The following is a 144,179-nucleotide window of genomic DNA, read 5'->3' on the forward strand; positions in this document are numbered from 1 at the left end:
ATATTGAAGAAAAAAATATGGTAATAGATACAAGTGAAACTGCTGTATTCAAGAACACGCGCAGAGAAACCTGTGTGGATGTGCCGGAGGACTCGGCCACACAGCGACGCAGAGACTGTGTCAACATACCGAATATACGGAGTGGAGACGTTCAGGAAGGAGTGACCATGCAGAGTGATCATGCAGATGCCACCTCACTTGAACAGAGGCCAGAGTCAGGCCAGCGGTCCCGAGACCCAGGCCACCAGCCCCCCCGTAGGCAACAGACCCCGACCGGTCCACAGAGACGACCACTCGTCCGCCCAGGAAGACAGCAGCAGGAGACCCCAGCAGGAGCCCCCCCGCAGACACAGGGCACCGGCCCCGGCAGGCCGAGGCCAGCAGTCCCCGACCCCCCCCCGAGCACCGGCCGCCCGGGACAGACGGGGCAGAGGGCCCGGGCCCAGGAGCGCAGGGACACCCCCCACCCCCACAGGCCGAGGGCCAGCATGCCACCCGGGGGGACCCGGCCCGCCCAGACGGCCACCGCCAGAGGCCAGCCCAACACCCCAGTGCCCAGCCGCACACCCCGAGAACTGATCCTGCCCCCCCCAGACCAACACACACACAAACAAACACACACACACACACTCTCCTTCCACTCCTCCATTCATCCTCCCACGCATACACCATCCATCCCTCACATACTCTTTCCTCCCACACACACACACCATCCTTCCACCATCCATCCTTCTACCATACATTCTCCCACACATACCCCATCCTCCCACACATACATCATCCTTCCACCATCCATCCTCCCACACATACACCATCCTCCCTCTCATACACCATACATCCACCTTCACATACCCCATCCTCCCACACACACACACACACTATCCTTCCACTACCCATCCTCCCACACATACACCATTCTCCCACACATACACCATCCTCCCTCTTCTACACCATACATCCACCTTCACATACCCCATTCTCCCACACACACACACACTATCCTTCCACTACCCATCCTCCCACACATACACCATTCTCCTACCCATACACCATCCTCCCTCTCATACACCATCCATCCTCCCACACACACACCATCCTTCCACCATCCATCCTTCCACACATACATCATCCTTCCACCATTCATCCTCCCACACATACCCCATCCTCCCACACACACACACACTATCCTTCCACTACCCATCCTCACACCATTCTCCTACCCATACACCTTCCTCCCACACAAACACCATCCTTTCACCATCATCCTCCCGCCACCTTATGTCCCGGGGGGACAGCCTCAGCCAGGAGGTGAGGAGACATGAGCCAGGCCCCCACCCCCCCACACCGCCCCAGCCCCCCACTCCCCACTCCCAAAACAGCACCTTCCCCCCAGGGCCAGCAGCCAGAATCCCCTGGGACAGCCCGCCCACGCCCCGGGCCAATGCGACAGGCCACCCGGCCCGCCCCGCCCCCGGGCCATCCATGGAGACAGGGGCGCTTAAAGACCCCATCCCCCTTCCCTCCCCCACTAGTGAGGGAATATATTATGTGCTGTTTGCAATTAAAAGAGTTAAAATTGGGGGGCAGTAACTGCATTGAGGAGGGGGTGGGGCCACCTGAGCAGTCCCACCCACCTGACCTCGCATGTTCCGCCCCCCAAAACGTGTTTGTATGTTGCAAATGTTATTTGTGCTCAGTGACTAAGTGGAATTAAAAGCTGGGAGGCATGCTGCCGCCTGGCGAAGCAATGGGGCCACTATGATGACCCCCCTGCCCCACCCAGCGCAACAAGCACACCTCCCACAGCCCTACCTGTGTATGTAGTGAAGAGTGGGGGAGGGGAGGGGTCAGGAGATGTAGGTCCAGAGGGGAGTGATTCTCCCCCCTGGAAGACGACCCGCCAGCGGCTTAGGGCGCCCCCGTCCTCCGCCGGCCCCGAAGGGCGTCACAGGCCCGGAGCAGCCACCCAACCCAGGCACGCCACGAACCCCCCCAGGGGCCAGCCACCAGCCCAAGGGGCCACTTTCCTCTTTCTGAGTGGGAGGGGGGCGAGGTGAAGGAAGGGAACCCCAGGCCCACGCCCCCGACACCCGGCCAGGGCGCCCCCCAGAGGACACGTCCTAACCCCTGCAAACACAGGGTGGGTTTTTTTTTTTTCCCCCTCCAGCCACTCACACACCCTCTCACACACCTCTATACACAAACACCTCAAAACGTGCACATACCTCCACACACACACCTCAGGCACATACCTATAAACACACACACCGGTGCCTCCATACACACACATGGAAACTTTCATACACACACGCCCACATACACACACACTCTCATACCCCTCCATACACATACACCACTACACACACTCACATACATACCTGTATATACACACAAACACCTCCATACATACTCACGCCTCCCCCCACACCTTCACTCCTCCACACACACATCGACCTCCACATGCACACACTCACATATACACACCTTCACACACACACACATACATCCCACATAGACCTCCACACATACACCCGCACACCCCTCACACACACACACATAGGCGCACACACCCAGACCTTCATACACACCTACACACACGTACAGCACACACATCCCTCTACACCCACCCACACACAAGCATACCTACAGACACACACACACACACCCACCTATATATACACACACCCCCACCCAGGTTCTGGGGCTGCGACCAAGCACCAGGGCACGGACCAACCAGCCCCCGGCACGGCACATCCGGACGGGCCCAGCCCCCCCCAGCAGCGGCAGACCCCCCACCCCCAGGAGCGGGGGGAGACCCGACGCCCCAGAGCCCAGGGCCCCCACCCGGCCCACCCCGGGCCCGACCGGCCACCCGGCCAGGGGCCGACGGACACCGACCCAGGCACCCCCCACCGCCACGAGGCAGCCTCACCCCGGGGCCCACCCAATGCCGCCCGCCCAGATTGGAACCCCCAGCCGACCCAACAGTGGAGCAGCCGAGATCCCCACCCAGCAGACAACCGGAGACCCGAAGCCACCAGGGACCCCCCACCCACATCCACCGTCATCCCAGCGAAGCCGCAATCCTCCACCTACTTTAAGTGATGTAGCCAGTCACAGGGGACCAGAGGGAATGAAAGTCATCTGATTGGTTCCTGGAGGAGGCAGACATTGTCTCAATGCTGATGTGATCTAACAGGAGATTTCTAAACTGCTGGAAAGACAAATTATTCTTATCTTTCCAGTTCACAAGAATAGTTTTCTTTGCGATGCATAAGGCTGCGAGGACCAAGTTTATGGAGTGTATTCCTATGTTGGTGTCACCCAGGTCGCCCAGTAGGCAAAGTGTGGGGTTTGCAGAAAAACTGGTTTTAAACCATTTTGAGAGATCTTCACACACCTTAATCCAGAACCTTTGGACAGGTGTGCAGGACCACAGCGCATGGATGTAGCTATCAGAAGTGTTCTCAGAGCAGTGTGGGCAGATATCTGATGGTGAAAGGCCCATCCTGAACATCCTGTGTCCTGTATAATGAGTTCTATGGAGAATTTTGAATTGTATTAGTTGTATATTTGAATTCTGAGTCATTTTAAACGTGTTTAAACATATTTGTGACCATCTTTTCTGATCAAAGTTATTAGATAAATCATCTTCCCATTTTGAAGTTGGGAGAGATATCCTGTCTTCTAGCTTTGCAAGTAATCTATATATTTTTGATAATAATTTTGGAGTATTAAGATTCAAGAATTCTGCTATTCTGACAGGAAGCTGCAAGTGTAACTGTACAGGGGTATACTTCTTATATATAATTGATTTTAGTTGGTGGTACTCTAAGAATTTATTACTGATGATTCCATACTGTGAGATTATTGTGCTGAAAGATACCAAGTTTCCATTTTCTATTATCTGTCCTAACTGTTGTATTCCTTTAGTCTTCCATTGAGTGAAGTTTATCATCTTTTTGTTCTGCAGGATGTCAGGGTTGTTCCAGATGGGTGTAAGTCTACATGGAAAGAGGGAAGATCTGGTTATCTTACAGAATTCCCACCAAGCCATTAAGGAAAAACGGATGTGCTTTTAAAGCACTTATATGGTTTAATGGTTGAGCTGATGAACGGCAGGTCAGAGATGACTAAGTCCTCACACAAAGCCTGCTCCCCATCTAGCCACGGCTCATCCAGATAACTGGGTTTGAGCCACTTGGAGATGTACTGCAGCCTGTTAGCTATAAAGTAGTGATTAAAGTTTGGTAGGTCCAGTCCTCCTCTATCTTTAGTCTGCTGTAAAGTTTTAAGACTGATACGTGACGGCTTGTTTTTCCAAAGAAACTTGGATATGAAAGAGTCCAGAGATTTAAACCAACTGGTGGAGGGTTTAGTGGGTATCATTGAAAATAAGTAATTAACTTTAGGTAGGATCATCATCTTAATGGTGGCAGCTCTCCCCATTAGTGAGATGGGTAAGCGCCTCCACCGTAAGAGATCATCTTCTATTGTTTTTAGTAGCTGAACATAGTTTAATTTTGTTAAATCTGACAATCTGGGGGAAATATTTATACCTAAATATCTAATGTTTCCTGTCTGTATTTTGATATTAGGGATGTTTTGTAGGTCACAGTTGATGGACATGGCTGTAGTCTTAGCCCAGTTAATAGAATAATCAGATATTGATGAGAACTTATTAATAACCTTGATTGTCTGAGAAAGTGATGTTTGTGAGTTCTGAAGGAAGAGTAATACATCATCTGCATAAAGACTTATTTTACAGTAAATATTTCTAGCATCGGCTCGTTCTGGTGATACGATGCAGTAAAACGGGCAGATTTCAGTCATAATGGTGATTAATCATGATTAATTTGTAAGCTGTGATTAATCTGAATTAAGATTTTATTCATTTGACAGCCCCTAGTAATCATACATTTTTATTTAACGAAACCACCCTGTCGAAGGCTTCTCAGCATCAAGCGGTACCACAGCCTCAGGATCTGTGACGGAGGATGGTGCATGGATGATGCTCAGAAGCCTCCTAACACAGATCAAATCAAATAAAATCAAATCAAACTTTATTTATAAAGCACTTTTCATGCCACAGGCAACACAAAGTGCTTTACATGATTAAAAACACTTATGCATATTAAACATAAAACAAGCCTTTCCATACATCAAAGTAGAATAACATAATGAAAACACATGCCCAGTACATTAGAGAAGGAATGCCTCCCCCTTTTCAACAGTTTGATCCTTTGAAACGACTAAAGCTTCCAAGTCACGGGCTAATGGTTTTGTTAGTTTCATACCCGCAGAAACAGAAGAAATTGATGCACAGTTACGAGGATCCTCGTCCTTTTTATAAATAAATTAAAGCAAACCTTGCATTAAAGTAGCAGAGAACTGTGTGAATAATTAAACATTTCCAAAAGTTAAGGGTATATATTATATTATATCAGTTGAAAATTGGTAGAAAAACTCGACAGGGAACCCGTCTGGACCGGGGCATTTGCCTCCCTTATCTCTGATACTGATAACAGAGCTTCGCACAAATGATTATCATCTGGCTTTTAGTTGATGAGCAAGGAGGCGTCCAGCCTTTTCACCGCAAATACACCGTAATCCACGAGACTGAAGAAGTTGCTCAGCTTCTGTTGTTAAGGGGAAATCAAGTTCTGTTTTGAGCCCAAAGTCCAGAAAAGTAAGATTTTTATCCATTAATGCGAGGGAAAGACCCAATAAAGATAAATATGCCTTTAAAGGAATTATTTCAGTTTATGTTTTTCATTAAAAAAATAACAAAACATTTAGACTTTTCTATCTTTTTCTGCTAAAATTTCTAGAGAAATTTATTTCTTTAAAGAATTCGTTGGTAAAATAAAAAATAAGATGAATTTAAGCTTAACTGGACATCAGACAGGAAGATTTTGCATATATGATCAGGAAGTTGGGATTTTTTATTTACAGAAAACATTAAAGCAAAAGTTTATGAATGAATAATCCTGAACCTTCGAACCATTTCTATTAGGCCTGAATCACATCATACATGCTGAAAACAGCCTAATCTATGAGTGGAAATGAGTGAAAACTTCTTGCTGGTTCACATTCAACGAGGCTGTAATTTGACCCAAATCGCTGCTTCTTTTTGTGCTTAACCCTTTAACTTCCTGCTTCATTGTTTGAGGGAGGAAATGTTCCAGTGACTGTAATATTTCTAATTAAAAGGTGGAAACCACGCTGCCTAAGCCATCGCTACCAGTTGGTATGTAACACCCAAAATAAGAAACTTTTTTTTTTTTCTTTGTGTGTTTCAAGTTTTTAACATTTCGCTATCGTTACTGTGTTTTTGGCTGTTCTCTCAACTAAAAAAAATAATTTTTTCAAGTATTATTATTATTGTCCAAAGGAAAAGTAAAAAAGCAAAGAAATATTTTTCTTACTATTTTTTTTTAAGTGTAAACATTAAAGAGTTGAAAAATAACTAAAGAAAGGCAGAAATAGGAAAATTGTTTGAAGAGTAAGAGTAAATCTGAATTTATTCTCTAACAACAACTAAACGTATAACAAACAGCTAATGGATGTGATTTTAATAAAAAATAGAACATGTGAGTAATTTCTTGTATTTCTGCCAACAAAGAGTTAAAGAAGTTTCCATCTTCAGACGTTTCCCCGACACCTTGGCTTCGTACCACAGGCATTTAATGCTCATTCTGACTTTGCTGTTAACACGATGTAAAGAATAAGCCGATTCGAGCCTCTGCAGTTCCCCTGGACTTTAACCCTTCATGCTCATTAGCTACTTGATCAGAGTCTGAATAAGTGGAGAGGCCTGAGTTCTGGCGGGGGGGGTAAATTAATATCCACCAGTTCTTGGCAGGGCTCTCATCAACTGCTGTGTTGTGTGAAGCAAATAATGTGATTTCCGGACAAGAGCTCCCGTCACACCTCCCTGCACCAGTGGCCCAGTGCAGGACGAGGCTGCTGAAGACCGGACCAGTCAGGATGCAACAGGACGATTATCACGTCTCAGTACAGAAACAGGGCAGAAATACAAGAAGGGTCTTTGCTCCTGAAATCTTGTTGCACAGAGGAGGTGAAATGAAGAGAAACATGACTCCAAACTCCACAATCTCTTCCTTTATATCAAAATCATTTTAATGGTATTTCACACACAAATGTACAGAATGCCTTCCTATGACTTTGGCAAAATCACATCCCAATCGTGAATTAAACATGATGCATTATATCTGGTGGAAATAAGTTTCATGATCAGACACTGATCTGGAGGCCTCAGGTAACCTGCACCAGACAGCAGAATAGACACCACTTGTATATAAACAAGTATTCTGAAAACCTGGGCTGAAACAAGTACATTAAAGTCTGGAGGACCTTGGTCATCATTGCTGCAACGACTGCATGATGAAGGTCACGTGGAACAACACTGAAACTCATTCATTTGGAGATGAGGGACAAACATAAGTCTTCCTCGTTACTATCCACCCACCCAACCTCCTCTCTGGGATCACTCTGATCTTTAACGCCTGACTTCTTCCTTTATGCTCGTCAAATGTATGATGGCATTTAAATGAGTGAATTAAATTAAATAACATTAAAATCTGCTAAGAAAAACATGACTGTCTACTTGGTAGGGAAGCACTAAAAATACAATGAAGTCCATTTAGATTCAATTATTTGCTGCAAGACAGATATTTTCTATTTAAAAACCCATCTATCTTTTTTTAAATACTTAAACAATAAATGATCTCCTAATTACAAAACAAATTACAATTACAAAACTTAAATACAAAATAACCTCTTCCATGAAAATGAAATGCATTTATAGTCTGTGGAGAAACAAATCAAATCTCAGCTAAAACACCTTAAAAAACAAAATGGCCGCTCGTTTTTTAGGATTTATTGTATTGTGAGCATTATCATCATTAAATCAGATGCAAATGGTAAAATAAATGAGGTAGTGTCACGGTGGTTGCCTATAGTCGGAATCTCCCAGCTGTCCCTGAAGGCATCCTTCCTCCAGTGCGCTCCTGATTATTGATGCGCTCCACCTGCGCTGCGTGCTTTATATACCAGTGCACAACACCACTCCTTTGCCAGATCGTCTTGGTTAACTCCCTGCACGTTTCCAGCCCTGAATTCTGCCTGCCTGCCTGTTTTTGATCTCTGACCCGTTTCTGACCTGGATATTGGATTTTTGCCTGTCCCCTGTCTGGTAACTCTGATCTTCTGTTATTTGACCCAGCTGATAATCTGACCCCTGGACTGTCTATTTGGATTTGGATTTGGATTTGGATTTGGATTTGGATGTGGATTTGGATTTGGATTTGGATGTGGATTTGGATTTGGATTTGGATGTGGATTTGGAATTGGATTTGGATGTGGATTTGGATCTTGGATTCGCAACCTGTTCTCTCTCTCTCTTCCGCTGGAGGAACCATCCGGACCCCCTCCCCTTCTTTGAACACATACCCAACTCAAAGTCTCAGTATAACCATCATCTTCCCTTGCTAACCCATCCTGTTTCAGCAGCCCCGACAGACGCAGCGGATCTCCTCTCTGTTATGCAATACAGGAATTCTACCGGCTCGCTCCAACTTCTCCCGCCGGCTAGTGAGCAGCGAGACCAGACCTGGTTTTTCCTGGAAGCAATTCACAACTCTACAATAAATCTGTTTCCTATCCAATCCTCTGTCCTGACACTTATTGTGGTCCAGTTTGCTAAAACCATTACAGTACGATCTGGCCAGCATAATGGACCCATCAGGAACAGAGGATTGGCGTACCCGAGTCGAAGCTGCCATTGCTCAACAGGAAACTAATCTAGGTGATCTTATCTCGAACGTAAAGGAACTTTCCAAACATGTGGCTGCTGTAACCGACTCAGCTAGCGCAGGAACGAGCCGGGCTCCTCTTTTTTCTCCTCCCTCTGTACTCCCAGGGCATGAACCCCGGATGACGCCTCCAGAGCGGTATGCCGGAGAACCAGGTCAGTGTCGGGCCTTTCTGACTCAGTGTGCCCTGCAGTTCGAACTACAGCCTTCTTCGTTTCCCTCAGAGAGGGCTAAGGTGGCCTACGTGCTCTCGTTGCTCTCCGGAAAGGCCAGACTTTGGGGCACTGCAGAATGGGAGAGAGGATCTTCTGCACTGTCTACATTCCAGAGTTTCTCCAAGGAGCTTCGTCGGGTGTTCGATCCCTTGAGACCCGAACGAGAAGCTTCGAGGGGGCTGTTCTCCCTCTCTCAGGCTGGAAGGTCAGTGACGGATTACATTATTGATTTTCGAACCTTAGCTGCTGACAGCACATGGAACGAGGCCGCTCTCTTTGACGCTTTTTATCAAGGATTGTCTGAGCAGGTAAAGGACGAACTAGCCGCCAGGGACCCCCCTAAGGATCTCAATGCTCTGATGGATGTGTCGTCCCGAATCGACCAGCGTCTTCGAGAGAGACGGAGAGAGAGAGGCAGAACCGTCGGAGGGAGCAGATTCAAAGTTCCCGACAAGTTCCCGATGCAGACAGTCGTGGAGGAATCCCCTCCAGTTACCATCACCCCAGAACCCATGCAACTTGGCCGCTTTAAGCTGTCGTCGGTCGAAAGAGCTCGGAGAATTACAAACGGACTCTGTTTATATTGTGGTCAAGCAGGACATATCATACGTAATTGCCCAGCAAAAGGCAGGGCTCAGCAGGGGACGGGAGGACCCTGCTGAGCCGGACTTTGTTGGATTCTTCCATCTCCCGTCCCGTTTTCCGGGTTCAACTGACAGCCGCTGATGACGTACACACCGTGGCCGTGTTTATTGATTCTGGATCTGACGCTGAATTCATTGATCGACAGGTGGCCGAACAGCTGGGAATCGGCTTCTCCCCTCTCCCTAAACCCGTCTCTGTCCGAGCCCTGGATAATCACCAGCTACACAGAGTCACTGTGAAGACCCAACCCGTTCCTGTCACCTTTTCTCCCAGTCATGTCGAAACAATCAGTTTCTACGTCATTGACTCTCCACAGATCCCCCTCATTCTTGGCATTACCTGGCTCCAATCACACAATCCGCACATTGACTGGCGGGAGGGAAAGATAATTAATTGGGGGGTAAACTGCTTAACCACCTGCCTGCGCTCACTTCCCGCAACAGAAACTCAGAGATCAGACTGTACAGAATCCGACTACCCCAGTCTCTCACAAGTCCCCCTTCATTACCACGATCTGAAAGAAGTTTTTAACAAGATTCGTGCCACCTCTCTGCCCCCGCACCGTTCATACGATTGCGCAATCGAACTCCTCCCTGGCGCCATGCCACCCCGTGGCAGAATATACTCCTTGTCCGCCCCAGAAAAGGAGGCCATGGATAAATACATTTCTGACTCCCTCTCGTCGGGTCTCGTTCGTGCTTCCTCTTCGCCAGCCGGAGCAGGATTTTTTTTTGTTGAAAAAAAAGACGGCACGCTCCGCCCCTGTATCGACTACCGGGGTTTGAATGACATTACTATCAAGAATCGTTATCCCCTACCTCTCATGTCCTCAGCCTTGGATCTATTGCAAAAATCCACCATCTTCACCAAACTGGACTTACGGAATGCTTATCATCTGGTGCGCATCAGGGACGGCGACGAGTGGAAGACAGCCTTCAACACACCATCAGGGCACTACGAGTATCTGGTTATGCCATTTGGGTTGACAAATGCACCAGCAGTATTTCAGGCATTAGTAAACGAGGTACTGAGAGACATGCTCAATAAATTTGTTTTCGTCTACCTTGATGATATTCTCATTTTTTCTCAGAACCCTGATGAACACATTTTTCATGTCCGTACAGTTCTACAGCGTCTTCTCCAGAACCAGTTATATGTGAAGGCAGAAAAATGCGAATTTCACAGCTCCACCGTCTCATTCCTGGGCCATATTATTTCTGCCGGAGGAGTCCAGATGGACCCCTCCAAGGTTTCTGCTGTCCGAGACTGGTCTACACCCACTAATCGCAAGCGACTCCAACAATTCCTGGGATTCGCTAACTTTTACAGGAGGTTCATCAAGGGGTATAGCTCTATTTCTGCTCCTCTGCATCGGTTAACCTCTTCTAAGGTACCATTCTCCTGGACTAGCGAGGCTGAAGTTGCCTTCACTTCATTGAAACAACAGTTCACGTCGGCTCCTATTCTTCGCATGCCCGACCCCACCAGGCAGTTTATTGTGGAGGTCGATGCATCTGATTATGGAGTGGGCGCTGTGTTGTCTCAACGGTGTTCAGATGACTCGCGGATTCACCCTTGTGCTTTTTTTTCCAGAGGTCTGTCTCCTGCAGAACGTAACTACGATGTTGGGGATCGTGAACTCCTGGCAGTTAAACTGGCGTTGGAAGAGTGGCGTCACTGGCTGGAGGGGGCGTCTCATCCATTCATCGTCTGGACGGATCACAAAAACCTTGAGTACCTGAAGTCAGCCAAAAGGCTAAACCCGCGCCAAGCCCGTTGGGCTCTATTTTTTCACAGATTTAACTTTTCCCTGGCCTACCGACCCGGGAATAAGAACATTAAACCTGATGCTCTGTCCCGACAGGCAGCTCCCCAGGAGGCCGATACTGATGGCTCTGACAACTACATCCTTCCCTCTCATGTCCGGTTGGGAGTCAGCCGCATCCATCTGGAATCTGAGGTCAGACGAGCACACCAGTCCGCTGTGGTGCCCGCGGGATGCCCGGATGGACGCCTATACGTACCACCTCGTCTCCGGTCCAAGGTCCTCGTCTTGTGTCACTCCTCTCGGTTGGCCTGTCATCCTGGTGCGGCGAGGACTTTCCACCTGCTTTCTCAGAGGTTTTGGTGGCCTGCCTGCCGCCGAGACGTTCGGAGTTTTGTGGCGGCCTGTCCAGTTTGTGCTCGATCCAAAACTTCCCGTCAACGCCCAGCTGGGCTCCTTCATCCTTTATCCATCCCTCGCCGACCCTGGTCTCACGTCTCCATGGACTTTGTCACTGGTCTTCCCCCTTCGGATGGCAAGACGGTTATCATGACGGTTGTGGATCGCTTCTCTAAAATGGCCCACTTTGTGGCGCTCCCTAAACTGCCCACGGCGAAGGAGATGGCGGCTCTTTTATCGGATCACGTGTTTCGGCTGCACGGGCTTCCGCAGGACGTGGTTTCGGACCGCGGTCCCCAGTTCACTTCTCGGTTCTGGGCCGAGTTCTGTCGCCAGATGGGGATTAAGATCAGTCTCTCGTCAGGGTTTCATCCCCAGTCGGATGGGCAATCAGAGCGGGTGAACCAACATCTGGAGACCTGTCTGCGCTGTCTCTGTTCCGAGACCCCTTCCAGTTGGGCCAGGAACCTGACCTGGGTGGAGTACGCCCATAATTCGCTTCCTTCTTCTGCAACTGGCCTCACTCCTTTCCAGATCGTCCAGGGGTTTCAGCCTCCATTGTTCGAGCCCCAGGAGGGGGAAGTACGGGTTCCGTCCGCCCATGCAGCTGTGCGTCGGTGCCATCGCGTTTGGCGCCGGGCTCGAGCTGCGTTGCTGCGTTCTTCCCTGCGGTATCAGGCGGCTGCTAATCGTCACCGCTCTGCGGCCCCGTCCTACCGTGTGGGACAGCGCGTGTGGCTGGCTGCCAAGGATCTCCCTCTACATCTGGAGAATCGGAAGTTGGCTCCTCGTTTCGTGGGGCCCTTCCCCATTGCCAAAGTGATTAATCCGGTGGCTGTTCGCCTGCGCCTTCCCGGGACTCTCCGCATTCATCCCACTTTTCACGTGTCCAGAGTTAAGCCTGCTCTCTCCTGTCCGTTGGTGCCCGCCTCCGGGCCCCCTCCGCCCGCCCGGGTCGTGGGTGGGGGGCCTGTCTACACTGTGCGCCGCATCCTGCGCTCTCGTCGTTCTGGTCGCTCCCTTCAGTACCTGGTGGATTGGGAGGGCTACGGTCCTGAGGAGCGCTCCTGGGTTCCGGCCCGCTTTGTGGTGGATCGGACCCTTCTGTCCCGTTTCCATCGGGGTCACCCCGATCAGCCTGGTGGGGCGTCGTGTGCCGCCCCTTGAGGGGGGGGTGCTGTCACGGTGGTTGCCTATAGTCGGAATCTCCCAGCTGTCCCTGAAGGCATCCTTCCTCCAGTGCGCTCCTGATTATTGATGCGCTCCACCTGCGCTGCGTGCTTTATATACCAGTGCACAACACCACTCCTTTGCCAGATCGTCTTGGTTAACTCCCTGCACGTTTCCAGCCCTGAATTCTGCCTGCCTGCCTGTTTTTGATCTCTGACCCGTTTCTGACCTGGATATTGGATTTTTGCCTGTCCCCTGTCTGGTAACTCTGATCTTCTGTTATTTGACCCAGCTGATAATCTGACCCCTGGACTGTCTATTTGGATTTGGATTTGGATTTGGATTTGGATGTGGATTTGGATTTGGATTTGGATGTGGATTTGGATTTGGATTTGGATGTGGATTTGGAATTGGATTTGGATGTGGATTTGGATCTTGGATTCGCAACCTGTTCTCTCTCTCTCTTCCGCTGGAGGAACCATCCGGACCCCCTCCCCTTCTTTGAACACATACCCAACTCAAAGTCTCAGTATAACCATCATCTTCCCTTGCTAACCCATCCTGTTTCAGCAGCCCCGACAGACGCAGCGGATCTCCTCTCTGTTATGCAATACAGGAATTCTACCGGCTCGCTCCAACTTCTCCCGCCGGCTAGTGAGCAGCGAGACCAGACCTGGTTTTTCCTGGAAGCAATTCACAACTCTACAATAAATCTGTTTCCTATCCAATCCTCTGTCCTGACACTTATTGTGGTCCAGTTTGCTAAAACCATTACAGGTAGGCTCACATCACACATTTTAAAAGGTAGAACTTTGTGTAATAAGATATCATGGAGAGGTAAAGGTGCACTATTGCTGAGTCATGCTCTTGCAGTTCCATTCACCATTACTGTCCTTACTCAGCATTTTTCACCAAGAGCCCAACGTGGAGTTTTCTCCCTGGAAAACCACTTATCAAGTCCTGAAGTCCAGTTTTCTATTCTATCAGCTGTTCTATTATATAGTATCTCCAACGATGTAATGTCATGTGTAACAGCATCACAATCCTTATTTCTGGTGGCCTCCCACTATTAGTTTTATTTAAAGGTGCTTTCAGGGATTTCACCAACAATGTGAAGGGAAACTGATCTGACTACCAATCCTCCACGTAATCGTCTCCCTCATGTGGCAACACATGAAGTCTAATTTATCTCCATATCTGTAGACTCACAGGTGAAGCTTTGGATTAGTGGGGGAACATATATGATGCTGGTTGTTGCTAGTTAATCTTCTAGAAAATGTAAATATTTCTCTGGTTAGATTGAAAGCTGTCACCCAGTCTGCTGCACTAGAAATGTTCCTACTGGAAAGCAGGATAAGACCCAAACTACTGACCTGACCTACGTTACAGAGACAACTGAGAACCGTAAATTCATAAATGTTTCCAAAACAAAGAAACTTAGTGATACCAATGCATTGTAACTAAAATGTTTTTGTAATTGTAAGTTTTTCATTGAGTATTAGATCATTTTGTTAGTATTACAACTGTATTGAGGGCCCTGCTGGGCTTCTGTCAATCATGGGCAGCAGAATGCTTCCCCTTTACCCCCCTTTTTACGCCCCAGCTTTTCAGCATTGATGGAGCTTCACAGATGTGGAAGCTGTCCACGCCATAGGCACTAATGCAGCCCCATCCCATCAGAGATGCAGCTTTCCACCTGTCCACTGATAACAAGCTGGATGCTCCCTCTCCTCTTTAGTCTGCAGGACACGCCGTCCATGCTTTCCACAAACTACTTCACATCTTCATCCAGGTTTCCACTTTGCCTCAGACCATTTTAAATGAGCTTTGGTCCAGAGAAGACGGAAGAAGCTGGTTCTGGATCCTGTTCACATCTGGCTTCTTCTCTGCATGATGGAGCTTTAACCTGCATTTGTGGGTTTCAAGGTGAACTGTGTTCACAGACAGTGGTTTCTGGAAGTCTTCCTGAGTCCATGCAGTGGTTTCCAGTAGAGAATCATGTCTGCTTTTAATGCAGAAGATCACCAGCATCCAGCCTTGTCCCATGCACACAGAGATTCCTCCTGATTCTCTGAATCTTCTGATGATATTCTACACTGTAGATGGTGGATTTTCTGAAGTTTTAGATCCAGTTTGTCTCAGATTGGTGAAGCTCTGTCCATCTTTCCATCTGAGAGACTCTGCCTCTCTGAAATGCTCCTTTTATACCAGTCATGTTACTGACCTGTTACCAGGTAACCTGGTTAGTTGTCCAATGCTCCTCCAGGTGTTTCTGGTTTGTAGCAGGTACTTTTCCAGCCTTTTGTCGCTCCTGTTCCAACTTTTTCCAGACATGTTGCTGCATCAGATTCACTATCAGCTCATATTTTCATCACATGGTTCATCCTCTGGCGTGTTGGTAATCTGCTACTGGGAATAAAATATGACCTGATGGGATTCTGTTTTTATTTACATTTTATAAAGAGACCCAACGTTTTTAGAACTGAGGTTGTACATACAGTAAACGATGTATTTCTTTCCATTTCTGTTCTGGCATAGAGATTAAAAAGTTTCTAATGTGCCATTTTTCCAGACCTTTAAAGTTCACGGTGACAGATGTGAGCTAGTTTTAAACAACTGACAGAAGCTTTTAAATGTTGGTGTTAACTTACAGTGAAACAATAATAATTTAATGTTTCACAGTGGTAAACATCCAGTAAAATGTTGATGTGGCCCAGGATCAATAAACCCTCCTACCCCTGTGGTGATGGTGTCCAAGTCTGAGAGAAGACTGTCAAACAATGCTTACTGGGCTGACGCTGTCCAAGCCGGGCGTGTTATCACAGTACAGCCAGGACAGCGGCGCTTGAATCAGCAGAATACCAAAGTGGATGAATGAGCGAGTTTTCATGCTTCAGTTAGAAAAGAGCTTGGGTTGTAAAGACGTGATAGAGGACTGCAGGCAGCAGCAGGAAGCTGGTGCAGTAGATGCTGCAGCAATGAGACATCCCAGAGACACGGTCACAGTGGGACGAAATATTTCTCTTTACACCTAACAAGCAGTGATGACTCAACACATGCTCATCTTCTATAGTTATACTTTATTTTATACAGCTAGGTGAGTGTATACATAGTATACAAAAAAACAACTGATAAAAACATTATTTGTACATGGTGTCAAAGGAAAAATACATTACCACCCATTCGATGGTTTAAGTGGTCCCCTCCGAACCACGTTGTTGAAGCCTGGTGCAAAGTGTTTCTTTAGGGTGACAAAGTTTTCTATGGTTCCTTGATTCACCTACAAACACTTTTCAATACTTGTTTACATCCATAAATACCTACACAATACAAGTGACCATTTTCTGACCTTTGTTAACCTTTCTGACATCGGTAGCAGCCGGTGTCCAACCCCCTTGACAGGTGGTTAGATGGTTTAATTGGTTCCTCTGAGCCAGTAGGGCTGGCAGATGGAGCCAAATGTTCATTGTATCGATTCCAAGGCTAGTATCGGTAACGTTCGACACCCGCGTGGTGAGACTGATGGTTTTCTTGCAGAGGGCTTTTGGGACAAAAAGCCAGAGAATGTGAATGAGAGCCAACCAATGCTAGGTTCTGTTTGTTTAGCTAGTTTATTGATTTCATTTTTGTCAAACAATTCTGTAATAAAAGGAAATACCATGTTATTTTCTTTTATCTGTACAGATTATTTTATTATTTTGTTACCTTGTTGATGTTATTTTATATTGTTTACAAACAAAAAAGGTTTAAACTGAAACTTTTCAGTTCTGTCATTCAGTTTATAATAAATGTTGTTAAATTTGACAAAAATCTTTGTACTGTTTTATTATGATAATAATCATCATCAATGATTAAAGGCAAAATCATTAAAAGGTTGTGAAATCTCAAGTAAAAGGTATCTGTATTGTATGGTTGTCATATCGGTATTATATGGATATATAATATACCTACTATATATAAATAATTGCCCAGACTGAACTTATGCTGGAGCACATGTTGGGACGCCCGTCATCCGTCTGTCCCATGTTTCTATTCTGGGTCCAAACAGAAGTCACCGTGCAACCTGAAGGGGATGTTTTAAATGAATATTTTATAACGGTGGCTCCAGTTTTTCTTGAACTAAATGAGCTTTAACTAACATGAGGATGAAAAGTTAACTGTGAATCCCGTGTTTTAACGTAGATTTCCCTTTTATACCAGAACTGTTCCGTAGAGCTGTTTAACCCTTTCTGCTGTGTGCTTGCACCAAGCAGTAACCTTCAGCAGTAAAATGTGAAGCCTACGCGGAAGTGCAAAAAACTGCAGTTCACCCCTCATTCACTAGGGGCTCCAAAACAGAGCAAATCCCCATAGACTCCCATGTTAAAAAGACCAACTTCACAGTAGAAATAAACATGTTTAAAACCTGGTACAAAAATCCATTTTAGGATTAAAAGGTCAAGTTTACCTTCATGACAACTGGGAGGGGGGTGAAGTTTTTTCTAACTCACCCATTTAGATGTTATTTAATCTTGGAATTTGGCATAATTAGGGGCATGTCCTTTTGATTGACAGGTATCCACTATCCGCAGCAAGAAGGGAGAATGTAGCACAACCGCAGTTTTTAGCTGGCCAACACTGCATCTTAGCTTTAGCCCTCCTACCTCCGTTAGCTGGTTAGCTACCGTTAGCTCCGGGTTAGCTCGGTTAGCTCTTAGCTAAAGGAAGCTCGGAGTTTGATGGGTGTCAATCATCCACCCCCACCTTTACAGTCCGCTTCTCAGCTCCACCTCTTTGCCCATTTTTGGATTTTCTGGGAATGACGACACGCATGATGCTGCCAAGATGGCAACGGCGGGAGCCACCCAATGAGCTTCACTTTTGCTCTTCAGAAACTTATAAGTGATGTCACAGAGGCTCTGCCCATCTTTTATATACAGTCTATAATTTGCACACAGTTCAGCCAGATAAGGTTCAACACTTAAGACGGCCATTTAATGGGACTACAGTACTTGTTAGTAGTGAGCTCTTAGTTTATCCGGGTATGTAAACATATTACATACTGCAGGGAGAAGACCAGAGAACCATTAAACCACAAAGACATTTGACATAAACAACAAAGATCAAATCAAACTAAATAAAACAAGAAAAAAAAAACAGATATGTATGTCCAACGTCTTCTTATGGGCATGAGGTGATTAAGCTGCTAACTACTGAGCAGCTTCCACGATGTGCTGGAATAAAGTAAAAGCAATCACAGGAGGAGCATGAGGGAGGATACAAGCCAGCAGTCACCAGGCCCAGAGCCACTGGTTTCACTTCTCACACCACTTTCAGTTTCATTGCAATGATTAGGAGTGTCTTTAAAGATTAATTTGAAAGTGTTGTTAATGATTTCATTTCTTACAGAGTTGGATGGTTGGTCAGTTTTCTGAGTATTGTTTTAGGCTCCTTGACTGTAATATCCAGTTTCCGTAGTATCTCCTTGTAGTATTATAAACTACAGAAAGTCAGATAATGAGTTTGGTGGATCATTTCTTTATTGTAACAATGAATCTATTGCTGGACAAAGTCTGTTTTGTTTATTTTTAAATGCTGAGACATTTGTAAGAAAAAAGCATTTGTGGGATTAGCAGCAGAGTTTAGTTTGTTGGTTAAAACTTGCTAAATCTCCTCTGCCAAGGTCAAACAGTTGCTCTTAACGCTTGTTTGGTGTCATTAACTGGATTTGATGACGGAAGCCTGAAGCAGATCGGAACAGTTTTTCATGGATACAACCTTACTTGGCTCGCTGCTCATCCCACACGTGGATTTTTCTCACAGATGTCACACATGAAAGGAAATAAAGTCTTTCCAACAAGATTCACAACCAAAAAGCTTTGTATCTAAAAACAATTATTTCCTTACTTGGGTACCTCATGCTGCTTTTTGATGACGCAGTCTTGCTCAAGTCTTCCATCCTCCTGATGCTGTGTTATGAATATCTCTAGATTTAAATTCTCAGGCAGGGGTCTAAGAAGTTGGGTTAGGCCATGTTTTGACCACAAGAACCATCCTAGGAGGAAGGAGACCCAGGTCCACTTCTGGGTCAGCATCAACTGTTTTTTGGACGGATTCCTGATTGACTTCAGTTCTCTAAACAAAGAAACCCAAGCCTTTGGGCATCACCGTGTTTGCTGAACTCTGAGTTTCTCCATGCACAATACATTACTGGAACGAAATACGTCTTTTACTTTTTTATCTTTTGGTATTAAATTCAGGAATTCTTTGAAGTCAATATAATTGTACTGAGTCCACACATTTTCCACATTTTCATTTTGATGACTATAAAGCTCATATGACTGATTTCGCCACCGAGTGCAAGTTTTTTCTACATCGACCAACAGTTGCAGAGACAAGGTAAGTTAAAGAGAATAAAAATTCAGAGACTGTATGGACCAATTTGGCCTTGAATGTGATAGATACAGTACTGTGTTTCACATTTTCATCAGTTCCTCAGTAAAATGAGGAAAATCACAGATGACTTTTGAGGTTTAACCTCACAAACTTCTGTTTTCTTCCATATCTATCTGACCCTATGCAATTTCACTTACAAGTTATGCACATGTGGTTCTGTTACTCCTGTTTCAGACACGTACCTCGTTTCATTTACACTGCATTTAAATGCACAGAACCAGGCCACAAGGACAAGATAAAAGACAGAGTAATGAAACTGTGGAGGTCTCATTATAACCTCCTGGACAGTCTGGTCTTGTCTGCTTCATGTCTGAATAAAGACGCATGGAACTTATTCTGAATCATCTTTGACAAAGTAGTGATGTTACGTGTCCCATTTCTTAAAAAGGCTCTTGTATCTGCACAGGTATGTCCTAAGATCTGTAAGAGGTAGACTAACCACAAGTCAAGCTTCAAATAGTCTGATAAATCTTTCCTCTTGAGTAAACCAAGTCTTTAAGACCGTGGTGTAGTAGGGGTCCTTCAGACCCAGCCAATTTGAGCTAGGTTCCTCCTGAGTTTGTTCTGGTCTAACATGGTGCCAGGTTGCAAAGGTCCAATTCTTGAGGCTTCCTCCTTCCAGCGCAGTGATCTCTGGGCAAATGGAGACCATTGTCCGTCATGCAGTGCACTGGCCGCCTTTTAAAGCCCCGTCCACATGACTTGGAGCACTGAGACCAGGTTCCAACATTCCATACGGGACATGGATCCCCACAAGCTCTAACCGCCACAGGCCTGTTGGCGAGGTCACAGTCTGCTGCAGGACGGCCCTCTACGCTCTGGCACTGCACCAGCCTCCTCTGCAGACCATTCCCACAAGTCACTGGGCATGAGCTCCATACTCCTGTTACCCAGTGACTAATGGGCCTCTTACCCATCACCTCCGTCTTAGTTTCTATTTTGTTGCTATCAGACAGGACGCTGTTTAGTGTTTTATGGCTTTTTTCCTCTTTCCGAAGAGTCTTCTCTTGTTTGCTCTCCTTTGATGTGTAGAAGGAGTAGCGCACCCTTGGAGGAGTCATTTTCCCCACAGAGAGCACCTCCACAGTCAGGGGCTCCTGCAGGGGTCTGGTGGCCTGAAGTATCTCCACAGACGTGGAAGTGCCGCTGTAGCGCAGCAGACTGCCTTTAACCAGCAGGTCACGCTCCACAGCTGACACCACGTAGTTGCCGTTCAGCAGGTACTTTCCGTGGCGATTCTTCACAGCAAGGTAGTTTTCATCACTGACCATTCCTCGGTAGCCCCGTTGACGGATGTCAACGTTGGAGGCTCCAACTGGCAGTGTCACCACAAAGTTGTAGCCGTGGCTGAAGGCAAGCAACAGATTGGTTAAATATCAAAATCATGCAAATTTACAGAAGAGAGTCACACAGATTTTCTCTTTTCCTTCAGATCCATACCAAAAATTGTCCTGTCAAATTGTGAGCTAATAATTTATAAAGCAGCTGATCATGTGACCACATCTTTATGTTTTTTCTTTCTGCGTGCAAAAGTAACAAAATGTGCAAAAACCTTTTTGATCAGCTGCTTCCACCTGTCCTGCTTCCAGTCTGAGTTTAGCTTGATTAGACTTAGACTGACAAACAATCCACCTTACAGGATCTCAAGTCTTTAGCCAGGAACTATGGCTGATGTAACTGCAACCACATGAAGACTTGTTTACTTGGACTACTTACGCTGGCTTTGTGAACATTCCTGAGACTTTCTTGCAGCCCTGGTTGTCTCCACCACACATACCACACTTGTCAAACTTCTTCTTAGAAGCCAGCTTCCCATCGCAGCCGGCCTTGATGCATATTCCCTGAACACACACCGCGGAGGTGTCGGGGGAACAAGGCGTCCCATCCACAACCTGCAGATTCAGGCCACACAGATGAATGTTGCATCACCATCACATGCATATCTAGCCCACAAGTTTTTACTGATTTCATTCTTCTACCTTAAATAAACAAATCCCTGTAGAGTCTTTTACTGTAAACCAGACGCTTGCTTCCTTTGTGATTCCATAAATCGCTGCTGACAAGCTGCAGCTGTAAGGTGATATTATCCTGCAAGTTTCTCCACCTAAGCTGCATATACTCCCCCAACGCAACAGCCTTACAGATGATGATGATAGATGTTTTGTTTGTGAAAAGGGAGCTGATCCATTCTTTCACCTATACAGATTTAGACTCATGAGCCATCTAATGCAGGAAGTTCACACTGCCTTAGTTGACCCGCTTGGATCAGAATACATGGTCCTCACTGTAACGTGCTTCACCTTCCACGACCACGCAGTTTTGAGGATTTTTTAGTACAATTTTCCATGCTTTTTTTTTTTTTTAGACTTATTTTTATATGAAGGTCTGAACTTTGAGAGGTTTAAACAAGAGAGAAAAGTGTGAAAATGTGCAGGGCTGTCCGAGAAAAGTGTATAAAGTGTGTAGTGAGGGGTTTTACAGCCTTTAAACATTATAATTGTTAAAAATAAAGCTGACTACTTCATGGATTTCGACTATTGTGGGTTATTTTTAGAACGTAACTTCCGTGATTAACGAGGAACCACTGTATTACTAGAAAGCCACACACACACTTCTCAGCTTTCTAGATTGAACCACGATTTGTTTTTTATCCACAGCAGCATAATGAAAGCTGAAGGCACTGCTTGATGCACCATAACGTCATTTGCACTACAGCTAACAAATGATCAGTGAAAGCAGCCTCCAGATGGCAGGCTAATTATGTTTTGGTGGAAAAGTAAATGAAGTCACGTTGTCACTTATAGCTTATTAAAAGGACTGTCTAATGGATATAATTCATTATCTTAAACTGAATATTTTCTGTGGTGAAAGATAGTTAATTACAGCAGATCCGCTATCTGCGTGGTTGCTGACGGTCAAGTGAATATAGTAAATTGGATTCATACTTTTGGAGCAAGAACATAGAAGTATCCAGTCCCATTGGCCCGGCAGATGAGCTTGCATTTATCCTTGGGGGAGATGCCTGAATATTTGGGAACCCACACCACCGTGGAGCCCAGCCTGTTGGTGTTCAGGTTCAAACCATTGAAGGCTTCACACTGCTCTTCACGGAAACTCTTACCTGGAGAGGTAAAAACAAGTTGAAATGCAGTTTACAACTAGAGTGAGGCAGAAATCAGGTCAAGGAGATCAGACAGAGGAAGACAAACAGCTTGAAGAGATGAAGTCGTTATTTACAGATCAGACCACTTGTCAGCTGTAAACTTTCCAAACAGGTACTTTACACTGTGCACTTTGTTATAATGTCATTCTTTTCTCAATGTAAACTGTAATTCTACATCTAACTTCTGACCCTGAGTCAGACTTTTCAGGCAATTTCTTCACTACTTTACTACAGCAGTGAATTGCTGTCGCTAACGTGTGTCGCTAGGGATTCTAGCTTTCTCAGTAGGTTAGCACTGCTGTTCTGTTCTGCTTCATAATTGTTGGTTTTCAGACCAGTAAAACACAGACTCTTCTTCTCTGGGTTTGGCAGTCCAGGCACAAACGTATAACTGACATCTACCATTTAATGGTGAAACACATGGATTAGAGGTAGGTGTCACATCCTGTTCTGTCCACAAAACAGACATCCCAACAGACATAACCTCACATGACTCCAGATAAGTTCAGGTTTGAAAAGCAGTTCTTTCCAAGATGCAGTCCACTAAATAAATAAATAAATAAATACAAGATAAAAAAAAATACCGAAAAAGTCCTTCAAATGTTTACGGTACATTGGCCACGTTATTATGGACTTTTCTTAGTGTGTGTACAACGCGTGTTACTGAAGGATTCCACTAGGGGTCACACATATACGAGAACCCAGACCAGATAGAGTTGCTTTATCTGTAGGGTGTAATAATAATAATAATAATAATAATAATAATAACAATAATAATAATAATAATAACAATAATAATGATAACAATAATAATAATAATAATAATAATAACAATAATAATAATAATAATAATAACAATAATAATAATAATAATAATAATAATAACAATAATAATAATAATAATAATAATAACAATAATAATAATAATAACAATAACAATAATAATAATAATAATAATAATAACAATAATAATAATAATAATAATAATAACAATTATAATAATAATAATAATAATAATTATAACAATAATAATAATAATAATAATAATAATAACAATAATAATAATAATAATAACAATAATAATAATAACAATAATAATAATAATAATAATAATAATAATAATAATAATAACAATAATAATAATAACAATAATAATAATAATAATAATAATAATAATAATAATAATAATAATAATAACAATAATAACAATAATAATAATAATAATAATAATAACAATAATAATAATAATAATAATAATAACAATAATAATAACAATAATAATAATAATAATAATAATAATAACAATAATAATAATAATAATAATAATAATAATAATAATAATAATAATAACAATAATAATAATAATAATAATAATAATAATAATAATAATAACAATAATAATAATAATAATAACAACAACAACAATAATAATAATAATAATAATAATAATAATAATAATAATAACAATAATAATAATAATAATAACAACAATAATAATAATAATAATAATAATAATAATAATAACAATAATAATAATAATACATGTTTATTTAAAGGAAACCTAAGATAACTTCAGAAAAAATCAACAAATCAAAGTAAAAGAAAGCAGTATAAGTGCAATAAAACAAAGAAGTGGAATTAAACAGCACAAAAATACAGCAAACAAACAAATGAGTTGAAAAAGGGTTAAAGGTTGTAGGCGAGTTTGAACAGGTGGGCTTTCAGAAGGAATTTAAATAGAGGAGGGAAGGAAGTCAGCATTACGGAGGTCGGGAGGAAGGGAGTTCCAGAGTTTGGGAGCAGAGCAGCAAAAATGCCCTGGTCCCCATGGTAACGAGGTGAAAGGATCCTGGAAGATGACCTTTGCTTGTCAGGGACTGGGTGTTTGACAGGCTGAAGTTGAGCGAGGTGGAATCGGAACTGGCGGGAGTGTTAGCCGACCTGGCGAGGCTGGCGAGGACAGTGTGGTTGACAGCCTGGTCAGTGTTGAGCGAAGGGCGATGGGAAGACAACCAGAAGGATTTTATGTTCTTAGAGCTGTCCCAGTTGAAGGTGCAGCAAGATCCGCTGTGGATGTATCTCCGTGAGGGTGGTCGAGTGATGTCTCGGTGGAGGCGAAGCCCTGTGGGTGGCGTGACCGGCAGGCAGAGACGCAGGAGCTCCTCAGCTGAATACTGGAGGAGACTGGATTCAGGCCACTGAAGGTAGGATGAAAAGAAAGTCCAGACAGCAACCAGCAGGATGGAAATCCTGTCAATCCTCATTTCAGGGAGTCTCAGGCAAGCAAACCAGGGAGAAACCAGAGATGAATACATGACAAAATGCGACCGCGAGTAGTGGCGTCATGTCGCCAGTGTTCACTACAGCCAGAAGTGCCCGAATGATTGTAATCTACTATAGAGAGCATCCTGTGTTTCAGGGAAGTGACAGTTCTTCCCCAGAGCTGTGGAAGCAGCAGCCCCCTGTAGTTCAACACTTACACCCCCTACAGTACTCACACACATACACCTACCCCTCCACACACACACACACACACACACACACTGAAGATTCACACATTCTCAGACGCACACACACACAGACCTCCATCCTTGCACCAGGATGAACTTTATCCAGCCTGTAAACATGACAGTTTGCTGGGAATTATCTCATTTTCTGCAAATATAGACGTGTTCTTGTATCTTTTATATATTTTATTTCTTTATTTTTTTACTTATTTATGTGTGCCTGTTATTTTTGTTTTCTTATTTATTTGTGCTAGCCGAGAGACTCCTCAGAAAGATCTTCAATCTGAATCTTGAATAAACAAAATTATAAATGTGGTGACAACAGAGGAGGCAGCAGCACACCTGTTTCAGGACAAGGGCTGAGGTTACAAGAGCGGTATTTGATGCGAAGGCCATAGCAGTATTTCCCTCCATTTTCAGGGACGGGGTTGTTGCACTCTCTCATGGACAGCTGAACGCCCCCACCACAACTTCGGGAACAGTCTCCAAATGCACCCCACTTCCCCCACCGTCCGTCCACCTGTGGCAAAAGAAAAAAAAGCACAATGTTTCATGACTCTTTGGTAAGAATGACCAAGTGGTCTTTCTAAAACTCTCTCACCTTGATGTGCACCGTGGTGTTCTTCTCTACACAGGAACCTCTGTAGCAGACCTTTCCATTGGCACAGCTCGTGCCGTCTGCCCAGGGGAAGTGACGGGTTTGACAGACCAGCTGTCCACGGGCCTTCCCGGTGCACCACAGCTTTGAGCAGGGCTGCATGTACGGGCAGGGCTTGGAGCCAGGCCCGAAAGCGAGCTCACACTGACGGGGCAGGCTGTAGCTGGAGCCGGGTAGGCTGTCATGGAGAGACAGTTGCGTTTGAGGCTGGTCCAAGAGACAGTCTCCTGCAGAGACAAACCAATGGAGCTTCAAACAATCAGGCTTCTGCAGAGGAAGTTAACATGACTGAGGTTTTCTGTTGCATATTACTGCTGATCAACATCTAAACTGTTCAAAAAACAAAATTTAAAGTTACAGCAATTTAGATTTTTATAGCTCTGAAAATGCAATGGACAGGCCACCTGTCCAGGCACCTGTCCAGGCACCTGTACCTGCCTCATGCCTGCTACTTGCTGAGAAAGGCTCCGGCCCTCGTGACCCTGCAGTGAAATAAGCTGGTATAGAAAATGGATGGACGGATAGCTCTGAAAGTATTTACACTTGACAGTTGTCATTGCATTCAGAGGCCGAACTTGCCTGGACAACAGCCCCTGGATGTCTCCTCGCCATGCACAGACACCCCTTTAATGCTCAGAATGTTTATTTACAGCTATATTTTAACAACTGGATGGGCCGGGTCCTGCACTGCAGCCCTATGGCTGGGGTGGGGATCCGAGCCATAGACCCCGATCTGGGTGGTTCCTGTGGTGCCACCCGCTGTGGACATGGGATGGAGAACCAAAATATTGTTTCCCCACAGCATCAATATTTGTTTAAAATTGCTCTGTTATACTTGTTGTGGCTTGTTTTATTCTATTGTACATAACCACATGAAAAGCGCTTTATAAAAAAAGTTGATTTGAACTCGAGTTGTGTCCTCGGCTGGGATTAACGTCCCAGAGACCAGAGGACATGTCCCAGATGTCTGTGGACGTGTGCAGGAACGTCTCCAGCTGATGAGCGTGGGCTGGATATGAAGGACAGTTCATGTAGCAGAAGTAAAGATGGCTGCATTTCCAAGCTGTCAGCTGGATGAAGGGATGATGAGAGAAAAGATGAGGTGGTACGCCTGAGAATCCAGGTAGACAGGCTTCCTGCTGCAGGGTTTTACGTCTGGATGGATCATGTACAGATGAGAACTTTCCTCCACCAGGCTGGGAGGTTTGTTCTCTGGTTAGTCCCAGTCTGGTGCCGTTGGTACTCTGTTCCTGTTTACTCTGGTCAAATGTTTCAGAGAAGATCTTCTGACAAATTTGGTAAAGTTTTCTATATTTTATTGTTCTTGTAATAAATAAAATTACTTTCTCATATTTTCTTTACTGTTTTTTATATTTTTACATCTTCTTTTGCAAGATGTATTAAATGAATTAAGCCTGTAAATTTAGACATCTGCCGTTCTCTTTTATAACACCCAGAATAGATTCGCTCATCAGAGAAGAATTCACACAGATGAACATTTATGTGTGTACATTTATGCATCAAAATATCAGAACAATAAAGGTTTAATTAACATTACTGATGAGTATGATGATGAAGCCGGCAGTTCGTCGACTAGCGGTTTTAATCCATCTGGTTGTTAAATGTCTGCATGAACATTTAATGATCAGTAGTTTATAAGTGGATGAGCGGTGTAGGAGCTTCCACCAAACACCAGGTAAACACAGACGTCTGAGGCTGAAACAGGTGGAAAGGTCTAAACCTGAACTTCCTTCATTCTTCAGCAGATTGTCGGCTCTAACGTATGAATAAGTTGTCTTTCTGCAGCTTATGAGCTTATCACGGTTGGGACGTTTCTTTTTGCTGTGTTTTAAGCATGTTTTTACCACAGTTTACTGAGAAACCTGAAAGTGTTGATGGAAACAGTGGCCGTGACGGCACATGCACTTTCTCTATTAACCAATTTATTATTTAAAATATCAGAAAGCAAAGACGTCGAGTGCTGAATGACAGAAATGTTGCTATGCTACGCTAACTATCGGGTCTGAAACAAGCTGGGATTCGCAGGAAACAAGGAATGGAAAAGTCTGTCCGTGCACGCGGACGGAGGATTATACGAGTTTTTCTTCTTGTCTTAACATCGCTCCCCAGTTTGAACGGACGGTCATTTCGGCTCATGCTGTCATCTTCCACCGGTGGGTAAATGACTTTAAGTTTAAACCTATAGGCACGAGAGACGCTGCTGTGATTAAGCACCGACAGTCCTCATTGAGACTCTTACTTTATTCATTGGAAACATTGAACTTAACCCTGGTCCTGGCAAAATGCCTTTATGTCTACTTTCCTATTTTTTCTGGGATTTTATACTCATGTTTTTAACAATACTCTGGGCCTGGGTCATGCAGGTGTCCCACACATGGACCTATCTCAAATGCAGTTCATTAACCAGCCAGCAGGCCTACCTGCTATACCTCTGGCGCTAATTATGGGTGCCAATGCTGTAAGGCATTGGCAACATATTGCTATTGCCTTTTTTTTTCCGCTCAAAACTTTGGCGGCTATCTCCTCCTACAGATTTCACTCAATCTGTGCGTCTCGATCGGGACATGTGTGGTATGACTTTTCTCGTACAAAAGTCTGGCGGTTCTCGAGTAAATCGCAATAAACCGCGGTTTTTTGGAGACCTGTTTTCCCATAGGAATGAATGGAATTTGGCTCTGAGCAGCCCGAAAAACATAGGTCACTTTGGAAGCCTACAGCTCAGCCATATCCTCACCTAGAAACACCATTCAAAGTTTAAACGGGTCACGAAAGATAAACCTATCACTGGTCCGAAGGGCATTTTCATATCTTTTACAGTTTGTTCACAATCTCTGTTGAAGTTTTAACAAAAACTGCCAAAATCCTCTCCCTCTGCCTCACTCTAGCTTTTGCTTCAAAAAGACATGCTTAAACAAAGTTCTCTCACGGCCAGAGTTTTTGCTCTACAGACACAATTTTTACATCAAAACATAGGTTTTTTTGTTGGCTTCAATTTATCAGGAGCTCATTTTGGGCTAGGACGTACAGATTTGGAGCTACAGAGCTTGGAAAGACACAAACTTTTCTCTCCCCACTAAGAATCACCATTGACTCTGCTGAGATGCAACCATGTTTTAAAACTGCTGCCATTTAAGTTCTGTTTGCAGTACAGTTACAAGACTTATATCCTCGTGTTCCTCAAAGCCTCCTGCACATAACGGTGAAAGAATTATTTTCATATGTATTACGGTTTGCTTTCAGCAGCAAGACGTTCTGAGGCTTGCACACAGTGATTTCACAGTGCTCTGTGTGTGTATGTGTAACCTGAGCCTGCCTGTCTGCTAGGGTTGGGCATCTAAGGTATAATGCCGATCCAATACGCATCTAAGTATCCGATGCGATATATTAACGATACATGTGTGGCATTTTGCGATGCGGTATGATACGATTTACACCCATATCTCGATATGATGCAAAAATTCAATACTATTTAAATAGATCAATTTCATGTAGTAATGTGAAAGAGGATGCAGTGCCAATGAATTAGTTTGATTTTTTATTAACCAAGTAAAGCCAAGACATTTTTACAAACTGTTTTTTCTCTCAGAGCTTGAGTGTTGGTTTACAATAAGGCCATTTTAAAACACATGGCACATACTTAGGCCATTTTAAAACACATGGCACATACTACTTAGGCCATTTTAAAACACATGGCACATACTTAGGCCATTTTAAAACACATGGCACATACTACTTAGGCCATTTTAAAACACATGGCACATATTTAAGTATTTCCAAGAAAAACAATGTATGAGTGCAATACTTTTCTCACCGCTTCTGGAGCTCGTAGCTACAGGGGGATCCGAGCTGGAGGAAGGGGATGCAGGGACACTGGCAGACGCTTCTACAACAACACCGTGGCGCCGCTTCAAGTGAGATATCAGATTAGTCGTACTGCCCGTGTATTTTACAGATGCGCGGCACATTTTACAAATTGCAGCTGTCTTGTCAAGTCGTCCTTCTTTCTTGTAAAATCTATAGTGTTCCCAAACTTTGGACTTGAAACTAAGTGGAGGATAAATGATCTTGGCGTCCGACATGTTTGTTTTGCTAATTCGCGCTTCCTGACAACTACCTGTGGGCGCATCACTGGCTTCATCCGCACAGCCCCCATGAGTTGTAGTGTAAACATCCGCAAGTCCGTTGCTTAGGCCTACTTTATGTAGGTCGTTTAAATTATGCGCTAAAAAAACAGGTTGACAACACTTGTTAATAAATAAACACATTCTGTATTAAAAGAATAAGCCGTATCTCAGAAAAACCGATGCATCTCGCAAAAACCGATGCATCTAGATTTGCTTCAAAAGTTTCATTCATCCTCTGCTGCTCTACCGATGCACTCGCATCGTGCACGCGCACGACCGCGTATCGATTCATATCGGTTAATCTTCCCATCCCTACTGTCTGCTGCTTTGGGGGAAAGGGTGGGGGCATGGTTGCCATGGAAGTAGCTGATGTCATTGCAAAGAGCCACTGTTTAGCCCTTTTATACCTGTCAATCTGCAGATTTTGCAATCATGCAGAGATTAAACTTTTTTTTTTCTCTGTCACTTTTCATCCTGGACACATCTAGATGCCCCCCCCCCCCGGAAACATGAAGTGACTCTAACTCTGGACTGGGTTGACCAAAGAACTTGAAACTTTCCAGTTTTACTGAAAGTCCCTATCTGAACATGTTTGTACAAGTAAAGTGACTGCAGCGCCACCTAGTGGCCGCCTGATTTCTGCAGATTTTCCGATCACGCTGATGTTTGGCAGTTTTCATCTGACACCCGCTCCGAGCACGCTCGTGCACGCGAGGCGACTGCGGCGCCACCTAGTGGCCGTACAGGATATTTAATGGCATTACATTCGCAAGCGTGTTTGCCTCCTTCTCGCGCCGTCTCCCTCGCGCCGGCTGGCTCCCTCGCAGTGGCCGCACAGCCGGCACGCCAGGGGGCGGCGGGGCGACGGGCGCATTGGCACCCATCAAAATTTCTTTGAAATTTTCTAGTTAAATCTCCTCCTGTTATTCTAGGATCTATTTCTAATTCTAAACCTGTTAAAGCACAAAAAAGACCATCATGTTTAAGGAAAATTCCAGTTACGCAATGCCAGCTTGGTAGAATTAGAGGTTTTAAAATTTGTCACCTAAACATGAAAAGCCTTGTTCCCAAACTGGCTGAATTTAAAATCATGCTTGCCCAAACTTAAGGCTCATGTTATGGCAATATCTGAATCATGGCTTACCCTTGTTATACCAGATTCCTTTCTTGCAATTGAAAACTATTCATTATATTGTAGAGACCAGGCTGATAAAATTGGAGGGGGTGTTGCTCTCTATGTAAATCAAAAATATGCACATTCTATAGGTAAACTTTCGACTGATTCAGAGACACTTCAATTAGTTGTTCACATTACAAATCAATTTTCAGTTACTATTATGGTCACATACAAGCCTCCAAATGTCAGTCCAACTGCATATCTAATTCAGCTTTCTGACATAATTAAATCTGTTACATCTAAGGAGCTTGTTATTCTTGGTGACATTAACTTGAATTGGATTGATAATTCAACTAAAATTTTGAAAGCTACTGCCATAAAATTTGGTCTTCACCAATTAATCAAGGATCCCACCAGATTTGGTAAAACACGAAATTCTTTTTTTTATATCTGGAGTAATAAACACAGCAGTCTCAGATCATTCACTCATATATGTCATCAGGAAATGTCTTAAACAGCCAAGATGTCATAAAAATAACTACACAAAAAAAATACCAAACTCAAAATTGTCTCAGTTTAATGCTGAATTTGCTGATGCTGATTGGAGTAATGACATGTCTTTGCAAAATCCTGATCATGTCCTGTCAAATTTTTACAGAAGAGTGGACACATTACGTCAAAAATTTACTACTACCTGTAAAATGCACATTAAGCAAAATAAAGTACCTTGGGTAACTTCTGAAATTTTGAAGCTTTTAAAAAAGAAGGCCTCCTCTCTTAAAGCCTACAGATCACTATAAACACCTGAGGCTAAGGTTATTTTCATCAGCTCTATTTTGAAAATCAAATTAATCTAATAGTCTCCAACCCAAGAACCTTATGGCAAACAATTAAGTCTATAACTGGTGAAAACAAAATTAAAAATACCAACAGTTTACAAATAACCATTAATGGTACTCTTCTCACTGATCATGATAAAATTGCCAGTACTTTTAATGAGTATTTCATTGCATCCGTACAAGAATTGTCCTCCAAATTTACTGCTCCTCTTTTTCTCCTATCAGTATCAGCTGCATCTCAACAATTCTCTTTTTCTGAAATCTCACAAAATGATTTAAATAATATTTTGTGTTCTTTAAATGTTTCCCATGACTGTGATGTAAATAACTTAAACATGACTTTTCTGAAAACTCATGCCAGTACTCTTATACCACTTTTCATCATTTAGTTAACTTGTGTATTAGGCAATCAGTATTTCCTGCCATGTGGAAAACAGCCCAGATCACCCCCATTTTTAAGTCTGATGATCCCACAAATGTTTCCAACTACCGTCCAATTGCAATTCTCCCAACTGTGTCTAAGTTACTTGAAAAAACATTATATAATCAATTAATCAATTACCTTGAAAATAATAACCTGCTTAATGACTGCCAACATGGCTTTGCTTCTTTTTACAGAGCAGATACGTGCGTCTCTAAACAAAGGTCATGTTACCGGAGTTATATACATAGATTTTCGAGAAGCTTTCGATACAGTTAATCATCAAATTTTGTTAAAAAAACTTCTATCTTTTCATTTGTCCTCCTCTACAATAAACATGTTTACATCATATTTAAGTGGCAGATCTCAGACTGTAAAAATTGGCTCAGTAACATCACAGCCACTAGGGTGTTCTATGGGTGTTCCACAGGGCAGCATTTTAGGTCCTTTACTGTTCCTTTTGGACATTAATAATCTTCCTCATGTGCTTAGTTTTTCCAATTCTCTGTTATATGCTGATGATACTGTTATTTTTCTGTCTGGCCTAAACACTGATACAAGTAATCACAAACTTAACACAGATATGCAGCATTTGCATGACTGGCTGCAAGATAGTCATTTAACACTTAATGTTAAGAAAACAGAATGCATGTACTTTTACTCATCTAGGAGACAGTTATCCAGAGAGCTTTCTTTTATGTGCTCACTAAAGCCTGGAATGAGATCCCACAGCACATCAGGACTATAACATCACAAAGACTATTTAAAAGAATATTTGCTCGCTATCTAATGGACAGGTACAGCTGAGACCACTGAGGTGGCTCCATAGCCTCCCCTAAAGCTGCTTCTCTTGGTTTGTGTTTGTATGATTGTACTGTCTTGTCTTGGAATTTGTGATGTGTGTTTGGTTTGTATGTTCTGCAGAGCAGGAACCTGCTGAAAAACAGTTCTTAAACTGAGTCAGGCCCAATTGTTTTAATCTTTCCCTGCTTAATAAATAAAAATAAAGAAAGAAAGAAAGAAACAGCTGGAGGAACATGTTAACAGTTAACTGCCAACAAATCATTAATGTGATTGGGTACAAAAAAGGAGCACCTTCGAGAGACAGAGTCTCTCAGCTCTAAGATTTTCATTTTGTCTTCTTATCTTAATGATATGAGGGTTTTTTCTTCTATTCTGACAAAATGATAGGATGCTGTGACCCACCTGGACGTGTTTTGGCTGTCACTGCAGCCTTCTTTAGGAATGTCAGCTGAAGGGTTGCTGACATGCTATCAGCTGTTTGTTGGAACATGTCAAAGTATGTTACAACATCCTACTATGTTCTCTGAATAGAAGAGAGTCTCTCAGAAGTCAAACTGGACAGAGGTTTAACAGTCTGTAAAAATTAAGTGCATCTACAACCAGTAACAGTTTCTGAATAAAGAATTATTCCGTCATCAACAGTAAATAATATGATGTAAAGAATCCGGAGACATCTCTTCCAGAAACATCTGTGAACACAGTTCAATGTGCAACATAAATGCAGGTTAAAGCTCCATCATGCAGAGAAGAAGCCAGATGTGAACAGGATCCAGAACCAGCACTGTCTTCTCTGGACCAGAACTCATTTAACATATTCAGTTCAGAATATTGTTTTGGAATTCTTTGTCTGTTTTGTACGAGGAACACCCAGCTTATCAGATCTCAGTTCAAAACCTGCATCTATGATGGTAAGGTGTCTTTTTCAGGGAATACCTTGCATATTTCAGCAAAACTAAGCTATTCCATACACTGCATGTATTCCACCAGCATGGCTGGAGAGTCTGGGTGCCGCATCATGCATCATGAAACCAGAAGACTCTGGATTGTTGAGCAGCTCCAATCAGTCAGACTGGAACTGAACATTGCTCAGTTCTGCTTGTTTAAAAGAAGAGGTGAGGCTCCACAGCTGGAAACATGGACCTGGAACAACGTTTCTGAGACTGGACGCTGCCATCAAATCAAAGTTTAGCTCGTATGTTTTTCATGGAATGTAAAATGTCTCAATTTCAACATTGGGCATGTTTTCTATGTTCATATTAGTTTATGAGATGGAGATTTATGGCTGTAAATCTGTCTAAAATTGTATGAACAGTTATATTTGGAGTCCATAACAAAAGGGGAAAAAACATTCAGACACAACCAAATATAGACGTTAAAACGTGCAGACGTCTGAGTCAAGTGATCCTGGTTCATTCTGATATCTGACAGCCAAAATATCTGACCCAAAATTCAAAAACAAAGAAGTGAAAACAGAATTTCTCTTTCTGTCCTGGTAATAACATACATGCAACAAAAAGAGCAAGGGTCTTAGTTTTGAGGGTGAGTTCATTCATCTGAGTTCAGAAGCAAATACAGGAAGTGTTTACTAACCATGACCTCTGTCCAGGAACTCAGTAATGATGGCTGCGCTGCACACAGACCAAGGTCGGCTCCGGTCTATCTGGATCAGCGTGGGAGACATCATGTGGTTGTCCTTTAGTTTCCCAAACACCTCCTCACATGCCTTGACATTGTCATGGGGCATGTTGAAGACGTGGCCTGTGGGGGCAGGTGGGGAGAGATGCAGCAGGGTCATGTCTTTGGCCATTTAGCATAATTAGAAAGAGTGACGGGGGGGATACAATGATGCTGTGGGAACTTTTTACCTTGTTCCACAACACACACACACACACACACACACACACACACACACACACACACACACACACACACACACACACACACAGCAAGACAGACTCAACTCAGTAATGTCATAAAAGACAAGAACACAATAGCACAGAGATACAGCATGATGGGACCAGCATGCTGCTAAAGCTCACCTGACAGGAGAATAACTTAGATAATTATAAGGAATTAGGCGCAGCTGCCCTACGACCACCACCAACATTCATCCACATTCATTCATCTTAGCTTTTTACAGAGGATGTGGTCCTACTAGCTCCATCAGAGGTGACGTCCAGCAGGAAGCAGCTCGATGAGTATTAGTACCTCAGTGCCTTACACAGCCCCGGTGTCCACTCTGGAGGACAGAGCTGGACACGGTGGCTGGAGAAAGGGGGTCATCTGGGGATCTCTGCTCAGACTGCTGTCCCTGACAGAATGTCAGATAAGTGGCAGAAAATGGTTTAATACAAAATTGTTTAGACTTTTCGACACACTTACACCCCACCACCGGAATGTAGAATTTTATTTGAAATCTTGTTATTTGAAGATGCCTTTTACTACTTTTTATATGCTCTTTGCACCAACTGTAGCTCTTTTAATGCTACAGGTGAAGCATTTTTAATGGTCTTGCACAGGAAACGTGCTTTACACGTTGCCCGGTAAATCACAATCATAAATATAGAAAAAGACAGTTTAGCGTCATCGAAAAGGAACTGACCAGTAGCCACAAGAATTTACTTCATCTTGGGAACCCATAAAAGCATTTTAACACCACACAACACAAAACACACTGCGCGCACCCCATAACGCAACAACAGCACATAGAAGGCCTAGGCTCTGGATTGGAACCTCCCGAACCACGCTGAACACAGCACATCCACACATGGCATCAGAGGGCCCTGGCTTCGAAGTGCCACACCTCGTCCAGGCTGGTTTACAGTGTCTCTGCGTGAGCCGCTCCCCGTGCATCGGTCTTTGTCAGACACGTGACCTAACAAGCCAACACGCACATGGCTGTCTGTGGCTATCCCGAGTGTTACCTCACCTGACAAAGACCGATTGAGCTCACCGTCATCATCGGGCTACGCCCACTGATGACGGGAGGCAGGACAGAGAACATCTCCCCACCCCTGACCCGAACCCTGTCCAATCTGTAAACAGATAAGTTCTTTATTCAGACAGCATCTGCTTCCATTATTACACTAATAAATCCTGCAATTAGATAACAGAGCATATTTGCTAGCTTGACATGCTCTTGTAAGACGTGTCCAGCTGTTTGTCTTTACACATCTCATGATGAGTTGTGACGTGTAACACAGTTAAGTTTATGTAGTGGCTTGCATAACGCTGGCAGCCCAGGGATGGAAAGTTTGTGCTGGCTGTTTGGAGCATTTTTCCTCAATCAGAAGCAGGCATTCAGTCATATGAAAGTTTTTAGAGTCATCAAAGAGTCCTTTGACCTGTCAGTTTCCGCTGATAGGACTGCATGTTGGAGCTAGAATGGTGACAATGGTGAACAGATCTCATCTTTGCTCTGTGGGTTTGTTTTGATTCTGTCCTTCATCAGTAATCAGAGACTGACTCACAGTTAACACCAGATAAATGCTGTTCAACAGTCACACTAATCATGTTGGACAGCCATCAAGCCACATCCGTGTCCGTGCTGACTGTGCATGTCTTTCAAACCCATCTACATCACTCCTTTCTCACCCAGAGCTTTTGTTACACGCGTGTTCAGTCCGTGTCAGAAACAGCTACCTTACCAAGCTCGTGGGCAGTTGTGAAAGCCGAGGGTAATCCATCGTCCTCAATAACAGAACAGCTTCTCTTCGGGTCACACATGGTCCCAACGTCGGCCATCCCCAGAGTATCACAGGTTGTGGCCCCGCAAAGATCCTGGTGGCACAATGACAAACATGGTACTTGTGAAGATCCAAACTCTTTATTCTACATGCAAGCTTCAAAGATGGGATTGGACTTCAGCCATGATCCAAGCGTGCTTTTTCTGCCCGGGTAGTGAGCTACAAAATGAACAGACCATAAAAGGCGCTAACTGGAAGCACACGGGAGGGGGATTGGATTGCTCGCTCTCTAAGATACAACGAAGCAGAGAATGCTGACTGTGACAGATATCGCCTCAGTTTAAAGAACGTCTGTTTGAGTTCCACTAAGATGCAGACAAAATGCTAACACACAACACATTTAAACTGCACATCCGGCATTGGACCAAGACTTCTATCAAGATTGTCACTCAGACATAATTAAGCTAGTTTAATAATTCTTTAAGTTTTAAATGGAACTGTGAATGTGCACTCCACACAGCGGCATAGAGACTGCAATGCCAGCTGCCTTGCAGACAGTAAAATCCATCGGTATCACCTCTTCATGAGCTGATGCTGTCAGTTTCACAGCCTCCATATGAGACGTTACGCTGGATAAATGTGTGTTTCTGTAAAGGCGAGCACCGCCTCGGTGAAGATTACAGTGTGCACAAAGGTATTAGTGTTCCATCAGTCTGGGAGCCGGATTCGATGGAAACCTGCAACTATTTGACCCATGACTGAATGACAAACACTTTCTAATTACACTCAAAAGCCAGGCGTTAACAGACGTTAGTGGGTCTTCTGAACAGTGTGAAAAGGTTTTATGTTGAATTTGACTGAACTGAAATGAAGTGGATTGAACTGAATGAACTGGAACCAAGCGGATTTTACTTAAAATGAATTTAGCTGTATTTGAACCATTTGGCGGAATGGTGTGCTGTAATGATGTGTGGATCAACACTAAAAAGTACTTACTACTGATACCAGCTTTTTATGTTCTAAAATCTATTTTCACATCACAACATCAGTGTTTTATTGATTTGGGATAAAACTAAAGTCTATCACGAACTGGACTACAGTGGGAAGTAACTATAGTTGACAGGAACTACTTTTTCTTCCGCCTGGCAGAGTTGTAGGTGAAATGGCCCGGCGTAGCGGTGCAGCAGTGTGCCAATCACTCAGTCCGTAGCGTCATGAACAGCAACGATGTATGATGTGTGTGGGATGACAGGTGTTTCTTTAGCAACAGAAAACGTCCTTAGACATCTAAGAGCCAATCAGAACATAGAATATTATTAAATTGTGACGAGGAAGAGGAGGAGTGAAGAGGGACAGATACTATTAGGTAGAATCAGGTACTATAAGGTAATATCAGATACTATCAGATACTATCAGGTGCTATCAACTACTAACAGCTACTATCAGATACTATCAGGTACTATCAGATACTATCAGATATTATCAGATACTATCAGATACTAACAGATATTATCAGGTACTATCAGATACTATCAGGAACTATCAGATACTATCAGGTACGATCAGATAATATCACATACTATCAGGTACTATCAGATACTATCAGATACCATCAGTAACTATCAGATACTATCAGGTACTATCACGTACTATGAGATATTATCAGATACTATCAGGTACTATTAGATACCATCAGATACTATCAGGTACTATCAGACACTAACAGATACTATCAGGTATCAGTTACTATCAGATACTATCAGATACTATCAGATACTATTAGATACCATCAGACACTATCAGATACTATCAGGTACTATCAGATACAAACAGATACTTTTAGGTATCAGGTACTATAAGATACTATCAGATACTATCAGGTACTATTAGATACCATCAGATACTATCAGGTACTATCAGACACTATCAGATACTATAAGGTACTATTAGGTACAAACAGATACTTTTAGGTATCAGGTACTATAAGATACTGTCAGATACTATCAGGTACTATCAGACACTAACAGATAGTATCAGGTATAAGTTACTATCAGATACTATCAGGTACCAACAGATACTATCAGGTACTATCAATTACCATCAGATACTATCACATACTATCAGGTACTATTAGATACCATCAGATACTATCAGATATTATCAGGTACTATTAGATACCATCAGATACTAACAGATTCCATCAAATACTATCAGATACTATCAGAAACTATTAGATACCATCGGATACTATCAGATACTATCAGGTACTATCAGATACTATTTGGTATCAGGTACTATCAGAAACTATCAGGAACTATCATATGGAATCAGATACTATCAGATACCAACAGATACTATCAGGTATCAGGTACGATCAGATACCATCAGAAACTATCAGGTACTATCACGTATCAGGTACTATCAGATACTAACAGATACTATCAGGTATCAGATACTATCAGGTACTATCAGATACTATCAGGTACTATTAGATACCATCAGATAATAACAGAAACTATCAGGTGCTATCAGATACTAACAGATACTATCAGGTATCAGGTACTATCAGATACTTTCAGGTACTATCAGATACGATCAGGTATCAGGTATTATCAGATACTATCACGTATCAGGTACTATCAGGTACTATCAGATCCTATCAAATACTATCAGGTACTATCAGATAATATCAGGTACTTACAGATACTATCAGAAACTATCATGTATCAGATACTATCAGGTACTAAGAGATACTATCAGATACTATCAGGTACTATCAGATACTATCAGTTACTATCAGATACTATCAGGTACTACCAGATACTATCAGGTATCAGGTACTAAGAGATGCTATCAGATACTATCAGGTACTGTTAGATGCCATCAGATACTATCAGATACTATCAGGTACTATCAGATACTAATAGATACTATCAGGTAATATCAGATACGATCAGATACTAACAGATACTATCAAATACTATCAGATACTATCAGATACTTTCAGGTATCAGGTCCTATCAGATACTAACAGATACTATCAGATATCAGGTACTATCAAATACTTTCAGGTACTATCAGATACTATCAGGTATCAGGTATTATCAGATACTATCACGTATCAGGTACTATTAGGTACTATCAGATCCTATCAGATACTATCAGGTATCAGGTACTATCAGATACTAACAGGTACTATCAGATACTATCAGGTACTATCAGATACTATCAGATACTATCAGGTACTATCAGATACTATCAAACACTAACAGATACTATTAGGTACTATCACGTACTATCAGGTACTAGCAGATACTAGCAGGTACTATCAGATACTATCAGATACTATCAGGTACTATCAGACACTAACAGATACTATTAGGTACTATCTGATACTATAAGATACTATCAGATACTATCAGGTATCAGGTACTATCAGATACTATCAGATACTAGCAGGTATCAGGTACTATCAGGTACTATCAGATACTATCAGACACTAACAGATACTATTAGGTACTATCAGCTACTATCAGGTGCTATCAGATACTATCAGATACTATCAGGTATCAGGTACTATCAGATACTATCAGGTATCAGGTACTAGCAGATACTATCAGATACCATCAGATACTATCAGGTACCTGCAGATACTAGGTAGGTAGCAGGTATCAGGTAATGTTACTGTTATCTCGTTTTACTGGAGAGGTTTTAACATTTCCAGTGAGGAACTTTGTTTCATCCTTCCGCCCTTTCTCTGTTTTTCTACCATTCCAGCCACACTTGAGCCTGAGCGGATGTTGAACCTGTTAGACCGGCGAGGCCCAGCCATGGCCGGAGCTCACTCTGCCAGCCATGTGTAATCTGCTCCACTCGCTCTTCCGAACATGTTCGAGGAGTTTTCCAGCTGCACTCATTTCACCCTGCGAGGACGGGACAGCAGTCCTGCACGTTCCTGCGTATCAGCCAAATAAAAGATCCTTCTTTTCTCTGGGATGATTAGTTGGTGTTTTTGTATGTTGCTAAGAGGCTGTGTATCAGACGGTTAGCCAGACCTAAACTAAACCTAATAGAACATAATAATGAAAAATATGAAATAGAAACCCAAAGAGAAGTTAAGATTTACTGGCCAGAGTTTATATCTCTGGTGGCCACATGGGAGGATCTGACAGCTGAGACCAGCTGTGATCCCTCCACTGTGTGTGAGACAGCGACCTTACATCAGGTTGAGCGAGTGAGGAGTCATTTATATTCCAGGCGGAGACTTTTCAAACTGACTGATTGTTTCCAAGTGTAAGATCCAGAGGTAGTGACCCACTTTGTTTTCCTAACAAGCAGAAAGCATGTATGCTCTTTTAAGGAGAGAAGGTTCACTTGGTGTTTTAATGTAAGTGACAGAAGTAAGAAGACAAGCAGAGCGAGATGAATTACTGCATCCTGAGTACAAACATACCTGCAGGGGCCAAATGTATAGGAGGCCAATCAGAGCACAGAGATATTTAACAGAGTAGGAGATGAAAAGCAACAACAAAAACATGACAACAGAAAACAAATGAGTAACAGTCACACCACAAAACAACAAAGAGATGAAGATCTTCCTTAAAGGGAGGAAGAAACATAAACAGACACCAAACCCAGCTTCAGTTTGCTCTGTGCTGCATCCCTGCTCCTCACCTACCTGCTTGGTGAACAGAATAGCCGTGTCCCAGTATTCAGGGTGCTTGTCACTGTGTTTATTTAACTTCTTCTGCCAGGAGCAGAAGTTGCGCAGAGTCAAGGCAGCATTGCTGGAGACCTTTGGTCCCTTGTCAGCTTCATTTATCACCATGAAGCCCACCACCACTATGTTTATAGAGTTGATGATGCTGGGGTGCTTGTAAAGCCTGGCTGCGACAGACATCAGGGTCAGGAGGTAATGCTTCAGGTCCTCTCCGTGAAATGTGGCCATAGATTCATCTGCCACCACCAACACCTCCACAAACCTGGGGATGGAGGCGAACCTTTTGGACCTCCCCAGTGATTTCCAGACGGATTCGGTTAAGTCATCAATCTCCAGGTATTTGTATTTTTCCAGGGAAACAGTGAAGTTGGTGTCGGGTGTGACTCCGCACCTGCTGGTGAAGCTGCCTCCTGGATGCTTCGCGCTTGAGCGGCGGCGGATCATGTGTGTTTTGTCCAAAAAGTTCACACTTCCATGCGCAGTTGGATCGTCTCCAGTCCCGGTGCGACTGAGGAAGTAGTCCTTGCCGCTGTAGGAAAACCCTCCCTGCAGACCTTTGCACAGGCTAAGCGCCACGAATGAGTTCGGGTCTGCGTTGACATCCCCGGAGTAGAAGCATTTACTGAGGTCAGCAGAGCCGCTGGATGCCGTTGGTTCGCCCTCAGGCGACAAGCTGCCAGGTGCAAAGAAGCTGGAGTCCGGCGCGAGGTTGAGGTAAAATTCCTGTTTGAATGCACTTATTCTGAAAACGACGTGTTTTTCAATCATCTGTTCCACGCGCCGGAGCAGATGGTTTTCATGCTTTTGATGATCAACGCGGACAGGTGTGCAGAAATCTATCTCCATGCAGCACGTTAGCTTGAAATGAAGCAAAAGTTGTGTGAAAATGACCAAAGAACCAACAAGTGCTGCCATTTCTGCTCCTGTTCAGCAGAGTACAATGCGCACCGCGCGTCCTTAGAAATAACACGCGCCCGCGCTTTCTTCCTTTCCCATCTTGCACCGTTTCCACTTTCGACTTCAACTTCTTTGAGCTGCTGAGCTTTAAAGTCGCGCACAAACACCGACGACCGCTGTCCGATGAAACCTGGACACACGCGCAGGAGAGAGATCACCGCTCATGTTGCTGATCTAACTCTCCAAATATTCTCCCTGCCGCACAGCATGTGCGACATGCTGGAGCATCGGCCCCCCCCCCATCCCTCCCTCTCATTTCAACGACTCATAATTTAGAGATCTCCAGCAAAACATCCGGAACTTTATGAAGTAAAAAACAGCCAAAAACCCGTAAATTCCAGCCTCCCTTTATCGTTTTCTTTTTCCGTTAGAAAAAAATGGCAAAACATAATAACAATAAATGAAGTTTTATAATAAAGAAAACATTGCCAGGTCCTCAAAGTTGAGGGCACGTGCGCAAAGATTTTACAAACATTAAGTTAAAAGCGACCACAGGGCGACACCTGCTGCCGGCCAGCGTCCTCTGACGGGCCACTGCTGCGTCTAGTTTCTTGTCCTCTTCCACCATCTGCTGCTGGATGAGTTAAACGGCAGGAAAAAGAAAGTTCTCCGACATTTGGTGTTAATAATGTGATGCAGGCCACAAACAGCAGAAACCCTTTAGAGGAAATGATAATGAAAATAAAGTAATAACATTTTTCCGATCAATGTACTTGAAAATTAAAAGAAAAATGATAAACGCAGGTTCAAATTCTTTGATAATATTCCTCTGTTGGATTCATGATTAAATGCTTCTCCACCTTCATGACGCGCAGTTCAACACGCAGCCGTTCGCTCTCCAGCGGCGGTCTTTTGTGCACAGGATGGGTCTGTGAGGGCCTGCCACACACGCGCGCGCGCGCACGCAGAAACACACTAGGCTCCGAAATAACTAGTGGCGGACTTTCAGCTATGCGTAGTGTAGATGTCCGGCCGCTGCCATGCAGCACGCTGGGTTAATAATAGGCGCGCGGTTGTCAAGCGGTTTCAGAAGGGAGGAGTGTTGGTCTGTCCTCATTGGATCCGTTTTATCCTCGAGTTTCTCATGAAGTGCGAGTGGGAGGAGAATTTCCAGCAAGCGAGGATATCAAAAATAAACCGCCTCATGTCCAGGGAAGAGCAGAAAGTATAAATACCTCTGATGTGTCCAGACTGCGGCGGTGCTGGTGACTGGTACAGCAAGGCTCAGCTTGGTTAGGAAGAACGCAGACTGACATTAGCGGACATACTTTAACCAAGACTGGCTTTCGAGCACTGAAAGATTGGAGAGGATATTCCTTGGATTTCAGAGGGCGCACCCTTTTCCTAGACTTAACCTATCAGTTTTTATATAGGCTTTTTTTTTTTAACCACCCCTGAGTCCAGGATTCATTACAGAAGATGTGTTCAGCTGTGTGTTTTGTAGTTTTACTCCTTCGCTTAGTCAACGCGGCACGTGCCACTTCATATGAATCTGAGGACGTTGTACCTGTTCGGATAAATGGAAGAACCAGTGGTCGCTTTTGGAAAAGGAGCGAGGAGCAGCCGAGGTTTACCCTCAAAGCGTTTGGCAAGGACTTGACTTTAAGCCTCGTGCCAGACACCAGCTTTATCGCACCTTCTTTCACCATCCAGCGCATCAGCGCCAGAGATGTTGGCGCGTTGCGCAGCAGCTCAGGTGCTCACAGTCTCCTGCACGCAGATCCACAGACGTTAATGGACCAGACGGAGGAGAGTGAAGGACATTTGAGAAGTTGCTTCTACTCTGGGAACGTGGATCAAGACCAGAACTCAATCGTGGCTGTCAGTTTGTGCTCTGGCATCTTTGGTTCCTTCATCACGGATGGGAATGAATATTTAATTGAGCCAAAACTCCCCGGAGACCCGGGGCCGGTCTCTGCAGAGCAGCTGCATGTCATCAGGAGGAGGACATTCACGAAAAGCCGCGGCTTCCCCCTCCTGTTTGAGAGCCGAGGGGAAGAGCGCATTGGGGAACGTTTTACGCACCGCGACAGTGACGCACGGAGGGAACCTCGCCGGAGACGTTTTGTTTCCGCGCCACGCTTCATAGAAACCTTGGCCGTAGCAGACACAACCATGACCCACTTCTATGGAGATGAAATAAAGGTCAGCACCAGCTCACTCTCTCCTCAATCACATTTGATTAGAGGTTCATTTCACACAAAGAATACGCCATCCAGTATTTCGCCCCATATTTTCCAAAGCTTCCCATTAAATGTGAATTCATTGGCTGGAAATCCCAGATCTGTTTTTCTCTGCTGCTTCATAAAACATGTTTTGGCTGTGAGGGCGTCTGGGAGAAAATCTTTTTCCACAGGCTGAAAAAGAGGTCAGGCACTAAAATATGCAAGAAATGCTGAACCACATTCTTCAGAGCTTGGTCACAATTTGGCAGAACAGCCTGAACATCATCGTGGAAGATTCACGTGGATAACAAGATTTATTCAAGGCTATTTTACTCAGTCTTACAAATTCTCAAAATGGACCTTCATCCAAATCCATCCATAACTTTTTGAGTTATGTTGCTCTCAGACAAACACAGAGAAACCAGCCAAGACCCCCGAATGGCAAGACCTGATGGTCTTTCCCTCAGCCATCAGTCTGTTTGTATTTACACTCCTCAGCTGCCATTTGCTGCAGTATTTCCCAGTAAGACCTGCAACCATTCACCAGTGTCACATGGGCAAAAGTTAGACTAATAGACTGGATTTTTATTTAAAATAATAAATATTTCAAATTTCAGACACATCCCAAAATGCGGCTCCATGGGTGTGTGTGGAAAACTTTGTGTGGAAATATCCCACTCAAAACACATCATGGCAAATTTCCTTACAAAACCAGTCTGTGGAAATCCCGTCCCATTCCTACCTCCCAACAAAATCACAGCCAGTCCACAAATAAAAATAATACCACTGCTTTCATGAAACATGTTTAAAATAAAGTTGTCTAACTGTTGCCGCCATTGAAAGCTCGTATATCTTTTCAATGTTCCAACCGTAAAGTCTGTTATGATTAATCACATGTGCTCCCTTTATTCCCTTAAAGGAAACAGACAGTTTATTGAGACAAAGAGGAGACTCCAGGCTAGTCTACCACAGCAACAGAAACACGGCTCATAAATAAACAGAAAATAAACAAACTGATGCTTTAAGCATTTTAAGAGACTGAGCTTCAGCAGACTAAGAAACAAGGTTTTTTGGGACAATTTACTGCTCCTTCTGGCTGCAACTATATTATATTAGCTGTTTGCACAAAATGCATTTAAAATGTATTTTTATGGAAACATTGCATTTGAAAACACTTTGCATAAACAAACTGTAACTTGTAGCTGTAACTCAGCCACTGTATGCGCCTCCATTTGCGATTTGAATTAAAGAAAATATGGGGGTGTTTAATGCAGCCCAACGTATACATTTAGATCTTAATACCAAGAATACACTCTTCCTACAATGATTTTAAAATACAATCAAATATATTGTCCAACAGATGGGGCTCTGTAAAATGTCTCCTTGGTGTAATCAAAATTAATAACAGCTAAAATGGCTGTTTCTTCAACTATAAAGTGAATTATTCAGAATTCAGCTTTGTAAATGTCCTGTACTTTTCTCTGCAGCACTACATTCTCACCCTCGTGTCTATGGCAGCCCAGATGTACAAACATCCCAGCATAAAGAACTCAGTGAACATCGTGGTGGTGAAAATGTTGGTGGTGGAGGACGAGGAGGTCGGCCCAGAGGTTTCCAGCAACGGAGGCATGGCTCTGCGAAACTTCTGCTCTTGGCAGCAGCTCTTTAACCCGCCGAGCCACAGACATCCGGAGCACTACGACACCGCCATGCTGTTCACCAGAGAGGTGAGGCTCAGACACTGATCAGGGTGGAGTTTGTGGGCAGCTGCAGAACAGCTGTTATGGTCCCTCTAATAAAACAAACCATCCTCTGCAAAAGGTATTCAGTGTTAAAATTTTGCCCTAATTAAGGCAAGAAAGTTAAGTCTTCATCTTTGAAAAGCGAAGGTAGTGACGATATCTTCACCTAAAGTCCGATTTTCCTTTATTTCTTCTTGGCTAAGGCAGCTTGGTTGCTACACTGAAGAAATAACAAACATAGATCATTAATGTTTGCCATGGGTCACACTGCACTGATTGATACAAGCATGCATGTAGGTTGCTTCTCAGTTAAATAAAGAGAGAGAAACTTTCCAACTTCAAACCGAGTTCAGGAGGCAGCGGGGAGGTGACTACTCCTGTCCAAAGCAGCAGCTAGCTTCGGGGTTTTGAGCAAGACACACAGGAGGCAATCAACGACAGCAACAGGCGAAACTCATCGCCACCCGCGTGAGACCGAACAGCGGCGGCAGCGACGCGCATCACACTCTGACATGGATTTTCTCCAAGACATTTGATTGGTTATGATGTTGGAGGGAATTTTGACATTTTCAAACCAGTGTATGACCAACAGTGTGACGGTAGAAGAGTCAGAAGATTTCAGGGTTCATTCGAGTTTACAAAATAGGAAACAGAATTTTCCAGATAAATCCAGAACCTACGTCACCCTGGCTCCATGCAGCTGCATTTTATTTAAATCTCTACAACCTTTATGTGAAGTATCGTAAAGTCAGACACAGCTAGAATGATCTATTCTTCCAAGGTCAAAGTGTTTGCAGACTGCGCTGTCTAGCCTGCTCTCATTGGTCAGTAAATGAAGCCCCTCGCTGGTTGGCTGTAGACCCAAGCAACAGCGACAAAAATGGAACATTTTTCTATTTTCTTGTGTCGCTTCACAAGCCTCGTGTACACGTCTACATGAACGAGCACAACATTTCACATTCATGAATGTCGCCTGTCGCTTGGCTGGAGGAGGGCAGCCATTTTCACCTCACAGGAGAGGTGTTCCACCGGAAATGATGGTGAAGGAGCGACGTCGCCTCCCGTGTGTCGAGCCCATTAGCTCCCTTCACTTTACCCAGCAGTGGTGAAGCAGACACGGGACCCTGCTGGAACTAGCAGAGCTGTGTGGCGTTTATTGCTAAAGCTGGTAGCAAAACATTTACCGTTAAACAGGAAGTTTCTCACAGTGACTTCCTCTGTTCTGACATCCCCCCTCCCTCTTACCCCTCCACTGTGCGTCTCTCCTCCTCTCCAGCTCTTAAAGGAGCCGCGCTGTTCTTTTAACACAGCGCTGTAAACACCACTATGTCTCTGCACATTGACATACTTCTTGCAATCTTTTTTTTTTTTTTTAATCAATGTAATCTGGCAGGCCAGATATTATTGGCATTGGGCCAGTTTTCGCCTGCGGCTGCCATTTGCCATCCATTGATGTAGATGCATTTGTAGAGATACATGTCCATCTCCAACTGCTAAAATGCAGTTGGAGATGGACATGACCATGAGTTCACTGGACTCCAACGGCCGGTACTAGAAGGTGGTCCTGATGAAGAGGACGAGCCGGTACTAGAAGGTGGACCTGATGAAGAGGATGACCCGGTATTAGAAGGTGGACCTGATGAAGAGGACAACCCATTAATAGAAGGTGGTCCTGATGAAGAGGACGACCCGGTTCTAGAAGGAGGACCTGATGAAGAGGACGAGCCGGTACTAGAAGGCGGACCTGATGAAGAGGATGACCCGGTATTAGAAGGTGGACCTGATGAAGAGGACAACCCATTAATAGAAGGTGGTCCTGATGAAGAGGACGACCCGGTTCTAGAAGGAGGACCTGATGAAGAGGACGAGCCGGTACTAGAAGGCGGACCTGATGAAGAGGACGAGCCGGTACTAGAAGGCGGACCTAGCGGGGAACTTTCCTCTGTGACAACCTGTGTTAGTGTTCTGCTGCCACACGGGGGGCAGGTACTACTTGGTTTGGGACAGAACTACTCAGTTGGTCCAATGAGGATCGCCGCCCTGCAGGTTTTCAGTGTCCCTGCTCCAAGGCACCTGACTCAAACTAATGAGTCATTGTCCATAGGGTATTGGATCCATTTAATTTGAGTCAGGTGTGTTGCAGCAGGGACACATTGAAAACCTGCAGGACTGTGGCCCTCATAGAACCGAGCTGAGTAGCCCTCGTTTAGGATTTTGCTCTTAAATGTGAAAGAGTTTATTTGTTTTTGTAAAATTGTGCTTAGGACTACAGATCAAAGAATGTTGTTACAGGTGATGATTTAGTTCTCATGGGGTCAATATTTCTGGTGCTTTATCCTGTTTGTTGTTGGCTGGAATGGGGTCTTCCAGGATCAGGATTCAGTCCTTTGTGTAGTATCATCTCCACAGACAGCAGTGTTCGCGTTGCTGAATGTTTGTCAGTTTGCAGAGGCTGAGAACATAAAAGAAATGTTTTCCATTAGAAAAACACGTCCCGTGTTCAGGGCCATTAGCTGCCAGTCCAGTTTGCCTCTCCCTCATCCAGAAAACATGACCTCCGCCTTGGCTGAGGAAATATTCAGCTTAAACTATTTCAAAGTTTCAGGCTTCAGATGTGACAATATGACTAGAGTAGAAGCTCTGTAGAGTAAAATGATGCGATGCATGCAAGCGTTAGTGGCTTACAGTGTAACACTGACACTCGTTAGCTTTTGTTCAGCAGGCATTAACCAAGCAAGGACGAGTCATGAAATAAACCTTCAGTGGAATTCAGTCCTAGTCAAGCTGTGGTACACAATGTGGATTCACAGGAAGCACACTCAACCACAGCAGATATCTACAGGTGCTGTACAGTAAATGGGTTAGTCCACTGCTTCCCATGATGAAACAAGCTCAAACATAGACAGAGTCTTTCAGGCTCTTTGGGTTGATGAAGGATGCAGAAAACAGACTGTAGAAATGGAAAAGCTTGAATCTTTTCTAAGCAGAGGGAATGTCAACACAGAGCAAACAAACTGTGCTTTATGGATGCTTGGACAGGAAATAGGTTCATAAGTCCTCAGGGTTTGGGCTGTGATTGGCCCGCTCTGCTGTATTTGGCTGCTGTCTTCCTCCTGGTATGTGCATGCTGACAAGGTGTTAGCTGACTGTACATTAGGTGAGTGACTTCTCTATTATTACATTTTTATAGCTACGTGCTCTGGTGTGCTGCTTGATTTGATGACAGCTTTGGCATTTATCTGCCTACTGCATGGCTCTAGCGTGTCACTTTGACCCAGTGATGAAGAGGATGCACAGGTTTCATGCTGTGTTGGACAGGTGGAAGTAGCATTCCATCAGGAGATACCATCACTTACAGCATGTACACCAGGCTTGTTTTTCCATTTCTGCTGTGTTGTGCTTCAAAACGTAGAGAACAGGGGCTCCTTGTGGATGAGCTAACTATAGTCCTGCTGCAAATCAGCCCTGCCATGATGAAGACATTTAAAGGGTCAGGTACTGAATGAGCAGCTGGTTTAGGGTTAAAATGTGTGCCATGAATCTTTCATAAGAGAAGACTGTTGTTACAACCAACTGTTGTAAAAAACAAAATTACACCCCTTCGCATGTAACAGAAACATTTTTCTCCTGCATTTCCTTGGTCTCAGATTCTATTTTAGTCTGATTTGTTGTAAGTGGGCTGCTGTGAAAGCACACTCTTTGATCTACACTGGCATGCAAAAGGAAGATACACCTTCTTTCAATTCTCAGGTATTATATATAAGATAATAATGAAAAAAATGTTTAAATAATTTTAACTTTGTACTTTTCAAGCTGAAGTGCAATGAGGTGCTTTACAAATAACACAAAGCCAAGGAGGAAAGACATCAGCAATGGTCTTAGAGAAGCAGCTGTCCCTGCTCATCAATCTGGGAAGGGTTCAAACACAATTTCCAAATGATTCAGAGTCCATTATTATAGAGAGAGAAAGATATTTCACAAGTGGAAAACATTCAATACAGCTGTGAGTCTGCAGGAGTGGACGTCCTCAGTTAGCAGGTTAAATATTAAAGTTGATGTCAGCCCAGTTAGAAAAAGATTGAACCAGTATGGCTTGTTTGGAAAGGATGCAGGAGGTTGAGCACGGTGGTGGAGGGCTGATGATCTGGGCTTGTTCTGCAGCCACAGCACCTGGACTCCTCTGGACTGACATAAGCGGCAACGTTACTGCTGTGGAGAGTCCTAATAGCTTGTAGCTGCTACCGGCTGCCGAAATGAGCAGCAGCATGAATATAAGTAACACTTGATCTGCGGCTGCAGGTTGCTGCTAAACAAAGTTTCATTGTATTCTAGTGTTCAATGACAATATGGTTTTTATTCTATTCTATGGACAGCTGGACTGAAGACGTTGGTCCACTATTACTGACAAGGGGTCTGATAAGGCTGTAAATTGTCTCTTTAGTCAGACATGTGACATAGTTCGGTTATCTGTAGTCTTTCGGCTGGAGGACACCATGTACGTGATCTGTTTGTTACTGACTGAACAATTGTTATTTTCTGGTCACAACTTTGCCCCGATAAGAGCACATATCGTTACATTTCATAAGATCTCCCAGATTAGCCTTTAACTCCCAGCAATACTGCAGCTCCTGGCCTCTTAGTTCGTTAGCATTAACTAGCATAACAAACGTTACCCGTTGTGTCAATGGTGGCTTGACAACATGGATACGTAGAGGTTAGTGTCAGATTGACCACTATCCACCTAAATTTACTCTTTTGTTATTGGGAATAAAATCCAGTGTTATATTATTTCACATGAATATATTTGACATAAGGTAAAGTCATTTAAAGCAGGAACTGCAAAAGCCCTTTCAGCTTTCCTTGAGGTTGTGAAGATTCTCCTCTCTTCTGTTCTGACATGCATAGAAATGCCACTGCAGCAATGGAAGAAGGTCTACTTCTGGTGTTTGTCTGAATTCGACTGTGTCAAAGTATTCTAGAGTCAGATGTGAGTCTATCAGCTAAAGCTTGGCCGAAACTGTCGCATCACCAAAACAATGATCCCTTACTCTGCAGCAGATAGACAACAGAATCAAGGTGTTGACAAGTACGAGTCAACGGCTATGCTGTGTTAAATGAATGATGTTACAGAATATTTGTTGTTGTTCATTTGAGGTTCTTTAGCTCATCTTCATGCCTGTTTAGGACTAGACAGCGTTTTTATTATGTAACACGGTAGAATTGACAGAGGGTGTACTTTCTTTTTGACATGGCTGCATCTGTGCATGTGCTTACAAGGGTGTCGGTTGCTGTTCTGGAACAAGGTGTACAAACACATACTGCGTTCCCTCTAAACTGCAGCTCCAAGGCCAGATGTCTTTCCAGTCACGGCTTTGTGGTTTGAGGTTGCGACGAGGTCACGGATGCAGCCGTCTCCATCCTGCATGGCCAGACGTCTTTTAATCGCATCGTTACGTGCAAAATGTCTCTTTCCTTTAAAAAAAAGGCCTACAGCTATATAAAGAAAATGCAGTAAGTTTTGGTTTACAAACATGACATCAGGGGTCTCCAACCTGCAACTCTGGAGCTGCAAGTGTCTCTCTGGACCTTCCACAATGTCTCTAAATACGTGGCTAAAATATTTTTTTAAAATCTATCTTTCTTGTTTATTTGTTTATTTGTTTATTTGTTTATTTTGTTTGGATCCCCATTAGCTTCCACAACTGTGGTTGCTAATCTTCCTGGGGTCCAAAATCAGCATACAATTTTACAGTTTATTAATACATAAAATATAAAATTATTCAATAACTGTAAAAAACAGCAATATACAGTAACATTATCATAATGGAGAACCATGCAGAACAAAATACTCTTTACACAATAAATAAATATCAATAGTTCATCTCTAAGAATCTCTGCTTTATAATTTTCTTAAAAATTAATAGGTTTTGGATTTGCCTAACACTGGATGGGAGTGTATTCCATTCTATAGCTGCCCTATATAAGATGGTTTTCTTCATGTAATTAGATTTTGGGCTTGGAACTATGACCATGCTGTTACTGACTTGGCGTGTCACATACTCATGACAATGACCACTGAATAATATTTTGTCTTTAAAATAATTCTGTGTGTTATTTGCCAAGACTTTATACATGAACAACAGAAGACTACATTTTACTTTTGCTTTCACAGTTAGCCAGCACAGTTTATTATGCATCTTCTGGACATTAGTGCGAAAAGGACAATGCAAAACTACTCTTGCTGCTCTGTTCTGTGCGATTTGTAGTTTTTGTAGATAATTTTGGGCTGCACTGGACCAGACTACTGGGCAGTACTGTAAATGACATAAGACAAGACTTTGAACTGTCATTAGGTTAGAAACCAGGGACTTTTTTTTCCTTTCTTTTACATCATTTTCCACAAATATCTACATTCCTTAGCAGAAAGTCTGTCTATCTTCTTTATTTTAATAAAGGTTTTATGTTTTTATTTATTTTAAAACCTAAAAACAGAAATAAAAATGTGGTTCTTCAAAAATAACAAACATCCTACGGTGGCTCTTCATTAAAATATATATTAACTTGCCTTTTTGAAAAGTCTGGTAACATTTGCGTCTCTAAAGGAGTTTTATTTAGCTGGCTGAGGGAAAAATGGCTCTTTGGATTGGAAAGGCTGCAGACCCCTGCACTAAACACATAAACAGGTTTAGCAGCAGTTTTCTCTTTAAACAGCAACAGATAAAATATTTCTTCATATAAAATCAAATATTTATGAGAAAGAAGGATGAAATGTTCAGGATTTACTAACTAAAAGGTAAAAAGTCAGCAGGATGAATTTAAAGCTGTGAAGCTGCTTCCTTCTAAACACAGAAGGAACAATATGTGATGAATATCAGCATCAGGTGAACAGACAGAAAGCAGGATGAGAATCTCACAGCTTCTAGATGGTGAGGAGAGAAATATTCACAATATGCACAATAACTTCCATCCATGCACCTTCACTGCTTCATTATCCACATTTCTGGATATAAATTCTCTAAACTTTCATTCTTAGCTTGACTGTTTAGCTTCACCTCTGCACCTGCAGCCTCCACTACCGGGAGTTAAGGGTTAACATCTGGTTTCCGGGTGTAGCGTCAGGTCTGTAGATGTAACTATGAACATGTGTGGTATCCACAGAAAGTCCAGAATCTCAGCTACCAGCTCAGTAAAACCATTTCTATCACCAACACACACAGTTAAGACAACAAATTATTTAAAGAGCAGCTACACAAAGTCCGAAAAATATGTAAACACAAATGATGTCTCCCCGTGTCCACCCCACGGCATGAACACGAACAAACGGCTCCTCTACTGAAAGCTCACGTCTCACAGATTCCACAGCTGGAAGTTTCATCTCGCTACGGCCAAGATTCATCGAACCATCTGCATGTATTTTGACAAAGAGAAACGTCAGTTCTTTTTTTCTTCTTCCTGTTCCAGACAGAAAACATCTCTTTATTTTAATAAAGCCGCTCTCTCCTGATCACGTCAGACGCACCGCTGCAGCAGGGAAGAGAGACATGGACGCCATGTTTCTGTCATCAAAGCCAGCGGCCAGAAAAAAAAAAAAAAAATTAACGGCGTTAATTAAGCGTGGCATTAATTAAGCGTGGCGTTAATTAAGCGTGGCGTTAACGCGCGATTAACGCGTTAACGTGCACAGCACTAATATATATGTATATAATTTTATTACACTGCATACTGTTTTGACCATAGTTATTGGTAATTTTATTGTTAATATGTATGCTAATATCTTTCATCACAGTGTTTTTCTGGCACCAGTTCTGACTGAATATGACCTTTTTTGTCCAGTAGCCTGCAAGTGACAACTTACTCAGGTATTCTCCATCTGTTTCGGTTGTACCTGTGGAGAGTGCTGATCTCTTCTAGCATGTTAGCAGCTAAGGTGGTGCAACAAATTGCCCATGTTGCTGCCTGCAGCGACAGCTTTATCTGAACATGATTTTCAGAAACTAGTGGTTTGGTCCGCATCTTTTAAAAGAAAACCAGACAACAGTTACCTCATTATGTTCAACAACTGCTGCAGCTTCACTTTCTGAACCTTCTCTGTCCATTTCCACAGCTCAGCATATCCAGTAACAGCTGCTCTGCTGCAGGTTTGGTGGTGCAGCAGTGGAAAAAGATTGTCCGTTAGTTTTCCACTGCTCCCTGTTCCCATGCTGTTTGACTGTTTAAAATGGTTTTCTGTGGCATAAGACAACTCCATATAATAAAAACAACTGTTTTTGGAATGAACCAGTACAGTGTCGATGAATTAGTTTTGGTTAGTCAAAATAGGGCTGGGCGATTAATCGAATTTTAATCACAATTACGATCTGGGTTTTCAACGATCATAAAAATGAGATGGTCCGATTATTTGCTTCTTCTCAGTTTGCTCTTGTGCTGTTTTCAGTAGCAAATCGAGCGCCACCTGCAGCACTCTGCTGCAGACTCCTCCCTCTGCTGCAGACTCCTCCCACTGCTGCAGACTCCTCCCTCTGCTGCAGACTCCTCCCACTGCTGCAGACTCCTCCCTCTGCTGCAGACTCCTCCTGCAGTCCGCTTTGGTTTTATTCAACTCGAGTTGCAAACACTTCTCAAGTTCAGGGCTGGACACACGGGAGGCGACGTCGCTCCTTCATCCATCATTTTCTATGGAACTTGCGTGATGAGGTGAAAATTGCTGCCCTCCTCAAGCTCATAGGCTGAAAACAAAAGCTGATCACTGATTACTGGACAGCTGGTTTCAAGTCTGAAATTTTGTGTTTTGACTGTCGCCATATTGAAAAATGTACATGGCCATGTTATAGCCCTGCCTTTAAGCCTTAAGCAAATGTGTACTGGGCTAGATTGGAAACTAACACCTGAGACCATAAACCAAGGGCCTCAAAGTCAAAGTGCTCACGGGCCACTGATGATATCGTCATCTCATAGGAGGGCCACATTAATATTAAAGCACACACACAAAAAACACACACACACAAAAAAAAAACTGAAGTATTTCCAAACATTTGTTTTATTTGAATTATCAGCAGTTCCTACAAATTCAAGAAAATCCAATGCAAACAGCAGTCTGTGCTAATTATGTATAGTTGTACTGAACATTTATTGCAGGTGATTTTCCTGCTTTGACACTAAATAAAAATTGAAAGTTGGCAAACGCTTGCACTAAAAAAAATCTCCGAGCTCACACGTAGCATTGTACTTCTGTCCAGACACCTGACAGCGTTTCTCCTCACAAAGTTCCGCTGCATCTGGCCTGATGGAGGTCACAGGTGGAACGGAGTACAGTTTCAAGGGTTGTCACTCAGAATAGCTTCTCACAGATATATGTGCTTCCAAAAAGGAATCACATGACGAAACACTGTAGAGATTTCCGGTAAGGATGGAGACAACTCGCTCCGAAATTGTGCATTCATGTCTGCTTTACCCTGTGCCTCTCTGGACTTTGTTTTTAGCACCTGTTGCTCTGCAAGGCAATAAGTTCCATTTGCAACACACTTGGGACCTTGTCCACATCAGTTGAGAAGGTCGGTATGTGATACCATACAAAACCACCGCTGGATCTGTGTTTTCCTCCTCCAACGGCGCCCATGCATCAGACACACCCAGTAACTGCTCATTGACTCCCCGTATAAAACCGGCTGGCTGAGCGCTGTCTGTTTCGTCCCAGTGAAAGTTTCAGCTTTGTTAACTTTTCATAAATGTCACATGATGAGTCACTAATGCGCTCCGCCACTGTGTTTGCAGATAGAGATCATTGCTCCTCTCTTCTCCAGACACAAGAGATCAGTAACTTGCAATATTTTTCAGAAACTGCCCTCCAGGTAACGGCTTTCCTGCTCAGAGATCAACTCACCAACCAGGTCACTCGCTTCAGCGGCAGCATCAGATCCTTCTGGGCCTGAACGCCATCGTTCTTGAAATATTCTGTGTTCACTGACCTTTCTTTTCTGCTTGGGAAGAAACATCTTTGTTGTCTGCAACAAAGCAAACTGCTAAGCACAGATACCTGCTCACCTTTTGAAAACAAAGGAACAGCGTGGTATAAGTGTCGGGTGGGCCGGATGGAGTGGACCGGCGGGCTGGATGTGGTCCGGGGTGCTTTCTGAAAGGCCACCATGGGGCTGAGCCACTTTGTGTCAATGCAAGCTGCAGCAGGATAACAAAGACTTTCTTTGTTGTTTGCTATGTCTTAACAAATAGAACCACTCCTGCAAACAATAAAAAAATCTAATTAAAAGCTCTTCTGCTTTGCTTTATTTTCCAGCCCAGCTAATCTCCTGAAGGCACCACCCAGACTTTAGCTGTTAACGTGATGTGGAAATATTGAGAAATAGCAGAGTAAATTCAGTCACTACAGACCAAATAACTCAGCATTATGAAGCACTGATATCATAGGCTCCTCATGGAAATCCTAAAGCAGTCCTCCTGTTTATTTGTGGATCGACTTTTCTCACTTCTCAGTATTCAATGTTTAGTGTTTTTTCTTTTTCTTTTTTTTTGCACTGCAGGATATCTGCGGACAGAAGAGCTGCGACACTTTAGGTGTGGCTGATGTCGGAACGATGTGCGATCCAAAGAGAAGCTGCTCGGTTATCGAGGACAACGGTCTGCAAGCTGCCTTCACAGCTGCACACGAGCTCGGTTAGGTCACACTGCAGAAGCATGTCCGCAGGAATATTCTCTCATATTTAAGCCATTCATAAGCATGCTTTTGAGTTTCTGCTAACCTTAAAATGTTGTATTCTCATCATTGCACCGTTCCTTCCTACAGGCCATGTGCTGAGTATGCCTCATGATGACTCTAAGACATGCGAGAGGCTGTTTGGGGACCTGGGAGGACATTATCTCATGGCGCCTCTATATGTCAACCTCAACAAAACAGAGCCATGGTCTCCCTGCAGCGCTCTCTACATCACTGAGTTCTTTGACAACGGGCATGGTAAGGAACATTTCAGGTTTTATATTTCAGAGCATTAAAACTAAATGTAGAGATCTTTTACCAGGATAGACAGCAGCAGTTGTATTATTAGGGTTGTTTCGGAACATGTTCAGTTTTTCTCATCCTCCCTCTGAATGAAGCCTTTCCTGTTCAAACATGCTGCTCCCCTCAAATTATAGGTTGTAGTGTAGTTTGTCATGCAATGGATTTCCACATCCTCTTCTTTACACTCCCTTTTTTACCTTTGCTTGGCCTCCATAGCTCCCTCCCCCACCTCATGTTCTATATCGTGCATTGTTTGTATCCTTGCAAGACCCATCAGTGAACCTTCTTTTCCACTGAGTCATAGTATGGACTTCTTCCTGTTCTCCACCTCTGCAGCCAAGAGCAACAGCTGGAGATGAAAAAATGTGTTCTTTATCTGTTGGAAAATGTCTCTAATGAAAAGCCATGTGGCTGAGAGTGTTCATTCTGAAATGCTAATGTTGCTGCCAACTCCAGACAAAAGCCTGTTAAAGATAATAATGATCATTAGAGGAATGATTAATGAGTTTAGATGCAGATTATCTTCACAATGTCCACATTTTGAACATCAGGTTCCCTAAAAAAGTGCATCCGGAATATTAATCTAATGTTTACCACAGTGCAGCAAAGTCCACAACCTCCATCAGCCGAATGCTACATCCAGTGTTGATGTGATCTATAACTACAGGGGACTGCCTGCTCGATGTCCCAGAGAGTGCCATGCTCCTACCAGAAGAGCTGCCAGGCACCATGTACAGTCTGGACCAACAGTGCCAGCAGATCTTTGGAGAAGAGTTCATCCACTGCCCCAACACATCAGACAGCGATATCTGCAGCCAGCTGTGGTGTCGAGAGGACGGCACGCCGCAGTGCTCCACCAAGAACGGCAGCCTGACCTGGGCCGATGGCACCCCCTGCAGCGCTAATGGGACTTGTCTCAATGGAGTTTGCAGATCGACTTTGGAAGTGATACAACCCCTGGTAAGACAGCATCTTGAAGGGGGACTAGCTTCATTACATCGAAACGTGTTCTAATGTTAAACGGTTGGTTGGTACGTGTGTAGACATCCTGAACGCAGCTATAGTCCATGGTTAGTGAACGGTCAGCTGGCTTATCAGTGCTACCAGTTTGTTTGGTAGATAACTGAAAGAAGTCTGGAAACACTGGTAGGAAGGGACTTTATTTTGGGTCTTTGAATGGGAATCAGCAGGTCTTTGTGGTCCCTCCTATCAACAGTCAAATATTGTTTAATCCAATTCAATACTCAAGGTCCACAATAAAAATATTAAAAACGTTAAAAAATACAAGAAAAAAACCCAGAAATCTTAGAAAATATATCAGTCTAATACAAGACGAAAGCTATACCAATGCCTCAACAATTGAGACTGTACAAAATTTTAAATTGGTTGGTCCCATAATAATTTACTGTACAGTACTTTATAATAAGGTACCTAAACCTGGGGGTCCCACTGCACCATTTAGTTTTTTCAACAGTAACCACATGGCGTCATTATAAGCTGCTTTAGGTCTCCGTAGGCCAGCCTTTCTGTAAGATGTGTGCTGTACAGAATGGTGGACAATATGTCCTAAACAGACATCTTCACTCCATCTGTACCTGCACTGAACTCGTGTAGAAGAATGTTTGCTTGTGTGTACGTCATCCAGCCTTTACTATAAATGTCTCATCATCGGTCATTTGTTTACAAAGTCGTGTAATACTGAATAAAGATGTGGGGATGGTCATGGGGCAAGCGTCATGATATAATGAGATGCAGGCGCATCAAATGTGAGGACAGTGAGGAAAAGGTGGTCATGTTGTGCTGTGAACCATTGAAGCTGTCGCCTGCTCTGGCATGAGGTTGGATGCGATTTGAATTGTGTTGCTAGTCTGGTATCAGTATCGTTTGGCAAGCTTTATTTGCAACTAACCAAACAGATATTGATGGCGCTTGAACTTCATTTGTGGTTCGATTGGCCACTTTCTGATTCTGCCACGTTTCCAAGTTTGCCCTGAAATTAACGCTTAGCCCATCAAAATCATAAAGACAGATTTTTCTTCACACGCATGGAAGTGCAGCCTTTAGATGACTCAGCATATACAGCTGCACTTTCAACAAAGACAGGACCGTCTTTTATTCATTTGCTATTCCACTTAGTCTAATTCAGGGTCGCAGGGAAGCTGTAGCTCATCTCAGCAATTAGCAGGTGAGAAGCAAGTACACCTGGACAGGTAACCTGTCCATCTCATAGGACTCTGTGTAAAATGTAAATAAAAACAGAATGCAATGATTTACAAACCTTCTCCACCCATATTTTATTCCCAGTAGCAGATCACCAACATCTCAGAAGATGAAACTGAGATGTTCACCATGAGATGAAAATATGAGCTGATAGTGAATCTGATGGAAAAGTTGGAACAGGAGCAACAAAAGGCTGGAAAAGTACCTGGTACAAACCAGAAACACCTGGAGGAGCATTGGACAACTAACCAGGTTACCTGGCAACAGGTCAGTAACATGACTGGTATAAAAGGAGCATTTCAGAGAGGCAGAGTCTCTTACATGGAAAGATGACAGAGCTTCACCAATCTGAGACAAACTGGATCTAAAACTTAAGAAAAATGTTCCTCAGACTTTGAAAATCCTCCATAGAAAACAATCATAAAATTCATAAAATCAGGAGGAATCTCTGTGTGCGAGGGACAAAGCTGGATGCTGGTGATCTTCTGCATTAAAAGCAGACATGATTCTCTACTGGAAACCACTGCATGGACTCATGAAGACTTCCAGGAACCACTGTCTGTGAACACAGTTCACCCTGAAACCCACAAATGCAGGTTAAAGCTCCATCATGCAGAGAAGAAGCCAGATGTGAACAGGATCCAGAACCAGCTTCTTCCGTCTTCTCTGGACCAAAGCTCATTTAAAATGGTCTGAGACAAAGTGGAAACCTGGATGAAGACGTGAACTAGTTTGTGGAAAGCATGGACGGCGTGTCCTGCAGACTAAAGAGGAGAGGGAGCATCCAGCTTGTTATCAGTGGACAGGTGAAAAGCTGCATCTCTGATGGGATGGGGCTGCATTAGTGCCTATGGCGTGGGCAGCTTCCACATCTGTGAAGCTCCATCACTACATGATTTTATCAGATTAGTTTTATTGATACTTGGTTTTCTTGTTTTGTGTTTAGTTTTGTTTTTTTCCAGCAGCTCAATACAAATATCCCACAGTCTTCTGTATTAGTGTTAAAACTGTTTGATGCTGAAAAAGGAGCAGATCTTTGAGTGCACTGAATGTGGTGATTTCAAAAGCAGCTGCTTTGTGGTGCCTTGTTACGTTTTTATGTAAGCAGCAGTTCTACGTCTCAGCGTTTCATTTTGAACTTGGTTGCATCTGTTTATGAGTCCAGACATGCTGGCAGATGAGATGTTTGCTCCAAACTCATAAAACTCTTAGAAAGAATGCCCTTACTACCAGACACACATGCCTTTCAGTGGCATCGGGAGCTGCAGCATAGCAGGCTGGGCGTCAAGAGGAATGTGGGCAGAAGCAGACAGCGGACGCGTGCCGACCCGAGTGGCCTCAAACCCGCCAGCCCAGACTGTGGTTTCGGCTGCACAGCTCAAGTTGCTTTTGGCTCTGCGCTCTGACAAACTAGCCTGACGGCTTCTGGTTTTTCTGTTTTACAACACAAGGCTGTGGATGGTGGCTGGAGCTCGTGGGGGCCGTGGCAGCAGTGCTCCAGGACGTGTGGAGGTGGGGTGGAGTTCTCCTACAGGGAGTGCACTGATCCTGTTCCTCAGGGTGGAGGGAGGTACTGTGAAGGACAGAGGGTTCAGTACCAGTCCTGCAACATCCAGCCGTGTGATAACAGTGAAGGTGAGTCAGTGAGATGAAGGTTTCACCTTCAACTTGTGAATGCATGGGTGTGTTTGATCAAAATGAACACCGATGAATTTTAATTCATGAGTATATTTTTTAGGCTAGAAACAGAATTTCGTGTCCTTATGGGCTGTAAAACTGTGCACACTGTCCAGGCACAGTTCATACTACATTTGAGGGCAGCCACGCTAAAGAGATGGTGATTGTCCCCCAAACAATCCTCCATGTTCTTCTGCAACTCAGTCTGATTGTTTTCCTGAATGAAAACTGATCCAGGCTCATCCATAGCTGGCACAATCAGTCAGTGTGATGATAATTACCAGTGATGAAGTGGACATTAAGCAACTCCAAGTGGACACTTTTAATCACAGAACATTTTTATAATAGTGTTTGCAAACAGTGTTTCATAATATTTTGCTCCTCAGCTCAACACTTAAAAACCTGACTTAGGAAATAAAGCAGAAAAATATGTTTTTCTGTTGTTATTTGGCCTTTAAACAAAATCTTAAAGAAAATTAACAAAAATAATTTGAATATGTGTGTGATTTATGACTGTGTCATAGACTGTATAAGGGGGGCGGAGTCTCCGTGACTTCCCGTAGATTTCTGAAGAGCAAAAGTGAAGCTCGTTGGGCGTTCCCACCATCGCCATCTTGGCAGCATCACGAGTGTTGTCATTCCCGGAAAATCCAAAAATTGGCAAAGAGGTGGAGCCGAGAGGGGGACTGTGAAGGTGGGGGTGGATGATTGACAACCATCAAACTCCAAGCTTCCTTTAGCTAAGAGCTAACCAAGCTAACCCAGAGCCAACGGTAGCTAACCAGCTAACGGGGGTAGGAGGGCTAAAGCTAAGGCGCACTGTTAGCCGGCTATAAACCGCGATTGTGCTGCACTCTCCCTTCTTGCTGCAGATATTGGATACCTGTCAATCAAAAGGACACTCCCCTAATTATGCCGAATTTCAAGATTAAATAACATCCAAACGGATGAGTTAGAAAAAAATTCACCCCCCTCACAGTTGTCATGAAGGTAAACTTGACCTATTAATCCTAAAATGGATTTTTGTACCAGGCTTTAAACATGTTTATTTCTGCAGTGAAGTTGGTCTTTTTAACATGGGAGTCTATGGGGATTTGCTCTGTTTTGGAGCCCCTAGTGGATGAGGGGGGAACTGCAACTTTTTGCATTTCCACATAGGCATCACATTTTACCGCCGGAGGTTGCCGCTTGGACCCTGTGGATATGTCAACATTATTGCAGTCCAGTAGTTGTCCACCAGAGGGCAGAAGACAAGCGACAGATAGTGTTCAATAGGGTTCCAAGCTAGGTTTTTCCCTAAAGTGATGCAATAGGTCTCAGAAACTGTATGTATCAAATATGGTACACACTGTCTTAAAGGCAGCACTAACTAAATATAGCAGAAGAATTAGCAGCGCTGAATGTACACTGTGCCCACTGAGGGAAAAATTGTTGTGGAGAACCCTGCACTGTTCCACATGCACATGAGTGCATCTCAGCCATCTCCTGAAGGCAGGTGAAGTGCTTAGAAGTTACTCTAGTTGCCTTTGTTACCATGCAAAACATCACCATCTGGTTGTCATGATGTGGACTGAAAACACTCTTAAAAGCTGACTTTTTATTTACTGTTAAACGTCATGATTCACTTCACTTTGCCACTTATTCTCTTTAGTTAAAGAATTATCAAGTATATCAACTTGTTAAGTTTGTTTGGATTGAGCTCACTTCACCTTTTAATGTGTTTAAGGTCAATTTCTGCAGAAATATGGTATATTTTTAAGATTAACTGTTTAATATAGACCAGGGATCCTCCATCCTGGTCCTCAGACTCAGACTTGTGCAGAGCTTGACATCAAGCTCTGCACAAGTCTGAGTCTGAATCAGGTGTGTTGGAGCAGAAAACTTCTAAAACTTGTAGGACACAAGACCTCATGAACCAGGATCAAGGATTCCTGATACAGACTGTTTATTTTGTCAGAAAACAAAAATCTTATGATTTAATGTCTATTTAACACCAAGAAATAATTATTGAGGCTCTTTGCACTGCACAACAGCAGCCTGGTCAACTATATGCAGAAAAAATAAGGTCATTTTGTGCATTTTTCTAATAGAAATCTAAATGTTGACTTAATCAGATCTGATGATGGAATGTTTTAATGGTATCGTTATTTTCTGTCCTGTCTTTGACTTTTAGGTCAAAGTTTCAGAGAAGAACAGTGTGAAAAGTACAACAGCCCCAGCAACAGCAGCATCATGAAACAGTGGATTCCGAAGTATGCCGGCGTTTCTCCCAGAGACAGATGTAAGCTGTTCTGCAGGGCCCGAGGCAGCAGTGAATTTAAGGTGTTTGAATCCAAGGTACGGCATGTTCACTCAATATCACATCTCATACTCTGCAGTGATGCAGTTGATGCGCTCCAAACGGAAGTTTGAGCCATAAGCTTGTGTATTTTCTCAGTAGAGGACACAGGCATAAGCGGACAAGCAGACGTGGAATGACTTCATTTAGCTAAAAGAACTTCAGGGTTATTAATCTGCGATCTTCATGTTATTGCACCAGGACTTGAAAAGGATGAACATATTTTCAGCTTTAGTTTGCATTACACCTGAAACGACACCTGTGCTGATTGTTGCTACGTCTGCAGGTGATTGACGGGACGACCTGCGGACCTGACACCACATCAGTGTGTGTTCAGGGCCAGTGTGTGAAAGCAGGCTGCGACCAGGTGATTGGATCCAACATGAAGGTGGATAAGTGTGGTCTGTGTGGAGGAGATGGACTCAGCTGCAGGAAGATCACAGGCTCCTACAACAGAGCAACGTAAGAGAACTGAAAGACACGGTTACATGAAATTTAACATCATTTAAACTGCATACACAACATTACGAGGAAGCTTAGAAAGACAAATTCCTTTTTTTTCCTTTTATCTTGTCCTGTCCAGCATGGTGGTGGCAGAATGATGGTCTGGCTGCTGTGTTGTGCCAAACAAATTTGCTTTGTTAAGAGGAGCGTCATGGGTACAAGGCTCCTCTTGATAATCTGATTTTCTTTTATTTTAAATGATTTTTTATTTATTTTGAATTATGGAATTTATGTAATCTTGCTGGACCTGACCAGAGGGGACAGAAAAAAACAGGAGAGTATTGAAGAGATGTAAAGAGAAAAGTAGAAAACAGGAAGAGGACACAACGATCCAGTAGACAGAAGTAACGAGCTTCAGTCCATATGTACAGAGCTGATTCATCAGTCATCTCAAGGAACTTTTACAGACACGGTTCAATTCATTCTAGTCCTGTTATAATCCAGTTAAATCAAATCCATCATATGATCCACATCAGTCCAGTATAGAATAACTGTGTTCATATAAACCAGTTCATAAGTACCTAGCTAAGGAAAACCTCCATCAGGACCAGAACCAGGAATGAAAACCGCCATTAAGACCAGAACCAGGAAAGAAAACTACCATTGGGACCAGAACCAGAAAAAAAACCCTCCATTGGGACCAGAACTGAGAAAGAAAACCTCCATAAAGACCAGAACCCGGAAAGAAAACCTCCATAAAGACCAGAACCCGGAAAGAAAAACTTCATCAGGACCAGAACCAGGAAAGAAAACCTCCATTGGGACCAGAACCGAGAAAGAAAACCTCCATCAGGACCAGAACCAGGAAAGAAAACCTCCATTGGGACAAGAACCGAGAAAGAAAACCTCCATTAAGAGCAGAACCAGGAAAGAAAACCTCCATCAGGACCAGAACCAGGAAAGACAACCTCCATTGGGATTAGAACGAGGAAAGAAAATCTCCATTAAGACCAGAAGCAGTCAAGAAATCCTCCATTGGAACCAGTACCAGGAAAGAAAACCTCCATTGGGATTAGAACCAGGAAAGAAAATCTCCATTAAGACCAGAACCAGGAAAGAAAACCTCCATCAGAACCAGGAAAGAAAACTTCCATTAGAACCAGAACCAGGAAAGAAAACTTCCATTGGGATCAGAACCAGGAAAGAAAACCTTCATTGGGATTAGAACCAGGAAAGAATATCTCCATCAGTACTAGAAGCAGGAAAGAAAACCTCCATTGGCATTAGAACCAGGAAAGAAAATCTCCATTAAGACTGGAACCAGGAAAGAAAACCTCCATCAGAACCAGAACAAGGAAAGAAAACTTCCATTGGGATCAGAACCAGGAAAGAAAACCTTCATTGGGATTAGAACCAGGAAAGAAAATCTCCATCAGGACCAGAACCAGGAAAGAAAACCTCCATTGGGATTAGAACCAGGAAAAAAAATCTCCATTAAGACCAGAACCAGGAAAGAAAACCTCCATCAGAACCAGAACCAGGAAAGAAAACTTCCATTGGGACCAGAACCAGGAAAGAAAACCTACATTGGGACCAGAACTGAGTAAGAAAACCTCCATTAAGACCAGAACCAGGAATGAAAACCTCCATTGGGACCCGAACTGAGAAAGAAAACCGCCATTAAGATCAGAACCAGGAAATAAAGCCTCCATCAGGACCAGAACCAGGAAAGAAAACCTCCATCAGGACCAGAACCAGGAAAGAAAACCTCCATTGGGATTAGAACCAGGAAAGAAAATCTCCATTAAGAACAGAACCAGGAAATAAAGCCTCCATCAGGACCAGACCCAGGAAAGAAAACCTCCATTGGGATTAGAACCAGGAAAGAAAATCTCCATTAAGACAAGAACCAGGAAAGAAAACCTCCATCAGAACCAGAACCAGGAAAGAAAACTTCCACTGGGACCAGAACCAGGAAAGAAAACCTCCATTGGGACCAGAACTGAGTAAGAAAACCTCCATTAAGACCAGAACCAGGAAAGAAAACCTCCATTGGGACCAGAACCAGGAAAGAAAATCTCCATTTAGACCGGAAGCAGGAAAGCAAACCTCCATTGGGACCAGAACCGAGAGAGAAAACCTCCATTAAGACCAGAACCAGGAAGGAAAACCTCCATTGGGACCAGAACCGAGAAAGAAAACCTCCATTAAGACCAGAACCAGGAATGAAAACCTCCATTAAGACCAGAACCAGGAAGGAAAACCTCCATCAGGACCAGAACCAGGAAAAAAAACCTCCATTGGGATTAGAACCAGGAAAGAAAATCTCCATTAAGACCAGAAGCAGGAAAGAAAATTTCCATCAGGACCAGAACCAGGAAAGAAAACCTCCATTAAGACCAGAACCAGGAATGAAAACTTCCATTAAGACCAGAACCATGAAAGAAAACCTCCATTGGGATCAGAACCAGGAAAGAAAACCTTCATTGGGATTAGAACCAGGAAAGAAAATCTCCATCAGGACCAGAACCAGGAAAGAAAACCTCCATTGGGATTAGAACCAGGAAAGAAAACCTCCATTGGGATTAGAACCAGGAAAGAAAATCTCCATTAAGACCAGAAGCAGTCAAGAGATCCTCCATTGGAACCAGTACCAGGAAAGAAAACCTCCATTGGGATTAGAACCAGGAAAGAAAATCTCCATTAAGACCAGAACCAGGAAAGAAAACCTCCATCAGAACCAGGAAAGAAAACTTCCATTGGGACCAGAACCAGGAAAGAAAACCTCCATCAGGACCAGAGCCAGGAGAGGAAACCTCCATTGGGACCAGAACCAGTAAAGAAAACCTCCATTGGGACTAGAACTGAGTAAGAAAACCTCCATTGGGACCAGAACCAGGAAAGAAAACCTCCATCAGGACCAGAACCAGGAAAGAAAACTTCCATTGGGACCAGAACCAGGAAAGAAAACCTACATTGGGACCAGAACTGAGTAAGAAAACCTCCATTAAGACCAGAACCAGGAATGAAAACCTCCATCAGAACCAGAACCAGGAAAGAAAACTTCCATTGGGACCAGAACCAGGAAAGAAAACCTACATTGGGACCAGAACAGAGTAAGAAAACCTCCATTAAGACCAGAACCAGGAATGAAAACCTCCATTGGGACCCGAACTGAGAAAGAAAACCGCCATTAAGATCAGAACCAGGAAATAAAGCCTCCATCAGGACCAGAACCAGGAAAGAAAACCTCCATCAGGACCAGAACCAGGAAAGAAAACCTCCATTGGGATTAGAACCAGGAAAGAAAATCTCCATTAAGAACAGAACCAGGAAATAAAGCCTCCATCAGGACCAGACCCAGGAAAGAAAACCTCCATTGGGATTAGAACCAGGAAAGAAAATCTCCATTAAGACAAGAACCAGGAAAGAAAACCTCCATCAGAACCAGAACCAGGAAAGAAAACTTCCACTGGGACCAGAACCAGGAAAGAAAACCTCCATTGGGACCAGAACTGAGTAAGAAAACCTCCATTAAGACCAGAACCAGGAAAGAAAACCTCCATCAGAACCAGAACCAGGAAAGAAAACTTCCATTGGGACCAGAACCAGGAAAGAAAACCTACATTGGGACCAGAACTGAGTAAGAAAACCTCCATTAAGACCAGAACCAGGAATGAAAACCTCCATTGGGACCCGAACTGAGAAAGAAAACCGCCATTAAGATCAGAACCAGGAAATAAAGCCTCCATCAGGACCAGAACCAGGAAAGAAAACCTCCATCAGGACCAGAACCAGGAAAGAAAACCTCCATTGGGATTAGAACCAGGAAAGAAAATCTCCATTAAGAACAGAACCAGGAAATAAAGCCTCCATCAGGACCAGACCCAGGAAAGAAAACCTCCATTGGGATTAGAACCAGGAAAGAAAATCTCCATTAAGACAAGAACCAGGAAAGAAAACCTCCATCAGAACCAGAACCAGGAAAGAAAACTTCCACTGGGACCAGAACCAGGAAAGAAAACCTCCATTGGGACCAGAACTGAGTAAGAAAACCTCCATTAAGACCAGAACCAGGAAAGAAAACCTCCATTGGGACCAGAACCAGGAAAGAAAATCTCCATTTAGACCGGAAGCAGGAAAGCAAACCTCCATTGGGACCAGAACCGAGAGAGAAAACCTCCATTAAGACCAGAACCAGGAAGGAAAACCTCCATTGGGACCAGAACCGAGAAAGAAAACCTCCATTAAGACCAGAACCAGGAATGAAAACCTCCATTAAGACCAGAACCAGGAAGGAAAACCTCCATCAGGACCAGAACCAGGAAAAAAAACCTCCATTGGGATTAGAACCAGGAAAGAAAATCTCCATTAAGACCAGAAGCAGGAAAGAAAATTTCCATCAGGACCAGAACCAGGAAAGAAAACCTCCATTAAGACCAGAACCAGGAATGAAAACTTCCATTAAGACCAGAACCATGAAAGAAAACCTCCATTGGGATCAGAACCAGGAAAGAAAACCTTCATTGGGATTAGAACCAGGAAAGAAAATCTCCATCAGGACCAGAACCAGGAAAGAAAACCTCCATTGGGATTAGAACCAGGAAAGAAAACCTCCATTGGGATTAGAACCAGGAAAGAAAATCTCCATTAAGACCAGAAGCAGTCAAGAGATCCTCCATTGGAACCAGTACCAGGAAAGAAAACCTCCATTGGGATTAGAACCAGGAAAGAAAATCTCCATTAAGACCAGAACCAGGAAAGAAAACCTCCATCAGAACCAGGAAAGAAAACTTCCATTGGGACCAGAACCAGGAAAGAAAACCTCCATCAGGACCAGAGCCAGGAGAGGAAACCTCCATTGGGACCAGAACCAGTAAAGAAAACCTCCATTGGGACTAGAACTGAGTAAGAAAACCTCCATTGGGACCAGAACCAGGAAAGAAAACCTCCATCAGGACCAGAACCAGGAAAGAAAACTTCCATTGGGACCAGAACCAGGAAAGAAAACCTACATTGGGACCAGAACTGAGTAAGAAAACCTCCATTAAGACCAGAACCAGGAATGAAAACCTCCATCAGAACCAGAACCAGGAAAGAAAACTTCCATTGGGACCAGAACCAGGAAAGAAAACCTACATTGGGACCAGAACAGAGTAAGAAAACCTCCATTAAGACCAGAACCAGGAATGAAAACCTCCATTGGGACCCGAACTGAGAAAGAAAACCGCCATTAAGATCAGAACCAGGAAATAAAGCCTCCATCAGGACCAGAACCAGGAAAGAAAACCTCCATCAGGACCAGAACCAGGAAAGAAAACCTCCATTGGGATTAGAACCAGGAAAGAAAATCTCCATTAAGAACAGAACCAGGAAATAAAGCCTCCATCAGGACCAGACCCAGGAAAGAAAACCTCCATTGGGATTAGAACCAGGAAAGAAAATCTCCATTAAGACAAGAACCAGGAAAGAAAACCTCCATCAGAACCAGAACCAGGAAAGAAAACTTCCACTGGGACCAGAACCAGGAAAGAAAACCTCCATTGGGACCAGAACTGAGTAAGAAAACCTCCATTAAGACCAGAACCAGGAAAGAAAACCTCCATTGGGACCAGAACCAGGAAAGAAAATCTCCATTTAGACCGGAAGCAGGAAAGCAAACCTCCATTGGGACCAGAACCGAGAGAGAAAACCTCCATTAAGACCAGAACCAGGAAGGAAAACCTCCATTGGGACCAGAACCGAGAAAGAAAACCTCCATTAAGACCAGAACCAGGAATGAAAACCTCCATTAAGACCAGAACCAGGAAAGAAAACCTCCATCAGGACCAGAACCAGGAAAAAAAACCTCCATTGGGATTAGAACCAGGAAAGAAAATCTCCATTAAGACCAGAAGCAGGAAAGAAAATTTCCATCAGGACCAGAACCAGGAAAGAAAACCTCCATTAAGACCAGAACCAGGAATGAAAACTTCCATTAAGACCAGAACCATGAAAGAAAACCTCCATTGGGATCAGAACCAGGAAAGAAAACCTTCATTGGGATTAGAACCAGGAAAGAAAATCTCCATCAGGACCAGAACCAGGAAAGAAAACCTCCATTGGGATTAGAACCAGGAAAGAAAACCTCCATTGGGATTAGAACCAGGAAAGAAAATCTCCATTAAGACCAGAAGCAGTCAAGAGATCCTCCATTGGAACCAGTACCAGGAAAGAAAACCTCCATTGGGATTAGAACCAGGAAAGAAAATCTCCATTAAGACCAGAACCAGGAAAGAAAACCTCCATCAGAACCAGGAAAGAAAACTTCCATTGGGACCAGAACCAGGAAAGAAAACCTCCATCAGGACCAGAGCCAGGAGAGGAAACCTCCATTGGGACCAGAACCAGGAAAGAAAACCTCCATTGGGACTAGAACTGAGTAAGAAAACCTCCATTGGGACCAGAACCAGGAAAGAAAACCTCCATCAGGACCAGAACCAGGAATGAAAATCTCCATTAAGACCAGAACCAGGAAAGAAAACCTCCATCAGGACCAGAACCGAGAAAGAAAACCTCCATCAGGACCAGAACCAGGAAAGAAAACCTCCATTGGGACCAGAACCGAAAAAGAAAACCTCCATTAAGACCAGAACCAGGAAAGAAAACCTCCATCAGGACCAGAACCAGGAAAGAAAACCTCCATTGGGACCAGAACCGAGAAAGAAAACCTCCATCAGGACCAGAACCAGGAAAGAAAACCTCCATTGGGACCAGAACTGAGAAAGAAAACCTCCATTGGGACCAGAACCAGGAAAGAAAACCTCCATTGGGACAAGAACCGAGAAAGAAAACCTCCATTAAGACAAGAACCAGGAAAGAAAACTTCCATTGGGACCAGAACCGAGAAAGAAAACCTCCATCAGGACCAGAACTCAGAAAAAAAACCTCCATTGGGACCAGAACCGAGAAAGAAAACCTCCATCAGGACCAGAACCAGGAAAGAAAACCTCCATTGGGACAAGAACCGAGAAAGAAAACCTCCATTAAGAGCAGAACCAGGAAAGAAAACCTCCATCAGGACCAGAACCAGGAAAGACAACCTCCATTGGGATTAGAACGAGGAAAGAAAATCTCCATTAAGACCAGAAGCAGTCAAGAAATCCTCCATTGGAACCAGTACCAGGAAAGAAAACCTCCATTGGGATTAGAACCAGGAAAGAAAATCTCCATTAAGACCAGAACCAGGAAAGAAAACCTCCATCAGAACCAGAACCAGGAAAGAAAACTTCCATCAGAACCAGAACCAGGAAAGAAAACTTCCATTGGGATCAGAACCAGGAAAGAAAACCTTCATTGGGATTAGAACCAGGAAAGAAAATCTCCATCAGTACTAGAAGCAGGAAAGAAAACCTCCATTGGCATTAGAACCAGGAAAGAAAATCTCCATTAAGACTGGAACCAGGAAAGAAAACCTCCATCAGAACCAGAACAAGGAAAGAAAACTTCCATTGGGATCAGAACCAGGAAAGAAAACCTTCATTGGGATTAGAACCAGGAAAGAAAATCTCCATCAGGACCAGAACCAGGAAAGAAAACCTCCATTGGGATTAGAACCAGGAAAAAAAATCTCCATTAAGACCAGAACCAGGAAAGAAAACCTCTATCAGAACCAGAACCAGGAAAGAAAACCTACATTGGGACCAGAACTGAGTAAGAAAACCTCCATTAAGACCAGAACCAGGAATGAAAACCTCCATTGGGACCCGAACTGAGAAAGAAAACCGCCATTAAGATCAGAACCAGGAAATAAAGCCTCCATCAGGACCAGAACCAGGAAAGAAAACCTCCATCAGGACCAGAACCAGGAAAGAAAACCTCCATTGGGATTAGAACCAGGAAAGAAAATCTCCATTAAGACAAGAACCAGGAAAGAAAACCTCCATCAGAACCAGAACCAGGAAAGAAAACTTCCACTGGGACCAGAACCAGGAAAGAAAACCTCCATTGGGACCAGAACTGAGTAAGAAAACCTCCATTAAGACCAGAACCAGGAAAGAAAACCTCCATTGGGACCAGAACCAGGAAAGAAAATCTCCATTTAGTCCGGAAGCAGGAAAGCAAACCTCCATTGGGACCAGAACCGAGAAAGAAAACCTCCATTAAGACCAGAACCAGGAAGGAAAACCTCCATTGGGACCAGAACCGAGAAAGAAAACCTCCATTAAGACCAGAACCAGGAATGAAAACCTCCATTAAGACCAGAACCAGGAAAGAAAACCTCCATCAGGACCAGAACCAGGAAAAAAAACCTCCATTGGGATTAGAACCAGGAAAGAAAATCTCCATTAAGACCAGAAGCAGGAAAGAAAACCTCCATTAAGACCAGAACCAGGAATGAAAACTTCCATTAAGACCAGAACCATGAAAGAAAACCTCCATCAGGACCAGAACCAGGAAAGAAAATCTCCATTAAGACCAGAACCAGGAATAAAAACCTCCATTAAGACCAGAACCAGGAAAGAAAACCTCCATTGGGACCAGAAGCAGGAAATAAAACCTACATTGGGACCAGAACTGAGTAAGAAAACCTCCATTAAGACCAGAACCAGGAAAGAAAACCTCCATTGGGATTAGAACCAGGAAAGAAAATCTCCATTAAGACCAGAAGCAGGAAAGAAAACCTCCATCAGGACCAGAACCGAAAAAGAAAACCTCCATTAAGACCACAACCAGGAAAGAAAACCTCCATCAGGACCAGAACCAGGAAAGAAAACCTCCATTGGGACCAGAACCGAGAAAGAAAACATCCATTAAGACCAGAACCAGGAAAGAAAACCTCCATTGGGACCAGAACCAGGAAAGAAAATCTCCATTAAGACCAGAAGCAGGAAAGAAAACCTCCATTGGGACCAGAACCAGGAAAGAAAACCTCCAACAGGACCAGAACTCAGAAAGAAAACCTCCATTGGGACCAGAACCGAGAAAGAAAACCTACATTAAGACCAGAACCAGGAAATAAAGCCTCCATTGGGATTAGAACCAGGAAAGAAAATCTCCATTAAGACCAGAACCAGTAGAGAAAACCTCCATCAGGACCAGAACCAGGAAAGAAAAATTCCATTGGGACCAGAACCGAGAAAGAAAACCTCCATTAAGACCAGAACCTGGAAAGAAAACCTCCATCAGGACCAGAACCAGGAAAGAAAACCTCCATTGGGACCAGAACCGAGAAAGAAAACCTCCATTAAGACCAGAACCAGGAAAGAAAACCTGCATCAGGACCAGAACCCGGAAAGAAAACCTCCATTGGGACCAGAACCGAGAAAGAAAACCTCCATTAAGACCAGGACCAGGAAAGAAAACCTCCATCAGGACCAGAACCAGGAAAGACAACCTCCATCAGGACCAAAACCAGGATGAACCAGAGAGGAGCCCAGTGCATCATGGGACGTCCCCCAGCAGCCTCAGCCTCAAGCAGCAGGACTAGAGGATGGATCAGGGTCACCGAACCAGACCTGCTAGAAGATTAATCAGCAAGGAAAATCTGAAACCTGATCTGAAGGTAGAGAGGGTTCTGATCCCTGAAGCCAGACTGGGAGCTGGTTCCACAGAGAAGGTTCTGATAACTGGAGGTTCTGCCTCCCGTTCTACTTCTAGACCCACCAGGAACCAGCAGTAAAACTGCAGTCTGAGAGTGAAGCTCTGATGGGAAAACCTAGAACTCTGAGTTCTTTAAGATTCACTGGATCTTAAAGAACTTCATATGTGAGAAGAATTTTAAATTGTATTCTGGATCTAACAGGAAGCCGATGAAGAGAAGATAAAACCAGAGAAATATGATCTCTGATGATAGTTCTCATCAGAACCCTCGCTGCAGCATCTTGGATCAGAGACTTTTCAAAAAAATAATCTGGAATTACAGTCTTCCAATCTGGAAGTAACAATCCATGGACCAGTTTTCCTTCTAACTCGAACCCCTGGGAATACTACGTAGGTGGAAGAAGGAAGGACCTTCCTCACTACCTTCTCATAAACTTAAAATTTTTATTGTATTTTAAATGGATTTGTTTGACAACCACCACAGATTCTGCTCTCAGTTTGCAGGACAAACAGGATTTCTGATGACTTTGTTTTATTTGCAGCTGCAGTGTTTGTATTAAAACATCAAGGTGTAAAAATCTAAAATGTAGCTTTTGATTAAAAATCTATGAAAAGTTTGAGAAAATCTTTTTTACTCCAATAAAAACTTCATGAATAGTTTTCCCATCCCGCTGAAACAAAGACTGAAATGTCCTTAAAACTGAACGCGGCGCTGATCCTCAGAATCTGTTTTTGTCTTCTCTTTAGCTACGGGTACAGCGACATCGTCACAATTCCCGTCGGCGCCACCAACATCGACATCAAGCAGCGCAGCCACAGAGGAGTCAAACATGACGGGAACTACCTGGCAGTGAAGCGGGAAAGTGGCGCCTACATCCTCAACGGTAACTTCTCTGTGTCCACTGTGGAGCAGGACATCCCCGTTCTGGGTGCCGTGCTGAAGTACAGCGGCTCCTCCACCACCTTAGAGAGGATCCAGAGCTTCAGTCAGCTGAAGGAAGCCATCACAATCCAGATCCTGGCCACTGCGGGCGATGCAAACCCCCCCAAGATCAAATATACGTTTTTCATCCCCAAGGATGTGATATTCAACAAATCTAAAGAGAAGAAGGACCCATCCCCATCGCTGCATATGATAAGTCCGTTTGGTGTGCCTGACTGGGCACTAGGCGAGTGGTCCGAGTGCTCCAAGAGCTGCGGCTCCGGGTGGTCCAGGAGAAGCGTTGAATGCAGAAACATGGAAGGCTACCTCTCCAGCCAGTGTGACCAAGACCTGAAGCCCACAGACATCAGGCCTTGTGGGGATTTGCCGTGTCCCATATGGCAGATGGGGCCTTGGTCCACCTGCTCACGAACTTGTGGTGAGGGGGGGCGGCGCCGCAGCGTCTTCTGTATAGACTACACTGGGAAGATTGTTGAGCCAGAGAAGTGTGATCCAAACAAAACCCCAGAGCCAGTCTCTGGAGAATGTAAGAACCAGGACTGCTTATGAAGAACAGGGAACTATCCCTTTTTGGTCTGAGTGCACATACCAGCCATAGATGGATTACTGAGTGCACCAGGATGCACCAGGAATGGGCCCAGGGCACTAATGACTACAAAAATCCCAGAGAATAACTGCAAGGTCACCTCAAAATATCAGAAACTGTTGCTAATTGACAATGAAGAAATCCAGAATGGCCACATGTGTGGCATCCATGTCCACAGAGGAGGGGTACCAGATGGCTGCGTCATGTGACATTAAGGGTTTTCACCTGAATATTTTCTCATCTTTGTCCATTTGAAAACCACGTTTGAAATTAGAAACCATTTAAATCTACCTCAGGATGTAAATGTGATGCTATGTACAGATGCAGTGAGGGCTTTCTCCAGAAGAACTTTTCTAGTCTCACGTTAAAAAGAAGCTAACATTGTGGACGGCGTTTGTCTTCCAGAGCTAGCTGTTAGCTTACAGTGGGACAGAGCATTGGCATGAAACCTGCTGTCATAGACCAGCACAGTGTAAATATACCTCCACTTGTCCTCCACAAAACTCTGTGCCCTATAACGCTTCAATCGAGCCGTTTACCTGTTGCTGAGGCAGATAATGTGTGATTCTCTGGAAATGTGCTCGTTTGTGATTGCTTGTTTTTCTACTGGCACACAAATATGATGAGTTAAATGCTTCCTGTGTTTAAAACCATTTCCTGGCAACATATTTGACTTCATTTCTGGCTTTTAGTCATAGTAACCTTCACATAGACTGTAAAGGACAGGTGGAGTCAAAGTAACACCTGGGAAAGTGCTTTCAGGTGAATCTGTTCCATCTCTGGTTCCAGTTAGAATAAAAGGTGATGTGTCTTTAGCTGACTAACACCTTCGATGGGCTGCAGCTGCCCCGTCTCGTACAAATGTGGCCACTTCTGGGTCTGAACAACTCCTGAAACTACGTTCAGCTCTTTTACAGTCTACACTAAACCTTGAATTTATAAAGATTTAATTAGAGTTTACACATTAGCCAAGATAATGATCTGAAAAACCTTCTAACTGTAGTTTTCCCCTCGAAGTCTTCCTAGTAGTCTAAGAGGTAAACATATTATCAGTCTTGTATACGAAACGTAAAACTAATTTCATTTGCAGCCTTTTTTGTTTGTTTGTAAATCCATCATAGTTGTTTTTTCTGTCTCATGTATGTATATTTGAATTGTTTCATTCCTTTTCTTAATTTACAGTATAAAATAAGGTGAAAGAGGCGGCTCATGTGTCTGATATCCCTTCAGTGAAGGACCACGCTATTTTATTATTGCAGCTTTTTAAGCTATTTATTTTTGTAAGTTTTTACAAACATGGCAGATGCTGCTGTCTTTGAATTTTTGTTTTGGTTTGGTTTATTTTTTGTCTATGAAGTGGTCAAATAAACACATTTATGTCAACACACGGTCTCTTTTACATGTCTCCATGACAACCAGATGAAAACCCTGTACAATGTGTGCATGTAAAACGGCACAAAACCTCTTTAATTGGACCATTTCCTTTATTTTGTCATATATATTAGTCCAAACACTTAACAGAAATCTTTCCACAGTTTGTACGAAACGGCAACACCAACATGACACGTAACTTTCAGTCCACTTTTCTCCAGTCAAACTGTTCGCTTGAGGCTTTAATAATAATAATAATAATAATTCATTCATTCTCTATACCGCTTATTCCATTAAGGGTCGTGGGGAAGCTGGAGCCTATCCCAGTATTTAACAGGTGAGAGGCAGGTACACCTGGACAGGTCACCAGGGCCAACACATAGGGGACAAACAACCATTCACACACACACACACACACTCCTAGGGAGAATTTAGAGTCATCAATTAATCTAACATCATGTTATTGGACGGTGGGAGGAAGCCGGAGAACCCAGAGAGAACCCACGCATACACAGGGAGAACATGCAAACTCCACACAGAAATACCACCACCCTCAAGGTTCGAACCTCTCCCCAGCCGAGATTTGAACCAGCGACCTTCTTGCTGTGAGGCTGCGGTGCTAACCACCACACCACCGTGCAGCATCATCATCATAGTAATAATAATAACAATAATAATAATAATAATAATACATTTTATTATTATAGCACTTTACATTTTGGGAATCTCAATAATAATAACCCTAACCCTCAATAAAAAATATATATATATAAAAAAATTGTCCCCTCGCCCTCCGTGGGCGGTCTCTCACCCTGGCGAGAAGTGGAACAAGACGGAAATGGACGAGAGGCGAGAACAAGGCTCTGTTGGAATGCTACTACTCCAGTAACCCTCGTCAGAGGAGTTACATGCAGGGAATGTGGGAAATATGGAATCTTCTAAACCCACAATCAACACTCACTGCTAGTAGCTCAACGTTCCAACATCCACAGACGGCAGCTGCTATCACAGCTTGAGATTGTCGAAATACAACACAAATGCTACGGCAAGGGGGAGCCAGGACGCCAGGTCAGGGGGGAGTTAACAACTCCCCATCCAGATATCAGGTACAAAGCCCCAATAAGCACAATCACGCTGGCCATATATATATATGTATATATATATATATATATATATACATATATATATATATATATATATTAGTCACACACCTAGCGAAACACAACATTTGACGTGCACATTTCTTTTTTCTTTCTGTGGGAGTGTTACTGGTTCACCCCGAGGAAGCTCCTTGAAGCCCAGTTTTCTACAAACAAGCAGAGAATCATATCTGCTGTTAATACAGTGCTGCCCAAGGGTCCCAAGATCACCAGCATCTAAAACTGATCTTTGGTCTTCTCCCATGCACACAGGGACTCCATCTGATTTTCTGAATCTTTAGATGAAATCATACACCGTAGATCAGGGATGGACAACTTTGGTCCTCGAAGGCAACTGTCCCGCTGGCTTTAATTGTTTCCGTTTCAACAAACATGATTCAAATGAAAAGGATTTGACAGCTTGTTGTCAAGTTCTCCACAATGAGTGAAACATCTTAACCTGGAGGACTGAGGCTCTCACGGACCAGGTTTGCCCATCCCTGCTGTAGATGGTGGATCTTCAGTCTGAGGAACAGTTCTCTGAAGTTTTAGATCCAGTTTGTCTCAGATTGGTGAAGCTCTGTCCATCTTTCCATCTGAGAGACTCTGCCTCTCTGAAATGCTCCTTTTATACCAGTCATGTTACTGACCTGTTGCCAGGTAACTTGGTTAGTTGTCCAATGCTCCTCCAGGTGTTTCTGGTTTGTACCAGGTACTTTTCCAGCCTTTTGTTGCTCCTGTTCCAACTTTTTCGAGACTGCATCAGATTCACTATCAGCTCATATTTCCATCTCATGGTGAAACGTCTCAGTTTCATCATTTTTGGGGGGTGGGTGGAGGGAATGAAATATGTATTAATTTAGTGGCATCCCAACTTTTCTAGATTTCAATTATGCATTTTCACTATATATACATATAAAATATTATATATTAGATTAATAAACTACAAAGTGTAATGATGACTATAAAGCGTGTTTACAGCTGAGTGACGTGCATGTCGCCAAATGTAACTTCCTGTTTCTTACAGTACGTACAGTGAGGGCTGCGCGTTGCATTGTGGGGTAAAAATAAAGCACACAGGACAGCGAAGAGCACAAAGGAATAAAAACGGCTCCGCTGCAAACTTTTAACGGGAGTTAAATGTGATCTGAATTAATGTTAACGTTCATTTAAGTGCGACGAGAGGCGGCCGGAAGGCTGGCGGATGCCTGGGAAGATCAGGGAATGTGAGTGAGCCGAGCGGAGCGGCAGGGCGACCCGCTGTCTCTGGTTATTGTCGGTCGCGAGGCCCAGCTGTTACCACAGGCCCAGCAGCGGAAGGTAATTTAGATTTTATCTGTTTGTACAGTACTCCCGATAACAGCAGCTCTGTTGTATTTACTTTTACCTGTTTATTTTTTTGTCTTAGTTTGACAAGAGCAATCAGACCAACTAATAGCGCCTTGTATCTCCAGCTAGCTGTAGCTAGCAAGCTAACAGCTAGTTAGCTAATGTTCACTATGAGCGTCAAAACACGGAGGGTTACTCACGGTCAAGACGGAAATACATGACTTTAGAATAATTGGAACATAAATGAATACCTTGTTGTTTTTTTCTGAACCGGCTACGCCTCAGCTTTGTGTATTGCATAGGCAGCATTCATGTTGAATGATAAATTTACGACTGAAAGATAAAACCCAAACCCATTTCTGTTTACTTACCGGCTCATTTGGAGTAGTTAGATTCACTACTGCCACGTTATTAATCTGTAGTTACATAAAACGCTTTGAACTACATCATTTGGAGGGGTTAGTATGGTTGATTTTGACCGTTATAACCCGACATCTACTGGCTGGCTTGAGGTGCCAGCTGGAACCAGTTAGCCAGTGTTTGCTAAACTGGGATTGTTATTCTTGTGGACATGTTTGTTCAGCATGTTGTCCGCTGGAAGCGGAGCCATGCAGCTGCTGCTGGGTGTACTATCAGCTATCTGCACCGTGTTTCAAGCATTTTAAAAAAAATCAAGATCTGATCGTCTTAAAGTAAATTTACATAGTTTTCCCTTAAAAAAATAAATAAATCTACTGATTTCATATTGAATATTGACAAGTTTATTCCATGTTTATAACTCAGAAACCAGCATGAAAGTAAAACAAAGTTTTCAAATAAATGATTTTTTCTGAATAATTAGGTGTCTCTGGTTAAGTTAGCTTTTGGTTTGGATGCATCACCGTTTATTTTCCTGTTGGCCATGTAGGTAAATAATCCCTCTGACAGGAAACGTAGGCACGTAAAGGACCCGTTGACGAGTGTTAACCCTGGTTCCTGGTTCAGACCAGACACTTTCTCGTTGCTCCGCTTCTGTAATTCACTTTGTCTTTAGTGGGCCAACAAAGCCCAAGAGTATTTTCCTTTGGTGTGTGTGAGATGAGGAGTGCTCTTTCCCTGCGAGAGCCCCTTCACTCGAGCTTTTGTTTGATGGAAAATCTCATGCCTCAGAGAATCCACATGTCTCGCAGACAGCTGCTGAGCGTCCTGTAGCGCCTGGCCTCCACACGGGTCTGGTTTGCATCGCTGCACATCTGCTTTGATTGTTGTTACATAACTCGGCATTTTGTCCTCCGTGCTCCCTACCCCGCTTCCGAGCCCCCTTACGCTGACTTCCCCCTCAGAGAGCACCTTCATATTTGTTCCTGTCTGCGCCCACTGCTGTTTTCCTCCAGTCTGTATTCCTTTTGTTGTGATTTTATCTTTTACTTCACACCTAAATGTTTGATGGTAAAGCTGGATTTTGTTTAGTGAGGCCATCTTCCAGCTCGTTAATGTTGCCTTGTGCAAACATTGCTGATGTGATGTATTTTCCACACACACACAAAAAAAACAGCTCAACAAAAATATGTAACTTTTGCTAACTTAAATGTTGTGTTTTTGCCATCTCTGTCTGCAGACCACGTTTTCGTTACACAGAGAGAGCGACTCCAACATGGGGGTCAAAACCTTCACCCACAGCTCCACCTCCCACAGCCAGGAGATGCTCGAGAAGCTCAATGCGTTGCGCAATGAGGGTCACTTATGTGATGTTACCATCCGGGTCCAAGACAAGCTCTTCCTCGCGCACAAAGTGGTCTTGGCTTGCTGCAGTGAATTTTTCCGCTCCAAACTGGTGGGCCGACCGGAGGACGAGGATAAGTTTGTGTTGGACCTTCATCATGTGACAGTTAGTGGTTTTGCTCCTCTGCTGGAATACGCCTACACCTCTACTCTCTCCATCAGCACAGAGAATATCATCGACGTCCTGGCGGCTGCAAGTTACATGCAGATGTTTGCGGTGGCCAGTACATGTTCAGAGTTCATGAAGTCGAGTATTCTTTGGAGCCCAACTAACAACAACAACATAGCGGTGGATAAACCACACGAATCGGCTCCGGAGAGCGCCTCATCAAACTGTGCCCTGACGCCGCTGGACGGCAGCGTGTCACCCGTGTCGTCTGACTGTAGCGTGATGGAGAGAAACGTTCCCATATGCCGCGAATCACGGCGGAAACGAAAGAGCTTTGTAACCATGGCGTCGCCTGAGAGTCCACTCAAATGCACTACACAGATGGTCACCACCTCCCCCCAGATCCCCAACCCATCCCCGTCCTTCTCAGACGGCACAGCCCAGCCTGTGGAGTCCTCCCTGGCCTTTCCGTGGACTTTCCCATTCGGCATTGACCGAAGGTTCCACTCAGACAAATCCAAGCTCCCAGAGAGCCCTCGCTGCTTGGAGCAGGGCGCTCCAGGGACCTCGGAGGGAGTGGTGGCTCGTCGGCTTAGTGACTTCCTCACATGTGAGAGCTCCAAGGCCGTGTCATCACCGGCAGCAGCAGAGGAGGAGGATGTAAGAGTGAAGGTGGAACGTCTTAGCGACGAGGAGGTCCAAGAGGCATCATCACAGCCGGTCAGCGCCTCTCAGAGCTCACTGAGTGACCAGCAGACGGTGCCAGGGAGCGAACAGGTCCAAGAGGAGCTCCTCATTAGTCCGCAGTCGTCCTCTATAGGTGGGACTATTCTCCTTACGTCTTTACTTTACAGCAGATATTTATGTGTACTGAGATTGCTCATCTGAGGCCACGGTGGAAATGTTCGCCATGTTGGGGAATATCACTACTGTTTCCATCTACACTTTCAGATTTCTCACTAGTAAACCGTTTAAAGCATGTCTAAAAACATGGAAGAGAGAAACGACCTTACTGCATTAAGCTCACAAGAGAAACGAAGACTCATTATGATGCAACCACAGCACAAATGAGTAACTTAGATCTTTACAAGCTGCTGAACAATGAATGACGTTCAGATTTGGATGCGTTGCCATCCGTCTTAGCCTGGGACATTGGTGCTCACCTGGTGTTTGGTGTGGAGTTGTACAGCTGTAAAGAATTTGAATATAAATAATCATAAATCTCCTCATGACTAGAGTTTCTTGTACAGAAGGCAGCATAACATCCTACAGTCCAGAAGGCGTTAGCAGACACCAGGAAGCAGCAATGCTAACATGTAGCATAGCAATGACGGGAGAAACTCAGCTAAAAGACTCCACCAAGCATCGGCATCCAAACCAAACACAGTTCAGACCCCAGCAGGTCTATGGGAATGTAGAAACCATGAGAGCAGCTCTGTCCACGTTAGAGCTTCTGGTCATTTCTCCACACAAACCAGGAGTCACGTGACAGCAGAGACTCTGCTGGTTCCAGAGACGTCTGTCTCACCACGGTGGGACAGAAACTCTCGAGCTAGCAGCCAGAACCAAAAACCAGAGGTGTGTCCCAATTCAGGGTCTGCAGACTTCGAAGTGTGCAGACTACGTAGGCTACAGAGTGTCCAACGTAGTCTACACACTTCGAAGTCTGCTTAACGTTGGTGAAATGAGACAACCTACCTAGTCAACAAGAATTTCCCATAGCAACAACACAGGACGCTGAATCACTTAAACCTCTGAAATTACTCATAGGACACTTCAGAGAACGCTGAACACGGAGCGGCAACGCCACAGTTAAAAAAAAAAAACACGGTTTGAGGCTCTGTTGTTTTCCAGCCGGCACACACTTCATTAACCCTTAAATGTCCTGGAATATCAAATATTACCGAATTTTAATGTCACCATTTAACAAACATGCTCTAAATGTACTTGCTTTTGTAACGTATATACTAAAGTGTAGTTAAAAAAAACGTACTTTTTTTTTAAATAAAACTTTAGTTAAACTTAATACGACTCTTCTGAGGTTGCTGATTCGCCACCGTCTTGTGCGCAATGAATTCTGGGAGAAAAGAGGCCGCGAAGGATACATCACCAGCATCCTTTGTTTGAGGCCAAACGAAGTGCGGATTTTTTTTTTGTGATCAAATATTTATTATCTTTTGAAATATAGAACAACAGAATACAATACAACACAGGTCCAGGACATTAAAAGTAAATCTGCACATGAGAAAATGTTACAATATATAGTCGTACAGCAAAACAAAGAAAACAATAAACACACATACGCCTCATTCCAAAAGGGCCTTAAGATCAGACACAGTTCGATTCCAAAGATTTATAGTTTCTTCCTTCGCATTATGCATCCGCGCTGTGGACAGTTCCAAGTAGGACACATCGATAAATGTTAGTACCCATTGACGATGGGACAAAGAGTGTGGAGGTTTCCATCTTAAGGCTAGCATCTTCTTAGCAGCGGTCAAGCCAGCCAAAAAGATTCTCTTTTTCATTTTACAGCATTTCAGCAGAGAAGTATCATCGAGGATCAAAACCAAAGGTGAAAGGGGAACATCACAAGACAACAGAATAGACAGACTATTCCTTACCCCCTCCCAAAAATTCGCCACGCCTGGGCATTCCCACACCATGTGAAAATAGGTACCTATTGAGCCTGTGTGGCAGAGCGAACAGCTTGGGTCAGCCTTCAGTTTCATATTGTAAAGTTTACGGGGTGTCATATAGGTCCTATGGATAAAGTTTAGATGAATCTGTTGATGATCGGGGTTCCTAGATGAGTGTAATACAGAGTTCCATACTGCTTCCCAATCAAAATTATGAGGAAAATCAGGGATATCAGATTGCCAACAAGAGTTCAGGCGTAAAGGAACATAAGTCATCTCTAGAATAAAAACATAAAGCTTAGAAATTACACCTTTCAGTCCACTGGTACAATTAAAAAACCTAAGCAAAGGATGACTTTTTAGTGGAACATTCCATGGTACCCCATAGGCTTTCATGGCCGATCTTAACTGCAGAAAGAAAAAGAAAGTGGAGCACTGTAAGTTAAATTTGACACAAAGATCTTCAAATGAAAGCAGGCCGTTATCTCCGAATATATCGCCAAGGGAACGTACACCTTTATCGAACCAATGTCTACACTGAGCTTGTTTAATAGAGCATTTATCAATCAAAATACTTTCATTATTAAAGATGGGGGAATAAGGGTTCCAATTAGAAACAACACCACAAGCTTTCTCTACAGAATGCCAAACTGCAATAGCGTGAGACAAGATGGGACCATATAGTGCCCGACATCTCCTCAGAGGGGTGTTTGCAAATAATACTTCCTGTAATTTTAATGGATATGCCGAAGATTCATCCAATATCCTCCAAGACACATCCACTGAGCTGTTAAACCAGGCAACCAATGGACGCAGTGTAAAAGCCCAGTGATACAGCCTGAAGTTGGGCAGTGACAAGCCTCCAGCGGACCTAAAACGTTGGATTGTGGATAATTTCAAACGGGGACGTTTTCCATTCCATATGAATTTAGTAATAACTCTCTGCAATCTATCCCAATAGCGAGCCAATGGTGGCAGTGGGAGCATAGAGCTCAGAAAATTGATACGAGGTAAAACATTCATTTTGATGATTGAGACACGTGATCTAAGGGAATTTGGCAAATATGACCACCTCTCAAGGTCAGCTGTAATCTTGGACAAGACCCCGTCATAATTAGTTTGGACAATAGATTGCAATGAGGCAAAGATCTCTATACCTAGGTATTTAAATGTTTTAACTACCGGAATGTCTAGAGGGATAGGGCTATGTCTCATTGAATCATTCAGGGGCAGAAAGGCAGATTTATCCCAATTGATTTTGTAGCCAGATATACCACTAAAACTGCTAAAGATGGAGAGTAAATTGGGGATTGATTCAGTGCCCCCCACGAATAACAAGATATCATCCGCGTATAGAGAAATGTGATGGTTTGAGTCATTAAGTGTAATAGGGGTAATATTAACGGACCTACGTATTGTATGAGCCAGAGGCTCCAGAGACAAAGCAAACAACAAAGGACTTAATGGACAACCTTGTCTGGAGCCTCTGGCTACATCGAAGGGCAAGGAGCAGACCCTACCCGTAAGTACCATGGCTGTCGGGTTATTGTATAACACTTTGACCATGTTTATGAAATTGGATCCCAGACCAAACGACTCCAGCAGAGACCACATGTATTGCCATTCCAAGCGGTCAAACGCCTTCAGGGCATCCAGAGAAAAAACTGCTGCAGGTTGCTGCAACGACGTGGCACCATGTATGATATGAAGGAGTCTTCTCATATTATCAGAGGAAGACCTTGATTTAATGAAGCCCGTTTGGTCACAGTTGATCAATTTGGTCATTAAAGGATTCAGCCTACGCGCGAGCACTTTGGCAAATATTTTTAAGTCGGCATTTAAAAGGGAAAGGGGCCTATAACTGGAGCATTCCTGTGGGTCCTTATCTTTCTTAAGCAGGAGAGATATAATAGCAGAGTTTACATCTCTGGCAAAAGAGCCTTCCTTCAAAGCAAACTGCACCATGTCAAACACCAAAGGTCCCAAATGCTCCCAAAATGTTACATAAAATTCAGGGGGAATCCCGTCCAGACCAGGGGACTTACCTCTGCACATATCCAAGGAGGCCTCCCTAAGCTCCTGTAGAGTGACAGGGCAGTTTAGTCTGGGCAAGTCCTCCTCAGGCAACTTAGGTAAATGAGCATCTCCAAGAAAATCATGGCATAGCTTTTCATCGTATATCAGGTCAGAGCTGTACAATTTAGCATAAAAAGAGCGAAAAGCAGAGTTAACATCACTGGGCTCCACCAAGATCTGCCCATCAGCAGCTTTAACAGACGTGATGTCTGAGAACTGTTCATCGGCCCTCAATCTAAGTGCAAGTAGATGGCTGGGTCTTGCCGCATTAAAATAGTAAAACTGTCGTGTTTTATGTATCAAGAATTCGGCACGGTGTTTCAGGATATTATTAATTTCTTTTTTAACTAGATTATACTGTAAAACTACATCTTCATCATAGCATTGTTGTAACAGGTTGTCAAAAACGGCAAGTTTACTCTGCAAGATATGTAGTCTGGACATTCTGGATTTTCTAATGTGAGAGGCATAGCTAATGGCGTTATTGCGGATAAACCCTTTAACAGCGTTCCAAAGAATTCTAGGATCACTAACTGAATCCTTATTAATATTGACAAAGATCTTCAGCTCAGAAACAAATTGTGCCTTAAAAACATCACTCTGTAGGAGAGTGGTGTTGAAACGCCACCTAGGTGCACGGGCTGGCCGAGGAAATAATGAAGCACAGGCGATCACGGCTTTATGATCAGAAAGAGAGAAAGGCATATGAGTAACACTGGAGACATTTTGAAAGCAGCTTTTAGAAACAAAAATATAATCAATTCTTGAAAAAGATTTATGCCTGGCAGACCGATGCGTAAAGTCTTTGGTATCGGGATTCAATATACGCCAGAGGTCGACTACACCAGTTTCATTAGCCCATGAGCAAAGCGCTTTTGTGGCATGTCGTACGAAGTGCAGATTTGAAGGCTGGATTCGGAGGCTCCTTCACATTCTGTGAACTGGGACAGTACTTCACGCACCGCGATGACGTATGTGGCCGACGAATCCGCACTTTGAAGTGTGCAGACCCTGAATTGGGACACACCTATGGTCTTACTGTTGCTGTTTGTGGTGAAAAGTTTGATTCCAGCTCTAAAAACTCTGCTGTGTTCTCCCGTGACTGCGTTTGTTTAAAATGAACAATGAAAGTCCTGCTGGTTTGCACGGAGATGAAGGAGGATTTATAGTGAAGGATTCACTCTTCCTGTCATATAGACCATCCTCGGCTTCCATTACTGATCATGTAACTTGCACATCAGTGACGTTCTTGGGCAGAAAAAGATAAACAAAGCAGGTATACTGCTACCAGCTCGGCTACTACATCTAGTTTTTCACATAGAAAAATAACAATGGTACGTCCATGTTGTGCCTTTGGATGTTCCAGTTGACATCCCCAGCATGGGACTGTATTTTCCAGACTGCCTGCTGACCCTGAACGACGACTAAACATCTTGCTGCCGTCAAACCAGATAACTGGAAACTGTCAGAGACTCTCTGCTGTGTAGCAGCACTTTGTCGGTGGGAAGTTTATAGAAAGATTTGTTTCATATGCTTTCCAGGTCTATTTATGGTGGGTTGCTCTAAGTTTGAATATACTTATTTATGAAAAATGTGGGCAACATGTTACTGAAATGCTGCAAACTTAAGGGGTTTAATGTTATTGTGACCCAGGACCAGACACTCTACGTTAGCCTGTTGCTAACAGACATGTCACTGAGGCTAATTGTGTCTTCCCCTGGGTAAAAGACAAGCCGTCGTCCCCCAGTCTATGTCCCGTTCATCTTCCTGTTTGTCTGCACTCCTGAGAAAAAAAGGCTAAAGGAGGATCTGGAAAAGTTAGAAAGACGACAGCAAGCAGAAAAGAGAACAAATTACATTAAAGTTTATAATATGTTCTCGTTCATTCGTTTAACTCTTGAACAGATTCTGGTTCATCCAACCAGAACCACAGAAACGTTGTTCATGTGTAGCCGGGAGGACGGTCCGATAAGAAGTTTATACGTAAGTCATGTTTTATGTGAAGCAGCGAATGAACCAAACATTCTCCAGTTTCTCCCAGTGGAAACGCCACCGCGGTGAAACCACGGATCGCCATGGTGACGGGTGGATGTTCCACTGATCCAGCCTCCACCATGGATCACCACGGTGACGGGTGGATGTTCCACTAATCCAGCCTCCACCGCGGATCGCCACGGTGACGGGTGGATGTTCCACTAATCCAGCCTCTACCACGGATCACCACGGTGACGGGTGGATGTTCCACTAATCCAGCCTCCACCACGGATCGCCACGGTGACGGGTGGATGTTGCACTAATCCCGCCTCCACCACAGATCACCACGGTGACGGGTGGATGTTGCACTAATCCCGCCTCCACCACGGATCACCACGGTGACGGGTGGATGTTCCACTAATCCAGCCTCCACCACGGATCACCACGGTGACGGGTGGATGTTGCACTAATCCCTCCTCTACTGCGAATCACCACGGTGACGGGTGGATGTTGCACTAATCCAGCCTCCACCACTGATCACCACGGTGACGGGTGGACGTTCCACTAATCCAGCCTCCACCACTGATCACCACGGTGACGGGTGGATGTTGCACTAATCCAGCCTCCACCACTGATCACCACGGTGACGGGTGGATGTTGCACTAATCCAGCCTCCACCACTGATCACCACGGTGACGGGTGGACGTTCCACTAATCCAGCCTCCACCACGGATCACCACGGAGACGGGTGGATGTTGCACTAATCCCTCCTCTACTGCGGATCACCACGGTGACGGGTGGATGTTGCACTAATCCAACCTCCACCATGGATCGCTACGGTGACGGCAGGTTTCCGTGGTAATGAAAAGCTGGACATGGATTTTCCTTCGTGGGCTCAGTAAAGCAAACGGTCTTTAAACAGCGATGTTTCCTGCCAGTAATCGTTAGTAACCTTAACTCCTGAATATCTCACCGCACGTCCCTGATCTTTACATCGCAGTAACAGCATCTGCTTCTGCTGGTTTCTACTCTGCTTTGACATGAAGAGGAAAAACTTTCCACAGCTGAAGGACTGATTCCCATCCTTCATGAAATATTTATAAAGCTCAAATCTGACTTTATGCTTTTAATTCTGATCCTGTGAAGTTCGACTGTCCATCAACCAGGTAGCTGTAAATGTCAAGGTACGGTAACTCAGGTAGCGATGTCTCCGTCAGCTGGATGTTTGGGAGTTTTTTAACCAGGCGCCAACAAGAACACATTTTTCTAAATATCCTGTCTGACCACAAAAGTGCTGAACTGGTTTAAACTAAATGAGGAGCAGCTTATATAGTGGAGCAGGTCCCAGCTAGCTTTTTACCTCCCAACATGGTGGCGTAAACAATGACGTCACTGAGAATGGGCCATACTATGTTGAACTTCACTTCTTTGTGGATCCTCATGGTGTTTCTAAAGGTCCATTTATGCTGGATGCAGGTGGTCGGACAGTTTAGTCCATCTTCTGCATCAGCCTGTAATTTGGTCTGTTTTCAGGGAGCTTAGCTTGTTGTTGCCTGACGTAGAAGATGGAGCAACACCACTGGAAAACACAGGGGCAGTGCTGAGCAGAATAGCTGACATGTGAGTAGTGAAAGAAACGAACCAGAGAAGAGAATCAGGACAGGAACAAAGAGGCAGAAGAAGAATGAAGACGAGGACAACTGTAGAAATTTCGTGAGCTTTTGAAGAAAGATTGTGTGAGTGTTTGGGGCGTGTTGGGCGGTTGGAAACATGCAGCTAGCGACGCATTACCGCTGCTAAACGGTGTCTGAAACTGACGTACAACACTTCTGTTGTTACATAAGTACTTTCTACTATCACTCTACTAATATCACTTCATACCCTGATAGATACATGGGGAGGCAACGCAGGGGTCGGTGTCTTGTCCAAAGACACTTTGGCATACAGTCAGGGAATCCGGTCGGCAGACAACTGATCTTCCTGCTCACATGTGCCACATGTCTCAGCTTTCATTAGAAACTAAGATCATACATACAGCCCTTGTAGTTGTGTTATATTTCAATATTTAGGGTTTGTCATTTCAGACAGGAGGCAGGAAAAAAGCCTCCTGGTGAAGAGGTTAAATGTTGATACAGCCATTTTACAAGCAGATGGTGACGACCAGATCTCCGTTTTCAGTATAATGATGAAGCTGTTAGCTGCAGCTACATCTCCTGAAAACTGAGATCTTAATTAAACTTTTCATTCTGAAAGGAAACAGTGTCTGCTCACCCGTGTGAATTTGTTTCAGTTAAATTAATATATTTTGGGATTTGTGGACAGGATTCCTTCATTTAATACATCTGGTTTAAACAAAAGAAGTAAAACTGTGAAAGTAAGTGATAATATGTAGAAGAAGATTAATTACAAAAATGATTTAATTTACAAAAGAAAAAAAAACATGTCTGTGATTGGAGTTCCAACGTGAAACCAGTGAAACCAGTAAGCAGTCCTGTATGTCTGCCAGAAGCAGACTGGGACTCATGTAAACCAGAGAAAACAAACATCCCGGAGGGGGAAGTGGTCTCATCTGAACATGTTCCATGCAGATGTGAAACCCTGCAGCAGGAAGCCGGTCTACCTGGACTCTCAGGTGCACTCAGCTGTTGTCTCATCATCCCGTCATCTAGCTGACACCATCTTTACTTCGGCCAAACTGTGCTTTTATCCACACCTGCTGCTTCACTTCCTGTTTAGAGCTGCTGCTGCAGCCGAGGACGCCACTCAGAGAAAAGATGGAAAACTAGTCAGAAACTCTGAATTAGACGACATCACTGCTGTTAACAAGGTGTCATACCCCAACATGGCGGCTCAGTCCCACAGGTCTGGGTGTGGTGACAGATGTGCATGTTCTATATTAATCAGCTCTGTCTGAGATAACATGCTCTTGGATTTATTCTCCAAATTCTGCCATCAAGCCTTATACCTTTTCTTCCTCTTCCCAGGATCATTGGATGAGGGTGTGTCGGAGGGTTTGCCGTCAATGCAGAGCACGTCTAACGCCGGAGGACATGCGGATGATGACGAGAGGTATCACCACTTGTTAGAACAATGTCAGAACAAGTCAGAGGCGATGAAGAAGAGAAGACGCGGTCCTCCTGACAGAGTCTTAGACATCTGTTAGATCATAAATTCATGTGTCATGATGAGATGATGCTCTGTAACGGTGTGTTGGGTAAAAACTGCCTTCAACCTAAACGTCAGCTCAGACAGGTCGTCTGTGGACGTCGAATGTTAACTGATGCAGATCATCATCCTCACCTACCTCTTAGCGGCAGATGTCTTCAGACATTACAACGTGATTCATTCAGGGGGAATTGGGACAAGTCGTCTCTGGAAGAGTTGGTTGGAGATGGCGTTGTGTGGCCTTTTTGGCTTGTATTTAAGTAATTCTTTTACTTTCTTTGTGTTTCAGGCTCGAAGGTATTCAGTATCCATACCACCTTTATATAAGCCCGTCAGCCCGGCCTGGCACCAACGGCCCGGACCGGCCCTTTCAGTGTCCAACCTGCGGAGTCAGATTCACTCGCATTCAAAACCTCAAACAGCACATGCTCATACACTCTGGTAGGTATAACAGTAAACGAAACACTAAATGTTATGAAGCATCGGTGACTGCCACATCAGGTAAAGCAGGACTTCCTGCCCTTCAGCTAATCAGGATCATTAGTCTACTTTATTTATCAAATGAACTGAAATGAAGAGGTTTATTTGTCTGATACAGTGATGTTTAAAGGCCCATTTATGCTGGATGCAGAAGCTGAAAACCAGACAGACAGTTTCATCCGTCTTCTGCGTCAGTTGCGCACATAATTGACGAAGAAGACGGAGCAATACCACCAGAAATCGCAGAATAGCTGACATGTGAACTGACTTAACAACCATGGCAACACAAAACACATGGAAGCATGAGGACGGCGACGCATGACATTGTTTGAAATGCATGCCGCTGTTTACGTAGGTAAGGGAGCAGAAATGATCCTTTACCTTTTACTTAGTAAATCCTGAACATTTCACCCTTCTTTCTCATTAATATGTGATTTTATATTTATTAAGAAATATTTGAAATAGGTTGTAACGGAGCACTCAGCTGATTCAGCGTGGTGTTTCCACTGCGGTGGGCCACCGGGGAACAAAAGGATCAAAGCCAGTGCAGCAGAAGCAGAGATCCGATCTCTAATCCCAGACTAGATGTGGGATTCAGAGTGAATCTCCCATCACTGCCAGTTCTGTCTTAGATTGGAGGTGTTGTAATGGTGGTGGCGGATGCAGCTACAGAACTCACCACATTCCCACATGGTTCCAGTTTTAGCCCCAACAAACCCTGGCTCAAGCCACGACGCGAGGACGTTGTCAGACTTGACAGGCGTCCCTTTTCCACTCCTAAGTTGCTTTTAAATAGAAGTTCAGACACACATGGGATGTTGATTCTAGATTTTCTTAGCATAATTATTTTCTGAAAAGTAATCACGATATTATGATAGTCATGTGTCTATTTAACTGTTTAAGCACCAGTTGTTAAATAAATAAGATGAAATGTATACCAGATTTTATGACAGAAGTAAAATTACTCATCTAATTTTATATTGAAATATCACAGGTTGGCAACCCTATTAGTTTCCATACAGTATCTCACAAAAGTGAGTACACCCCTCACATTTCTGCAAATATTTTATTATATCTGTTCATGGAACAACACTCTGACCCAATGCTGTCTGTGTCCAGCTCGTTTAATGGAGCAAATCCACTTTCCCCTCAAAATAACTCAACACACAGCCATTAATGTCTAAACTGCTGGCAAGTCCCTAAGTGAAAATGTCCAAATTGGACCTTTTCACAATTATCCATTTACCTCCCCGGTGTCATGTGACCCGTTAATGTTTCAAGTTCTCAGGTGCTAATGGGGAGCAGGTGTGTTAAATTTGTTGGTATCTCTCAGACTTTCTCATACCTGCCACTGGAAGTTCAACATGACAACCCATGGCAAAGAACTCTCTGAAGATCTAAAAATAGTTGCTCTACATAAAGATGGACTGGGCTATAAGAAGATGGCCAGCACCCTGAAACTGAGCTGCAGCACGGTGCCAAGACCATTCAGAGGTTTAACAGGACAGGCTCCACTCAGAACCGGCCTCGCCATGGTAGACCGAAAACATTAAGTCCACGTGCTTAGTGTCATATCCAGAGGTTGTTTTTTGAAAATAGATGTGTGAGTGCTGCCAGCATTGCTGCAGAGGTTGAAGGGGTGGGGGCTCAGCCTGACGGTGCTCAGACCAGACACCACACATTTCATCAAACTGGTGTGCACGGCCGTTGTCCCAGAAGGAAGCCTCTTCTAAAGACGATTCACAAGAAAGCCCACAAACTGTTTCCTAAAGACAGACTAAGGACCAGGATTACTGGAACCATGTCCTATGGTCTGATGAGACCAAGATAAACTTATTTGGTTCAGATGGTGTCGTGTGTGTGTGGTGGCAACCATGTGAGCCGTACAAAGACCAGTGTGTCTTACCTACAGTCAAGCATGGTGGTGGGAATGTCATGGTCTGGGGCTGCATGAGTGCTACTGGCACTGGGGAGCTAAAGTTCATTGAAGAAACCGTGAATACCAGCATGTACTGTGACATATTGAAGCAGAGCATGATCCCTGCCTTCGGAAACTGGGCCGCAGAGCAGTATTCCAACAGGATAACGACCCCAAACACACCTCCAAGACAACCACTGCCTTGCTAAAGAAGCTGCGGGTAAAGGCGATGGACTGGCCAAGCAAGTCTCCAGACCTGAACCCTACTGAGCATCTGTGGGGCCTCCTCAAGCGGAAGGAAGAGGATTCCAGAGGCAGCCTGGGAAGCTCAGGTGAACTCCATACCAAGAGGGTTTAAACAGAGCTGGAAAATAACGGTGGCCACACAAAATATTGACACTTTGGGTCCAATTTGGACATTTTCACTTAGAGGTGTACTCACTTTTCTTGCCAGCAGTTTAGACATTAATGGCTGTGTGTTGAGTTATATTAAGGGGAAAGTGGATTTACTCCATTAAATGAGCTGGACACAGACTACATTGGGTCAAAGTGTTGTTTCTGCAATCTGGTCCCATGAACAGATATAATTAAATATTTGCAGAAATGTGAGGGGTGTACTCACTTTCATGAGATACTGTAAATCCAGTCATGTTCCAGACAATCGTTAATGAGCCGCGACTGATTGATGATGGCCACTTCACATGTCTGCCATCTAGTGGTGGAAAGTGGTAACAGGTATATGACCTGGTGCGTACAAACCAGTCTGTTGCAGCAAAAATGACCTTTGAGGGTTAAATGAAGTCTTTTTCATCTACATAACATCAACATAACAAAATAATCTAGAAGATAAAATCAGCATTAATCTGTTCTGCTGTATGGAGAATAAATAAATCCTACATATTAACTCAGAGAAAGAGATGGAAAGGCAACAGGACCTCTACCTGGACCTCTACCTGGACCTCTACCTGGACTCGGGAGGCTTGTTTCTGGAAGCTACATTAATAAAATGCTTCTGAACATTTCTTTAGAAAGCAGGAAAACATCCAGCTAGCTTTGACTTCCAGCTGCTGTTTGACACAGAAATAATCCTGAACAGTGGAAATAATGAACCTGGACCACACATCTGGAACTAAATACACGTTCTGCTACAGACCATCAAACATGGACCAGTAAAGACCTCACACCCAGTCGCTGATGCTGGAACAGAGAAACTATCCATCATGAAAGCTTAGGGGTTTTTCTACTTTTTTGCATCTTTATAATTGTAATAATAAATTACTGCGTCACAAGTCCAACTGGAGTCGTACACAATTACAAGATTGTCTTTGTGTTAGAAAGCTGTTGGTTCTCCTGCAGGAGGTGAAACATGGTGAATGGATTTCCTTTTCATGTCCTGCTTTACAGGCTAAGACATCCTCCACCGTCACACTTGCTTCATGTTTCCATCCCACCAAGAGGATCTCATCCGTTAGTTTCCTCTGTGAGCGTTCCCATGCAGGCATGCTGAAAGGGTTCTGATGTAATCTTTTATAGAAAGCGAAGATACTGAGGGATCTTAAAGCAACATTGTGCTGATGTTGGATCTGTTACAGCAGCACGAATTCATGAGGAAAACTGAGGGCTGAACCTTTCACCAATAGAAAAGCATCAGGAAACAGGACAAAGACAAGACTGTTGCACAGCTAGAATCCTCTGTAGACCAGAATAAAAGGTCCAGCCGCTGATCTCCTCACGTCCAGATGTCTGCAGAAACTGAATTCTTCTGTCCCAACTATTTCCAGATGTGCCCCTGCCATCATATTTATAATGGGCTGATTTAGATATGTTAGGACTGTCAAATGAATAAAATCTTAATTCAGATTAATCACAGCTTACAAATTAATCATGATTAATCACCATTATGACTGAAATCTGCCCGTTTTACTGCATCGTATCACCAGAACGAGCCGATGCTAGAAATATTTACTGTTAACGGAGCTTCTCTTGGGTAAACATCAGATGTCCAAGGGTCAGTAAATGCAGCATGTAATGTACTTCTATAAGTTGTTCTAAATCATCTCTACCATGTTTTAGAAAATGCAGAATTAATGCATCATCATGAAGTTAAACAGCCAACATTGATGAACAAACTCTGATAAAACTGGATAAAAACAGATTTCTCCTTTTATCATTGAAGTGTGTTTGTGCAGCCGTGCTAAAAGTCCTACAGCAGCATCATCCAAAGTAAACACCTGCTGGTAAAATACATCATTAGCTGTTTGTTTAGCTAGTTTTTCCTAAAAAAAAGTCTCATCTGTGGCCCCCTTTTCCTGGTCAGGGCTCCTGGACCCCCATCAGAACTTTTCTAGACCCGCCCCTGCATAGCTGAAGTATAAACCCTGCCTACCACCAGCAGCTATTGTGTTAGAGAAGGTCCTACCAACAACAAGACTTTGGGGTGAATATGTGACGGTGTGAACATGAACAGCTAGTTTCCTCCTTCTCAGCTGATCCATAAACACACGCAGCAAGAGAGAAAAGCCGATCAGCTGATCCATAAACACACGCAGCAAGAGAGAAAAGCCGATCAACTGATCCATAAACACACGCAGCAAGAGAGAAAAGCCGATCAGCTGATCCATAAACACACGCAGCAAGAGAGAAAAGCCGATCAGCTGATCCATAAACACACGCAGCAAGAGAGAAAAGCCGATCAGCTGATCCATAAACACACGCAGCAAGAGAGAAAAGCAGATCAGCTGATCCATAAACACGCAGCAAGAGAGAAAAGCCGATCAGCTGATCCATAAACACACGCAGCAAGAGAGAAAAGCAGATCAGCTGATCCATAAACACACGCAGCAAGAGAGAAAAGCCGATCAGCTGATCCATAAACACACGCAGCAAGAGAGAAAAGCCGATCAGCTGATCCATAAACACACGGAGCAAGAGAGAAAAGCCGATCAGCTGATCCATAAACACGCAGCAAGAGAGAAAAGCCGATCAGCTGATCCATAAACACACGCAGCAAGAGAGAAAAGCCGATCAGCTGATCCATAAACACACGCAGCAAGAGAGAAAAGCCGATCACCTGATCCATAAACACACGCAGCAAGAGAGAAAAGCCGATCAGCTGATCCATAAACACACGCAGCAAGAGAGAAAAGCCGATCAGCTGATCCATAAACACACGCAGCAAGAGAGAAAAGCAGATCAGCTGATCCATAAACACGCGCAGCAAGAGAGAAAAGCCGACCAGCTGATCCATAAACACGCGCAGCAAGAGAGAAAAGCCGATCAGCTGATCCATAAACACACGCAGCAAGAGAGAAAAGCCGATCAGCTGATCCATAAACACACGCAGCAAGAGAGAAAAGCCGATCAGCTGATCCATAAACACACGCAGCAAGAGAGAAAAGCCGATCAGCTGATCCATAAACACGCAGCAAGAGAGAAAAGCCGATCAGCTGATCCATAAACACACGCAGCAAGAGAGAAAAGCCGATCAACTGATCCATAAACACACGCAGCAAGAGAGAAAAGCCGATCAGCTGATCCATAAACACACGCAGCAAGAGAGAAAAGCCGATCAGCTGATCCATAAACACATGCAGCAAGAGAGAAAAGCCGATCAGCTGATCCATAAACACGCAGCAAGAGAGAAAAGCCGATCAGCTGATCCATAAACACACGCAGCAAGAGAGAAAAGCCGATCAGCTGATCCATAAACACGCAGCAAGAGAGAAAAGCCGATCAGCTGATCCATAAACACACGCAGCAAGAGAGAAAAGCCGATCAGCTGATCCATAAACACACGCAGCAAGAGAGAAAAGCCGATCAGCTGATCCATAAACACATGCAGCAAGAGAGAAAAGCCGATCAGCTGATCCATAAACACGCAGCAAGAGAGAAAAGCCGATCAGCTGATCCATAAACACACGCAGCAAGAGAGAAAAGCCGATCAACTGATCCATAAACACACGCAGCAAGAGAGAAAAGCCGATCAGCTGATCCATAAACACACGCAGCAAGAGAGAAAAGCCGACCAGCTGATCCATAAACACACGCAGCAAGAGAGAAAAGCCGATCAGCTGATCCATAAACACACGCAGCAAGAGAGAAAAGCCGATCAGCTGATCCATAAACACACGCAGCAAGAGAGAAAAGCCGATCAGCTGATCCATAAACACACGCAGCAAGAGAGAAAAGCCGATCAGCTGATCCATAAACACACGCAGCAAGAGAGAAAAGCCGATCAGCTGATCCATAAACACGCAGCAAGAGAGAAAAGCCGATCAGCTGATCCATAAACACACGCAGCAAGAGAGAAAAGCCGATCAGTTGATCCATAAACGCACGCAGCAAGAGAGAAAAGCCGATCAGCTGATCCATAAACACACGCAGCAAGAGAGAAAAGCCGATCAGCTGATCCATAAACACACGCAGCAAGAGAGAAAAGCCGATCAGCTGATCAGCGACAGCCGCCATGATTCACGGAGCAACATGAGAGGAGAGGGAGGAAGCAGCTGCTGCACAAACAGAGACGACAGAGATCCTCTAGAGCAGCCATGTTGCTGCAGGACGAGTTTAAATAAAAAATACAGGAAAAGTGCAGGTGTGGAACCGTCTCACTGGGAGAAGAGTGGACGTTAAAACACCCTCATTCTCCACGAGGACGACGGCCATGGGTTGCTCCGTTAATGCTAACTTTATTCTTAAATCCATCCATAGAGCCAGCCGGCTCATCTTTTCCATCTGGCCTCTCTACGTCCCGCCGTCATCACGCAGACATGACGGATGCTTTTCATGCTGCGCATGCCTTAATGGTGTTAAAATATCAACACAATTAATTTCATTAATTAGTTTCTGCTGTTACCGTGATATGTTTGACAGACTCGATATATTCACAAATCTTTGTGCTCTGTGGGGGTAAAGAAACAACTTTTTGAGTTTGGTCCGAAGTGGTGAAGTTTAAAATATCCCAGATTTTTCTGGATATGAGTGTAAATCCTGAAGAAGAGTTTGTGGATGTGCGGTTGTTGTAGCTTCGTTGTTGTAGTTTGTTTAGATGAGGTTACATTAACGCTCCTCTTCATCGTGTATGCAGGTTAGTGTGATATTTTCATCTTCTTCCTCCAGGCATTAAACCTTTCCAGTGTGACCGCTGTGGGAAAAAGTTCACACGGGCCTACTCCCTAAAGATGCATCGGCTGAAGCACGAAGGTAAACGCTGTTTCCGGTGCCAGATTTGTAGCGCCACATTCACGTCCTTCGGTGAATATAAGCACCACATGAGGGTCTCCCGACACATAATCCGCAAGCCGCGGATTTATGAGTGCAAAACATGCGGCGCCATGTTCACCAACTCTGGCAATTTAATTGTACACCTGAGGAGTCTGAACCATGAGGCATCCGAACTAGCAAACTACTTCCAGAGCAGGTGAGGAGTCTGGGGGTGCTGATCCCCATCATTTACTCAGATCTCACCTGGATCAGAAAATAACCTCAGTTGGATCCTTATCCTGACTGGTTTTAGGAATTGTTTTTCAGAAGATAATCTCTGATTTCAATGCTCAGATCATCTGTAGCTGACATATTTCATTGTATTTAGTAAAAAATTGCTAAAAATGATTGTTTGACATTTCAAGATGCAGACCTGTTTGGTTTCCTAATAAGCAGAAAAGAGAAAATCAGGTTGCTTGAGTCGGAGGTGGAAGACCGAACTGGGACATGATGTTCTCTATCACTTACAGTTTTCTTTTTAACCAGATCACCTTTAATCCATGATCTCTTATCTCAAGCAAAAGCTGGAGAAAGTAAAAGTTAAATGAAAATTCTAAGAGTTTGTGTCAGACCTGGAGAAGTCTCCTGATTAAATTACTGTACCTGTATTAGCTGGTCCTTAACCTTTAGAACTCCGAGCCATTTCTTTCTGTTTGTTCCACCTGCTTTTAAAAGTAACCCAGTCTATAACAGCTTTTAATCCCAATATATACCAGTCTATAACAGCTTTTAATCCCAATATATACCAGTCTATAACAGCTTTTAATCCCAATATATACCAGTCTGTAACAGCTTTTAATCCCAATATATACCAGTCTATAACAGCTTTTAATCCCAATATATACCAGTCTATAACAGCTTTTAATCCCAATATATACCAGTCTATAACAGCTTTTAATCCCAATATATACCAGTCTATAACAGCTTTTAATCCCAATATATACCAGTCTGTAGCAGCTTTTAATTCCAGTATAAACCAGTCTGTAGCAGCTTTTAACCCCAGTATAAACCAGTCTGTAGCAGCTTTTAATTCCAGTATGAACCAGTCTGTAGCAGCTTTTAATCCCAATATATACCAGTCTATAACAGCTTTTAATCCCAATATATACCAGTCTATAACAGCTTTTAATCCCAATATATACCAGTCTATAACAGCTTTTAATCCCAGTATAAACCAGTCTATAACAGCTTTTAATCCCAATATATACCAGTCTATAACAGCTTTTAATCCCAATATATACCAGTCTATAACAGCTTTTAATCCCAATATATACCAGTCTGTAGCAGCTTTTAATTCCAGTATAAACCAGTCTGTAGCAGCTTTTAATCCCAGTATAAACCAGTCTGTAGCAGCTTTTAATTCCAGTATGAACCAGTCTGTAGCAGCTTTTAATCCCAGTATAAACCAGTCTGTAACAGCTTTTAATCCCAGTATAAACCAGTCTGTAACAACTTTTAATCCCAGTATAAACCAGTCTGTAGCAGCTTTTAATCCCAGTATAAACCAGTCTGTAGCAGCTTTTAATCCCAGTATAAACCAGTCTGTAGCAGCTTTAAATCCCAGTATAAACCAGTCTGTAGCAGCTTTTAATCCAAGTATAAACCAGTCTGTAGCAGCTTTTAATCCCAGTATAAACCAGTCTGTAGCAGCTTTTAATCCCAGTATAAACCAGTCTGTAACAGCTTTTAATCCCAGTATAAACCAGTCTGTAACAGCTTTTAATCCCAGTATAAACCAGTCTGTAGCAGCTTTTAATCCCAGTATAAACCAGTCTGTAGCAGCTTTTAATCCCAGTATAAACCAGTCTGTAGCAGCTTTTAATCCCAGTATAAACCAGTCTGTAGCAGCTTTTAATCCCAATATATACCAGTCTAAAACAGCTTTTAATCCCAGTATAAACCAGTCTATAACAGCTTTTAATCCCAATATATACCAGTCTATAACAGCTTTTAATCCCAATATATACCAGTCTATAACAGCTTTTAATCCCAGTATAAACCAGTCTATAACAGCTTTTAATCCCAATATATACCAGTCTATAACAGCTTTTAATCCCAGTATAAACCAGTCTGTAGCAGCTTTTAATCCCAGTATAAACCAGTCTGTAGCAGCTTTTAATTCCAGTATAAACCAGTCTGTAGCAGCTTTTAATCCCAGTATAAACCAGTCTGTAGCAGCTTTTAATTCCAGTATGAACCTGTCACGAATGGCGGCGGAGGTGAGGACTCAAATGCAGGCAGGAGGCAGAACTGGTGCAGCTAAAAAGGTTTATTACCCAGGAAGTCACGACAGGGAACCACAGACGACGGGGATAAACTCCAGAGAACAAAAACCAAACATGACAAAATGAGGATCTGACAATGAATGACTGAAAACCGGGAGTACTTATACACAGAGGGAGTAACAAGACACAGGTGAAGTGGATGACTAATCAGACCAGGTGAACTAACGAGGCAGGAACAGAAAACCACAGGAACACAAGAGGGAAAACCAAGCATGACAAAACTGAAAACTAAAGCATGAACATAAGAACTACAAACCAAGAACATGACCAAACTAATCATGACAAAAACCAAAATCCTAAACAATCAAAACACCCACCAAAACCCAGAAACCGTGACAGAACCAGTCTGTAGCAGCTTTTAATCCCAGTATAAACCAGTCTGTAGCAGCTTTTAATCCCAGTATAAACCAGTCTGTAGCAGCTTTTAATCCCAGTATAAACCAGTCTGTAGCAGCTTTTAATCCCAGTATAAACCAGTGTGTAGCAGCTTTTAATCCCAGTATAAACCAGTCTGTAGCAGCTTTTAATCCCAGTATAAACCAGTCTGTAGCAGCTTTTAATCCCAGTATAAACCAGTCTGTAGCAGCTTTTAATCCCAGTATAAACCAGTCTGTAACAGCTTTTAATCCCAGTATAAACCAGTCTGTAACAGCTTTTAATCCCAGTATAAACCAGTCTGTAACAGCTTTTAATCCCAGTATAAACCAGTCTGTAGCAGCTTTTAATCCCAGTATAAACCAGTCTGTAGCAGCTTTTAATCCCAGTATAAACCAGTCTGTAGCAGCTTTTAATCCCAGTATAAACCAGTCTGTAACAGCTTTTAATCCCAGAATAAACCAGTCTGTAGCAGCTTTTAATCCCAGTATAAACCAGTCTGTAGCAGCTTTTAATCCCAGTATAAACCAGTCTGTAGCAGCTTTTAATCCCAGTATAAACCAGTCTGTAGCAGCTTTTAATCCCAGTATAAACCAGTGTGTAGCAGCTTTTAATCCCAGTATAAACCAGTCTGTAGCAGCTTTTAATCCCAGTATAAACCAGTCTGTAGCAGCTTTTAATCCCAGTATAAACCAGTCTGTAGCAGCTTTTAATCCCAGTATAAACCAGTCTGTAACAGCTTTTAATCCCAGTATAAACCAGTCTGTAACAGCTTTTAATCCCAGTATAAACCAGTCTGTAACAGCTTTTAATCCCAGTATAAACCAGTCTGTAGCAGCTTTTAATCCCAGTATAAACCAGTCTGTAGCAGCTTTTAATCCCAGTATAAACCAGTCTGTAGCAGCTTTTAATCCCAGTATAAACCAGTCTGTAACAGCTTTTAATCCCAGAATAAACCAGTCTGTAGCAGCTTTTAATCCCAGTATAAACCAGTCTGTAGCAGCTTTTAATCCCAGTATAAACCAGTCTGTAGCAGCTTTTAATCCCAGTATAAACCAGTCTGTAGAAGCTTTTAATCCCAGAATAAACCAGTCTGTAGCAGCTTTTAATCCCAGTATAAACCAGTCTGTAGCAGCTTTTAATCCCAGTATAAACCAGTCTGTAGCAGCTTTTAATCCCAGTATAAACCAGTCTGTAGCAGCTTTTAATCCCAGTATAAACCAGTCTGTAGCAGCTTTTAATCCCAGTATAAACCAGTCTGTAGCAGCTTTTAATCCCAGTATAAACCAGTCTGTAGCAGCTTTTAATCCCAGTATAAACCAGTCTGTAGCAGCTTTTAATCCCAGTATAAACCAGTCTGTAACAGCTTTTAATCCCAGTATAAACCAGTCTGTAACAGCTTTTAATCCCAGTATAAACCAGTCTGTAGCAGCTTTTAATCCCAGTATAAACCAGTCTGTAGCAGCTTTTAATCCCAGTATAAACCAGTCTGTAGCAGCTTTTAATCCCAGTATAAACCAGTCTGTAACAGCTTTTAATCCCAGAATAAACCAGTCTGTAGCAGCTTTTAATCCCAGTATAAACCAGTCTGTAGCAGCTTTTAATCCCAGTATAAACCAGTCTGTAGCAGCTTTTAATCCCAGTATAAACCAGTCTGTAGCAGCTTTTAATCCCAGTATAAACCAGTCTGTAGAAGCTTTTAATCCCAGAATAAACCAGTCTGTAGCAGCTTTTAATCCCAGTATAAACCAGTCTGTAGCAGCTTTTAATCCCAGTATAAACCAGTCTGTAGCAGCTTTTAATCCCAGTATAAACCAGTCTGTAGAAGCTTTTAATCCCAGAATAAACCAGTCTGTAGCAGCTTTTAATCCCAGTATAAACCAGTCTGTAGCAGCTTTTAATCCCAGTATAAACCAGTCTGTAGCAGCTTTTAATCCCAGTATAAACCAGTCTGTAGCAGCTTTTAATCCCAGTATAAACCAGTCTGTAGCAGCTTTTAATCCCAGTATAAACCAGTCTGTAGCAGCTTTTAATCCCAGTATAAACCAGTCTGTAGCAGCTTTTAATCCCAGTATAAACCAGTCTGTAGCAGCTTTTAATCCCAGTATAAACCAGTCTGTAACAGCTTTTAATCCCAGTATAAACCAGTCTGTAACAGCTTTTAATCCCAGTATAAACCAGTCTGTAGCAGCTTTTAATCCCAGTATAAACCAGTCTGTAGCAGCTTTTAATCCCAGTATAAACCAGTCTGTAGCAGCTTTTAATCCCAGTATAAACCAGTCTGTAACAGCTTTTAATCCCAGAATAAACCAGTCTGTAGCAGCTTTTAATCCCAGTATAAACCAGTCTGTAGCAGCTTTTAATCCCAGTATAAACCAGTCTGTAGCAGCTTTTAATCCCAGTATAAACCAGTCTGTAGAAGCTTTTAATCCCAGAATAAACCAGTCTGTAGCAGCTTTTAATCCCAGTATAAACCAGTCTGTAGCAGCTTTTAATCCCAGTATAAACCAGTCTGTAGCAGCTTTTAATCCCAGTATAAACCAGTCTGTAGCAGCTTTTAATCCCAGTATAAACCAGTCTGTAGCAGCTTTTAATCCCAGTATAAACCAGTCTGTAGAAGCTTTTAATCCCAGAATAAACCAGTCTGTAGCAGCTTTTAATCCCAGTATAAACCAGTCTGTAGCAGCTTTTAATCCCAGTATAAACCAGTCTAGCGTGTCTTTCAAACATTGTCTACAGTCATCAAACAGAACTATGTGATAAAAAGTGTGAATTTGGCTTCATACTTGGATAGAAATCACACATCAGCCATCGTAAACCGAGGCTCCAAGTGCTGAATCAGACGAGAAAAGCGTCGTTCCTCAGCGAGGAACCCGTTGGTCATGTCTGGCAAACGCCTCCCGGATGTCTGTCAGTCCCGGTGACTTCTTTGCGATTGGTTGTATAGTTTTTGGATCTTTAGCAGCCCGGGCGTCCTTATACGCTTTCAAATCTCTGTTGAAACGAAGATGATGTTTCAGGTGACTGATCAGGTTTTCTAGTACTGAAGCTTGTGGTACTTTTCCCTCTTCGTGGAACTTGTTTGGAACGGTTATTACAAATAACCAGCAAACTGAAGAATTCCCACGCTATCGACTCCATGCTCTCTGTTGTCAAACGTAAGGACGCGGTGCTGCATTGACGGGGTGATGAAATTCCCTCGTTGGCTAGTCGTGCTTCCAGCCTTTTTAAGTTCACGCTCCTATTGCAACATGTTGAAAAATACACTGGATGTCGGTTCAAGTCAGTAACTCAGTCTTCTGGTTAGGTAACAAATGAAAAAAACTTCCAAAACTATGACCGAGTTTAACAAGTTGTCTTCCAACATGAGGGGTTTTTCTTACATTTTCCCACTCAGAAAGATTTTCTCTTTTTATGCCAACGTCACATGAATGCAGCATTCACTGCAGACCAATCAGGTCTCGGAGTATAAGTGGAGCCCTGTGGTGCTGACAAATATGTTATCAGAGCAGGTCATTATGATATCACACTTATCGGAATGATGTAATAATTTGTTGTTAACTGGCCCGACAGCTATTGGGCAGATAGTTATATAAACATGGGACGGGATAGAAATGCCTGGAAAACTTCCGCTAAAGGGCAGCTATCCAGCACAGTTTACCCCACAGAGCTACACACCACCGCAGCTGGTGGTGGAGATGGACCTCGGGGAGACCTCCTGGAGGTTTAGGGGGTTAATCCGTTCCTGCTCATATTACTGCAGTTAAGGCCAGCTTTGTACGTTTCGGGATTTCTACTGGTTGCTTTGCTTCTCCACCCTGCAAATGACCAATAAGATCTGGCTGTTTAATTCAGACATGTTACAGGTGCTGCCGTGTGGCTCTCCTTCCCTTTGCAGAGCCAGAAGAGCAGCTGATCTCTTTAGTTCTTTTCTTCCAAAAAGCAGGCGACATGTTGATACTGCAGACATGAGAGTGGTTTTAAGTTTCAGCTGGAAAACAAATCCAACCCTGCAGACCAGTTTTAACTAGCTGCAGGCCAGATAAAACCTGCTACACTTCCTTTGTTTCCACTGGAAAATTGTGTCCTAAACCAGATTGAGTGGTTATTGTTTTTATCAGCAGCTAAACCCACAAAGCCTGATAAAAATCAGAACACCATGTCTTTATAAAGCCGGAGCGCTTTTATTTCCCAGACTTTTCCACTTCTTAATCAGCTCAAGCCTCCCAGGACAGCACGACTGAAACGGGCCATTGACTCCTCACGTTTCAAGTAGAAGGTCTACACCTGACATCATAACGGAGTGGAAAGTTCTCCGGCTGCTCAGTCAGACTCTTTTCCTCCCCTCTTCACATAAAGATACACAGATGGATCGGTGTCTGTTTTTATTCTGGAGCTAGAATTCCAGATGCAGGATAGTCGGCACGTGTAGAGCAGCAGGACAGCGTGGTCTGACGGAGCCATCAACCTGCTTCATTATGCTACGGTTGGTGTAAAAACAGCATAATTTTCACGTCAGCACTCCACAAGTTTGTAATAAGCACATTTAAATATTATCTTCAATTATATCAATTATACCTTGCCATAAACGTCTTGCCTACTTGTTCCTCTTTACAGTTGAAGTGACAAAGTGCCTTCATTTCCCCTTTCTGCCACGGTGTGGTGGGACATGAGGATCCAAATGCAGGACAGAAAGGCAGGAGGCAGACTGAATGCAGGAATCCATCCATCCATCTTCTCCGCTTATCCAGAGTCGGGTCGGGGGGGCAGCTGCCTAAACAGGGAAACCCAGACTTCCCTCTCCCAGCCACATCCACCAGCTCATCCGGAGGGATCCCGAGGCGTTCCCAGGCCAGCCGAGAGATGTAATCCGTCCAGCGTGTCCTGGCTCTTCCCCTTCCAGCGGGGTATGTCCAGAACACCTCACCAGAGAGGCGTCCAGGAGGCATCCTAACCAGATGCCCAAGCCACCTCATCTGGCTCCTCTCGATGTGGAGGAGCAGCAGCTCTACTCTGAGCCCCTCCCGGATCACCGAGCTTCTCATCCTATCTCTAAGGGAGAGCCCGGCCATCCTCATTTCGGCTGCTTGTACTCGCGATCTTGTTCTTTTGGTCACTACCCACAGCTCATGACCATAGGTGAGGGTGGGAACGTAGATCGACCGGTAAATCGAGAGCTTTGCCTTTTGGCTCAGCTCCTTCTTCACCATGACAGACCGATGCAGAGCCCGCATCACTGCAGACAAGGCACCGATCCGCCTGTCGATCTCCAGCTCCATCCTTCCCTCACTCCTGAACAAGACCCCGAGATACGTGAACTCCTCCACTTGGGGCAGGACCCTATTACAGATCCAGAGAGAGCACTCCACCTCTTTCCGGCTGAGGACCATGGTCTCGGACTTGGACGTGCTGATTCTCATCCCAGTCGCTTCACACTTGGTTGCTAATCATTCCAGTAAGAGCTGAAGATCACGGCCCGATGAAGCCAACAGAACCACATCATCCGCAAAGAGCAGAGACCCAATCCTGAGGCCACCAAACCGGATCCCCTCCACACCTCGGCTGCGCCTAGAAATTCTGTCCATAAAAATTGGACAGAATCGGTGACAAAGGGCAACCTTGGCTGAGTCCAACCTGCACTAGAAGCGATTCTGATTTACTGCCGGCGATGTGGAACAAGCTCTGACACCAGTCGTACAGGGACCGGACAGCTCGTACAAGCAGGTTCGGCATTCCTTACTCCCAGAGTACCCCCCACAGGAGTCCCCAGGGGACACTGTTGAATGCCTTCTCCAAATCCAGAAAGCACATGTAGGTTGGTTGGGCAACTCCCATGCCCCCTCAAAGACCCTGAAGAGGGTGTAGAGCTGGTCCACTGTTCCACGACCAGGACGAAAACCACACTGCTCCTCCTCAATCCGAGGTTCGACTATCCCTCCTCTCAAGCACCCCTGAATAGACCTTACCAAGGCTGAGGAGCAACATTTCGGCCACAGCCGTAAGGTTGCCTCAACAGTAGAGGCACAGAACACAGCCAGGATCAGGACATGGTTGAAGCTCTGCCGGAGATGGGAGTTGAAACTCTTTCTGACAGGGGACTCTGCCAGACGTTCCCAGCAGACCCTCACAACACGCTTGGGTCTACCAGACCTGACCGGCATCCTCCCCCACCATCTGAGCCAGCTCACCCCCAGGTGGTGATCAGTTGACAGCTCCGCCCCTCTCTTCACCTGAAGTCCGCAAGTCTGATGATACAACTACAAAGTCAATCATCAAACTGCGGCCTAGAGCAGAGGTCACTAACAAGCGGACCGCGGTCCAGATCCAGACCCAGAACTTGTCCCACATAGACCCGGAGTTAAAATTCTATTCTATTCTACTATTCTACAGTCATTTAGCAGACGCTTTTATCCAAAGCGACTTACATTTGAGAGTAAGAACAACACAAGCATGAATTCAAACAAGATGGGACGTCATAATTAAGTGATAGTCAGACTGCTGGTGTCCAGTTGGACCCAGGTGCTGTCATGTAGTGCTAGAGGCAATGAATTTTTTTTTTTTTTTTTTTAAGTCATTTTATTTAAATACAAGATCACGATTTCATCACACAACATCAGCTTGGTCATAAGTGCATGATTTCATCACATAATATCAACTTGGGCATAAGTGCACACAGCTTCTTCAGTACCTGGTTGAGCCACAGAGCTGGACAAATCTTTCTACCTCATTCTGAGTAGAAGAGTTAAGCTAAATGTGGAAATGCTCCTTAAACAACTGAATCTTTAGCTTGCTCTTAAAAGTGGATAAGGACTCTGTGGATCGGACGGAGTTTGGTAGATCGTTCCACCACCGGGGAACAACAGAGGAGAAGAGTCTAGCTACTGATGTGGCGCCACCTTGTGGTGGGAGCACTAGGCGTCTTTCACTGGCAGAACGTAACTGTGGAGAGGGAGTGTAGCTCTGGATTAAGGAGTGGAGGTAGACCGGAGCCGTTTGTTTTGTAAGCCAGAAGCAGAGCTTTGAATCTGATGCGCTGCAACTGGAAGCCAGTGGAGAGCGATTAGCAGCGGAGTGACATGAGCTCTTTTGGGCTGGTTGAAGACCAGACGTGCTGCTGCGTTCTGGATCATCTGCAGAGGTTTAACTGAGCATGCAGGCAGGCCAGCCAGTAAGGAGTTGCAGTAGTCAATGCTTGAAATGACCAGAGCCTGGACCAGGAGCTGGGTTGTGTGTTCAGTCAGGTAGGGTCTGATCCTCCTGATGTTGTAGAGAGCAAATCTGCAAGATCAAGCAACCGAGGCAACATGGTCCTTAAAGGTCAGCTGGTTGTCTACCATGACACCAAGATTCCTGGTAGAAGACGTAGGCACTAGTGTGATTGAGTCAAGCTGCACACTTATCTGTGGCGGTAAGGAAGGATTGGCTGGAAAGACAATAAGCTCGGTCTTGGACAGATTTAGCTGAAGGTGGCAATCCTTCATCCATGCGGAGATATCAGCAACATGCTGATATTCGCATTGAGACGGTTGTGTCATCAGGTGGGAAAGAAAGGAAAAGCTGAGTGTCATCTGCATAGTAGTGGTAGGAGAAACCATGAGAGCTAATGATGCACCGAGTGAGGAGGTGTATAGTGAAAAGAGAAGAGGGCCAAGCACCGAGCCCTGAGGCACCCCTGTTGTCAGCCCATGTGATCTGGACACGCCCCCTCGCCAAGATACTTTGAATGATCTCCCTGTGAGGTAGGACGTAAACCACGAGAGGACATATCCTGAGATGTATGTGATGGTTGACTGTGTCAAAGGCAGCAGACTGGTCCAGCAGTATAAGGACTGAGGATTGACCAGCGGATCTGGCAACCCGTAGGGAATCAGTAACTGACAGGAGAGCAGGTTCAGTAGAGCGGCCTTGCCTATAGCCAGACTGATATGGCTCTAACAGGTTGTTGTCTTGGAGGAACTGTGAGACCTGACTGAAGACAGCACCCTCTAGTAGTTTAGACATGAATGTAAGCAGTGAGACCGGCCAGTAGTTTCAACCTGGGCTGGGTTGAGTGTGGGTTTCTTCAGCAGTGGGGTAACCCGAGCTTGCTTGAAGGCAGAAGGAAAGACACCGGATTTAAGAGAGGAGGTGATAATATGGGTTACTGCAGGTTTGATTGTAGGTAAAATGCTCTACAGGATGTTAGAGGGAACAGGATCAAGAGGACAGGTTGTGGGTTTTGAGCTGACTAGAAGTTTAGAGACTTCGTCCTCATTTAGAGAGCGGAAGGAGCAGAGTGAGGCACCAGTAGCTGGTTTGGTAAGGCTGAGTTGGTCAGGCTGAGTGAATTGGTTACTGATGGTAGCGACCTTTTCAGTGAAGTAGGAAGCAAACATTTCTGCAGTCAGCACAGTGGGAGGCTGAGCAGGTGGTGGAGATAGAAGAGAGTTAAACACCATGAACATGTCGTGTGTTGGGAGCATTGCGGATCTTGTTCTGATAAAAGGTTTTCTTGGCCGCCTTTAGGCTGAATGTAAGTTTCAAGTTTTTGCTGGTACTCAGACAAGTCAGTGTGCTCTTTTGATTTACGCCACTTTCTTTCTGCAGCCCTGAGTCCGGCTCTGTGCTCCCTTAGAGCATCTGTGAGCCATGGACTGGGAGGGTTTTGTCTGGCTGGTTTTGACACCAGAGGACAGAGTTTGTCCAGAGAGGAGGCGAGAGAGGAGCAGAGTGTTTCTGTAGCCTCATTAACAGACAGTAAGGAGAAGTCTGAGTGGGTAGGGAGGGTAGAGTAAACCTCATCAGACAGCTGTGTAGGTCTGAGTGATCTCAAGTTTCTGCGGTAGGACGCCATTTTTGGACCCGCTTGATTGACATGAGGAAGGAAGACAGAGAATTTAACCAGGAAGTGGTCTGAGAGGTGCAGCAGGGTGACGGACAGGTCGGCTGTGGAGCAGTTTCTGGTCAGTACCAAGTCAAGACTATTACCAGCTTTGTGTGTTGGAGGAGTCTGAACCAGTTTGAGATTGAAAGAGTAGATGAGAGCCAGAGAGTCATTTGCCTGTGGTTTGCCAATGTGAATGTTCATGTCTCCCATGACAATTGGGAGACATGAATATAAATATTCATGACAAAAAATATTCATGACAAAATATAAAATCTAAGTGCTTTCATTTTAACAGGCGCAACTTTTACAGTGTTTACGGTAGTGGTCAGGAAACACGCGGAGCAATTGCATGTGAGGTAACCACCCCACTCAGTGCACTCAGCCAATCAGTGTGTGAGTCTCCCGCGCAGCTGTATCAAACAAAGCAGGGATGCACTGGAGAAAACCAGCACAGTAAAATCTGCCTGTTTCAGTGACTTTGAGCTGGTTTTTCTGTTAAGTCTCCTGCAAATATTGTCAGTTGTGGGTTTTTGGGCTTGTTTTTTCTGTAAGTGTAGTTTTTTCTGAGTGTAGTTGCTTATTTGGGCTGGTCCTGCTCCTGCTATGAAGCCCATCTGATTCTCTCACAGCTGTTCACAATATAGGGATATTCTGTTAGAAGAGTCCAGAGGAGTGATGTAGGTCACAATTTCTGATCGTCAACTTCACTTGACAGAGCAACAGTGACAATACCTGCGAATAAACAGATGTGTAAAATATTTATAATAAAGAGTAGAAAAGAGAGAAAGGGAGGGCCCATCATGCAGCCCCTCAAAAAACCTTCTGATTAGGGCTGCTCGATTATGGGAAAAATGATAATCATGGTTATTTTGATTGAAATTGAGATCTCGATTATTTAACACAATTATAGATAAGAGGTTGGGGGGGGGCATTTGAAGTGTTTACTGTGGTAATACCGACTACTTTCTTTCCACCAGGTCCTCATAGCTATTGTTTGTCTCAGACCAGCAGCTATGTTCTGCCTGGTGTGATCTGGTAAAAAACAGTCTGGAGACATTTCGTTTTCACGTTGAAATACGCGTCAATAAAACGTAGCGCGACATTTCTATACGGCTCTGGTGCGGCTTTACCACAGGTCCATAGCGGTGGCGAAACATCGGACTGTCGCCACGTCTTTCAGAACACCCTCACTACACTCATCACACAGGGAAGAAAGAGACAGTCCACTAACATGGTCCAGCGTGTTGATGAGTTTCTTAAATCCCGGATTGTTCACTGTGTTAACTGAGAAAAAAGTTCTGTTTGTTTATAACGTTTGTCTCTCTGTCACTCTGGGAGCTGGTGGATTATTTAGTTGCGACTCACAAAAATGGAACATTTTTCTATTTTTTTGTGTTGCGTCGCAAGGCCCCGTGTGCACGTCTGCGTGCACAAACGCAACATTTTACATGCACGACTGTCGACTGCCGCTTGGCTGGAGGAGGCAGCGATTTTCGCTTCCTCGCGCAAGTTTACTTAGAAAATGATGGAGAAAGAGCGACGCCGCCTCCCGTGTGTCCAGGTGTCTGCAACTCGTTCTGAATGAAACTAAAGCGGTCGGGGCTGTGGGAGGAGTCTGCAGCAGTGGGAGGAGTCTGCAGCAAAGCTCTGCAATGACAGCTGCGCTCAATTTGAAAACAGCACAAATCGAAGGACAAAAAATAATCGGACCATTTCATTTTTATGATCGTTGAAAACCCAGATCGTAATTGCGATTAAAATTCGATTAATTGCCCAGCCCTACGTCTTATCCATGAGTTTCACTGTCATCACAACATGAGGAGGAGAAGGTTTTTATTTGTTGTAGGTCTTACCCCAACGTACAGGCACCAAGTCACAGACTACAGACTGGTTTATACTGGGATTAAAAGCTGCTACAGACTGGTTTATACTGGGATTAAAAGCTGTTACAGACTGGTTTATACTGGGATTAAAAGCTGCTACAGACTGGTTTATACTGGGATTAAAAGCTGCTACAGACTGGTTTATACTGGGATTAAAAGCTGCTACAGACTGGTTTATACTGGGATTAAAAGCTGCTTACAGACTGGTTTATACTGGGATTAAAAGCTGCTACAGACTGGTTTATACTGGGATTAAAAGCTGCTACAGACTGGTTTATACTGGGATTAAAAGCTGCTACAGACTGGTTTATACTTGGATTAAAAGCTGCTACAGACTGGTTTATACTGGGATTAAAAGCTGCTACAGACTGGTTTATACTGGGATTAAAAGGTGCTACAGACTGGTTTATACTGGGATTAAAAGCTGTTACAGACTGGTTTATACTTGGATTAAAAGCTGTTACAGACTGGTTTATACTGGGATTAAAAGCTGCTACAGACTGGTTTATACTGGGATTAAAAGCTGCTACAGACTGGTTTATACTTGGATTAAAAGCTTCTACAGACTGGTTTATACTGGGATTAAAAGCTGCTACAGACTGGTTTATACTGGGATTAAAAGCTGCTACAGACTGGTTTATACTTGGATTAAAAGCTGTTACAGACTGGTTTATACTGGGATTAAAAGCTGCTACAGACTGGTTTATACTGGGATTAAAAGCTGTTACAGACTGGTTTATACTTGGATTAAAAGGTGCTACAGACTGGTTTATACTGGCATTAAAAGCTGCTACAGACGGGTTTATACTGGGATTAAAAGCTGCTACACACTGGTTTATACTGGGATTAAAAGCTGCTACACACTGGTTTATACTGGGATTAAAAGCTGCTACAGACTGGTTTATACTGGGATTAAAAGTTGTTACAGACTGGTTTATACTGGGATTAAAAGCTGCTACACACTGGTTTATACTGGGATTAAAAGCTGCTACACACTGGTTTATACTGGGATTAAAAGCTGCTACACACTGGTTTATACTGGGATTAAAAGCTGCTACAGACTGGTTTATACTGGATAAGTTGTTACAGACTGGTTTATACTGGGATTAAAAGCTGCTACACACTGGTTTATACTGGGATTAAAAGCTGCTACAGACGGGTTTATACTGGGATTAAAAGCTGTTATAGACTGGTTTATACTGGGATTAAAAGATGCTACAGACTGGTTTATACTGGGATTAAAAGCTGCTACAGACTGGTTTATACTGGGATTAAAAGCTGCTACAGACTGGTTTATACTGGGATTAAAAGCTGTTACAGACTGGTTTATACTGGGATTAAAAGCTGCTACACACTGGTTTATACTGGGATTAAAAGCTGCTACAGACTGGTTTATAATAGGATTAAAAGCTGCTACAGACTGGTTTATACTGGGATTAAAAGCTGCTACAGACTGGTTTATACTGGGATTAAAAGCTGCTACAGACTGGTTTATACTGGGATTAAAAGCTGCTACAGACTGGTTTATACTGGGATTAAAAGCTGCTACAGACTGGTTTATACTTGGATTAAAAGCTGTTACAGACTGGTTTATACTGGCATTAAAAGCTGCTACACACTGGTTTATACTGGGATTAAAAAGCTGTTACAGACTGGTTTATACTGGGATTAAAAGCTGCTACAGACTGGTTTATACTGGGATTAAAAGTTGTTACAGACTGGTTTATACTGGGATTAAAAGCTGCTACACACTGGTTTATACTGGGATTAAAAGCTGCTACAGACGGGTTTATACTGGGATTAAAAGTTGTTACAGACTGGTTTATACTGGGATTAAAAGCTGCTACAGACTGGTTTATACTGGGATTAAAAGCTGCTACAGACGGGTTTATACTGGGATTAAACCTTGTTACAGACTGGTTTATACTGGGATTAAAAGCTGCTACAGACTGGTTTATACTGGGATTAAAAGCTGCTACAGACTGGTTTATACTGGGATTAAAAGCTGCTACAGACGGGTTTATACTGGGATTAAAAGTTGTTACAGACGGGTTTATACTGGGATTAAAAGCTGCTACAGACTGGTTTATACTGGGATTAAAAGCTGTTACAGACTGGTTTATACTGGGATTAAAAGCTGTTACAGACTGGTTTATACTGGGATTAAAAGCTGTTACAGACTGGTTTATACTTGGATTAAAAGCTTCTACAGACGGGTTTATACTGGGATTAAAAGCTGTTATAGACTGGTTTATACTGGGATTAAAAGCTGCTACAGACTGGTTTATACTGGGATTAAAAGCTGCTACAGACTGGTTTATACTGGGATTAAAAGCTGCTTCAGACTGGTTTATACTGGGATTAAAAGTTGTTACAGACTGGTTTATACTGGGATTAAAAGCTGCTACACACTGGTTTATACTGGGATTAAAAGCTGCTTCAGACTGGTTTATACTGGGATTAAAAGCTGCTTCAGACTGGTTTATACTGGGATTAAAAGTTGTTACAGACTGGTTTATACTGGGATTAAAAGCTGTTACAGACTGGTTTATACTTGGATTAAAAGCTTCTACAGACGGGTTTATACTGGGATTAAAAGCTGCTACACACTGGTCTATACTGGGATTAAAAGCTGCTACAGACTGGTTTATACTGGGATTAAAAGCTGCTACAGACTGGTTTATACTGGGATTAAAAGCTGCTACAGACTGGTTTATACTGGGATTAAAAGCTGTTACAGACTGGTTTATACTGGGATTAAAAACTGTTACAGACTGGTTTATACTGGGATTAAAAGCTGCTAAAGACTGGTTTATACTGGGATTAAAAGCTGCTACACACTGGTTTATACTGGGATTAAAAGCTGCTACAGACTGGTTTATACTGGGATTAAAAGTTGTTACAGACTGGTTTATACTGGGATTAAAAGCTGCTACAGACGGGTTTATACTGGGATTAAAAGCTGTTACAGACTGGTTTATACTGGGATTAAAAGCTGTTACAGACTGGTTTATACTGGGATTAAAAGCTGCTACAGACTGGTTTATACTGGGATTAAAAGCTGTTACAGACTGGTTTATACTGGGATTAAAAGCTGTTACAGACTGGTTTATACTGGGATTAAAAGCTGTTACAGACTGGTTTATACTTGGATTAAAAGCTTCTACAGACGGGTTTATACTGGGATTAAAAGCTGTTATAGACTGGTTTATACTGGGATTAAAAGCTGCTACAGACTGGTTTATACTGGGATTAAAAGCTGCTACAGACTGGTTTATACTGGCATTAAAAGCTGCTACAGACGGGTTTATACTGGGATTAAAAGCTGCTACACACTGGTTTATACTGGGATTAAAAGCTGTTACAGACTGGTTTATACTGGGATTAAAAACTGTTACAGACTGGTTTATACTGGGATTAAAAGCTGCTAAAGACTGGTTTATACTGGGATTAAAAGCTACAGCTGGTTTAGTTAAAGACAGAAATGGAAAAAGAAAAACAGGTGTAACAAAAATAGGGAAAAGAAATGTCTTGTTGGGGTGATACCAGCGTAACATGTGACCCAGTCAGCAGGATTTGGAGGAAACTGTATTTCCTTTATTTCATTGTGGGGGAACAAACAGCCAAATGGTCCCAATGAATGCACCTCAACTTCCTTTACAGGGATGAAGAACAGCAGCTTTATTCCAGCCTCAAAGCAAATTAACACCTTTTTGTCCTCTACAGTTGTCCGTAGGTCGGGTATGTCTGCTTCTGGACTAAAGTGAATGTTGCAGCAGCATGAGCTGATGGAAACAAGACCACAGTCACGGCCTAAATAAAACATGATCAAAAGTTCAGGACAGGTTTGAAAACTGTTGGCATTCTGTGTGGAACTGAAATCCGAGTCGGTCCACAGAGACATGAGCTCCAGGTCCTCCAGACCAGAGCTCGTCACTTTCCTGTTTCTTTGCTTCTCTGCCGTTTAATTTCATTGAGATATTAAGTGATGAGTTCATGTCCTGATGATGCTCGTCAGAGTGCAGAAACGTTTCTCTTTTTGTGGGTTAGGTTGATGCTAACGTGCAGAGATGACCCAGCTAACATGCAGGGTTCCTGTTTACACCAGTTATGTGTGTTTTATAACCGTGTCTGCATGGAAGTGAAAGGATGCTGAGCTCAGCGTGTCCTCTTCATCCTTTCAGTGATTTCCTCGTGCCCGACTACCTGAGCCAGGTGCAGGAGGAGGAGGAGGCGCTGGGAGTCCAGTATGAGCTGGAGGAGTCACAACATCACCCGGTCTACCCTGGCACCACCTCCACCACCACTGCCGCCTCATCCTCCTCCTCAGTCCAGATGCCCGTCATCTCCCAGGTCTCCTCCTCCACCCAGAACTGTGAGAGCTCCTCTGGCTTCCTTTCGCCTGAACCCCTGGATCACCTGGAAGCCCCAGCCTCCCCCAAGATGGATGCCGACGAGACAGCAGTCATGACGGAGGAGACGAAGATGGACAACAGCATCGGAGGCAGTTCCCCGGAGGCGTTTGGAGAGCAGCAGCATGCTAACGCCGAGGAGGCGGCTTCCATCACCATCGAGTGATTCCTGCTTGTCCATCACGTCTCACGCTGCAGTCATGTCACATGGGATCACGACGCACGTGTGCAGCGGTTGACGTTTTCTGAAGCTTCATGACGTCTTTTTCTACACACAAAACAGAAGCACTTACTCGAGTCCATGTTGTCCTCCAGATGTCATCGGGTCGGCCACTCGCAGCCTTGTTACCTGGAAACAGTGTTCTAAAATAGGAAGGTGGTTTTTCCCATGTGACGTGAATGCAGCGCTAGCTAAAGTCGTCTATATCTTAGCCAACATGGGGTCTGTTAATTCCAAGCCTTGCTCTACTTTTGGAAAGTGCCTGAGTTCACACTTAAAGTTCATATAGAGGAAGAAAAGGACTTTGTCCAGAACGAGTGGAGTCTTAAACAAACTAGTATTTTTCTGTGGAGGAGACGCTGCTTCGTGGCAGAGACTGTTTCCTTCGGTGTCGTTGCTACTAGCAAACTGTTAAATGTGGATATTATCTGGACTGCAGCAGCTTGTACTGTAGTCTGTCTGAACGCTGTGTGTGTGTGTGTGTGAGATTCTTTAATCAGTATGAACACATTTCACTTTTAAATGTTAAAGACTTGAAATATATTGACACAATATTCCTGGAAGGTATTTGAGGCGTCCTGTTTTCCTCACGGTGAACGCTGAATCAAACCTTGTTGCTCTAAAACAGTTTTTCACTTAAAGAAAAAATAAGCGAAATGTCAGGAAAGAAAACCGCGAGCGTCTGGTTTGTCCCAGAACTGCTGATTCTGTAGCCGTTAAACTGAAGTTCAGCCTGCTTGACAACCTTTGAGGCCAGATGCTGGTTTTCCTGCAGGATTTGATCCGGATCTGCGCGGTACTTTTCTGACGTTTGAAGCATTTAGCGTGACGCTTTACTTTGGTACATAATGTTTGTTTAGTTGTTTTAAAGCTTGTGAGACTTTTATTTAGATAAAATGTGAGGAGGGAAAAGCTTCCCAAACAAGCATCGACACTCACCGAGTGCTTCTCTAGTCACCGGCAGCGACAGGACGGGTCAGGACTGGTGTGTCTGACCTCGTCCTGACTTTCTTCTGAAGCGCTCCGTGTTGAACACCTGCTGCAAAGCTGCAGCCTGACTGGCCGGACGCGATCAGAAGGTCACGAGGGCGGAGTTTGAGGTGATTTCAGAAGCAGCGGGAGCGTGCTGATGAAGCTGATACTGAGTTGCATCAACTTACATGATGTGTGTGAAGCAGGCTGTCCTGTGACGAGTTCACTTCGTTGTGCTTGTTTCATTGAAACCTCCGACTCCTGTTACCTGTGTTGTGCCAACATGGTTGCAGTTGTGAACATAGACATTGTTGTGCCTGTACTTTGAGAAGGAGATGACACCCATGGCGACGCTCCATGAGTCCAATGCTACTGACGGTGACTCTGTTACTTCCATTTTATTTCCAGCCCCGATTGTAACCCAAACAGCCGGCATCTCCGGGTGTGGCAGCAGGATGGAGGCGCTCACGCAGGGTTGATTGTAAAATAAATGTTGCTGTGATGTGGACGCCAGTCCCCCCGACCCTGGTCCTGATCAATGAAATGCATTAAGAGCCGTCTTAATAAGAGCTCGCGCCCCCCTGTGCCATCCTTTCTGTCACTTTTTAAAATCTTGTGCCATTTGCCCTTTTTATCTGGGTACAAATCAAGCTTTTTCCTTCAGGACCAAATGCTCTCTGTTGTATTGGGGATTTGCCATGGCAATCAGCAGTTGCACATGATTAAAGGAAGAGATAATCATTCTAAGTCCACTCTATTTAACAAAGGGGTCCTGCTGAGCTGCCCCTCTAAACACTGTATGATGTGCATTTCAGAGCCTAGCCTTAGCAAGTGGACCTATTAACTCTAGTTGCACAAAGTTGATATATTTAAAAAAAAAAGCTTTTCTATTCTATCCATTTGTACTTCATGCTTCTCATCTGTTGTGCTCGTGTCTGTATTCTGACAACTTTTTATAATGAAATGCTGCTGTTTGTTGGAAGCAAAGTGCCCAAAATATTTTTGTGAACCAATGGTGTGCAATAAATGGACCAGTGTTGTTTTGATTTCCTCTTTCAGGTGGTGAATTAGTTACACAAACATGCATATTTTAAAGAAAAAAAGAAAGAATGTATAATTTAGTGTGAAGTAAAAATGTGAGCGGTGGTGCACCCAGGACCCCGACGGAGGCTCGGACGTCACATGACCGCTTCTCTTCAGCTCCGTTGTGTTTGTTTTAAAGTTGCATGTTCATATTGTTCTGTGAAGTTAAAAAGAGCATGTATGGAGTTGGTGGTGACGTCTTGGCCTTATTCACCCAGCGTAGCTCTGATCTGTTGTTCAGCATGCCCTCTTCTGTTCTGTACATGACCCCCTTTTTTTTAGGTGCAATGTTTTACAATACTCTGATTACATAGAGGACATGCCTTTTCAGTGTACACTTGATGTTGTATACATTTTCCAGTCCATATGGTTTATTTAAAACTATAAAAAGTCTGAGAAAAAATGGTAGCTCTACATAATGACATATATTTTTGGTGATTTTTTTTGTATTGTAGTTGCTGTTTCATGGCATATTTGGATATTCTTGTTCAATGTGAATAGAGGGGGGTTCGGGGAGGGTCTTGGTAGTCTTTATTTTGTGACTGTCTGCAGTTTGTGTGTATATATAAATAAATGTACAGTATATACACTAACAACATGTTGCATATTCTTTATACTGTAGGCTACTTGATTACAAGCTGCTCTCAGGCAGATGTTGTATTTTGTGTCTTTATACTGTACTCAAAGCGTAGCTTGGAGAAATGTCCCGATCATTCTCGATGGTGTTGAGTGTTTAACCTGGATCATATTCCACCGGTGGCAGTAAAAACAACATGGCCGCTCTGTATTTAAGAGTCGATGGTTGCTGAATCTTTGCTATTGTTCTGGCTTTGCATTCCTGTTGCTCTTTAAAAACATGTTTTTGTATGAGTATAAAATGTAAATAAAATAACTGAAGTCAGAATAAATCAATATATTTGTCTGAAGAATTATTTTCTCCAAGTCAATATTTCGTGTTTTGTATTTCATAGCATTACAAAGACGAGCTAGCTTAAAGGTGGATTTTGTAGATTTAATCACCACAAGGGGGCGGAGTTTCAGTAGCTTTATGTTTCCATACTTAAGATTTATCAATTTGATCATAAAACCCCAAAAATGTTACGTTGCTGTGTAAAATGAATAAACAGATCTCATCCATCTTTTATTCCCAGTAGAAAATCAGATGATGAAACTGCGACATTTTATCATTTGATGAAAAATATTTATCCCTTTTAATTTGGAGCACTTAGAGGGATCTCCAACTCCGGTCCTCGTGAGCTACTGTCCTGCAGGTTTTGGGTTCTACCCTGATGCAGCACACCTGACTCAAATCACTGGGTCATTAACAGGCTTGTGCAGCGGTGTGTTGTAGTAGGAGACATCTAAAACCTGCAGGACAGTAGCTCACGAGGACCGGAGTTGGAGACCCTTATAACCGACATGCAACATAACGGACAGTCCAGTTTCACTCAGAATAAATGCTTAACGCTGGAAAAGGAGAACTTATTTAATTCCACCTCATATCTCATCTACAGCTTTACTTGATAAGTTCCATACTCACACCTGTTTCCCAAACCTCCCACCAGGAAATGAGCGAACGGCTGCACCAGGTTACAATAACCTATTCAGCAGTTTTTACCAAATATGAGAAAAAACAAATATAACGTACATTAGCCAAAATATGTGAAAAATAGGAGCAAGGTGCATTGACAGTGGCGTAACCAAAGGTAAGAATGGGCCGTTATTTACACGAAATGATCTGGAGAAATGTGGGCGCTGCTTGTGCTGGATCTGTTCCAACGTTTCCACATACAAACTCAAACACGAGTAGTTCGAAATTCAGGTAATGTGGACTCTCCATGTCCTTTAAGATTTATAAGAACTCACCCGAACTGTGAAAATATTTTGTATTTTACTGGGTAGTAAATTGTTAAATGCTAGTTATTCATGTATAATACTTTACAAGACCGTTGGTTTAACAGTTTAGATAGAATAAACATTATGAGTGGGTTCTTATGAATAATCCCGACTGCTCGTTTCTGTGGTGGAACTAATGGATCAATTGTGCGTTGGTAACCATTTCCCCACACTTCAACACAATATGTGAGGTATGGGAGTACCACAGAGTGCTATAAAGTACGGAGGGCATTTGCATTAAGGTATAGTGTCACTTTATGATTGAGTGGCTTTTGGAGATTTTGGTTTTTACATGTCTGATGTGGGTTTTCCATGGTAATTTACTGTCTATTATAACCCCTAAAAATTTATTTTCATGTACATTCTCAATTTGGACACCTTCAATCATTATCTGTACTTCTGTAGAGTACAAACATGATTGCCTTAGTCTTGCTTGAATTTAATGATCATTTATTACTGGTCATTCACTTTTTCAGTTTGTTTAGTTCCTTGTGGCAAGCGAATGGGGGAGGTGACAACACCACCTGGGGACTTTCACCCCAGGAAGCATAAAAAAGTTCTTACAACTACCAGGACAACAGATGGATGGTCTAAAAACTCTAATTTTGGTTAAACAAGCTTAAAATCAGGACACAAAATAAAAGAGCTACTATTAATCTCCCCTCCAGTCATCGTGGGCTGAGGCCCTGACTGACCACAAAAAACAACCTGTTAAAAAAACAAACAAAACAAAAAACGTCCTAACAAAATAATGTTATAAAGTCCAAAACAATTCAAAATGCAAACAAAATCAAACCGTGCAAGTCCATTAAACAGGCTGTCGTGTAGATGAGTTGGCAGGAGCCCAGCTGTGTACTTGGTCCAGACGGGGAGAGCCTAGTGAGGAGGATAAGCAGGAGCTTCAGAAAAATGGACCCGGACAAGACAGCGGAGTATCCAGGAACACCAGAGCAAAATCCGGCTCACAGCACCCAGCCAACCTATGTCTACAAACAAAATTAAATGAGTTTCATATTAAAAATATATCATTCTGAGCTAGATGTCCTACCAGTGAATGATGCCAGACACCAAACTCCCAGACGATGGAGAAGGCAGCCTGGCCCAAAGCCACCGCAGCTGCCGAGATAGAAGGAAAGAGACAGGCCACCTGACAAAGGCAGAACCATTACAGGCTGTCCCAACCACGGCCAACAAACTGCCACACTGCAGACAAAAGCAAACGACTGTCACAGGAAACCTTTACCACCCACAAGCAACACTGATGACACTTGAGGTGAATCGGCAATCAGGGCAAGATCAGCCGCGCCCATTGCCAAGCAGCCCCAGAAGGGAAGAAGCCACAGACTGGGAAGCAGACACCCAGCAAGCTATAAAGCTGCCTGCTCTGCAATTACCCAGATGGGTTGCACCTGTTGGGTGCAAATTGGAGGGAAAGGGTGGAAGTGTTTCTCACCACACCATGGTTACAGGTTGATTATAATTATTACTACTAGCGAATATGATGGTGTCATCTGCAAAGAGTACAAGTTTTGAGGTACATCAAATATGTCAATGTAAACATTGAACAGTTTAGGTCGCAAAAGGGACCTCTGGGGGACACCACAAGAAATACCAAGAATTTTTTGATGTATACACTCCGATCTCATCAAAGTGCATCCTTCCTGTTACTTAACTTCTCAACTGCTCCCCAGCAACGCCCCTGATACCAGATAGTTTAAGTTTGTTGAGTAGGTATGAGTGATTGACTGTATCAAAGGTGTAAAAAGTAATTCCAGGGTGATGTGCAGCATGGTGTAAAAAGTAGTTCCAGGGTGATGTTTGGCACGGTGTAAAAAGTAGTTCCAGGGTGATGTTCGGCACGGTGTAAAAAGTAGTTCCAGGGTGATGTTCGGCACGGTGTAAAAAATAGTTCCAGGGTGATGTCCGGCACGGTGTAAAAAGTAGTTCCAGGGTGATGTTCAGCACGGTGTAAAAAGTAGTTCCAGGGTGGTGTTCAGAATGGTGTAGCATCTCTTCTTCTAACATGTCTGGAAACATCTGGGAAGTGAGGAGACCAGTTGCTGGAGTTTTAGGAGAGGAATGTTGTCCCATTCTGGTCTGATGCAGGATTCTAGCTGCTCTACAGTCCTGGACCTTGGTTGCTGGATTTCTGCTTCTATGATGCTCCAGATGTTGTGTACTGGTGAAAGGTCTGGACTGCAGGCAGGCCAGTTCAGCAGCCGGACTCTTCTCCTGTGAAGCCATGCTGCTGTGATGGATGCAGGATTTGGTTCAGCATCGTCTTGCTGAAATCTGCAAGGCCTTCCCTGAAAGAGACGTTGTCTGGATGGGAGCAGATGTTGCTCTAAAACCTCCATGTACTTTTCAGCATTGATGGAGCTTCACAGATGTGGAAGCTGCCCACGCCATAGGCACTAAATGGTAAATGGACTTGTACTTATATAGCAGTTTGACCACTCAAAGCACTTTACACTACTTATCACATTCACCCATTCACACACACATTCACACCCCGATAGGCACATCGGGAGGCAACGTGGGGTCAAGTGTCTTGCCCAAGGACACTTCGGCATGTAGTCAGTGGAAGCCTGGAATCGATCCGCCTACCTTCCGGTCGAAAGACGACTGCTCTTCCTCCTGAGCTACAGCCGCCCACTAATGCAGCCCCATCCCATCTGAGATGCAGCTTTCCACCTGTCCACTGATAACAAGCTGGATGCTCCCTCTCCTCTTTAGTCTGCAGGACACGCCATCCATACTTTCCACAAACTAGTTCACATCTTCATCCAGGTTTCCACTTTAACCTGCATTTGTGGGTTTCAGGGTGAACTGTGTTCACAGACAGTGGTTTCTGGAAGTCTTCCTGAGTCCATGCAGTGGTTTCCAGTAGAGAATCATGTCTGCTTTTAATGCAGAAGATCACCAGCATCCAGCCTTGTCCCATGCACACAGAGATTCCTCCGGATTCTCTGAATCTTCTGATGATATTCTACACTATAGATGGAGGATCTTCAAAGTCTGAGGTACATTTTTGTGAAATTGTTCCACAGTTTTAGATCCAGTTTGTCTCAGATTGGTGAAGCTCTGTCCATCTGTCCTGAGAGACTCTGCCTCTCTAAAATGCTCCTTTTATACCCAGTCATGTTACTGACCTATTGCCAGGTAACCTGATTAGTTGTCCAATGCTCCTCCAGGTGTTTCTGGTTTGTACCAGGTACTTTTCCAGCCTTTTGTTGCTCCTGTTCCAACTTTTTCCAGATGTGTTGCTGCATCAGATTCACTATCAGCTCATATTTTCCTGGTGAAATGTCTCAGTTTCATCCTCTGATATGTTGTTTATCTTGTACTGGGAAGAAAATATGACCTGATGAGATTCTGTTTTATTCATGTTCTAAACAGCGTCCCATCTTTTTAGGAAGTGGGATTGTATTTATTTCTGTATTTTTTTCCTCCTTTTTTCGGTTTACTAGATAAAAACATCTTTATGGGTTCTGTTTTCTATTCATTACAACTGAAAACAAAAATATCCAGTTTTATTCCATCTGTTACCAGAACATCCATCCAAAATTTTTAGAACTGCTGAATACAATCAGAATTTCTGAAAGTCAGTTACTCAGAAAAGTATCTAGTTACAGTTACGAGTTACTTCATTCAAAAAGCTACTCAGTTACCTTGTTAGTTACTTACACTTTGTTAGTTACAAAAAAGTAACACACACACACACACACACACACACACACATATATATATACATATATATATGTATATATATATATATATATATGCTAGTAGATAGAACAGTCACTCAGGACTGCAGAACCAGGAATACCAATCTGTGCACTGCCTGGATTGATTACAAGAAAGCCTATGACTCAATGCCACACACATGGATCATGGAATGCTTGGAGATGTATAACATCAACAGGACTCTAAGAGCCTTCATTGCAAACTCAATGCAGCAGTGGAAGACCACCCTTGAGGCCAACTGCAAGCCAATTGCACGAGTGTCCATCAAATGTGGCAAATACCAAGGAGAGGCCCTGTCCCCTGTGCTGTTCTGCATAGGTCTAAACCCCCTCAGCCAAATAATCACCAAGACTGGCTATGGATACGACTCAGGAATGAGTCCACCATCAGTCGCCTCCTCTACATGGATGACATCAAGTTGTACGCCAAGAGCGAGCGAGACACTGACTCACTGATCCACACAACCAGGATCTACAGCAATGACATCGGAATGTCATTTGGACTTGAGAAGTGTGGGCGGATGGTGACAAAGAGAGGGAAGGTATCCATACAGAAGGGCCCTCACTCCCAGACGGCAGAATAGCAGACATTGAGGACAACTACAAGTATCTTGGAATCCCACAAACAAATGGCAACCTCGAACCGGCCACAAGAAAAGCAGCCACAGCCAAATACCTCCAACGAGTAAGGCAAGTACTAAGGAGTCAGCTCAATGGCAAGAACAAGGTCCGGGCAGTTAACAGCTATGCCCTGCCGGTCATCAGATACCCTGCAGGAATAGTAAGCTGGCCAAAGGAGGAGATTCAGACCACAGATGTGAAAACATGAAAGCTCCTGACCATGCATGGAGGGTTCCAACCCAAATCCAGCACCCTGAGACTGTACACTAAGCGCAAGGAAGGAGGCAGAGGACTAGTGAGGGTCAGAACCACTATCCAGGATGAGACATCCAACATCCTTGAATACATCAGGAAGATGGCCTCAACGGACGAAGTGCTCGGTGAATGTCTCAGGCAGTGGAAAACAGATCATGTGGTGATGGAGGAACCATCATGGGAGGAAAAGCCCCTCCATGGGATGTACTACCGACAGATAACTTAAGTGGCTGATATGGAGAAATCCTACCAATGGCTGGAAAGGGCTGGACTGAAAGACAGCACAGAGGCACTGATCATAGCTGCACAGGAGCAGGCCTTGAGCACCAGAGCAATAGAGGCCCAGATCTACCAAACAAGACAAGACCCCAGGTGCAGACTGTGCAAAGAGGCCCCTGAGACAATCCAGCACATAACTGCAGGGTGTAAGATGCTGGCAGGGAAAGCTTACAAGGAGAGTCTTAATCAAGTGGCTGGTTTAGTGTACAGGAACATCTGTGCGGAGTACAGACTGGAAGCCCCGAGGTCAAGGTGGGAAACACCTCCGAAGGTGGTAGAGAATAACCGAGCTAAGATCCTGTGGGACTTCCAGATCCAGACCGACAAAATGGTGATGGCAAACCAGCCGGACATTGTGGTGATGGACAAACAGCAGAGGAAAGTCTTTGTGGTTGACATCACAATACCAAGCGATTGCAACATCAGGAAAAAGGAACATGAGAAACTGGAGAAATACCAAGGCCTGAAAGAAGAACATGAGAAAGCCTGGAAAGTGAAGGCAACAGTGGTGCCCGTGGTCTCAGGGCAGTAACCCCCAAACTGGAAGAGTGGCTACAGCAGATCCCAGGACAAACCTCAGACATCTCCTAGTGCAGTCCTAGGATCAGCCAAGATACTGCGCAGAACCCTCAAGCTCCCAGGCCTCTGGTAGAGGACCAGAGCTTGGATGGATGAGACCAAGGGGACAATTTGTTTATATACACACCAGGACTGTTCATCACTTACTGACCAACAGACAGAAAGTCCTGATTCTGAAAGATCCCAAGAAGGGAACAGTCCCATCCAACTATCGGCCAATAACCTGTCTCTCCACAACATGGAAGCTCCTTCCATCCTCTACGTCGGGCATCGTAGCGGCTAAGATAAGTGAGTACATGGATCAATACATGACAGAGACACAGAAAAGCATTGGTAAATGTACCAGAGGAGTCAAACACCAGCTGCTGGTTGATAGAACTGCCACCTGAGACTGCAAAACCAGACAGACCAACCTGTTAATGCCTGGATTGATTACCAGAAAGCCTCTGGTAAAGCCGTTCCTTTCAAAGAGCTATTCAAAAGACTGGCTCGTTCTTACAATATCTTAAAAAACTTCACAATATGTAAGAATGACAAACAATCAAAATAAGTACCTATATAAAAGCTACTATACAAGATTTAAAAAATAAATAGGAAATATATAGATAAAAAAGGATAAACCTGAGCAGTCAACGCAAATTCTAGTAAATATTTTGGATAGAACTCACAGTATTTGTTTTCTGAACAATACTCTCTGCCCATAGATGCTTCACATGAATAGAGCGTGTTGGACATCAGACTTCTATGATGTCATAAATGCGATGAAGGCAGTATGGAAAATTTCTATATAAAAAGAATGGCTCATAGCTGTGACTCGATTCCAATCATTCATGTAAACGAGCCGTTTAAAAGAATCAATTTGTTCCTGAATGTCACATCTCTAGAAGCCTGGTAAATTTTCTCAATCTCGCCCGTATTTCCACAAATCTCCGGTGATCCTGTTGCCTTTTCCTCCCTTGTGCCCTGACCCTTCTTTTCTCTCTATCTGATAATTCATTGATGGGTTTCAGCTTTCCTTCTTTTCGTTTCTGGTTTCTTTCTCTTTCCTCTTTTTGAATATTCTTGGTATTTCATTGGGTCACGCACCATAGAGTAACAATAACTTAGTTACTTTATTTAAAGAGCAATGCAGTATTAGTTACTGACAAAAGTAACAGCATCACGCGTTACTAGTACTAGTTACTACCCAGCACTGTTACCAAACATCATACCTGGAAATTGCAATTTTTCAAGTTAAAACGTGTATTGGTGTTGGATCGAAGTGTTAACTTACCTGAATGAACTCTCACGAGACAAAGTTGGGGTATGAGCAAAGGGTCAGAACAAGCTCTATTTGATTTGTTTTGTTTAAAGACACTTAGAGGACAGTGAATACAGGAAAAGACCAGGTGATGACACCTATAAAGGGTCAACATGCTAACTGAGGCCTGCACAGTCAGAGTTGGAGCTTTTTCTCGGAGCATTACCCAGTTTGACTTTGGACTAAACCTGCTGGGACTTGTGAATAATCTTTCTATCCTCTTTTTGTGTGTGGTTGTATTCATCTAAGATTCAGTCCTCCTAATCTGAGGACCTGATGGAAAATGATGAACTTTCAGTCTCCTGATATGTATTAAAATAGAGTGATTTTTCTCTTTTTGCATGACTGTACGCAGCGTTATAAACTCTGGTGTTTGTAGATTTATTTGTGGAATGTTTTGGAGAAGCAGCTTTAAAGTAGAAATTTGTTTCCACTCTAGAGAACGTCTCTCCTCACAAGTCAAAGATAATTACATTTCATTATTTTTGACTGGCTACAGAGAAGAAAACAACTGAATCACTTTCCTCTGATTTTGCAGAAAGTATTAAAGTTACTCAAGAGATTTATTTATTTGTTCTGTAATAAACTGATTTATTTAGAAAACCAGGATGAGAGTTAAAGTTGTCCCAGAGCAGATCAGAGTCAGTCCTCCACAGCAGGATGCCAGCAGCAGCTGAAGGATGCCTTAATTCTGTTGGAGAATCTTTTAATCCTCTTGGGCAGCTTTTCAGAGCGAACAGTGTTTGCTGAGACGCCATCAGGAGATGAAGCAGAAGGATCTTCATCACAGAGTTCTTCATCATCACAGCAGACTGTAGATGTGGATCCATGCTGCTGGCTGGAGGCTTTCCACTGGTACCACAGTGTTGCTGCTCAGCACTAAACACAGACTCAGAGTCTGCAGAGGTCATGTCAGCCCTGTCCTCCTCTGGACAGACCATCAGACTTTGGAAGGTGATCACACCAGAAAAAAAAAAAAAGAGAATCAGTTAATGGATTGGTCCATTCATCTGCAACCTGCTTCCAGTGTGAGCATGAACTTGGTGATTACTGGTCTCTGTTGCTAGGCTGCTCGGGCAGGTGGGATGCTGAGATGAACCGGTGCAGCAGAGCTTCACGGGGAGAGATTCTCTGATACCCGTCCAGATGCAGCAGCTGTTTCAAATCTCCAAAAAACCTTCCTCCCCTTGTACTCAGCAGCATCCTCTTTTGGAAAGATCTAAGATGGGAAACAGAGATTTAAGAGACACCCTTATGTCAAAAATGATTGACGAGTGACAGGTGTTGTTTTGATTACGTAATCGGTGGGCATGTCTGTTATGATCATGTGATGTAAACACAGCTGTTGTTTTGGTCCTGTGTGTGTGTGACGTGTGTTTCCCACGCATTGTTGTCAATCAAAACGGGGATCTGCCCAGCAACGGACCATAGTAGTAGACCATTGTAGTTTGGTAGGTAGGAGTTCCTGGTGGTTATTTAAGTGAAGCGCTGAGAGACTGTTGATTCAGAGTGAAGCCAAAAAAAAAAAAAAAGCAAGCGGGATGATGATGTGGTCTTTTGTAGAACAGCTGTATCCATGAGAGGATGGTAAAGCGAAATGGAATGTGAAGCTACTGCTTTGGAGACGCCAAAAATGAGAGGCAAACCCTGGGCGATGCTGAACAAATTTCCTGTAACTGTTTTCCACGAGGGCTTTGGTTGTCATTAAATCACCTGCTACCAGGACCCTCCGGGTTTTCTCTTTTTAAGAAATTTGAGTTGGACGATGGAGGATGCTGGGGGTATGAGTTTAACTACAACGCCTGTGAGATAAGTTTTTATCAGCTGGAGAAAGACGAAAGTCACCATCCGGGGAGTGTAAAACCTGCTCTGACGTCAGGCGACTGGTCATCTCTGACTCTACTCGGCCATGTGCATCTTGACATAGATGCGGTGCATCATGAAGATGGAACACCGTTCATGCATTGAAGCGGTCAAATTGTAGCCAGCCTCGTGTGGGAGCGTTAAAAAAACCCTTGGGTGGACACTGCTTCTACAAAGCTACTCGCAGAAATACAGAGGTCAAGGATGCGGATGAGTTTGTTCTTTCATTTCATCAGTGTATTTCAGAGGATTCTGCGTTTACCCATGAAAACATGCTTTCAAATGGTGAAGGAAAATGAAGAGGGTATTTTAAAGCTCTTTGAAAAATGCTGTCGCTCCACAGATATAATATTGATCAAGAAAAAACTGGAATTCTAGAGCCCTCTTCCTCCTCCTCCTCCTCCTCCTCCTCCTGCTCCTCAACTCTCCAGCAGCAGCAGGCTGGGAGTGGTGGTGTGTGAGGGAGCCCTGGAGGTCCTCCGGAGGGTGGGTGCCTGCTGGATGTCTGCTGGAGGTCATGCGGGCCTCCAGCAGCAGCAGGCAGGCTCATCATCATCATCATCAGACCCTCCTACTTTTGTACCTTTTTCTCCCTGCCTGCAACATCTGAGCTTGAGTCTGGATATACCTCTTCTTTGTTCACGGGATCTGATTTGACAACACCTACTCAATCAGAAATAGACGAGATGCTGAGCCAAATCAGACAGCAGTCACTGGTAGAGGGACCCGAGGCTGGTTCACCTTCAGCACCACCACCACCCTCTTCTTCTTCTTCTTCTTCTTCTTCCTCTGTAGTCAGTCATCTCTTGAGGGCCGTTCTTAGCAAGTATTGTACAAAAAGCTGTTACGGCTGCCAGGTCCAGCATCCCAGTCAGAAACAGCACGAGTGTTTGAACTGCCTGATTATTTCTACCAGGATCATTACCAAGAGTTGAATAAGAGACTCTGGAACGCATGTTTCATCCCAGCCGTCCAGAGAGCTTTGGAAAATCGCTCTCTTTATGTGTCTGAACACATGCATTGGACTGTGTGAAGGTTTCTTCACGAGATTTAATTTTGCAAATGGATCATGCTAAAATCAACACGCTTTTCTTTAGGTTAACTGAAGGAAAGTTCGCTCGAATAAGGACTTCGTGCGAGGCCTTGGACTTTTGGAACGGTGATGAGTGAAGCTGGAGGAAGATTTTAAGGAGCAGGCGGAAAAAGTGAATGATTCTTTATATCCGTATTTAAACAGAAAACAAAGAAGAAAAAAACAAAAATGGGCAACTACTGCTCAAAGTTTGTAACTTATGTAAAAGATCACCTTGTCATATGTCAGTTAATGAATGTTTTGGATCGAGTGATTAAAAACCATCGACGCTGAAACGGCTCACGATGTCACGCTGTGCTCCATTCTTGGGAAGTGATTTTAAACCATGTTTTGCTGCTGACACACAATCTTTTTTACATTTAGTAAAATTGTTCAAGAGATGAATTCTTTTCACGAGAGTCATCTGTTTACGCTGTACGCTTTGTTTGTAGATGTTGCATGTTACCATGTACAAAACAATTTACCCGTAGACACTGTGTCTGAACTGAGAAAGCTGCAGTCGTTCGCAGGACCACGGAGGTTCTGTTAAAATCGGCCATGTCAGCTGTAACAAGCCAGTAGTTTGTGTGGTTTTTATAAATTGTTTTTCAATAAAAAGTCAAGATTGAGAAAATAAAGATTCTTTTTTAAAATCCATTTTTAAAGATTCTTGGGTCCCTGAAAAATTACAAACGGAAGCAGGTAAAGAATTTTTTTAACAGGAGTTTTCAATCTTGTTGTACATTTTGCCACAGGCAGCCATCCAAATGCTTCGGTGATGGAAAGATTCAGTCATACTTTGAAAACCAGACTGTAACAGTGGCGGTGGAAGTGAGGACCCCAGTGCAGGCAGCTCAGCAGGAGGCAGGTCGGTGCAGGTAAAATGGTTTATTTGTCACAAACTCAGGAGCAGGGAAACACACAAGACTGGGGATCAAGACACAACAGGGGTAAACACAAGGACCTGACAAAGACAACTGAAAACCAAGGGGCATATATACACAGAGGGAGTGATGAGGAGCAGGTGAAGTGAATGAGAAATCAGACCAGGTGATCTAACGAGCCAGGAACAGAAAACACAGCACATGACGGAAAACTACAAACTGAACTAAACATGACAAAAGCAAAAACCCAAACCATGATCTAAACAGAAACTAATGACAAGACTACAAACCAAGATCATGAAACATGACACAGACTGCGGAGATACTTCACGGCCAACAACACAGACAGATATTTAGAGGTATTACAAGATCTGGTGAAAAGTTATAATAACAGTTACCACTCCAGTATAAAAATGACCTAGAATAGAAGTCTAGAATATGTAAGTAGGAAAATGTCTTTCATGCCTAAATTTATCGTTCTTTCACAGGAAGAAGAGCTTTAAACCTTCAGTTTTTCACACAATGACGTTGAATTTTGCCGTTATGTCAGGACAGAAGACAAATTCCCGGTAAAGCCTTTCAACCTCAATTTAATAACGGCATCTCCGTCAGAGAGTTTTAGAACATGTTCATTGCCATCGGAAGACATCTTAAGGATGTACCTCTGAGCACCGAGAGGCAGGAATTCAAACAGGGATGTTTGTTTTTAATCTTAATGCAGCAGGTGGCGATGAGGATGCGTTATCAACCGTTTCCAACCGTAGTTTAAGACCGGAAATGAGATTCAGGGTACTGCTGCTGCACCGTCACTCCGATCGTTGATGCCTGCTACGAGTCCATTTTGGAAATCCAGGCTAAACGTAAAGTATTGGTGGATTATTACTGAGGACAAAAAATCCACATGAACAAACATCTTTTTGGAAAATCTTTTAAGACACCTGCTGGGAGACGCGTTCTGCGGAGTTTGGGCTTTGGATCAACTACCTTTTTTAACCCGGCCTACATGAGCGTAAACACACACCCCGGAAACGAGCCCGGACAACATTGGCTGGCCCTCGCTCTGGAGGAAGGCAGGAAGACCGCTAACTTTTTTTATTCATCCGGCTTTCCACCGGATTTTCAACATTATCCAAAAACTATTTTATAAATTTTAGAAAGCCACAACACAACACGTCTTGTCTACAACCCGCAGTCAACACTGCGTTTATTATTTGTTTCGAGAGCTCGCGGATTATCTTTTGAAAATGTTTTAGCTTTGTACAATAAGAGATGTGCTCAAGAACGATGAAACTCTGAGTCGTTTTGTGCAGAAATACCAGCGTTGGATAAGGTTTCATAAGGCCGTCTTTTTACCACTCCGTGTGTTCTTTACAGATGTTTCTTGATAAATGTTGAAACTTGTAAAAAAGAAATAAAGACCTCTTTTAGAGACAAAGAACCGTTTCATGCGTTTTTTTTTACAGATGAATTTTGACTACCTCAGGATGATCAGAGGCCTGAAAAATGACGTCGTCCAAAATAACGAGATGTTTTTTAACTGCAGGAAACACATTTTTGTCATCAAAATTGTCTGGTAGACCTTCAAAAAATTGAATATTTTTAATCACTCTTCTCAATTAGGGGTTGATAGGAGGTATAAATCCACACCACATTATCAGGCACTTTATTTAAAACATGTTCACAATTTTCCAACAAGAATTTAACAAATGTGTTTTCCCTGATTTGCTGGCCCAATGATCAAAGATGAAAAAAGCACAACTTCGGGTCAAAACTGATTTCATCCACAAGTGGGACTTTTTTTTTTAAAAAAAACACACAAAACCTCTTTACAAATGGAAAAAAATAAACAATGTTAAAAATAAAATATGAAAAAAAGAACACTGAATTACAAAACTTTTTTTTTTTCTTTTTTAAAAAAAACAAAACACACCACCTCTTTACAATCACTATCCAAAAGGTAGGGTTTTACCATCCGGTAGTAACCTGCGTTTATTGCACACAACTCTAAACTTTTTCTGAAATGAAGAGTTTTTTTTTAAACAAAGCTTCTTTTATCCCTCGCTGAGGGATTTCAATGAACCCCTCCTCCTCCCGCTCCTCCTCCCCAGAATGATGCTGATAACCCTCCACCAAGTCTTGGACGTTTCTGGTCTGATAAGCACAAATTCCTGTATTCTGTCACCTTGCAATTCATCTGTTAAATCCCCTAGGCAAACCCCTAGTTGGAGGCTGTCCTGACCCTCTATGGTGGAGTAGATCGGACTGTCTGTATTGTAGTAAAGAACACGGTCTTGCATCTGCTCCAAATACTTGTACAGTTTTAGACGCCCATACGCCGTGGTGAAAGCCGCTATAAAGACGTTATCTGTCTTCTTTGGAGGGTAAATGTAACGTTCACTGTAAGTCCACTGAACCAGAGCCAGTCTCTTGTTAATAAAAACATACTTGATGCTATATTTTTCAGAAAACATGTAAGTGAAAAATTTTTCAGGCTCTGTGATGAGGGCTGTTTGACCTAGGATATTTCTCTGAGCAAATTTACCTCAAAAGCTGTTGAGACACAATTTTGCAAATTGTCTTTTAGCCGAATTAGTTTTAATTTTGCTCTTGTCCACCGAGATACCTTGGTGAGACTGATAGTCTCTGATGTATCTCCGTAGGCTCGCTTCGTCGTTTACCTCTGGGGGTAATCTGAAGCTACCTGCTTGCCCTTGAGAAAAGTGTGGATGTAATCCACAAATACAGACGAGTCGCTGTTCTCAAAATGCCACTCCTCAGTTATCTTAATTTGATGATAGCCCTTCTCCAAGGCCTTGTTAAATTCAGGGGTCACCCAGACACCTGCCAAGGTGCGGCCTTGGTCGCTGAGGTTACAAGCACCTCTCTGAAAGTTAGCTTCAGCGCAGGTGCGGCACAGTGTAAATACCAGCTTTCCTGAGGATGTTCTGTAAGGCAGGTCAGGGAAAAACAAACCTCTGGGTGGACAAACGATCGCTCGTATTAACCCAAAATAACTCTGAGGCTCCTTAAAATCAGTGTGGATTATTTCAGGGTGTCTTACAGGATAATGGAAACTGCAGTTAACATAGGGATAAAGCGATGTCACGTCTACATAGCTCACCATCTCATCCGGAGCGGCCGTGTACCTGAACCGCAAAGCGCACATCCTCCCACTGTACAGAGCATCCCTCGGGAGGAGAGGTTCGGGGGGGCTTGAGGTCATGGAGGAAAGCTCAGATCAGATTCTTTCTTTGTTTTCTCATGAAGACCAATTTAAAAAAAATCCTAAAAAATTCATAGGCATACTTGATGCCTTCAACCTCCGCGCATCTGTCCACAGAGCTTGCTGAATAAAAATGCCGTCCTCGTGAGACACCCACTCCAGCCACTGGATGCTGGCATGTGAAAACCTTTTAAACTGCCTTCTGTAATGGTTGGGTGGAGGTATGCCTATCGTTTTAGGTTGGAGAAAATTTGTCCTAAACACACAGGCTGAAGCGAAGGTAGTCCAGCTAAAGGGATGTGACCTGAAAATGCTGCATGCTTCCGCCAGAACGTCTACATCATTTTCACAGTAATATAGGGCATCTTTTTTAAAGTTAAGAGTTCAGTCCTGTATCTAGAAAGTCAAGCTTCACATCCCTACTCATTCTCTTTGTGTTTAAGGCCTCAGGAGGCAGATTTGGGCCTATGTAATTCAGGTGATCCAAGGAGCTAAAAGCGTGAGAAAAATCCCCTTTACTTTTATTGATGAAACCTAACGCTTTCGGCATGGATGCCAGAGACATGGTGAGGAAACTCAAGGAATCGCTGTCTCTGTGTCCGAAATCAGCATCCGCAAAGCAAATGACTTTGCTTCCCTGCAAGACGATAGAGGGTTTGGACTCATTGACTCATGGCGCTGAGTATGATGTAGCTGTCTCAACCTTTAGAATTGTATGCTATAAAGATACAAAGACCCTTGAAATGCAACACAAACTCTTTAGCACAATTCAGGCCTTCAGAATGCCATCTGTCGCCTTTTTCATCCGCAAATGTTTCTAAATTGTAAAAGATTATTTTTTTAAATGGTCTGTTTCAGGTTTGACAGGCTGAATGTAACAGAGATGTGTGTTTTCTCAGTCATCACTTTCCCCAAAAAATGTACATTTTACAGTCTGACACACGTGGGGTTTACTTTAATCGGCTATAGGAACGTGATACAACCTTTGACATTTTTTATGTTTATACAGTTGACACTGACTAACGGCTTTCCTGCCCGTGGTCTCTCAATAGGTTCCTTGTGTCTTGCTAAACAGGCTAGCGACCTACACATCCTGTTACACTCTGTGCAGATAACGGGGGTGTACTCTGTTTGCTGACAGGTAAATCAAATCAAACTTTATTTATAAAGCACTTTTCATGCCACAGGCAGCACAAAGTGCTTTACATTATTAAAAACACTTATGCATATTAGAAATAAAACAAGCATTTGCATACATCAAAGTAGAATTACAATAACAATAAAAACACTCATTAAAATATTTCACACAATTGCACGCACACACATGTATACACACACACCAAGCTCGTGCCGCTGAGTTCTGAAGTAGCTGTAGGTTTGAGATGGACTTTTTAGGAAGACCAGAGAGCAGGGCATTACAGTAATCTAATCTACTAGAAATAAAAGCATCAGCACCTCCATGCTGGCAAGAGAGAGAAATGGACGACTCTGGCGATGTTTTTAAGATGATAAAATTCAGTATTTGTTATATTTCTGATGTGTGTAGTGAAATCCAGCTCAGAGTCGAAAAGAACACCCAGATTTCTAAAACACTGAGAGGGATTAAAATTATGTAGTTTTGATAAAATTACTTCTCTCCTGCCCTCAGGACCAATAATTACAACTTCAGTTTTGTCCTGGTTGAGCTGTAAGAAGTTCTCTGCCATCCATGACTTTATGTCTAAAATACAGTTTAAAAGGACGTTAAGTGGCTCCAGGTCATCAGGAGACACGGCGATGTAAAGCTGCATATCACCAGCATAGCTGTGGAAATCAATGCTGTGTCTCCTGATGACATCCCCAAGAGGTAACATGTACAAATTAAAAAGTATTGGGCCTAAAATCGATCCTTGGGGAACCCCACACTTGACTTTATGGATTCCTGAGGAGCATGTATCCAAAAATTGGCGTTCTGTGAGTAGGAGTAAAACCATTTAAGAACAGTACCTGAGAGGCAACTGTATCGAAGGCGGCACTTAGATCCAGTAAAACCAGGACAGAAAGTTTCTGTGAGTCTAAATTAAGTCTAAGCTCATTAACAATTTTTAAAAGGGCGTCTCGGTACTGTAGTTTGTCCTAAAACCAGATTGATATTTTTCTAAAATCTTGTGCTTATTCAAAAACTCATGCAATTGAATAAAAACAGCGTTTTCTATCATTTTACTTAGAAATGGTAAGTTGGATACAGGTCGGTAGTTATCAAGAATGTTTGAATCTAAATGACTCTTCTTCAGAAGGGGCCTCACCACCGCTGTTTTACAGGCAGCAGGGAAGACACCCGTCTGAAGAGAAGTAATTTACTACGTTTAAAAGCTCAGGCTCAAAGAAACCATAAAATGTTTTTAAAAGTGACGTGGGAATGGGTCTAAAATACAGGTTGTTGGGTTCATTTGGGAGAAAACTTGACCAAGCATCTTTGCATCAACCAGGACAAAACTCTCCAGTGTTTCCTCAGATAAAGACAATGCCTTAGACCTGTTAAAATCAACATGCCGTTGAGATAAAAGACTAATAAAGACTAATAACATTGATCTTACTTATGAAGTGGTCTGCAAAGTCCTCCATGCAGCATCTGATGCAGCATGGAGAACTTGTTAAAATCTATGTTTGTCAAAAGATCAATGGTCTTAAAAATTTATTGTTAGGGTTGTTTTTATTGTTTGTGATGAGATTTGAGTAGTAGAGTTTTTTGCCTGTTTTACTGAAATATTGTAGATTTATTCGTTCGTTCAAAATTACATAATGGACTGTTAATTTTGTTTTTCTCCATTTCCTCACTGCTCTCCTGCAGCTTCTTTTTAACTCATTTATTTCCTGGCTTTTCCACTGTGTTTTTTATTTAACTCCTAATGTTTTTGTTTTAAGTAGAGCTGCTGAGTCAATGGCTGATTTTAGTTTGTTGTTAAAACGGTCAACAATATCATACGATGCAGGTAAGATCTGAGCAGGAGTTTGGTTTAAAATGTCAAAAAATTTGCAGCCACTTCAAAACTAATATATCGTTTCCTCAGACCAAGATGGCAGGTGTTTCGGCGTGGAGCTGGATCCCAAGTCAAAGTATCCTGAAGAGCCACTTTCAGTGACGCTATGTGAATCGACTGCTGGTAGGCTATATCCATCAGGGAATTCAGCAGATTGTTTTTGGACTTGGTTACCCTTTCAAATTTTGAGACATCGCTGAAGGTGACTTCGGTCTGATCATCTAAACCGGTTCCATCTTGAAGCTCTCTACCAAGCATAGCTGCCTCTCTATTGCTGAGAGCTGGAAACAGCAGGTGCGCTAGATTGATGGCAAAGCACAAGTTGTAACCCGTGTTTTTCACCTTGTACATAAATCTTTGCTTTTTTTTTTTTACAATTTCACAGTCTAGTATTTTTTCTAAACCTCTTTTAACTCCTCCTCTGGGGTTACTAATTTTAAAGTACTGTCGGTCATAATAGACTCTACTAGGACGTCCAAAAGAGTCTGGAAGGCTGAGAGGTTGTCGTCACCGTCTGTGGATAAGATCGTAGAAGCATTTTTGGTTAAGCTTACCCCTCTCAATTCCAGCTGAACCCTGTCTCCCGGTCTAGCTTGTGAAGAGACTTTTTGAAACAATTCATGAGCATTTCCCATTATCCCTCCATAAAAATAACCATAATCAGGAATTCCGTTTGGTGCTGAAAAGTGTAATATTTTCCTTATTTCAACATTGTTGCATCTATTTCTCCTGATGACGCTAGGGCTGTCCGGGGGTTGATTAAAGTCCATTGCTTCAGCTTCAGCATCAGCATCAGCGGCTGACTCTGGCTGAACCTCGTTTACAATTTCTCTGCCCACCTGGTTCAGGAAAGATTTGGGTGGATCAGGAGGAGGTGAGGAAGCATCATGTAATACATGGTGACACTCTGCCACGGGTTGAGGGTATACAGAGGGGTCTGAAGAAAGATCTTGGCTGGAGTGATCAGGATTCAGAAATTTATTGAAAAGAATGTCATTTTCTACATAATAGAGTAAATTGTTAAAATGAACCATTGCTAAGGACTGAGGATGTACGGGCAGGTCTGAAGTATGCTTAGATGCAGAAAAAGTATTTGACCGAGTAAACTGGAAATTTTTATTTGCAACGTTAAACAAATTTGGGTTTTGGCCATATTTCATAGATTGGATAAAAATATTATATAACAACCCAAATGCATGTGTGAAGACTAATGATCAAACCTCTCCAAGCTTCTGTTTGCAGAGAGGATGTTACGGTGAGTCCGACAGGCAAGGGTTTCTGGACCCACGGTGCAGACACTGAGCAACCAGGAGACAGAGGATGATCAATTAGAAAGAGTTTAATGTTGACAGGAATATTAACTGGATGATCCGTGTTCCAAATCCGAGATCCTCAGTGATTCACTGCTGACTGGGCTGGCAAGCAAGCAGGGAGAGTCGGACGGACAGTGGGTGGAGGCCAGAGATGAGGAAGTGGATTGTAATGGAGAAAACAGTCCAGGAGGTTGCAGGCAGACAGGACGGGCAGGATCCACGACACCAGGAGTCTAAACACAAGAATGACGTTATAAAACATGAACTGGTTGAGACAGAGCAACAAGAGAGGCCACGATATACCAGATGGGTAACTGGACGATCCGGCGAGGAATGCAGAAAGGTCCGGTGTTTAAATGCTGTGGTAGTTGATTAGTGGATGAGTTCCTGGTGTGGTGATCTGCCCAGGTGGGATGATTGCTGCTGCTGAACTTCTCCAGGAAGACATGACGCACAGGACAGACAGAGGGAGCCAGACGCACACACAAGGGTAATCTGGGAACACATATACACAGGGGAAACAGACAGGAACCCTAACAGTACCCCCCCCTCAACGGTCACCCCCAGGTGACCCACCGGGCCTGCCAGGGCGGTCCCGATGAAAGCGGGAGACCAACGTGCGGTCCAGAATGAGCCGCCGAGAAATCCAGGAACGTTCTTCCGGACCGTACCCTTCCCAGTCCACCAAGTACTGGAGGCCCCGTCCCCGACGCCTGACATCCAGGAGGCGACGGACCGTGAAGGCAGGATGAGCGTCAATGACCCGGGCGGGAGGAGGGGGCACGGCCGGAGGGCACAGAGGGCTGGAGGAGACTGCTTTCAGCTGGGAGACATGAAAGGTTGGGTGGACCCTCATGGAAGGAGGCAGCTTGAGGCGAACAGCAGTGGGATTAATAACCTTCTCGATAACAAAAGGACCAAGGAAACGGGGGGACAACTTGCGGGACTCACCGCGCAAGGGAATATTTCTAGAGGACAACCAGACCGACTGACCTTGGGTGTACTGGGGAGCCGGAGACCGGTGCTTGTCCGCCGACCGTCGGTTCCTCAGAGTGGTACCCTCCAGAGCTGCCTTAGTCCGCCGCCAGACAGCCTTACAGCGCTGGAGGTGATGCTGGACCGAGGGGACCGCCAACTCACGCTCCTGGCTGGGAAACAACGGAGGCTGATAGCCCAGGGAGGCCTCAAAGGGCGAGAGTCCAGTGGCAGAGCTGACCAACGAATTATGCGAAAACTCCACCCATGGCAAAAACGAACTCCACGTGGCGGAATTGGCCGCAGTGACGCACCGTAGAGCTGATTCCAGGTCCTGATTGGTTCGTTCGGTCTGCCCGTTGGTCTGTGGATGGAAACCAGAGGAAAGACTCACAGATGCCCCCAACCCATTACAGAAAGCCTTCCATACCTGAGAAATGAATTGCGGTCCCCGGTCAGACACAAAGTCCACAGGGATCCCATGAAGGCGCACAACATGGGACGTGACCAGTTCCGCTGTCTCTCTGGCAGATGGTAGCTTGGCGAGCGCCACAAAATGTGCGGCCTTGGAGAAGCGGTCCACAATGGTGAGGATGACCGTGTTGCCATTGGACGGGGGAAGACCAGTGACAAAGTCCAAGGCAACATGGGACCAGGGCCTCCCTGGCACCGGAAGGGGCTGCAGAAGGCCGGCTGGGGGCTTATGGGAACTCTTTCCACGGGCACAGACGGTGCAGGCTCGCACAAAGTCCCTGACATCTGTATCCAACGAGGACCACCAGAAATGACGCTTTATCAGGCTGAGCGTGCGGTTGATGCCGGGATGACAGGCGAACTTTGAAGCATGGACCCACTGAAGGACCTGGGAACGGACAGAGTCCGGAACAAACATGCGGCCAGGGGGACCTCCCCCAGGGTCAGGTTGTTGTTGTTGAGCCTGGCGAACAGTGGACTCAATCTCCCAAGAGAGAGCAGCAACGATCCTAGAGGCTGGAAGGATGCCCTCATTCCCTGATGGTTTCTCCTGGATGCAGAACTGTCGGGAGAGGGCGTCGGGCTTGACGTTCCGGGAGCCAGGACGGTAGGTGAGGGTGAAATCAAAACGGTCAAAGAAAAGTGACCATCTAGCCTGTCTGGGGTTTAACCGTTTAGCCGTCTGGATATAGGCCAAGTTTTTGTGATCGGTCCAGACCAAAAAAGGCTGAGAGGCGCCCTCCAACCAGTGCCGCCACTCCTCTAATGCCATCTTGACTGCCAACAACTCTCGATTGCCGACATCGTAGTTGGCCTCCGCTGGAGAGAGTCGCCGAGAGAAGAAGGCGCAGGGGTGAAGTTGAGCGTCCGGCCCTTGCCTCTGGGAGAGAACGGCCCCCACTCCAACATCAGAGGCATCAACCTCCACCACGAACTGCAGCACAGGGTCAGGTTGGACCAACACTGGCGCTGAGGTGAACAGCGTCTTCAGTCGACCAAAGGCCCCCTCGGCCTCCTCGGTCCAGAGGAAAGGGCGAGACGGGGATGTCAGTGCTGTCAATGGTGCCGCCACCTGGCTGTAATTGCGTATGAAGCGCCGATAAAAATTGGCAAACCCCAAAAAACGCTGCAGTTGTTTCCTATTCGTGGGGGTAGGCCAGTCCACCACTGCCGCCACCTTCCGAGGATCGGCCTGAAACTCCCCTCCCTTCAATATGAAGCCCAGGAAACCGACCTGAGAGGCGTGGAACTCGCACTTTTCCTTCTTGACGAACAGTCGGTTCTCCAACAGCCTCTGCAGCACTTGGCGGACGTGGACCTGATGATCGGCCAGGGTCTTAGAGTAGATCAAGATGTCATCTAGATATACAAAGACAAACCGGTTAAGAAAGTCACGTAAGACATCATTAATCAGTGCCTGAAAAACGGCGGGGGCGTTTGTCAGCCCAAAGGGCATCACCAAATACTCGAAGTGGCCCAAATGGGTGTTAAAAGCCGTTTTCCACTCGTCACCTTCACGAATCCGTACTAGGTGGTAAGCGTTACGGAGGTCCAATTTTGTGAAGATGGTGGCACCTTGAAGGGGGGTAAACGCAGAGTCCAACAGCGGCAAGGGATACTTATTTCTGACTGTGATCTTGTTGAGGCCCCGGTAGTCAATACAGGGCCTGAGTGAGGAATCCTTTTTCTCAACAAAAAAGAAACCAGCCCCTACGGGAGACTTAGAGGGGCGGATAATGTTGGCAGCACAAGAGTCCTTAATATATTTTTCCATAGCTTCCTGCTCGGGCTTGGATAGGTTATACAACCGACCGGAAGGAAGAGGAGCATCAGGAAGCAAATCGATAGAGCAATCATAGGGACGATGGGGTGGTAAGGAGAGTGCTTTATCTTTATTGAAAACTTCTTTTAGATCGTGGTAGACAGAAGGGATGTCAGACAAATCTAATGACTCGGCAGCAGGCTCAGGTGGTATGGAGTTCTCCTCTGTGGGTGATAATGCAGACCGTAAACAGTGTTCATGGCAATATAAGCTCCAATTTTGAACTCTTCCTGGGGCCCAATCAATATGGGGGTTATGTTTTTCCAGCCAGGGGTAGCCCATGATGAGGGGAGTATTGGGTGTTGAGATGACTAGGAACTGTATAGTCTCCACGTGGTTACCTGAGAGCACGAGGTTGACTGGAACTGTGCGATGGGTGACCTGGGCTAGCATGCGACCGTCCACAGCAAGGGCACTGCGGGGTCTCTCCAGAGCTTCCAAAGGTATACCCGCCTGACCTGCCACCTGTTCATCAATAAAATTTCCTTCAGCTCCGGAGTCTATGAGAGCCTGGAGGGAAAACTGCTGCAGCTGGAAACAAACAGTGGCAGGGATTTGAAAACGTGACTGAAGCCTACTGGGACTAATGATGTGGCCCGCCAGGACCCCCAGTTTCACTGGCGGGCCTGGTCTTTTGGTCGTCGGGGACAGACAGACCGAAAGTGACCGGTTTTGCCACAGTACAGGCACTCACCCGCTCGGATCCGTCGGTTCCGCTCCTCCGGGGACAGATGAGCTCCACCCACTTGCATTGGCTCCTCGAGGGGCTGCATGCTGGGAGATGCAGAAACCGGACCAGCTGAGAGTGGCGATGCTGTCCGTGAACGACTCGGAGTAATCCGGTGCTCGCGCTGGCGTGCTTGCAGTCGGGAATCGATGCTACTGGTTAGCGTGATTAGTTCCTCCAGACCCGCCGGCTCCTCCCTGTAAGCCAGTTCATCCTTCAGATGATCGCGCAGACCATGGTAGAAAGCAGCCGACAGGGAATCCTCTGTCCAGTCCACTTCGGCCGCCAGGGTGCGAAACTCCAGAATATACTCCACAATCGGGCGCTGGCCCTGGGTGATGGAAAAGAGGCGTGTGGAAGCACAGAAGGGGACAGCCGGGGCTGCAAAGACCCGGCGGAACTCCTCGAGAAAAACAGAGAAGGACAGATCAGAAAATGACCGCCCCGCGAACCGTGCCTCCGCCCAGGTCAGAGCCTCTCCTCGAAGAAGTCCTAACATGAAATGAATTTTGGATATGTCGCTGGAAAAGGAGACTGGTTTGAGTTGAAAAAACAGTTCACACTGAAAAATGAATCCTCTACATTGAGACGGCACACCTGAGAACGGTTCGGGGGGAACCGCTTGGAGATCTCGCTGTTGATCAGTTCCAGGACCAGGCGGGTTCGGCTGGGCGGTCTGGGCTGCTGCGCCCTGCAGAGAAGCCAGTTGAGCAGTCAGTGTGGAAACCTGCTGAGTGAGAGACTGATTAGCTGTAATCAGCTCTCGTATGTTGACGTCATGTTGACCCAGCAGGATTCCCTGCTGTACGACAGCTTGCTGAACTGGAGCTGATCTGGGGTTCAGGTCGGCGGGGTCCATTGTGGCCGGATCGTGATGTTACGGTGAGTCCGACAGGCAAGGGTTTCTGGACCCACGGTGCAGACACTGAGCAACCAGGAGACAGAGGATGATCAATTAGAAAGAGTTTAATGTTGACAGGAATATTAACTGGATGATCCGTGTTCCAAATCCGAGATCCTCAGTGATTCACTGCTGACTGGGCTGGCAAGCAAGCAGGGAGAGTCGGACGGACAGTGGGTGGAGGCCAGAGATGAGGAAGTGGATTGTAATGGAGAAAACAGTCCAGGAGGTTGCAGGCAGACAGGACGGGCAGGATCCACGACACCAGGAGTCTAAACACAAGAATGACGTTATAAAACATGAACTGGTTGAGACAGAGCAACAAGAGAGGCCACGATATACCAGATGGGTAACTGGACGATCCGGCGAGGAATGCAGAAAGGTCCGGTGTTTAAATGCTGTGGTAGTTGATTAGTGGATGAGTTCCTGGTGTGGTGATCTGCCCAGGTGGGATGATTGCTGCTGCTGAACTTCTCCAGGAAGACATGACGCACAGGACAGACAGAGGGAGCCAGACGCACACACAAGGGTAATCTGGGAACACATATACACAGGGGAAACAGACAGGAACCCTAACAGAGGAACCAGACAGGGCTGCCCGCTTTCTCCATCACTTTCTGCTATTTTTATTGAACCCCTAGCTGCTGCCATAAGACAAAATAAAGAGATTATAGGAATCCATGCCAAAAATATAGAACATAGGATAAGTCTTTATGCTGATG

At 43.8% G+C, this 144,179-nt stretch overlaps 3 protein-coding genes across 4 annotated transcripts; 2 read left to right on the forward strand and 1 right to left on the reverse strand.

The window, feature by feature from the left end:
* Positions 1-17,785: 17,785 nt before the first annotated feature.
* Positions 17,786-42,592, reverse strand: LOC121646584 (A disintegrin and metalloproteinase with thrombospondin motifs 15-like). The gene is made up of 8 exons (XM_041995664.1): positions 41,485-42,592; positions 36,768-36,900; positions 34,711-34,878; positions 25,738-26,021; positions 25,479-25,656; positions 22,412-22,587; positions 21,183-21,358; positions 17,786-20,813 (listed from the first exon to the last, which is right to left on the reverse strand). Exons 1-8 carry the CDS (start codon positions 42,439-42,441, stop codon positions 20,036-20,038), a joined length of 2,850 nt encoding a protein of 949 aa, XP_041851598.1. The 5' UTR covers positions 42,442-42,592; the 3' UTR covers positions 17,786-20,035.
* Positions 42,593-43,600: 1,008 nt separating this feature from the next.
* On the forward strand, positions 43,601-76,567 carry LOC121646585 (A disintegrin and metalloproteinase with thrombospondin motifs 8). Its single transcript, XM_041995665.1, has 9 exons — positions 43,601-44,628; positions 46,136-46,375; positions 56,926-57,058; positions 57,189-57,356; positions 58,069-58,361; positions 61,073-61,256; positions 63,472-63,635; positions 63,923-64,098; positions 74,410-76,567. Exons 1-9 carry the CDS (start codon positions 43,903-43,905, stop codon positions 75,152-75,154), a joined length of 2,829 nt encoding a protein of 942 aa, XP_041851599.1. The 5' UTR covers positions 43,601-43,902; the 3' UTR covers positions 75,155-76,567.
* Positions 76,568-78,749: 2,182 nt separating this feature from the next.
* Positions 78,750-119,415, forward strand: zbtb44 (zinc finger and BTB domain containing 44). 2 transcript variants are annotated; one of them, XM_041995666.1, is made up of 6 exons: positions 78,750-79,021; positions 80,628-81,720; positions 90,571-90,655; positions 91,041-91,192; positions 98,268-98,568; positions 116,005-119,415. In XM_041995666.1, exons 2-6 carry the CDS (start codon positions 80,664-80,666, stop codon positions 116,396-116,398), a joined length of 1,989 nt encoding a protein of 662 aa, XP_041851600.1. In that variant the 5' UTR covers positions 78,750-79,021; positions 80,628-80,663; the 3' UTR covers positions 116,399-119,415. The 2 variants fall into 2 exon arrangements, with proteins under 2 accessions (XP_041851600.1, XP_041851601.1); XM_041995667.1 differs by having other exon boundaries at positions 98,268-98,351; positions 116,005-116,159.
* The last annotated feature ends 24,764 nt before the right edge of the window (positions 119,416-144,179 follow it).

The sequence above is a fragment of the Melanotaenia boesemani genome, chromosome 9 (genome assembly GCF_017639745.1).
Source record: "Melanotaenia boesemani isolate fMelBoe1 chromosome 9, fMelBoe1.pri, whole genome shotgun sequence".
Classification (NCBI taxonomy): Eukaryota; Metazoa; Chordata; class Actinopteri; order Atheriniformes; family Melanotaeniidae; genus Melanotaenia; species Melanotaenia boesemani.

Bases quoted from the DNA above. Each gene is read 5' to 3' on its own strand.
- zbtb44 (XM_041995666.1), top strand. From the start codon at position 80,664: ATGGGGGTCAAAACCTTCACCCACAGCTCCACCTCCCACAGCCAGGAG. The intron at 90,656-91,040 runs GTATCACCACTT...TTTGTGTTTCAG, and splicing joins CATGCGGATGATGACGAGAG to GCTCGAAGGTATTCAGTATC. The intron at 98,569-116,004 runs GTGAGGAGTCTG...TCATCCTTTCAG, and splicing joins GCAAACTACTTCCAGAGCAG to TGATTTCCTCGTGCCCGACT.
- LOC121646585 (XM_041995665.1), top strand. From the start codon at position 43,903: ATGTGTTCAGCTGTGTGTTTTGTAGTTTTACTCCTTCGCTTAGTCAAC. The intron at 44,629-46,135 runs GTCAGCACCAGC...TTTTCTCTGCAG, and splicing joins TCTATGGAGATGAAATAAAG to CACTACATTCTCACCCTCGT. The intron at 57,059-57,188 runs GTTAGGTCACAC...TCCTTCCTACAG, and splicing joins CACAGCTGCACACGAGCTCG to GCCATGTGCTGAGTATGCCT.
- LOC121646584 (XM_041995664.1), bottom strand. From the start codon at position 42,441: ATGGCAGCACTTGTTGGTTCTTTGGTCATTTTCACACAACTTTTGCTT. The intron at 36,901-41,484 runs GTAGGTGAGGAG...TTGTGCCACCAG, and splicing joins CTATTCTGTTCACCAAGCAG to GATCTTTGCGGGGCCACAAC. The intron at 34,879-36,767 runs GTAAGGTAGCTG...CTGCCCCCACAG, and splicing joins CACAACTGCCCACGAGCTTG to GCCACGTCTTCAACATGCCC.